The 144179-nt window shown below is 41.0% G+C and overlaps 2 protein-coding genes across 2 annotated transcripts; one reads left to right on the forward strand and one right to left on the reverse strand.

The window, feature by feature from the left end:
- The first annotated feature begins 476 nt into the window (after window positions 1-476).
- LOC107324272 (amine oxidase [flavin-containing] B) lies at window positions 477-48513 on the forward strand. Its single transcript, XM_015884159.2, has 15 exons — window positions 477-768; window positions 15479-15573; window positions 16517-16654; window positions 27263-27367; window positions 28351-28442; window positions 31275-31416; window positions 32733-32882; window positions 33561-33720; window positions 35065-35161; window positions 35944-35997; window positions 40244-40301; window positions 41279-41376; window positions 42203-42314; window positions 43406-43468; window positions 43879-48513. Exons 1-15 carry the CDS (start codon window positions 723-725, stop codon window positions 44032-44034), a joined length of 1566 nt encoding a protein of 521 aa, XP_015739645.1. The 5' UTR covers window positions 477-722; the 3' UTR covers window positions 44035-48513.
- A 6226-nt stretch (window positions 48514-54739) lies between these two features.
- LOC107324276 (amine oxidase [flavin-containing] A) lies at window positions 54740-97339 on the reverse strand. Its single transcript, XM_015884172.2, has 15 exons — window positions 96887-97339; window positions 82948-83042; window positions 81629-81766; window positions 75228-75332; window positions 73108-73199; window positions 68057-68198; window positions 66210-66359; window positions 64784-64943; window positions 63328-63424; window positions 61739-61792; window positions 60455-60512; window positions 59952-60049; window positions 58451-58562; window positions 56923-56985; window positions 54740-56112 (listed from the first exon to the last, which is right to left on the reverse strand). Exons 1-15 carry the CDS (start codon window positions 97314-97316, stop codon window positions 55957-55959), a joined length of 1950 nt encoding a protein of 649 aa, XP_015739658.2. The 5' UTR covers window positions 97317-97339; the 3' UTR covers window positions 54740-55956.
- Window positions 97340-144179: the final 46840 nt, after the last annotated feature.

Raw genomic sequence — 144179 nt, forward strand, 5'->3', positions numbered from 1 at the left:
CCATATTTGAGCATTTCCAGGGATGGGGCACCACAGCTTCTCCAGGTAGCCTGTGCTGAGTCCCACTGCCTTCTGTGCAAAGAATTACCTCCTAACGTCTAACTTAATTTCCCTTCTTTTAGGTTGCACAAAGGCAGATCATCCCCAAGTCCTTTTCAGCAGGGCTGCTCTCAGACAGCTCTCCTCCCAGTCTGTATATGTATCTGGAATTGCCTTGATCCAAAGACAACACCCTGGCTTCAGCCTTGCTGCACCTCAATAAGTTCACGTGCCCACTTCTCAAGCCTGTCCAGGTTCTTCTGGATGGCTTCCCTTCCTTCTATTGTGTTAACTGTACCACCCAGCTTGGTGTCATCTGCTAACATTAGCACACGTGTACCATCTCCAGACTCCTGGAGCTTCACTTATGGTAAAGTAGAAACCCCTAGAGATGGAAAACTGCTCTGGCTTTGTATGAAGCCAGCCTAAATGCCTAAGGTGAAGGTACTGACACTTGTTTTTGCAAAAGCTCAGTCCCGCGGGAGGTGGGTGAAGGACAGTCTGTCCCGGCCTTTGCACTAACCTCACCCCCGCCGCCTCCCCAGGCGGGGTCCCTCACCGCCGGGGCGACGAGAGGCGGTACCCGGAGGCTGGGCGGGGCTGTGCTGCCCGCCCACCGGAGCCGGTCCGGAGCCGTCGCCGCGACAGGGCGGGTGGCAGCAGACGGGGCGGGGGTCAGCGCCATGGCACAGAAATGCGACGTGATCGTGGTCGGGGGCGGTATATCAGGTGGGTCCGGCGGGAGGGCAGGGTCGGCATAGTACGGGGACTGAGCATCGGTCGGCTGGTGGGGATGATGGCTCCGGGACGATGCTTTGCGGGGGTCCGCGCCCCAGGAGTTGGGCGCTGCCGGGGGCAGGTTGTGGGAGGAAGCGCTGGTGTCTCAGTTTACGAGTCTTTAAGTGTAAAGCGTCCGTAATTCAGGCTGTAACAGGTTGTGCAGGCTTAGCTTTATTTATTTATTTATTTATTTTCTCTGCTGTCCTGCCTCAACATTCTCCAAACCCACGTCATTCTTATCCCTGGAAGTTTGGGACAGACGAGGGGTATGCACTCTGTTGCTTCTAGGTTGAGTCCAGAGATGTCACGTAGAGGCCCTTGGTCACAAATGACTGATGTAAGTGTTGGGATGTCTTCCGTTTAGAGCAGGTAGAAGCATAAAGGAGTGATGCCAGAAAGCAGCTGGGTCATTTCCCCAGTCTCTAGTCCTTCTCAGCCCAGGTGTAATGGAGGTGAGATCAGCAGCCTGCAGAAAGTAACAGCAGGCCTGGGAGCTTTGTTGCACTCAGTGGCAATCTGCTTTTGAGTTTAATCCTGCTGGAAGAGTGCTGTGCATGCCCAGAATGAATCTTGCTCATGCATTTTGTTCTGAGGTGCATGGGCCCAATTAAATTGCAGTGTGTGTGATAGATTATCTTAGTTTTTCTTCTGTGCCTTTGACATATGAAACAGCTGCTATTTGGCCTGTGCATGTTGGAAGGTATGCGTTGTGTTAGTTCCTCTGCTTATGACATGTTAGTCCCACTAGTTCATAATGATTATGCATGTCCACAGATCCAAACAGCATCTCTTGTGTTGCAAGCAAATTAATCAAAATATGTCACAAAGCATCTAGAATCATAGAATCATTAAGGTTGGAAAGCCCAGTAAGCTCATCCTTCCTTTTTTATTTAGCGTGGCTTTTAATTTCCCCTACTTATTCATATAAGTTAGATTAATTTTTGCATAAGCGCTATGCTGAGGTGTGCACTGTGGAAGGAAGGTGTACAATATGCAGGGGATAATGGCGTGTTTGTTCCACAGGGCTTACCCACCTTGTTGCCTTAGAGCTGATTATTTCCATGAGCTGCCTGGGCCTTTAGACTCTGATATCTTTTCCTAAGGATGGTGCTGTGATAAGAAACTGCTGAATAATTATTATATGTTTGAGGTGTATTTATGTGGTTAGCAAAAATCCCTGTTTTATGAAACAGAATTGATTATAAACACACTCCTATGGCTAATTTTTAACTTATACCTTGTTTCATAATGAAAACATTACAGCAAATTAACAACTGTTATGTATTCATGCCTTTTAAAGCCTCAGTAGCATGTTTTTGTACAGAAGCTGTGCTACAGGTTCCTTCTCTTTAATGAGTTGGAATCAGAGTTAGTGTAACAGATTTTAATATGTCCTCGGTTTTCATTGTTGCCATGGGAATATTATCATGGCAAGCTTGCACAGACTTCATATGTTTTCTCTCGGAGCAGAGCAGCAGTGCTGTGTCGTGTTCACTTGTATGCTTCGCTCTTTTCTACCTGCAGACAGAAGCAAGTGGCATGTGGTTGTCAGAAACCAGTTTTCCACTTACTTTTTTCTACACCAGATTGTTCTAAAGTACTCTGTCCTTGTGCTGTAGCAGCTTTTCTCCAGCTTCCACACAGAGGCTTGAAAAATACACACACACAAGAATTACTAGTGACTCTCTTCAGTCACTTTACTTTAGCTGTTATTTACTACTCCTGATTTACCTGTCCTTTATCTGTGTGCAAGTCTGGAGTCAACACTAAGTATTGCAGTTGAAAGGACAGAGATAAAGGGATTCCATCCAGAGGGATCTGGACAGGCTGGAGAAGTGGAACCACGTGAACCTGGTGAAGATCAGCAAGGCCAAATGCTAAGTGTTGTACTTGGGTTGGAACAATCCCAAACAGAAATACAGGCTGAGTGATGAATGAACTGGGAGAAGCCTTGTGAAGAAGAACTTAGAGGTACTGGCAGATGAAAAATTATACATTAACACACAGTGCCTGCTTGCAGCCCTTAAAACCAGCTGTTTTCTGGGCTGCATCAAAAGAAGAGGAGGCCAGCAGGGAGAGAGAGGATCTCACACATCTATGCTGAGATACTGTATCCAGGCCTAGGGCCACCCAAGACAAAAAGATGTGGAGCTGTTGGATTGGGTCCAGAGGGCGCTGTGAAGATGGTCAGAGGGTTGGAGCACCTCTCCTGTGAAGACAGGGAGCTGGGCTTGTTCAGTTTGGAGAACTTTTTCTGACTGAAAACCTGCCAAAATGGTAGATTTATAAAATATTTACACTCCTATCATTGTGGTATTGAGATGTGATTGTACTCTTCAAGTCTCTACTTGTGTGAAGGTTTAATGCACTGTATGATTACAGTATCTCTCACTCCATCTGTAAGTCAATTTCAATTTACTTAGAGAAGAACACAAAACAAAACAGGTCAGGTGTTCTGGGGGCTGTTATCTGAAGATGTTCAATTTGTTCTAAAATAGACTGAAGCAGAGGGCAAAATCAGTTTTTGAAACAAAGCATAAGATGCATCACAGGAAAAATATATGCGAGATGTATAACTTCCTCTGCTTGCTTATTGGTGTTTTCCTTTTTCTCCTTGGTGGATATTTACAGTGTCATAGTAGTTCTCTCTTGAAAAAAATCCAGTTTGTCAAAGAAGGTGCTATTTTTGGGGAGCATTTTCAATCTAGCAGCCCTGTACCATCTATCTGTTTGGAAAAAACAAACACACAAGCATGATTGAAATAACCTTGAGTGATACATTGGATTGGACCCTTCTAAGGGAGGACTGTGACCATCTCCAAGTCCCTCTGCAGAGGGGTACCACTCTCAGTAGGATGCAGAAGGCAAAGAGAATCTTCTCTACTCATATAAGCTCTTTCTTCACATTTTCAATTGTCTGTCTCCGCCATAAGGAGTTCTTCCTTCTGTTTTCAACTGTGTTCATGGCTACTGCGAAGGAACACAAAGCAATTAAGCAGAGCCTGCCAACTGACATATTTTTCACACAAACCTTGGCAATACAAAATAAACAGTGCAGAAAGCAGCTGTGTAATGTTGTGAGATAGGCTGGTAGCCTAGGCAGCCAGGACAGTAGTTGTAAGTCACTTGCTGATACCTCCTAGTTGATCTGAAAGTTGATGTGCTAAGAAGCTTTCTCTTCTGTCTGAAGAAGCACTTTCATCTCCCAAGGCTCAAAGCAATGCATCATTAAGCAAATATTTTCAATTTATTTATTTAACTGTTACAAAAGGCTGGTATTAGGGCAAGTTCATCACATACAAACAGCAAAACAAGAAAACTATCTCAGAAGGAACAAAAAAGTTAGGATACCAAACTTTCTGCAAAAGATTTGTGAGTAACTGTTAAAGAGAGAACTGCTAGAGAACACAAGTTTGCGTGTACCAGTTCATGTTAGTGTTGCAGACTGCAACCTTCACAGTTGTTTGCTTTTCTGCACTGCTGAATTCTCTATTTTTGACAAACAAGATTAGACACAGAAGAAAATGGAAGTCCTCTGTAAGACAGTTCAGTGTGTTGTTTGCTTGGGAATCTCCTGGTGTGATACTTGTAATTCAGTAGATTGGTCATAGTCTAGTTTAGCACTGGACTAGCACCTAACAACACCAGGGGTGGTACTAGATATTAATGTGCATTAGTGTGTTGGTTCAGAGCAGGTGTGCATCTTAAGCAGGTCTTCTGATTGACCCTGCTTACTGCTCTATGGTATGTATCACAGAGCACTGTCAAAGCAAACCCGTTACATTAATTTTTCCTTGAGGAGTCATGCTCTAGGAGCTTGCCATTTGAGCTCCAGCCCCTGAATAGGATGTTCAGTCCGTAGGATATAAGAACTAGTCTGAAGTAAAGCATCTTTCACATACATGACATGGGATATTCAAGGTACAGTTGTTTTACTCTGCAGATCTCCTGTTGTTCTGCATTATTTGCTAGCAAAGACACTGCAAACTTTCTGTCTTGGAATACTTTTAGTTATATGATTCAAAGGTATAACATGGAAAGACTAAACTTTCCACTTTTGTGTTCTTTGTCTATGGAGGCGCAGTAAAAAATTTGTTGTGCCACCCTGTCAGCAGATATGCACCTGCATCCCCATCTCCATCCTGTATGTCGTCTCCTTTCCTAGTTTTATTCTTCCTTTCTATAATTGTCTTGTAGCATCAGTAGATTGCTGAAAGATAAGTTCTGTATTTCTATGAAATTTGATTTGCCCATTTTACTCTTTGGTTTCAGCAAGGATAGGAGTAATTTTAAAGTCACACAATTCAGCGTGCTCCTTCCATTGTGGCAAATGGGTATAGTGTTAATCTCCACCAAATGGGAGAGATATTCACCATTATGACACAAGTCCAGATCGAACTCCATTGCCCACAGTCCTAGAGGCTGAGAGTAGCAGCCCATTCCTCTGGCTCCATACATGGTTTGTTAAGGGTGTCTGATGTATCCAGGGACTTAAAGGGAGCTGGTGAGTGGTGTTGGTCTTTCTAAAAGGTGAAGAATTGTGGCAAAAAGCTAGGTAGGCCTGTTTGTATTGCTTTAATAGACAGCCTGAGCAATACAAGCTTAGACAGCCTGATTGTCCCAGAAGTAAACTTCTAGCATCATGTGTAGTATCATAAACCAGCAGAGAGTTTGCTTTGTTTACACATTTCATACAGTAGCTAATGACAATGAATTTGGTCTTATACATAATTCAGTCAACCAAGAAGGCTTCTCTTCTTCAGAAGTTACTGTTGTGTGTAAACAATCTGGGTGATCTTGGCACACTTCCCACTGATGCATTTTGCTTCTCTGTAGCATAACCAACAGCGGTAGTTAAATAGTTCTGTTGATTAAAAATGAAAAGCAATATTGTTTCACTGCTCCTTTCCAGAGCAAGAGGAGCTTGCCTTTGTGTTTTGTCTCCCTTTCTTAGCAGCTACTTCATAGAGTGATGCAGTGGTAGAGTTTATGTTGGTTATAAAAGTTTTCTAGGCAGTGCCATGGTGGATTAAAAACCTCGCTTTAGTTTTCCTTTACAGAGGATTTATCTTGATATATTTATAAAGCACTCAGTTATACTGTTTCTGAAATCAGCCATCATTTAGTTGGGCTTTAATTACATGAGGAAATTGCTTTCATGTCATTATAGTTTCAATCATTTAATTTTTATGTAGCTGTCTTTGAACTTAACATGGTTTTCCTCCAGGGCTGATAACCTATTTTATCCTTGTAAACTTAAGTCAGATATTAAGGGTCTTGCTCTATGAGATGGTTTGTTAAAATGTGATCATTCATCTAATCAACTGGTCTTTGTAGAGGCTGATGTGTTTAAGAATTATGTAGGATCCTTGTTCAAGATACATTTTTCTGATTTCAGTGGTCAGTAAGAACACACTACAGTACCTTGTTATATGAACCGTGAATGTCTCGTATTATTTTCAAGAATTCATCTGTGCATTTGTATCTTGCCCAGCTTCTTTCCTGTCAGTTTTCAGTATCTCAATTGAGGAGATACTGAGTTCTGAGTGGTTTAGCAAAAAGACTGGAAAGTGCCTACCAAGCCACACCGATGTTGCCTTGACTTTAGGGTCAAGAAGCAGTGATGATGCTACTTAGGGTAGAGCAGGCTTCCAAGAAGAAGAAAAATAAAGAAGAAAAATCTGCTTGAAGGAATTCAATTCATGTTTTCCTCCATCTGTTCTTTTCTTCCCTACCCCTTTCCGTGCTGCCAGTGCAATGAACCCACTTGAGAATTTGTGGAGACCTGGTAAGCAGGCAGCTGTCTTTGTGAACTGAAGAGTTTCTGAGTAAGCTTGGGTGATTTCTATCTCAGTCTGCCTCAGCTACCTCTTGTTTTATTTAAAATAAAATTCATTTTGAGGTATGATGTTGATGCTGAAATTATGCCATCTTTCATTATGCCTAAGCAAGGTGGGCATGTAGCTGTACCATTCCCTCACCACCATACCTCTGCTCTATGTGCTCTGTGGCTAGAACTTAATGAAGAGTCTGGCTATGGTTCATTAGGGCCTCTGGCATCTTGCAATTGCAACAATTAGGATAGTGACCTCTGTTTGACATCCTTCAAGTGATTCAAGAGTTCCACAAAGTTTTAATTCACTTGAAGCCTTTCTATCTATTTCATTATGTCTGTTCTATTACTTTTTATTCTATTACATCATGTCTGTATTATTCAACTACACTGTGTTTTTCAGTTTCTAAAATATGACGCAATTGGGAGTGAGAAGCAAAAAATACTTCAAATATGCTTCCTGTAGCCCTCTGCCTCTCAGTCACCTAGTTTTTATAGATGAATTATGCCATCAAGGTAGAACATTGAATACAGTCTTCATGGTGGACTGCACACAGCAACAGCTGATCAAACAGCCAGTTCATGCTATATAATATCCTTGTGGCCTGGAGCTTGCATGTAAACTTGCACCTTGTTTGCTCAAGTGATAGATCTGTGTTTGAATCATTGAATGTTGGACCAAGACACCTCTTTTGTTCCAGTGTGAGTTAATAGTATGAGACTAGCTTCATTAGAGGCTGAATCAGTAAGTTATGCTAAGTAACAAGCAGAACTGAGGAAATAGTGTGAAATCTTTTGTTTTACACTTTGGATGCTTCTTCTTTTCTTTGTGCTTTGTTCACCTTTTCATTTTTTTCCCCCACCCATTCTATCAGAATGGGGCAAATACAGTGGTAAAGTATTTCTTTTTTCATAACACGTTAAATAAGCTGCTTAGCTCATATGGCTAAGAGTGGTGATGCACTGGAACAGGCTGCCCATATAAAAGTGGTGTACTCACTGTCCTTGGAGGTGTTCAAGAAACAGGGAGGTGTGGCACTGTGGGACGTAAGCAGTGGGTATGGTGGGGATGGGTTAATGGTGGGACTAGATGGTTTTAGTAGTCTTTTCCAACCTTAATGATTTTATATGTTTTCTCTTGCCTGTTATTAGAGAGAGAGGGAAGACAGTTACTTGGAAATCTACAGTGGTTCCCTTTTGAGCCTTCCTAGGTGACATCTATGTCCTCAGCTTTTGGTATCTCAGCCCAGTTGATGTCTTAGCTCAGCCAGGCAATCTACATGCTTGTATACATGTAGGGTGTACATATATGTAGCATGAATTTTCAGAGAATCGCCAGAGCATGATATGGTGGATATTTGAAATTGACACGCAGTTAAGCCCTGGCAATGTAAATCTGTAACTAATAAATGGAATTGGATGAAAATAATTAGTGAAAGATTAAGAAAAAGGTAAACTAAAATGAACAACCATAGAATGAGGACATGGTTGCTCAGCTGGGGGCTTTGATAGCTTCCCTATGAAGTGACCATCTCTAGATGGATACCTGTGAATAACTGGAGAAATGTGAGAAATTTTTTGTGTTCCTTAATATCAAGATCTGAGAGTGACAGTCTGGTGATTTTTTTAGTTTTTATTTCTAGTAAATTCAGATGTGTTTGATATTGTACTTTTCTCCTCAGTAGGCCTAATAGGCATTTAATTTACTTTTATATATCTATGTAACAGTAATGCCTAAAAGGATGCTACCCTTGTAGTGCCTCAGCCAGGAAGGGGCTGAGTCATGCCCAGGTTAATGTGCTAAGCTTTGTTGGTTCTAATACTATGATATGTTTGATGTAGTGCTACCTTGTCTTTCAGTTGTCTCTGCCTGCTTTGGTTCTTTCCTCTGCTTGCTGTGTTTTAAGGCAGTATAAATTGTAAAGTAGCAGAGAAGGGATTATCTAAGCTGAAGGTGGCCCTAGAATTGTAACTGTTAGATAATGTTGCAGTACAGATAATCATAATGAAAATGCAATTAATGTTAACTCTTCAGCATATCATGGAATGGTTGGGGTTGGAGGGGACCTTTGAGACCATCTAGATCCAGCCCCCCTGCTACATGCAGGGACACCTCCTCCTAGACCAGGTTGCTCAAAGCCCCACCCTGCCTGGCCTTGAGTGCCTCCAGGGAGGGGACATCCACAACCTCACTGGGCAACCTGTTCCAGTGTCTCACCACCATCACTAAGAAGTAAATAACTTCTTCCTAATACCTAGTCTAAATCTACCCTCTGCCAGTTTAAAGCCATCCCCCCTCATCCTGTCACTACCTTCCCTTATAAAAAGTCCCTCCCCAGCTTTCCTGTGTATACGTAGAGAACGTATACATATAATATATATGTATATATATATAATGTGTGTGTTGTGTATACACACATATATATGCAGCTCACTGGAGCATACAAAATAACTTCCGACCCTAAGCATAAGATTCAAGTGTGAGCTGGGCATTGAATAGATCTATTGCTCCATGTCTAAGATACTAGCATTTCTTAAAATAAACAAAGCACACAGTAAATGATTGATGCTGGAAATATTCATCCTTTAAAATGCTGCAGTTCCCAGTTTTGTCAGTCTGAAGTTTCAGTGGAAACCTTAAGTGGAAAAATGCAATAAAAACTAAAGAGAAGGCCTGATCAAGGACAGGACAGCTGTGGTTTCAGTACCTAAGCTGAAGCAGAACTGCATGGTAGAAAGTGGTTTTCCACACAAATGCAATAAGCTGTCTTCATTCTACATGTAACAGGGTTTGAGCTAAGGTGCTACCAGTTTGTTTGTCTCACTAATTGCTAGCCAGACTTTGTATTGCTTCCAAGGTGTGAAGCCTTGCACAAATTTAGACTGCTTAATAAATACACCTCCCTGCACTACAAATGAATCATCTAGAAACATTGCCAGGAAGGAAAGATCACATGAGGTTGAGGGCTGGAAGTAGAACTGATGCTCTTGTAAAGTTGCAGTAACTCAGTGGGACGTTCATCTTGACCTCAGTGACAGGGTTATGGAGCCAGCTCACGGGATAGAAAAACCCACTGCCTCAGCTCAACAATGAAATGTTAACAAGAATAAATTATATTTACTCATGAAGTACTGTATCCTAGGCAGAAATGTTACGCTCTATGTACCAATACTTTAAGTAAATGCACGTTTTAGACAGGCAGAATGATAACATGTTTATTTGTTCATTAGGATTTCAGAAACTGTTGCTTTTTTAAATGCTCAGACGCTGTAGGTGGCATTCATCACTGAGCAGTAATACAGCTTAGAAAGAGAGAGTGTTTCCCCTCATGCTGAAACTGCATGTTGCTTTGATACCTTTCACTGTGTTGTTCAGTGCTTGGAGATAAGATATGGAGAATGACCAAGGCAACAATTTTCAGACACAGCTGTAGGCTGTGATGAGGTTCTGAACTGTGATTTTGTCCTTTTCTTCCATGAGATTGAGTAAAATATCTCAAGTACTTTTGCAGATGTGACTAAAAATTGTAGAGGTTAAAGGAGTACATTCACATTTAAAAACATACAGAACTAAGTGAAGATCTGAGTTAATAAAAGTTAATGTCGGGTTGCAGTATCTCACTGTCCATGTAGTCCTTTGCATGTCATCCCTTTTTCTCTTTTTTTGTCATCTAGGACTCCTTGAGCAATCTGGATGCTGCAAACCTTATATTGCAAAGGACTAAGGGTGCAGTGAAGAAGGAAAACTCAGTATTATTCTCTTATGCATGCCGCTATTTGTGCAAGCACTTGGACAGTCTGATGTGAGCTGAGTTTCAAGCTGTGTAGTTCTAGCTGTCTGTGCTGTAGGGCTTCCATTGCAATTCTGAGCATGTCTCTTGAGTTTACAAAGGGAAATCATTATTCATGAGAGCAAAAATTGCTTGACTGTTTTGTATTGAGAAGGAAGGTGCAAAAAATGTCTGTACCACCACCCAGACCCCAGGCTACTGTTTTCTTTTGCCTTTTTTTTTTTGTTTAGTCCTTACTTACAGTGCCTTGTAGGCATTATTGTCTCAAGCCATTGTTTCAATTAAAATATTTTAACTTAGTTATGATCATGAGTGACAGAGGTAAAGGTGACCAGCGCCAGGTTCAATCTCTCAGCAGCAGAGCGGTAATCAGATTTTGTTCATTAGAGAGGTCAACACAAACAAAAACGGTGCTATTAAATTGCTGTTTCTAATGCAATAATGCAGTAAAGAAACCATGGAATATTTCAAGGAGAAAACAAACAGGTGCCAAATGGCTGCTCAGCTACAGGTAGGAAAATGTCTTTCCTCTGGATTTGCTCCCTATTCCTTCTTTTGCTTCAGCACTGCAGTGATATACTGTGTTGTGCTCCTTGCACTGAACTTCAACTGTTCCCTCAACCTTTCTTCATAGGAGAGGTGCTTCAGCCCTCTGATCATCCTAGTGGCCCTCCTCTGGATTCAGTCTGGTGTTACCAAATTGAGACCATTTTTCAAAAATTGTGCTTAGAAATTCTTTTGAACAGGCTGTTCTTTGACTCTAAGGCTTCACTGGAAAAATGTGACTTGTGGCACTAATCAGTCCAAATGTGAGTATGGATCGGGCCCTATCACAGAAATTCAGTGTTACCATTAAAAAATAAATGCACATTGATTGTTCACTTAATATAAGGAAATTTTGAAGGTTAGGACATGAACTGGTGATGAAGCCCATTCATCAAATGGTGCATTAGGATACTTAATAGGCACATAGATATCAAACAGGGAAGAAAGAAGTCAGAAGTAATGTTAAATAGTTCTTCTGATTATTGCGTCTGAGTAGGATCTGTGTGCATTCAAAGTGCTGCATGATGGAAAAACGATTTCTGTGGCTTGAACTTACATTATAGCATCCCCTGGAAGGCAATCTCCTACCAGCATCTCCAAGTGGTTGCATTTAGATAACAGGTTGCCATGGTAACTGATAAAGGCTTGCCTGCTTTACCATAATCTAAGCACAATGGTGTTTTCAGTCTGAGGCTTCAGATAATACCTAGCATCTCTGCTTCTTTGTTGTTTGCACTAATTGTGTATCAGTTCACTGAGTAGAACTGCAGGTGGGGCTGCTTAGCCATCTGTATATACGTAAGTGTGCATATATATATATATTCTGTTGTACTTCTGTAAGCCGTATTACAACGGTTGCTGTCCTAAATACCTGTCCCCATTGAAGTGGTTAAAGTGTCTCAGGTTGCAATTTGTATATTCAAATACTGAATATTGCAATTTATATCAGATTTGGTAGAAATATCCCCAGAGAGAAGGTTGAGATGTTGCTGTATGAAAAAGCATTGTTTAAGAAATGAGAGTAACAACAACACTAGCCACACTTTCAGATGAACTTTATGTTTGAATATGGTTGGTTGCCTCCCTTTTGAGCAACAGGGATAAAGAAAAATCTATCTCTTGTCTAGTGGTAGGTGCAAGATGAATAGGTGAGCTGGAAACAGTACTGAGATGTAAGAGGTTAAACTTCTCAGCCAGTCTCAGTGCATGCTTTATGGAATGCTATGTGGAATGTTAATCACAGAGAAGCCTCTTGATCAGCCTCTGTCTCTTAGACAGAAAAAAGATTGTAATTTGTAAGAGTTTCCCAATTCTTTAATTCTGAAAGCACACCCCAGCCTCATGACGGATACTTGTGTTAGTATCAATATCTATTTGTTGCTGTTTTGGCACCCTATGTGTCTTTCTATCACTGTGGCCAAGAGCTCTAGCTCTGCATCATCCAGTCCTCTCACTGTTATTGCAGTATTGCTCCTTTTTGGAGTCTGAGATCCAGCTCCAGGGAGAGAATGACAAGGGGTGATGTGGCTGTACTATGGCAGTGATATAATGTCAAATATGTGAAATACCAAGAACAGCAAAATTCTTAGGTATTGATACTGTGCTAAAATGTTGTATTTGCAACAGCAGTTATGCTTTATCCTGTCCTGTGTGTGTGTGCTGCAAGACCTGATCTGGTTCTCAGCAGTGCCATCTGGATCTTAAGCTTCTGCCTTCACTTCTTAGAATCATAGAATCATTACAGTTGAAAAAGACCACTAAGATCACCTAGTCCAACCATCAACTCATCCCCATTAACCATGTCCCTCAGTGCCACATCCACACAATTCTTGAACACTTCCAGGGACAGTGACTCCACCACCTCCCTGAGAAGCCTGTGCCAGTGCTTCACTGATCGTTCTGAAAAGTTTTTCCTAATATCCAACCTGAACCTCTCCTGATGCAACTTAAAGCCATTACCTCTCATCCTGTCACTGTTACCTGGGAGAAGAGGCCAAGCCCTACCTCACTGCAACTTCCTTTCAGGTAATAGTAGAGATAAGTATCATCTAGACTAAACAATCTCAGGAATTCTTCCCCAGTGTTAGATTTGTTAGTACTGAAGCAGAGGAGTTGAAGGGTGGCTACATTTCCCGCCTTTGCATCATTTATCCAGCAAAATTTTGGACCATTCTGGAGCTGGTATGTATGAGAGAGAGGGAAGTGGACTATTAGCTATTGATAAGGAGTAAGTGGTGAGATGGTGCCTGTAGCCTGCAACTTTCACTGTAGAGTCAAGCCTCAAGGACACATCCCTGTCCTTATAGAGATCTGATCCACTGGAAATCGGTGTGGATGCTGCAGTGTCAGTGAAGAAGGAGGCTCTGCTTGGTCTTTCTCCTTCGTAGAATCATAAAATCACCATGGTTGGAAAAGACTTCCAAGATACATCCAATCCTACCATCCACCAGCCACGAATATTTCCTCACTAAGCCATGTCCCTTAGCACAACATCTAAACATTTCTTGAGCACCTCCAGGGATGGTGATTCTACCAGCTCCCTGAGCAGCCCATTCCAGCCTGACACCTTGATACTGATATTTATTTTTTTATTTATGCATAAGGAAAGACTGATCCATCCTCAGAATGTACATTTGTGGACATATGGGAAAGGAAAGTGACACCTGCCCCCAGATAAATAATAGGGAGTAAACAGTGGCTAGCTGAGAGATGAGGGTGGTAATGTGGCTGAGATGTGCGTAGGCAAATGACATGATGGTGTCTGTGCTGAGCCCTATGAAACCAGCTGTCTTCCACTTGAGTCTGGGGAGCCATCTCTTCAGAGGCTTCTCTGTCTGTTCAGCTCCTGGGAATAAGCTTGCTATTTTCCCGGCTGGACTGAGATGTTTATTCATTAGATTTTCATTAAGAAAGTCAGATCTCGTACTGCTTAATCAGTGTTGGTTGCTGAGTAGTATTAATTGATAAGTCAATACCTGTTAGTGTGATAAGCCAGCAGAAATCTTCTCTGATAGCAGCCTTGAGATCATATATCATCTGTAAATTATTAATAAATACTATTGAACTTGTCCCAGCTGATCAAATATTTGTCTTTGCTCAAGAGCAACATTTTTTTTCTTTTTCATTTTCTTTTTTCTTTCTTTCTTTTTTTTTTTTTTTTTTCCTCTTTGCATGGTAAACTGTGTTTGTTTAGGGATTTTTTTTGTCCTCCTAGAACCGATCTGCTCTTGAAAGTTGCTTGGAGATATGGGCCATGTTTGTGCACCACGACTGTTTTCTGTATTCTGTTCTCCTTGGCTTCCTTAAATATTTGTGAGAGTAGTCAAGGCTGCTGAGCCAGCTGGATGTTTTTATAATCTAGTTTTCTTGATAGGAAAGTATGGAAATACCAGTATCATTGATGGTTTTCTCTACTCATCAGCAATTATGTGAAAATTTATCTTAAGTTCATGAAGCTGGAAGTAAAAGCAAGATAATATGATCTTTTAATGAAAACACCTCCTACTTTATTCATTTATTTATTTATTTTCCAGAAAACGCTTAAGTCCTTTAAAAACAGGTGTACATCATCTCCTTTTAGACACTGGGAAATGAAGAGCTTAATTTATTTAACCAACATTGCTTCTGGGAGCAAGAAATGGATCTCCTAGTCCCAGGCTAATAGTTTGCCATCAGGATGTTCTGCAGCGCCCTTAGTAGCTCTCATTGATACTCTTTCTATCTAGGACTGCTATATAAAGTGTTTTCATCACTGTCATTTCATTCAGTCTTGCCATGCTAGCTTTGGCCATCTGTTTTTCCTGCCAGTGCTTTTGGCATTTCTTCCATGGCTGACTTATACTTAGAACAATCTCCTTTGACTCTTCATTTCCCTCCTCCTTCTCAAAAACTGAGACATCTAGACATCATCTACTAAGACATCAATAGGAAACTGATTGCCTTCCAGTGGTAACAAGACAGGGAGCCAGAATGGGTAAGGAAATTATACTGTGTGAGTGTGGTTTCTAGCCTACTGTGTACTCAGCATAATTCAGCACATCCTCTCATGAAAGAAGACCACGCTGCCTGTCAAAATATGTTGCTTGCTATCACACTGGAAATTCAGCCACATGTGACCAAAATAACAACCTCAGATTATACAAATCTCAGTTTCTTCATGCTGAAGTGTAAGGTAGTGGTGATCCTAAAAAGTGGAGATGTTGCAAGTTGCATTCCCTTTGTCTTGTACACACTTTGTAGTTCCCTTAATTCCCAGAATGGCTTGACACACTTGCTGGAGGGCCTGACTGATATTTTCTCTGCATTTGTGAGGATTTATGTTATCAGAACTAAAATGAGATGTTCTCTCCTGTATTCCCATTGCTCCCTCTCTTGGTGTCTCAGCTTGAAGAGAAGCAAAATGAAGAAAAAAATATACAAAGAAAAATTTTAAGGAATGAAGCTAGTTTCTAGGTCATTTTTTACTTTGTTTCTTTTTCTTATCTTTCAGGTCTCTCAGCTGCCAAGCTATTGACTGAGTCAGGCTTGAATGTTGTGTTGCTAGAAGCCAATGACAGGGTTGGTGGAAGAACCTTCACTGTAAAGGTAATTGTCTCCAAACCCACTTATACAATATATGCACACACTTAGTTTGCATAAGTATGATATATATGGATTTACATTGTGCACACACTATATAAATATTATGAATAAATGTATTTATGCATATATTTGTACTTATTTAACTTACCTGCTAGAGGACACCCTTGTGAGAAAATTGCCAGTGTGGTAGCAGAAGGGAAGTTTCCTGATACCACACAGACAAGAGTAGGAAAAGACTGGTGGAATGATGGGGGAAGAATGTTTCCACGTTATCTGCAGGCACTGGGGTCATTAATCTTTTCCTCTGGGAAGGAGAAAATGATTACCTAAGTTTTAAAGTTATTTCCTATGGAGCGACTCAGGAGAAATCTCTATTTAAAAACACCCAAAAAGGTCAATTGCATGATGAAAATCTTTGAGTTGAACTTTTAACAAATGCTGTGAAGAATTATACAGATTACAGGAATGGCAAAAGTTGCTGGAGACCAGTGTTTTTCACTCCTTTACCACATGCCCCGTCTCGACCCAGGAGTACCCCATGCACTCTGCTCATCAAAAAACCTTACCTGTGCTGTTCTCTTTTATACTCTGTATTGAGCTAGTTTCTGCTGAGATGCCCAACCAAATAAGAACTGTGCAGACCTCTCTGACTCCATCTTCTATATTAAGGTCTTTGTTTTCATGCTTGTTGTGAGACCTGCTCCTTTACAGCTTTAAGCTGCTTATGAAATCCACACATGAGATTCTTAATAGTTGCCACTCCTAAACTTAACCAAGAGAAATAGAGTTTTCTGTGGGGAGAGGAATCTTCACTAGAATGCTTGAACAATTCATCTAGATTTCTCTTTTAATCTATGTGGTGTTTGCAAAAGTCACATCTCTTTTTTATAATCTTCTTTTTTTTTTTTTTTTTTTTTTTTTTTTTAATGTGTGTGTGATATACTAGAATAAACAAGTTAAATATGTGGACCTTGGAGGAGCGTATGTGGGACCAACACAGAATCGCCTTCTACGGTTATCTAAAGAGTTAGGAATAGAGACATATAAAGTGAATGAAGTTGAGCACCTGATACATCATGTCAAGGTAAGATGCTCTCATGTTTATTGCTGTAAACAGACAAGTTCAAGTATGCATCCTGTGATTTTCTTGAAGAAAAATAAGTATGCTGGTAGAGAAGGACTCATAGAAATTACTATATGCATGCATATCTAAATGTGTACCCTTGTAGATGCATCCTTGCAACTGGTGCTTTGGTTCAAGTCTGAGCTCGTAGTTAAAAGTTCCCAAAAATTTCACTGTTTCCAAGTAGTACAACTGCATCTGTTCTATATGTGCCAATAAGGTTCCTAAATTCTTTCCTTCTTTCTTGATACTGCTTGATACTATTCTACATAAGTGTTGTACTTTCATAGAACAACATTCTGTGTTCGTTCTGAGGAAATTAACATTGAGATTCACTATATTCTTATGAAAAGACATGCAGTGACTGGCAAAATATTTGTTGGATGATAGTTGGTGTCCGGTCAAGGGTTAAAGAAAATGCTGATGTGCTTAAGCTGACAGCAATAGAGAAAAAAATATTCTGTCATATGTTTTGAAGTATCTTTCCCATTCAATTGTTATGAAAAAGAATTGTGTTCTCAAAGCAGTTTCCTATGATGACTGTCAACAATTAGTCCTGCTGTGGTAGAATTGATGAGTACGTCCACACTGTTTTGCTAAATGTGCCTCTAGCATCATCCTCAAAGACAATTAGTCCTGCTTCTTCACACTGTTTTGCTTTCAGGGTCTTCTCGGTTGTAGTTGGAAGTCACACTGTGAAGGGAAAGTTGATGGTGGAAGACAGTTGACGTGGCTGATCTGCATGGTAAACTGTCAGGATAACCTTGCTCTCCTAGCATGGTAGCATTCCAAAATAGTCAGAAGTCACTGAAACATACTTGGTATTGGCAAAGCTGGAGCTGATGTGGGGACCTCATCTGTCAGCAGCCAGCACAAGGTTGGCTGCTTGTTTTATTGGCAAGACCCCATTTTCTTTTCAGATCTCTTGGAGCTGACTTGTTGGGAAGGATGCTGGCTGGTTGAAATGACCTTTTGTTTTCCAACAGACCTCTAGAGTGAGGGAAACTTCTACAGAATAGAAGTTTGGGCTCTTTCCAAAGACAATCTGTTTTTGACCACAAGTGTCAAGTAACACATGGATTGCTAGAGGTAGGTTGGGTTGCAAACAGCCTTTTGCCATCATCTATGGACATTTTTAAGCACAGAGCGGAGAGTGCTCTTAGGCTGATTGCTCTCAGCCTTCCTCCCTATCAAGCACTGACAGAACTTGCTGGTGTTCAGGAGTGTGTCCCAGACTGGCAGTAAAGGATGTGCCTTGGCTCTGTCTGGGTATAGGAAGGGCCTCACAATGTGGCAGTAATGCTCTTCTCAAACTGAGGGCTAAGCCAGCAGAGTCTGTCCAGGCATTAAGACTCAAGTCAAGGGAACTTATGAAGCAGTACAGCTTGTGTCCAGAGATCCAGAGTTGAGAGAAGCTACTCTTCTCCAGAAGGCATTTAAACCATCTAAGTCTGGGGGCTTGACACTTTGGCTAAGGACTGCATCTGTGAATTATGGGTACAAACAGAGCCTGGGAAGTCTGTGAGAAGTCTGATGAGAGTGCTGTGACCTGATGATAGATGCTGGTAGGATGCAAGTGGTGTCCTTAGATATACTGGGGGGATGTGGCAAATGTGGTAGTTTTATACTTGCAAGCATGGTGGTCCGAAAGTTGGCACGTATGTGTGAGATTGGCACCATGCCTTGCACAGACCTGTGGAAAAAGAGACCCTGGAATTAGCAGGATCCTTCAAGATTCCAGTGTGTCACGGTTTTATCATCTTGCTTAGAACCATATCCAGTCCTGTGAGTTAATGAAAATCATCTGAGGAGAGATTGCATGTCTTGGTGGTGGCTGCTTGTGGGAGAGCTCCTGAAGGGAGATAGAGTAGAAGCGGCCAGGGAGAGAACTGTGTGCCAGGACTCCCTGGAAGCCAAGCAAGGCTTAACGAGAGAAAATATCACACAGACAGTAGCTCCTCCTTGTAATTACCTAATTTCATTCATTTTTAATCTTTTATTTCTTTTTTACTGCTGTGCTTATTAGTATAATAGAATATTATACTATGACACAGAATATGAACGTTATATAGTAAACATGTACATCATAGCATGTACAAATGGATACACTGATCTTTGAAGTTTTGCATTTTGTGTGACTGTAATACAGTCCTTGCAGATCTCTCACTTTAGCCATGTGGCTGCACTCGCTTTCCCTGCAAATGGACAATGCTTTTGTTTGCTCCATAAAATCCAAGCTATGCTCTCAAGTCATATACCTTGTAAAATAGACTCCAAAATATACAAAGTTCTGTGTGAATTTAAATTCACATGCTGACCCAAGCTTCTAATAACCTAATGAAGTTCTGGACCACAACATTCTCTCTGAATCCAGAGAGGCAATGAAACCTAAAGGTTTTAATTTTTGTCTAACTGCACTATCAGGCATCAGAGTGCATCTTGGAAAATCAGCTGCTGTTTTTACAAGTACCCAGAGGCAAAATCAAGCCTTTCATAGTTAATTAAATTCATTTTAGAGGCTTTTTAATACGAGTAATATATGCAGCTTCTTTGTACTACAAAATGAAAAGAATGCATTTTGTTGATCTCTGGGTGTGTCTCTGCTAATTAAGCTTTACCAGCTTGATTGGATTGTGTGTTTTCTTCCCCTTTAATCTTTTTTAATGCCAGGTTCTACTGCGAGTGTATTTTTGAACTCACTTATATTGTGTTTGATATCTTCACAGAAACTCAAAATTATATTTCTTACCCTACATTTTTTTTATATCCCTCCACTTGTTAAACAACCTCTTTTATGGTTTTTGAAAGGAGATTGGTGTGCTCTTTTCATTTGTGTAAGTGCTGTTTCATCTGTCTCAGTGAGAGAATTAGTAGAGCTCTGCAAGCTGTATTTGGTAGGCAAATTGCTATCTGAACACCGTTGCTTTTCAGTAGCATAACCAAAGTTAGGTTCTTAAATCCAGATCTAAGAAACAAAAGTATCTGAGAAATCAGTATTTCCTAACAGTGGTCCCTTTGGACTGGTAAGCAGATAGTAAATACTTCTTAAAATCAGGTAATTTTTCCTTACCTACTCCAGGGAATTTTGAGGGCCCTATCTTAGATAGATACATCTGCAGCCAAACAAGCCAAACCATATACAGCCCTCATAATGTTTACCTTTGCTATGTAAAGACTCTCTGGAAAGAGATGTTGAAGTACGACAATATTTCAGATGGTTGTGTGGGATTAATTGTGAACAGATTTGCTTGGCTAATCCAAATTGTGTTTAACTTTTGTGCAGTCCCAGTAGCCATGCAAACATCTTGCCTTTTAAATCATGAATCCCTGCTAAGTAAGGTAACTACAGTTTTGGTTTGGTCTGCTACCCTAACTCTGTGTAATTAAGCATTTATTTGTATGTCTGGTTTGACAAATCAGTCTTTTTATAACTTGATTCCTTTATATGCGGTAAGGATGATCTGCCTTTTGTCCTACCATGATGCAAACTGAGCACACTCTGATGCCATTTTCACAGTTTTATCTTTCTCCAGTTCTTTCCCCCATCTCATTGGAGAGGAATACTTGACTGAATAGCTGTGTGGTGCCAAGTTGTTACCAAGTTAAACCACAGGACTATCCTGCAGGGCATTGCTGGGATGAACATTTAATCTTATACACACAATACTTTTACCTAGGACCACATATCTACTCTAATGTTAGCAGGCTACATGCTGACCTACAGTGAATCTGCAGAAGTTTTTTTTTACGACCCTCCTGGGTGTCATTCATTTTCAGCACTATTGTGTTTATTAAAATGCAGTTTGCTGTGGTCTTGTTCATGAATAAAAATGTGATGGTCCTGTTCTATTAGGCTATAACTGGCAGCAGGAAGAGTGATTGCTTATAGAATATATATTGCTTATAATTGGGGAATTTACTGGTGTTTCTTCTGTGCTATCACTGATGCGTACACTAAAGCAACATGATTTATTTAAGCTTTTGACCTCTTCTTTGCAAATCTAAGGGCAGTATCTCCTGGCATAGTGTATAATATGTAGTGTAACAGCTTTAATGGATTTTGAATGACTACATAAAAGCACATTCATTTCTCTTTTGTTTATCTTAATTGGAGTGCGTCCAGAGAAGGAAAGTCTGTGTGGCTATTAGCTACCAAAAAATTTAAGTGAGGCAGAATGGCTTCATATCTTTATTTTTCTCTTTTCTCTGACAGTTTTTAAGTAAGAACTTAGGAAACTGGTGGGAATTATCTGAATCTTGAAGAAGCTGGGGATCTGGCACCTTGTAAAAGAATTCAAAGACAGTGAAATTACTACAGCGCCTTGGTAGTTTCATATGTTCTTGCTCAAATGCAGGTCTGCCTTGATTAAACTGTATCCTAGATATAGGGATGCAAGCATGTCACAAAATGCCATGTCATTATTCACCCTGACTGAGAGCCTCAGGGGAGACTCTGAGGACTGAACAGGCTGAGGTAGGTGAGAGCATCTGCCAAACCCACAAGGGATGTCCTCCATGCTGTGAATGAAAAGCAGCCACTGGCAGGAGTAGAGGGAAGGCTGTTCTTTTCAAACCTAACCTGTAAATAATGGACGTTTTCCCTTTTTTTTTTTTTTTTTTTGTGCCAGTCACTTGGCAGCAATTGCAACAAGTTTGATTGTAATTAGATCTTTTTGAAAATAAAATAAAAAAAATAATATTTGCATTACAGCAGTCTAAAAGGGTCAAAATAATATACTGCAAGTCTGCAAAGTGATCTCTGCCAAAGGGGACTATAAAAAGGAGTCTCACAAGAGATGTTTATTGATCAGGAAAATTGGCTGGAAGGCTGACAGCTGTGTCCTGATGGCAGCACCAGGATGAAAGCAGTAAGGAAAGTGAACTGGAAATAAAGTATGCATTTCTTAATTAAAACTGAATGCAAAGAAAATTCCTCAGCCTCAGCCCTCCCAGTCCACAGGGTCTGTTTCCTAGAAGATAAGAAAAAGGAGCTGTACTCTCACCTAGCTTATTTAATTCAGGCTGCTGGGAGAAAAGCTTCAATTGCATTTGGTTACAAGAACTGATTTTTGCTTCCCTTGGGAAGCTGTTTAAGGCCTATGGAAATGCAGAATTAAGTGCATACTGGAAGAGCTATCTCAGCCTACTGTGTTTCACATCTGTAAAATTTTACATAAGATTTCAGTTTTTAGGTAAAAAATGTAAAAATTTCAAGTATCTCAGAAACAAAACCAGTGATGCTAATGTTGTCATCTGCTTTAAACGGTGTTCTCATTTTGAGAAGGTAAGGATGCCCTGGTGCTCAGGGGTTGACTTTGTGTTGTTTTTTTTCCTGTGGGTAGAGAGTTGGGTTTAATAGTTAACTCGATAATGACACTGTTTTTCTGTTTTTATTCATTTTTCCCACTTGTCAGCTTCTGGGAGGGAAAAGCCACTTGGAGCCCCAGTTTCAGGTGATATTTAGAACTGCAGTCCCTTGAACTCTTTGCTTCATAAGATACCTGTACACCGTAAAGGTGTTCCTTAATATCTCTAAATAAAAAATCTGGTTTTAGTCGGAAGGAGACTTAGTCAACTCTTTTCTCAACTGCTTGGGTCAAGAAGTTATATTCACTTTTAAATTCATAGAGGAACCTCAAGCTTCTTTAAATACTTTAGTGTTATATTTTGTCTCATTCTGCTTTTTTTCAGCTAAGACATGTATCTCAGCTTTTGTGTGACTGATGTAGCGGTGGAGTGGAGATGAACTTTACATCTATAACACACTGGAAACAAATTGTTCCCACTTAGCTTTTTTTTCTTTTTCAAGATGCATGTTTCAGGCCAGTGTGTATGAAGCACAAAATGCTTCAGCATCCAAAGCTTTTGATCCCAAACTGAGTACTGAAATATGACTAGAAGGTATTTTGGCATATCATAAATACTGTTGGTTTGCATCATTAGTTACCTAGATTTTCTTTCACAGCATTTGTATTTTCTAATCTTTGTATTGTTTTATGACAACTGTCAGCACAGTAACCAGTTGAACTTACAAGCAAGACAGGTTCTCAAGAAAAGACTTTACTGTCTCAATTCTCTCTGTATGCTTACTTAGCTTTCTCAGCTGCTAGACATATCATTTTGTCTAACTAGTTGCCATGTTTTCCTGAAAACTATGATTACATGGAATGCTGAATACCAAAGGCACATATTATTAGATGTCATAGATAAAATGAAAACGAGGTGGACAGTTTTCCACAGTATAGCAAGTGAGAAGATGAATATGAGAGGCAGGTACTGAGTTCCAGCTTGATGCAACTTCTTGCTATTTCTCATTTTCCTCAAGAATTTGTATCTTAGAATCATACAATCATTATGGTTGGAAAAGACCTTCAAGGTCACCTAGTCCAAGCACCAGCCTATCACACCCTGTCCACTGCCCACGTCCCTCAGTGCCACATCCACATGGCTCTTGAATACCTCCAGGGATGGTGACTGTACCACCTCCCTGGGCAGCCTGTGCCACTGCATCACTGCTCTTCCTGAGAAGAAACTTTCCCCTAATATCCAGCCTCGACTTCCCTTGGCATAACTGGGGGCCATTACCTCTTGCCCTATTGCTGTTAGCTGGGAAAAGGGGCTGTTTTGGTGCTTCATACAAATGAGGTTTCTGGGATTTTAAATTGAGTACAAGGTGAGTGATGTACCCATGCTTGCAGATCAGCAGAGGGCACTGTATGCCCGCAAAGCAATGTAACTGTGAATTAAGATGCAGAGTGGCATCCTGGTGAAGTTAGAAGCTGCTACTCTGTGGTTTGGAGGGCTTAGCTGAGGAAATATCTGTGCTTATTCATGGATGCAGAGATTGCATCACAGGGTCTTGTTTCTTACAATGAAAGCTGACTGTATTTGAAAGATGCTTCTACCAGCTATAAAACCCATACAAGGAGCCGTAGGTTGTGATATTGAACACCGCTGAGGCTCCCCTAAGCACGTAACATTGAGAGGAGCACGAAGGGGTGTGAATTGTGCCTGCAAAAGCAGTCAGTCTTCTGATATCCCAATGTGCAGTGAGATATGGGTGACACTTACTGGCAAAGCATTGTCTCTTTTTCCCTAACCATTCCCTCACTGCCACTCTTCCAAGGGAAAGTGTGTGGGACCCCTGAGGCCTCCCTCATGACATGACATTCTTCAAAACATGAATGAAAAAATATGTTGGGAATTGTAATAGTTCTATTGTTTTAAGTTAGACTCCTTGTTTCCCTGATTGTTTATTGCTGAGACAACTGAGTTCCTTCATTCAATTTACTCTCTCTAGTTTCAACTTCTCCAGTATCCTTTAGCTCATGCTGCAGCAACAGTCTTTTCAAGCAGCAAGTGACCTGTACAATAGCAGGTAGTCCTCCAGCTGTCAATGCTGATGTTGGAAGCATTGCAAGTGGCATTATGAATCAGTTTCTAAGGACCATACATGCTCTCTATTAAATACAATTGAGTGCACTCCTGCTCTTCCTCCCTTGAAAAAAAATAAAAATAAAAATGAAGAAAAAATAGGTAAGAAATACTTCTGAGCATTATTACAATTGTGATGTAAAAATATTGTATTGAATGATCAGAAGGGGTGGTTATTATTGCAGTATACTGCTCTGATTTAGGTATTAAAAACATTTGAAAAGTAAATGCTTTGTGCATTTTCAGGCATACTTTTATCTACATTTCTTGTTTTTCTTTGGAGATTATGCAGCACCAGTAAGTATGGCTTAAATATAAAAATGCTTGTTGTATTTGCAAAAGGACAAATTCCTCCATAGAACCAAACTGTATTAGTTTTTTTGAAAATACTCAGAGCTGTAAGTAATTTTTCTGTAGTGCTGCTATTTTTGTTTCTGTATAGATCCTGATCTTGCAGTCTCCTTGCAAACAGAATTCTGACATACAGCACCTGGAATTTTGTCTGTATAGGAAATAAGAATCAAACCTTAGATAATGCCTTAGGACCCAATAAATAAAGCTTTTACAGTAGACTCCCTCTCTTTTGTGATTTTTTTTATTTTTCCAGGTTGGGATTTGTTTTTGTGCTTTATGAGACTTGTCACCCCAGATTTCTACACAAGAAGTATAGCCAACTTTTCCCTTTCTACAGCTCAAATGCAGTGAAATAGAAGAATACTAAAACAAAGATATGTTTTATGTGTCTCTTAGCCGTGCACTCATGAAGAAACACCATAGGGAATTTGTAAGACTTGAATTAACTCAGAGGGGATAACTCAGTTAGGATTGCCTGTGGCAGGGCAGGAAGCTCAGAACAAAATCAATAATTGGAATAACCCATTCTGATGCTGTCCTGGTTTTCTCAAGCATAGCGGTATACATATTTCATAAGTTTCAATCTGGGAAATGGTAGGAACTAAAAACCAGATGGATACACTCTTTTTTTTTTTTTTTTTTTTTAAACACTTATAAGAAGTATCCCACCTCCAGTGCTCAGAACAAAGCACAGCACAGCTGACTGCTGGCTGCTGTTTAATTTTTATGTGCACCAAAAAGCTAAAAGGTAATTAGCAACAGGGTTCAGATTTTACAAGCTGGGACAGGAGATTACTTACTCAGTGACCTATTGCTCTTCCCTTATGATGCCTCTTGGCGATAGACCATGAGAGTGCGGCCCAGTTCAAATTAAGTTCACATTCAGAGATCTTGTAATGGTGTCAAAGTGTCCATTTCAGAACAAAGTGAAGGATAAACTCACTACTATTCACGGTCTTTATCTACGGGAATATATCTTCCATTATTGTGGAGTAGTGTATTTTTATATGACCAAATACGAAAACTGTAGAGATGCACTTTCATTCCTCTTTGAATGAAAACATCTTACCTGACGTTTTCTGTGGTGTTTCTGAATGCATTCTGTAATGTTCATTCTTAGACTGAAAGTGAGATGTTTTGTACCTTTGTATTTCTTCCTCATGTCTGAGAATCACCTCCAACTGCAACAAAACTGCTGATGGAAAACTTTTTTTATACTGACATTTTGGCATGTTACAAACCATAGTCTCTCTTCAAAAGCCTTGCAAAACGCTGTTGCTGTTTTGCAGTTACTTCGTCACACGCCACTGTAACAAAGAATGAATTTCTTTCTTCTTACTCCTTGCTTTCTTCCTGACTTTCCTTATCTTGGTGTTTCTTAGAAGGATTCCATTAGAGTCTCACAAAGGCTCAGTGAAAAACTAATTTCTTCTTCTTCTAATCTGTATTGGGGCTTTTTGTAGTTTTGTTTGTTGGTTGGTTTTTGTTTGTTTTAACAGATTTCTAATTTGCTTTTACTCTTATCCCTGGGTTTTCAAAATTTCTACTTTCTAAGCTTCTTCCTCCTTGAATTAGAAGCCCTCAGAGTTATAAGCCAGCAGTTTCCAAGGTTTTATCTGATTTTGTTATTTCTAGACCAAGTTCTTTTAGTCTCTCAAGATCCCTTTCTGCTCTTCTACTGTCTCTTTTGGTGTTTGCAATACCTGTGGTTTTGAATGACTGCCTTCTTTCAGGTAAAGAGGCTAAATCAAACCTAGCTTGACCCTTCTTCATGCTTGTGGTTATTGGGTGCTATCATCAATGAGATACAGCCTTGTCTTTTCATTTCTACCTTGTTCTAAATATTTGATGATGATGCAGCGTTTCTCTTGAAGACCAAATAAATCTTTTTTTAGTGATCAGTTGATGTGGCACTGTATCAAGTATCTCTTAGAAGTTGGTACTTCTGCCAGTTGACAATCATATAAATGCAGTCACCTTAAATATGTAATAAGTTTCGAAATATCAACTGAGGCACATAATACGATCTTTATTATTCATTTGTTCATTAGAGTCCAGATATGTTATGAAGAAATGAGTAACCATATAACGCTAATGAGCAATTCTTTGTGACTTTTTGAAACTATTATGTTGCCATACCTATAGTCAGCCAGGGAAATCCCTCATAAATGAAGTAGCTCTACCAATTACCTGTCATATTCTGCCCTTAATTATGTTGGACCTTCTGAATTCATAGAAGGGGCTAAATTTATAAAATCTAACTATCAAGTGTGTAATTGTGGAACTGGGACTTTGGTATTGGCCATGCTATCACTCTCCAGAATGTATATATTACCAGACGTGTAGTTGTTGAATGAGAGGAATGGTGGTTTTGCTATTAAATGCTACGTTTTCTACCAGCTAAAATCAGTTTATTCCAGGAACGTCTCTGAGCTATGATTTTAGTGCTTGATAGAGCTCATCACAGCTGCTTTGGTCTGATTTTGAAAGAAAAAAAAATATTAAATGCAATTACCAATTCAGCCTTTTCATGAGCACTTAGGAAAATATGCAACATGTGTTTCTTGTTTTCAGAAACAGCCAGTTTCTCATCTCAGTTGAGCAATACTGTTCTGTCTCATTTTTGGACTGACCTTAGTGCCTCAGTGCTTAAATTTGTGTGTTCTTTTCATGAACATTCAACCATTTAGTGTGGTTTCCTGCAGATAGAAGCTGTGATTATGATTTAATTTTAGTTTTTATGAGCTTATTGTTTGTTTGTTTGTTTTTATCATCTTGTAGGGTAAATCTTACCCCTTTAAAGGTGCATTCCCTCCTCTGTGGAATCCATTGGCCTACCTGGACTACAACAACCTGTGGAGGACAATGGATGAAATGGGAAAGGAGGTATGTCATGAGGGATCAGAGGGGTAAAGTGAAAATTGAACCAGGATGCAGATAGGCAAAGCTGCTCTAGCTTGGATGTGTGTAGTGCTGGCAGGAGCAGCATTATTTTGGTATGTGTATTTTGCTCCACACTGGTAGTCAGAAAACACACGTAAATGGCATCCTGGCAAATTCATTCTGAAAGCTGTGCTGCTGAGCCTGTCTACAGTCATACCTTTGCGGTTTTTTATATGCAGGCATCCATGTTTATGCTTGTGATTTAGCATTTTGACTGAGGAATAAGCATTTTAAGAGACTTGTTGACCTGTAACATATATCCTTCTCCAAACTCAAGTTCAACCCAACCACTTTAGCTTGTTACCAGTAGTTCACAATTTCCATTTAGTTACACAGTTTTGAAAAGACATGACTGTAACTTGTGTAGATGAACAAGAGACACACAGAATAAACCAGAGTCATCCCTCAGTACTATGCTTTATGTTCTAGCTCTTAACTCTAAAATTAGTCTTTGTTGTTAAATCTTACAAGAATACATTAAAAAATACTACCCTCAAGGCATCTTCTATTAAGTTCATGATAATACCTGTCAGGAATTTGCAAGCTGAGTAATCATATAAGGATGAGATTATATTGGTGATGTTGCAAATATTAGCAATAAAGCTGAAGTTCTGTTCCATACCTCCTGTCTTACATATTTCTCTTTCATGCAGTCATTCAGCTTATAATGTTAATTCTTTCCTTTTTTTTGCCTAAACTTTTAATTCTAACCCAAAATGGTCAGTATTTCTTCTGAAAATAACTCATTCAGAATGAATTATTGAAAATGAATATTAAAACACTACATATAAGTTATTATGAAAATAGACCTAAACAAAGCTCCAGATTTCCTTATTTTAACCTGAAAGCAATGAGTTCACTTTTTTTTGTCTTTTTCTTCTGACATTCATTCATTTGCTGATGAACCCTGTTTTATGTTACCTTAGATTCCCAACGAAGCCCCATGGAAGGCTCCACATGCAGAAGAATGGGACAGAATGACTATGCAAGATTTCATAGATAAAATTTGCTGGACAAAGTAAGAAACTCTTCAGTATGGAAGTAGTTTTAAAAACTTATGTTTATATACTGTAGAGATACAAATAGGCACTACTACTTTTCAGATACAATTGCCACTTTAATACAGCCTTTTTAAGGAAATAAGAGAAGAAAATATTTTTATGATAGACTGCAACACCTATCAGCATAGACAGCATATTTCCATAGCTTTTTAGGCCGATATAAAGGTATAAGGAAAGTGGATTTTGTGTAAGGGATTACCTCTGAACGCATGGGTAGTACTTTCATCTGATATATGTCAAAATGTGTTTGACTATTCTTGAAAAATGCTCTGGCTACAGCAGGTTTCTGAATCACACCTTTGATGGAAGAGCCTACCTTTATTCTGTACTGGACCAGCAGATTTTACCAAAGTACTGTAAGAATAACGTTTGTCTTGGAATGGCACTAAATCAGTCTAACACCCATCACTCTGTTGTTTAACCACTGCACTATATACCACCCAGGGAAAAACTGAGAATGAGTGCTTCCTTTTTTTTTATGTATACATCAAAATAATTTTTCTTTGCTTGCCATTCAAGAGCAGTTTCATTGTTTTTCTTCACACTGAAACAAAAATACATTAATTCTTCCTTGCTGGAAAGGAGATTGATTTCAACAGCAACAGCTTCAGAATTACTAAGCACCCCACACTCTGCTGCAGGGAGTCTGAACAACCTAGTGAAAAAGCCTGACACTGCCAGTGGTATCTGGGGAGCATTTTTATGGTTTCAGCCAGCCCTCAGAGGTTAACTTGATCTTGTAAATCAACAACAGACTGTAGTCCATAACTTTCAGTGTTCTGGTCATTTCGTTTTCATTTGCAACAAGAGTTATAATTGTGCATGCATGTATGGAAAGCCTTTCTCATTTGTGCCACCATCCATATTTGGTTAAGCAAAATAGAAATACATGCTGTTCATCCTGCTGGCCACCTTAACCTCTTTTTTGATAAGGAATTACTCAAGTTATCAGAACACCACAAGCTGGTAGTCAATATCTGGTAGCTCTACAATCATAATTTTTCAAACCCTGTGATGGAATAAGTCTTGACATTTTACTTCAGTATTGGCATGACTGACAGGCTCCCTTAATTCCAAGATGCTTTTCAGATTTTATTTGTGCATCTCAGCTTGATTTGCCCAGATTTGGATAACATGCTTTAGAAACTTCCCACTCTGAAAGGTAGTGATCCAGAAGGGTAACCTTCTACTATTTCCTCTCATCCAACAGACCATACAGATTTGCTTTCGGCTGGTCTCATATGCTGGAAGTGCCCTGTGTGCTCTTGGCTGAAATCATACTGCCATTTCTAGGTAAAACACCAGAGGAAACTGGGGAACTGAAATACTGAAAAGCAATGGGAAAAGGCAGCAGAAATTATGAGGATTTAACTACTGCCTAATAGCTTCTGCCTATGAGATATTAGTAAACACATACACTAATTCTCCCATTAAACAAAACATCTTTCAGAGCTGATCATATTTTACAGTATGTGTTTACACAGATGAAAATGATAAATATTTTCATTATTATTTTTTAGCAGTCAATAATGAAGCCAGAATACACTCATTTCAGAAAGTGGGTTAGCTTTTCACTTCAGCAGGGCTGTGTGCATTTTTAGCAGGGATAGGAGACTTGTTCTTCTACGTAGAACTGCAACTGAGTTTGGAATAGTATGTTTGAATTATGCATTTCTGTTGTTTGTTTTTATTTTTTATTGTTTTGGAAGTTAGAAGGCTGAAAAAGGTTCAACTGAAAGTGGATTCGTTGCTGGCTTTGGTGATCACTGATTATCTGGTGCTTAGCATGTGAAGTGCATTTAGACACCCAGTCAGTTTTGTTCCTGGTGCAGTTAAGCTAAGGGTCTTGTGGTCCTGTTTTAAATGTCATTTTAAAATCTTTCTCTGAATGAGGATAGATGTATTTAGTTTTAGCAGGAGGAATGAGCCTTAATTGACTGTCTTAGAGCATGCCAAAATGTTGTAGGATTTTATACAGTAATCCCCATTTTGTGCAGCCATTTCACTTATTCCAGTAATGAAAGTTACCAGCAACAGGACATAAAGCAGCAATCCTTCAGCCGCAGACCACTTTTCCACTTCTGTGTTCATCACCGCTGGGTACCAGACCACTATTTGAAATACTGAACTGCACAACCAAAACTCTCTTTTATTTTTTCTGGCAGACATTTGCCTGAGTCTATATATACTGAGGCTTCTTTTATGGCTTCCTCCTTATATTTCTTTCCTTGGTGTGTTCCTGCTGCAGCAGCTTCCCCAAGCACAGCTGAAGAGAACAGTGTGGGGGAGTGCTGACTAACTAGAGACCTTAGATAATTAACATCCAAGATACCTAACCTTTTTAAATGGCAAATGTTGAATAATCCGTATGCTGTGTGCTTGAGGGACAGGCATTCCACAAGTGCAAACAGACAGCAGCTGTTTGATATAAGCCAGGAACTGAGAGGACACAATGGCTTTGCTGTCCAGTGAAGACAGGAAAGCTTTCTTCCCATAATCCCAAGTCTGGGATGGCAAGCTGATTTTGTATTATTAGCCTAAAGTGCCGTTAGCTTTCCTAATTACGTTATGTTTCCTAATTTTGCTGGAATACAGCAGTATTTGATTAATGTTTTTTTACAGGATTCCATACACCCAATTGCTATTGTTTCCTCTTTCAACTGAAATCAAGGAATTCTTTGCCTTCAGCTCCAGTGGAAGAAGTTGACAAAGTCATTATCTCCCCAACTAATGAGCAAGATCAACATCTTCAGTTTTTAAAGCAATGTACTTTCTTGTCTTTGCTGCAGGGCTGCCAAGAGTTTTGCAACTCTGTTTGTAAATGTGGATGTCACTTCTGAACCCCATGAGGTGTCCGCCCTCTGGTTTTTGTGGTATGTGAAGCAGTGTGGGGGGACAGCCAGGATTTTCTCAACAACCAATGGAGGGCAGGTACTGTGAACCATCACCTTCTGCAGCTGTTGATGGACCTTCCTTTAAGTTCCATTCTTCTGCTTATGTATAGTTAAGTTCGGGGGCAAGACAATACACCCCTGACTTTGACCAATAGCACAATAGCAACAGCACTAGTTGCATGCATTTACACAGTAATCAGAGTCTTGCAAAACTTGTGTTGAAGGCTGTGTGCTGAAGTCATTGACCTAGGGATCAGTACATTTATAGCAGTCCCTGACTCCATCTCTTTTTTTTTTTTGGGCTCTGGTCAGAACACATTGTTTATTTAGTTTAAAATGTCGTGGGGATGAAGCAAGCCTTACCACTTCAGAACTACTTCATGAGGATGGGAATGCTTACTGCAGGAGTGTGTAGAGTACTCCAAATGGATACTGAAATTGTAGCCAAGAGCTCAGTTCCTGAAAACACAAGCTTTCAAGGATTAAGGCTGTAAAGATTTCAAAATCAGTCTGATGAAAATGAACACATATTCTGAAGTATAGTGTTGCTCTAAAATTACTGTAAACTGTTACATCGGTGCTACTTCTGCATTTCAAGAAAGTGAAGATTCTATTAAAGGTCTTGTACCTTAAAACTGCTAATTTTTACTTAGTATGTTAGAAACAACTGTATTTTTAGAAAAGTTACTTAGTCATAAATAAATACCTAAAGATAAAAATACAAAGAATTCATTACAGCACATTAAAATACATTGGTAGATATGCACAGATTGTAGATACAACAGTAATTGTAGATAATTTGATTATAAATACTTACCATAAAATATTATTTGTATTCTCCAGTGTGTTTGAGGTGTGTTTTTTTGTTTTTTTTTAAGTTAAGTTAGATTACATACTGCAGGATACATTTTTGGTGTGAGCTATTTCATTACTTTTACTTTGTTATTAGGTAAATCAGGGTTCCTACTTCTCTTGCACAGACTTAAGCAGTGAAGAGACTGAACTCAGAGAGAGATTTAAAAATTTTAGTCCTTATAGGAAATGTTGCTTATTTACACATATCTGTGGAATCCATTTGGAGACTGCATGAGAGTAAGTTTTTCTCATGACATTACTGATACTTCTAATTTTGGCTGGTAGTCAAACATGGGAGGTGCAGAAGTTCACTGAAAGGGAAAGTAATGTGGAGACATTTTCCAAGTGAAACTGCTACACTTACTTAAAAAGGTTTGGTAACAACAGAAGAATAGAGTTTGCTTTGAATCCCAAGGTAAAGACTTGTCATGATACATACAGTCTTTACAGGCACTGCTCTGCTGATTTCTCTTTGCTGTGTTGTTTTCTGTGTTTCAGGAGAGGAAGTTTGTTGGAGGCTCTGGACAGATCAGTGAGAAAATAATGGAACGCTTGGGAGGCCGAGTGAAGCTGAAGAAACCAGTAATCCGCATTGACCAGTCGGGAGAAAATGTTGTAGTGGAAACCTTGGATCATGAATTATATGAGGTGATGAAACCTCTTACATCTAAGCAACCATTTTTGTTTGGACAACTAGAAAATTTTAGTTTTCCTTTGTGATTCCTCCAAAATCCTGTAAAACAAAACAAAACAAAACAAAACAAAAACAAGACTGAAATGATTATGACAGGAAGTCATATTTTCTGGTTGTCCCTGAATAATCGTAATCACTGACAGAGCTTTAAAGTGGTATCTAAAAAGAAAAGTTTATATTGAAATTCCTTCCTCACAAGCATCTCTTCTTTGTGTTCTGTTACCTTCACAATTAACAGGCAGTGGTAGAGTGAACACAGCAATGTAGCTTGGTAATAAACTCCCTATGAATGCATTTCCGTCTTGGCTTCGAAGTTGTAAGAAAAGAGACCAGATGGGAAGACCAACAAACTCTTGTAATGTAGAAAATCTCTCCACTAGATTTTTTCAGGAGCTGGGAAAAGAGCAGCTGCCCATCATTGGAACAGATGGCTGTTTATATAATGCTTGTTTGTTGTTTTAGCAACCAGGATTTTGTGAGGGTTCGATTTCACAATTCTTATGCTAAATGCCAAAATTGCTTTTGAAAGATAAACCGTGCAACCTCTCTAGAAGTCTGCTGAGATCATTAGAGCAATATTTAAGATGAAGCAGTGGAGAATGTATTGGGCTTATGTATAATTTCTTTTCCAGGGCAAATATGTGATCAGTGCCATTCCTCCAGTTCTTGGTTTGAAGATTCATTTCAACCCACCTTTGCCCCCAATGAGAAACCAGCTCATCAACCGAATCCCAATGGGTTCAGTCATCAAGTGCATTGTGTACTATAAGGAAACCTTCTGGAGGAAGAAGGGTATAATGTTTTAACTAAAGGGAATAGTAGTAATAGTTGTGACAAAGAGAGGGAAAAGGTACATGGTAGCAGAGTAGGCTTTGAGTTTAGTGAATTATGGGTCTTAGGAAATTTCATACACTTCTATACCATTTTTGCCTTTCCCTGCTTGAGAAATTTGAGGAAAAGAGGTTCAGAAAAGAGAGTAGGTGGGAGAAGAAAAAGAAGAGTAGGTGTGAGGGGGAAAGCAAAGTGCACTCTTGCCTGTTGCTTAGTACTTTGGTTGTTCTTTGTTGTCCTCTCTTTTTTTCCTTCAGATTTATGAGATTCACAGTTGTGAGATGAGTCTCTCCCACTTGTATGACAATCTAAAGGTACAAGTGATATATGTTGGAGAGCGGTCTTACCTCATCAATTATCAGCCTGCAAAACCTCTGCCTTCTGGATGCACTGGGCAACATTCACTTAGAGTATCTTCCCACAGACATCCCTACCTGCTCCCTTTATGTTCTGATTCCTCAGATTTCTTTTACGGCTTACTCTCAGACAAACTGTTCTGTAAGAAGCACTCATTTATCTTCAGTGGTTATGAGTCTCCATTTGTACTTGTCTAGAAATGTCACACACCCTTCATCTCTGTGAATGATTTTAACAGTTCTGGATTTTGACATATTTTGGCCATTAGGTTTTGGAATGGATTAGCAAGAGATGACTCAATTTCCTGGTAGAATCCATAGTTTTCATACTCTTTTTCTTCTGATTATTCTTTTGAGAACACCTGCATTTTCAAAGCAGTGTACAAAGATCTTCTTCCAGGTCTGGCATAAATGTCACATATAGAAACAATTGTGCTAGGGGCATTTGAATACCCTCAGTATTTGAGAACAATCTGTTTCTCTGAAATTTCTGTGCAACCTTACTAACTGGATTGCAGAATAATTTATTTTTATAACATGAATTCAAGAGTAGAAGATTGTTTTATTGGCTTTTTTTTCAATGACACTTCCAAAAATTGTTAATTGTTGGCATATCCCTTTTAGATAGTATCTAGCACTTCCATGAGTCATTGTGATCTGCCTTGCAGGTCAGCAAGGGGTGTGTGCTGGTTTTAGTCACTGCATGTTTTGTGTTGTTGTTTGTTTTTCTTTCTCCTTTCCCTCATTTTCATATATCCTTGTATTAGAATGGAAGAATCAGAGAACTGTATGGTTTGGGAGGGAACTCTGGACGTCAGTTAGTCTGAATTTAGATCAGGTTGTTTAGGGCTTTTTCTAGATGAATTTTGAGTATTTCCCAGCATCTCATAAGCTCACTGCTGTGTTCAAATGCATGGGTCCTATCTTCTTTTCCCCCTTGTGCTTACAGGGTATTGTGGTACCATGATGATTGAAGATGAGGATGCAGCAATTAGTTTAACACTTGACGATACTAAACCTGATGGCAGCTTTCCTGCTATAATAGGGTAAGAGACAGAAAAGATGTCCACTTCATGCCTTTTTATTTTGTCTTAGAAACAACAACTGAAATATATAATCTCCTGCTTTTGAATGCTTTGATAAAATAGGCTCCTTGATCTCTGTGGGTTTTTTCCAACTATGGATATCCTAGGATTCTGTGATAATTAAAGGACTGGATCTCAGTATATGGTGAATATTTTCTGTGAGTCTTACTTTCAGTAAAATTCTCATTGGGATTTATTAGCAAATTTTAAAATAGGAAATACTGTTTCTTTTCTTTTTGTGCCTGTCATATTTTGCCTTGTCATGTCGCAATGTATAAAAGTGAAGCAGAAAGAAAGGAGGAAGAACAAAGGGAATGAATGCACTAATTCAATGTTTTCTCCAAATGTTTTGCTCCCCCCAAACTTGCAGCTCTTTAAATGGAAATTTGTTCTCTAACACTGTGTTATTTTGATTTTAAATCGGGCAGATCAATCTTAAAGAGTTACTGATTTCCCGATCAATCTCAGATTTCCGCTGTTGTTATTATACACTGCATGCACTGCTGTATAAAATTTAGGCTACTGGGAAACAGCTCACACAGATATTACAACCTCTGAGTTCCATCCATAGTGAGTAAAGCACAAATCATTATATGAGGTGAAACGGATATTTTGGATAGCGGCCCAAAAGCTAATATTACTGATCACATCATCTCATCCAAAAGTTTGGGTATTTTCAGTAATGCAGGAAACGTAATGACATAATGGAAACAAATTGTTTTTTGGTCTGCCTTTTTTTACAGTTTCATTCTTGCTCGAAAGTGCAGAAGACTGACCAATCTCACAAAAGAAGAAAGGTGAGTGCAAGTGTTGGAAATTTGATTGGGTTCAGAGTCCAACTTTTGTCATAAACAACCAGAGCAAGAAGTTGTTCCCAGATTGGAAGGAGGCCGTGTAACCTTGTGGCAATAGGCAGAAGTGTCACTTTAGAGAAGAATTTCTCTTATTTGTTTTTTTGAGGGAATTCTGTGGGGCCCTCATCTGAAGTGGTATCTGATGTGGCAACCAATCTCTTCTGTTTGGAAACACCCTGGAACTGGTTCTCAGCCTCCAGCAGGACTGCTCTGGTTGCATGTCCCCAGCAGAAGAACTGCTGTAAGCTGCTGGCTATGAAGTAGTGCATATATCCTGCTGTGCTTACTGGGAAGGATCTAGGGCAGCTTCATCCTCCACTGCTGCCCGTCTAGCTTCCTGCAATTGCTCTGAGCTCTTTCAAAGCTTGTCAGAAGGGATAGGTCTGTCCACTGTGCTTGATTTTGCTCGTCATTCTGGTGGGTTCTTTCAGCATCTGTTGCTGAACCCTGATGATTCTGTATCTGCTGTGAACAAGACCTTAGGATCATGAAGAGGTCAAAAAGCTGCCTCTACTTCTCCTCCCACAGCTGCAGGCAAAAATGCCCTTCAGGCACAGATGAAGGTCTTTTTTACTGTCTTGAAAACAAATGTGTTCATACAGAACTGCTCTTTTGTCTATTATGAAAATAGAATTTACAGAATAATGAACTTTTTTTTTTTTTTTTTTTTTTTTTTTTTTCCATTAAACTGATTCACAGGATCCGATTAAATTAAAAGCTACGTGTAGACTGTGGAAATGAGCTTTATTTTGACACAGTGAAAATGTATTTGTATTTTAAGCATGCCACAAGGAATACCATATCCAAATAAGCAAATATTTTTAGGGTAATGGCTAGCCTAACTAGAGGAGATGTAGTCATGTTAAATTGGCTTCGCAGGTAGTCTGTGGATAATGAGTCTAGCTGGGGCTGTTAGTATCCCAGTCTTTTGAAGTGACAGCCTGGAACCACAGGCTCCCTTCATCTTGGCAGCAATGGACTCAGGCTTTGGAGGATAGAAGTAGCGTAGTTATTCTGAAATCCAGCATGCCCAGCGTTTTCAGTCATCATAAACGTCAAATGACATCTTACACTGTGTCAGCCTATGAGATATTACTGAGCACTTGCAATACCTGAGAACAAGTTCTATTTCTGTGAACAGCTATTCTAGTGATGTATAAGACACAACCGAAGAAAGGAATTTGTTTCAGTTAAGAATGGTCATGAAACGTGTGTAGGTTGGTAGATACACACTGGTGCAGGAACCAAGGGTGCCTCTCTGACCCCTGTGGTCCTGGTCACAGCAGTCCAGGCAGGAGCCTCCTGGGACTGCAGCTTCTCCCCTGCACATCAGGGCAAGTCTTCTTCCACTGGAAACCAAGGTCCAGGAGAAGGCAAAGTGCAAATGGTTTTTGTTATTTAGATAGAGTTTATGATGTTTTGGTGCATAAGTCTTATGGAGAGCAGCTGAAGGAACTGGGATTGTTCAGTCTGGAGAAGATGAGGCTCAGGGGAGATTTTATCGCTGAAGCACTTGAAAGAAGGTTATAGTGAAGTAGGGGTCAGTCTCTTTTCCCAAGTAACAGCAATATGATGAGAGGTCAAGGCCTTAATTTGCCCCAGGGGAGATTCAGGTTGGATATTAGGAAAAAATTCTCTAGAAGAGTGGTGAGGCAATGGCACAGGCTGCCCAGGAAGATGGTGAAGTCACTGTCCCTGGAGGTGTTTGAGAAACGTGTGGATGTGGCACTGAGGGACATGGTTTAGTGGGTAATATTGGTGATAGGTGGATGTTAGGACTAGATGATCTTAGAGGTCTTCTCCACTCTTAATGATTCTATATATGATATACACAGATACTATGAGCAATAGCTGCGCTCCAGCTTTGTCACAGGATCAAGAGAGTCAGATTTTGGGATGTGAGAAGTGGGATGTGGTGTCTGTGGCAGCTATCCTAAATCATGGCTGCAAACATCAGTGGTGGGAGGGTGTGGGAAATGCTTTACAGTTTAAGCCAGATGTAAGGTGTGAAACCCACCACTGCCTTTCAGCTGGTGTTCCTGGGCTGGGTGCCAATGAGTAATAATAGCATTAGGTTTTACCCTTCTTTTCACAGCTATGCAACAGAGGTATCATGTAGTCATGGGATAAGAGGCCAGAGCAAGGAGTGTGTCTGCACGTGCACTTCATCTTCACTGGAGGAAGAAATCATTGTGTCACTCTTGATGGGATCCTACCTAGGCAGCTCCACTGCTAACATTCCTCTTATTTAGTGCTGGTGGCAATTTCACAGCTGAGTCCAAAGCCAAGAAATAAGGATTTTACTTGCTACATATTCCATATGTTACATACAAGCATTAGCAGTAAATTCATAAATAAGAATTTATTTGAACTATTCAGAGACAAAGGAGACAGATGGTACAGATAGGCCAGTGCATCTGTAGGGATTACTCTTATTAGGGAGAATTATCTCAGTGACAGATTACTGTTGCTACATTGCAGCCCTTCAGAAACTACTTTTCTGTGCATTGTTTTGTGGTGGTTTTTATTTTCTTTTGAATACCATGTTACTGATAAATAATTCCTTCCAAGGTGAATGTTTCTTCATAGTCTGAAGATGCCCTGGACCTGCAACTTCATATTCTCTCTTATGCAGCTATCTTTAACTAACTTTATGTGTGTTTGCAATGTGGTTGGCAAACAGCAGTGAAGTTGCAACATCTTGTCCATACCTGAGCAACCCTACCACCTTCTGCTCTGCCATTACTGGGCTCCCAGGAGGGTCTATAAGTCACATGTGGGAAAGGGGCAGGGCACATGTGGATCTTGAGGGCTGCTCCTCATCATCATCATGGTGCTGGAAGGAACAGAAGCAGATGGGTCCCTGAGCAATGCTCACTGGAGCCTTGCAGTGTTATTGACCTACCCTGCAAGCAGGAGCCCAGTAGACATTTGTTAGAAGTGGTGAGCAGACCCTAAGAGAGGGCCTTTGCTGGATCCTGCTGTTAAAATGGCTTTGTTTGGTTGAGACACTGCAGAGGTGCTAGTGGAATGTAGGGCATGGTGGTCACTTCACTTGGAGTGTGAGAGGCAGAGGAACTGGTATCTTTCATTATAGCTGTTGCTGAATCCCTGACTGCAAGGAGATGTTCGTATTTTGATTCTGCAGCTCTCTCGGCCCTCTATCCAATCACTCTGTGCTCCTGCTTCTGTCCAGGACTTTCAGGAAGGGGTTGCTTCCCTTTCGTCTACTACCACTAGGCTCATTGCCTCCCAGCAGCAACAATGCCCTAGGCCCACAGCTCTACCCCAGCCTGCACAGAAGGACACCTTCTTCAAGGGCCTTCAGGCCTTCCTCTTCTTTTTCTTGTTCTCTTCTTATAGTATTCCTTGAGTTCAGCTGCCTATGGGTATAGCTGGGCCGTATCCTAGGGCACTATCAATAGGATTTTCTCATAATCTCATAGGGTTGGAAATGGGATCCATGCAGTTATGTAGCTGGGGCTGCTGCATTGCTGTGACTTGTGGTCCAAGTGGCTTTCTGTGGAGCATAGGGTTTGCTTCCAGAAGTAAACACCTTTTCAGTGTTGTGTGTTTGTCTGATTTTCATAACAGCTTAACTATTATTTCATCTCAATATTCTTCTTTTTGAGAATTGGTGCAGTGCAGCTAAATGTAAGACCCAAAAACTTATAAGAACAAACGTAATTGCACTTGGGGCTTGCTACAGAATGAACTATATTCATGGATTTATAGGCTCATAAACTAAAACAGGAGGAGATTTTATAGATACAGAAATAAAGAACTGTTCTCTGAGAGCCTCAGGCTATCAATACCTGCATCTTTGTAAGAACAAATTTCATCTTGGACTACGTGCCAAGAAAAAAAGAGCAATCCCTTACTTCTTTTTTTTTTTTTATCTGACAGCCTAGAGGACCTTTGGGTAATATATGAACTTGGCCTGCTAGAGTTATCTTAAAGGAACAGCTTGCATAACTGCTGGTAAAACTGGCATTTATGCAGCCCAGAAGTTTATTGAGTGAAATATATTTGTAAAGTGATCTGCTCCAGAGTCTAAGCAACTAGAATAGATCCCAAAAGTGGAACCTCAAGTTTGAGCAAATACTTATACTTACTATCTTAAAACTGGAACATTTTAGGGGCTTTCTCTTTTCTTACACAGAAGCCTTTTGTTGTTTTTCTCTTGCAGGAAGACGAGGCTATGTGAGCTCTATGCCAAAGTTTTGGGATCAGAGGAAGCTTTACATGTAAGCACACAATCTAAATCTTGGTATCTTTCATCAGTATTGTTGCAATTGGGAAGGGCAGAATGAGACTGGAATGCAGCAGTGCTCTGGGGTGCAGCACTATTGGGAAGTGGCACATGACACCGGCGATTTCGCTGCTCTCTGTAGAGAAATGGAGAGTATGTTACAGCAAGTGTTGTGTTGTACTTGACAGAGAGGATACAAATACTGCTTCATAATGTCATGAAGCAGTTAAAAGGACAAATATATTCTCATTCTCTGCATTGCTGAGGGTGGGATTCATTGTGTTTACCACCATAAATATCAACAGTTCTGAGATTCCATTCTTAATCCATGTTAACCACAATGTTTCTTCTCTCTTACTGGTTGCTAAGATTCACTACTACACGTACTTTTCTTTTTGTCTTTGCTTTCCTTTCTCTTTTCTGTAATGGTAAATAACTGATTGGATTTGTGTCATCTCTGACTTAGGTTATGTGATCAAAGCCTGATATTCTTTAAGGGCAATTTTACATTAGTTAAATGTTGTAGACACCAATCTCAAGATTACATCATTTTAAACACAGTGATACTGTACGTCAAACCATACAAGTACCATACTTAGCATTTTTTAACAGTGTTTGTATCCAACATACACATTACAAATATTACACCAGTTTATACCAGAGGTTAATTTTGCTTTTCATGGGTCAAAGCATAAATCTGTGCTGAGAGCATAAATTTACATTGACAGTTTAAGAGGATTATCTTCTGCGGTGGTAAGATTTGCTATTTTTTAAAACAGCTAGCAGTGTCTAAAATTAAGATTTATTGTGTCTGATCCATACTGCATTAACAGACTTGTTAAATGTGCTCATCTTGTCAGGCATTGTCGTGCAACAAATCATAAGCTATTTTCACTGCTGTCTCCTCCGTTCTCTTATTAGCTTCTCTGTGACTTTATCCTTTCCTTGAGTGAATTAATGTCTGTTTTACAGCCAGTGCATTATGAAGAGAAGAACTGGTGTGAAGAGCAGTATTCTGGAGGCTGCTACACAGCCTACTTCCCACCAGGCGTAATGACTCAGTATGGAAGGTACAGTGTCTATTTATAGTGGGCTTCAGAGTAGCAAGATAAGACCAAGTTAATAAATAATCTCGGGAAGGGTCATAAATCCTCTGTCACTCTGTTGGTATAAACCTTTGAGTTTGCTAGAGAATATTTTACACAGATCTTATAACCTTCCGCTTGTCTCAGTTGGGCTTTATGATGGATGAGTACAGTATCATTGGGGTTTGTTGTGTGGGATTTTTTTTGTTTTGTTTGTTTGTTTTTTGTTATTTCTTTTTCCACCTTTTTGTTATTTGGTGAACGCAACTGAGTAGATTTTTGGAAGCGAACCAGGAAGTTTTCAGCATCTGTTTACAAAACAGACGTTAGGTATTTGAAATCATTGTTACCATTTCCAGAACATCTTTAGCTGGTGTTTTGTAAATACTTGTGGAGAGTTAATTCATATCAACAATGACATTCTAGTCATTTCTTTGGACAGTTCCAAATATATTTCAGAATGCTGCACTGCGAAGTGAAGCCCTGGTATTTAAGACACTGGATAAAATCATGAGATATAAAAAGTTTCATCTCAAACTAATTGTCTTTTACATCTACACAAGCACTAAATTCACATCTAGAAATAGCACTGCAAGAGCTGCAGTGTAAAAGTTTAGAAAACACGAATGCTGATTTTTTTACCTTAAGAAACGCCTTGCAATGCCAACTACCCATCCAGCTCAACTCACTCAAAGTTAATATCTCTAAGTAACTCCTATTTAAAACAAATTTATTATTATAATATTAACCCAAAGATTCTGTTGTCTTATCTGATATGGCTGATGTGATTTATTGCTTCTTCTCTCTCAAGGATTCTTCGGCAGCCCATTGGCAGGATCTACTTTGCTGGCACTGAGACTGCCACAGAATGGAGTGGATACATGGAAGGGGCCATACAGGCTGGAGAAAGAGCAGCCAGAGAGGTAGAGGCACAGGCCCAAAGCTGGGGATGCTGTCAAGTAGTCTTTGAAATATATTCTGGTTGGAGGCAAAGGGGGACCCAAGTATTAACATTTTTAGACATTATGAAAAAGAGGATAGACTGCAAAAAGAATGAAGAAACATTAGACTTGGAATGTTTAGGAAAGGCTCTTTGAAAACACCCATTGTGTTTCATGACCTCTTTAAGAATATCCATTGCAGCGCAACCTCCACAGATGGTAGCAGAGAAATTGGCAAGTGAGCTTGATCAGTAAAAATGTGATGTTTTTCACTCCCTCAATTACTTGTGAAGGGAAAATAAGTTTAAAATCCAGTACAGGGATGTTTCTCACTCTATTTTATTGAAAAGTTGACAGCATTCCTGAATCTTGTCTAGAAGAAAAGACTATTGTTAAACACAGCAAATCTTGTTAAATCTACAAGTGACTGGAATAAGAAAAACATTAATATCACTGCCTCCATTTCATTTTACTGTAGCAGTTCATCTTGCTGTCTTTTATTACTCTCAATTCAGACAATCTTTGCTTTCCTATTTGTATCCGGTGTCTCTTATGCAATGAATTGTTACTTTTTCATTGTGAAGGTTTCCTTTTTAATCTTACTTTTTTTTCTGGCTGCAAGTGGTATATTTCATTACAGGATTGTGTTCCTCTGCCTACATCATGGTAATATTTACAAAACAAGCCACACATGACTATATTGTTTACTCTTGTTGTAGCTGTGTATGCACACCTCACTTTGCTGTGAGTGTATACTTAACTCTTAGTCATTTTCATATTACCTTAGTCACGTAAGACTAACCAAGTTCTGGTATCTGACATGGAGCAACTAAACAGTGAGAATTTCTTCTGTTACATTTTCTGTTTTCTATTAAGAAGGGTGTCTTATTAAGTATTTGTCCTCCCCAGAAATACTTTGTGAAAAGATTACTTCTTTAAAAAATTGAATATACGGGGTTTTATGTTCTGAGTTGTTGTCTTAATCAAGTTATTTTAAAACAAACATGGAAAGCCAGCCTTTTTCCCCTTCAAAGAACAAGTGGTGCTTACTAGGAAATGCTATTTACTTTCAGGTACTGTTTGCTATGAGGAAAATCCCAGACACTGAAATTTGGAAGCCAGAACCTGAATCGATTGTAAGTTTTTATGTGGATTAAATGGGTTATTATTTTATCTTTGGTACTGTGAATGAGGAGGGGAAAAAAAAGTGGCTTTTTTTAAGCTTTGTAAACCAAAGCCACAATAATCTTTTCTTACTTAACAAAACTGCCCTTCTCTAACAGGAATGTAAGAGAAACTAGGAAAAGTCATCCATCCGACAATTGTGAAACATCAGAGAGAATTGCACTTCTTAACTGGTCAATTAATCTTTTTCATGTACCTCTTTCTAATCCTTCTAACTGAGTAGAAAACTTTCATAGTCTGCACTTCTTAATAAAATGAATGGCTTCAGCCCAGTTCTATTTCTGCTCAACAATCTTTTTATATGTGTCCTGCCTTTAACTGTGGAGATGTTGTGTTGGTAATGGATGTTTTCTTTCCTCAGGATGTTCCAGCTTTGCCTATCACAACCACCTTTTGGGAGAGAAACTTGCCATCTGTACCAGGACTACTAAAGCTGATTGGGTTTTCCACTTTCTTCACCTCTGTGGCTGCTGCAGGGTTACTTGCCTACAGAAAGGGACTTCTGGTTCGAAACTGAAAAATATGCCAGTGCAAAGCCTCACACTCACAGTTTTCTTTTTCTCTGAGGTTTTTTTGGCATGTACTTCCCTGCCTCCAAAGACAGGTCAGGACTAGGGAAGAGGAGAAAACAGTAGAGAGAAGACTCCAGAGGGGAGGGTAAATGAAGGGGATGCATATTCAAAAAGAGCCCCTTGAGTTCAGGCCTCCTTCTAGCTGTAATTTTTTTGTTGTTGAATTTCTAGGAAACCTTGCAAAGAATTATCACCTTGAGATTTTCATCCAGATCTCAGAACACAGGTGACAAAATGCCTTGATAATACCTGTTTTGATAAGATTTCCAGTAATTTTTACACATATATCAGGCCCCAAATTATGAGTCTTCTTGGCACTCCCATCTTTAGTTTAAAAAAAAAATAAAAAAACACAAAAAAAAACAACCAACAAAAAGCCACTTCTGCCTTCCTTTGAGGTAGACTGAGAAAAGAAATCCGTAGCTTTAAGAAAAATTGATTAGTGAATGCAAATTTTTGGTGAGAATCCTTTTAGTGATTTTCTTTTTTTTTTTTTTTTCTCTCTCAAATGTCAGAACCTAGCTAGTCCTTAAACAAGAAGTCAGACCACCTGTTCAGATGTTGGTCTAAGTGCATCCATCCCAGCTATGCAAGTGTGGCTTTGGGTTGTTAGTATTTCCAATGGTGTCATTGTCCTACAGTAAGTTGAAGGAGAATGCTTCTACTGCCTTTTGCAATGGAGATAAATTTCAGGCTCCAGACAAACTCTGGTGACGTGAGCAGCATGTCTGATCAGGCTGTTGGGCTTGAGTGTGAACCAGGGGCTTAAAGTTAAATGTGTTAATACAGACAAAGCATTTTGAACCTTTGTTACCATCTGACATATTTCTGACCCCAAGCCTCCCCTACCTTTTCAGCTTCCTAAAGGGAACTGCAAGATAGCAAGAGAACAGCTTAACTTCTGCTTACCCCTGAAAGCTGTAGAGCCATCCATACAACACTTTCACCACTTTTTCTTATCTCCCTCCTTTCCTTCACCTACTTAAATTTATACTCCGAACACCTTGAGGGTAGCTCTTGCCTAGTAGGGCACAATGGGTTCATAAATGTAGCGTTAACATAACAAATAATACCCTTATCTGTCCCTCAGCACTGCTTTGTGCTGAACACTGCTCAGCTGATTCAGAGTTCCAGTCTCTCCTAACAACCACGTTGACGTGATTAGCACTTCCACTTCTTCCTGCTGTGCAGTGTTGTACTGACTGCATGCTGCTGGTGACTAATCAGGGATCTAAATGATGCAAAGATCAAAGGGAACCATGGGTAAGACAGTCACATACTAGTACTTCTGCCCTTCCTGGCTTGGTACCATTCAAACAATGCAAAACAAGAAAAGGGGGAAGAAGGGTGGGAAACAAGTGGGGGAAAAAAGCCAGAAAAGAAACAAACCCACCAACCCCAGCAGTACTTTAGATGCCAAACTGCCAGCTCAGTATTTCTACTGTTTAACATCTGCGCATGACAAAAGAGGAAGTCAGAGGTATAACTAGGAAAAGGATTTGGCACTGTGCATGAGAAAAATTGAATTCTTCTGAGTCCATTTGCTGCACTCCTGCCTTCAATCAGTGGTAATCTATTTGCAAAAATATTAAATAATAATAGTAATAAAATAAATTAAAAAAACAAAAGTCTAATTGCATTTCAGTAAAAAGCCGTGAAGAGAAATATGAAGTATAATGATATATTCAGCAAAGGGGAATGAGTAGACAGTAGAGGAAATTTACCATCAGTCTCATGAAGACTTTCTGGGCCAGCATCTGATGTCCTTGCTTGTGCTGTGTAGTACTTTGCACTCCAAATAGTCCCATGGAAATCGACAGAGCTACTTATAAAACTGTAATATTTGTGAGCAGTGCATTGGTTTCTGGCTCATAGGTTTCATTCTTTTTATCTTGATGTGCCAGTTAAAAATCTTCTTGTAGCAGCAGCTTGGATTTTATCACAAATGAATATCCTCGTAACAGCCTTTTAAAGTACATGAGGGAACTTTTCAGACATAAAGATCTTTAAGTCAGAAGAACAGTGCAGCACTGTACATATGGCCTTTGTCATTGTATTGCACCAAGCTTTAATTGGCTAGGACATTTGCCTACCACAGTTTATTTCTGCACGGGCTTTCTTTCTCTGTGAATTATTTATGAAATGAATTAGAAACCCAGAGCTGAATGGGAGCTGAGTGAGCTTTTGCAACTCAGATGGTTATTAGGTTGAAAATTAGTATAGGAACCTAAATCTGGGAAGACGTTCTTGAAGTCTTGGCTAATATTTCTAAGTGTAGGATGTGGAACACATACTTAACATATAAAGAAACGCTATCTTTGCAGATCATTTCACGGCCAACACTGGAGTTCAAGTCTTGTTTCTGCCCTAGAAATACTCTGTATGTCTGGAAAGGGGAACAAATCTATGAGATTAATGAGGCCAAACTGTTTTTATTTGTGTGCAAAATTTGTGTTTTTCTTTTTTCTCCTGAATGTCACATTTTTTCTCATCTAACAAGAAATTGCTCTGTGCTACAGGAGCAGAAAAAGCAGAAAACTCAAGGAAAAAAAAACAAATTTAGGTTTAGTTTGAACTGAATTATGCAACAACAAAAGCTTTTCATGAGGTTGGTCATTAAATATATACATATAGATAGATAGATATAAAACTTTCTCATTCTTAGTTTTAAAATGAAACACAGATACAAAAAACAAAGCAACAACAAAAGAAACCACAAAGCATTTCAGATGGATTGACATGAAATCGTAAGCTTGGATCCCATGAGGTTTCTAGCCAATACTTACAGAGCCAGGAAGTCTGATTTGCTGCATATGTATTAGCACTGCAAAGTCTTTGACTTCTTCCTCCCAGCCTACCTAAGTATTAGACTGGTCTCTTTGTCTCCATAGCCATGTCCTCCTACTGTGCTGTGGAACTTGTTGCCACTGTGTAATAAGTAGTGTTTGCTGTTGTTTCCTTAACGTCTTTCACATAAAATGAATGTGGCAGATTGTGTATTGTCAGCATGACAAGAAAAATCAGTGATGAGAAATACAGGTAGAGAATTAAGCTGCTTCTGCATGGATAGAGGGAACAGATAGCACTAGCTTACACTTGAAAGTTCTTTCATGCCGACCATCAGAGTGAGGGATTGTGTCTGGTTTAACAGGCAGCCAATGGTGTTATGCTATATTCTTAACTTGTTAACACATTTGTTGAGAAATCTGCTAACCATGAAGGTTCTAGGAGTTTACCAGCTTAGTAAGATGCATTATAGGCACACCCATGGAAATAACTGTATTCATCTCTTACAAACCAATTTGTGTAATTGTATATATTCTAAGGGTCTGTAGTGTTTGATATAAAAAAAGAAGAAAAAAAATGAAAAAAAAAGTTTACTTTCTTGTTGACTGTTGTAATAGTAACTGCTTACTGCACAGAACATCAAGTTGTGGCATAAAAATCTGTGTTAGCCAAAGTTCTTGGAAATTAATTGTACAGGCTGTTCAATACTAACTAGGAAGTGAACAGTCTGAGGTAGCCCCTTGTCTTTCCTTTAACTAGCACATTTTTCTTCTCAATGGAAATCTTCATTGCAATTAGCATATGTGCTGTCAATAAGACAAAGACATTAATCACCTTTAAGTATATGTCTAAGCAGTGTCCATGACTGGAATCCGGGACCTGCTGGAGAAGCCAGGAGTTTCCATTAAAATAATTTCCCTCTTTCCTCAGTGGGACTATTTCTCTCTTAGGTAGATTTTACAGATGTCCAAAATTTATAATATATATGTATACATTTTTGAGACATAAAAGAAAAATGTTTCTGAGGAAGAAGGAATTGTGTGTGCTGCAGAAGTACTTGGATGCAAAAGGGACCAAGAATTAAATGACAACAAATCTGCCAGTGCTCTCAGGCAAGAAGCAAACCCACTTAAATTGCAGATTACAAATGCTCATGAATAAACCTGACCTGTGTTTAAATAGATTCATGTTCTCTCTCACTTCTCCACCTTAAGATCACCTTGATCTAACCATCCATTCTTAAATAGAGATAAAAATGAGATGGCCAAAACAGGCTTGCTTTTAAAGCATCTGTACAGTGAAATTGTTTAGGCTCTGTCATAGACCGCTGCTTCTAGTGTGTCTCTTGTGACCATGTACAGGTCGATGTGAAGTGATGCTTGCCTCCGTGTTTTGGAAAAAAAAAGAAACAAAGTGACTTTGCTTTGCAGGAATATGTATGCTGTGTGCGTGATGAGTCTGTGCCTTTTATAACTGTAGCATTTTCTCAAGTGCCTCTGTGGTGACTGTCTCCCTTGGTTTCCTTCTTAAGTTCCGTTTTCATCAGGCTCTGCAGATATTTTTATCTGACAGCTGTGAAACTTTTTTTGTTTTGTTTTTTAACCTTAATTGGAATCAATAAATATCGTCATGTCACATTAATGTTTCAGGCTTTTCTTTTGCAGACCCAGAGCCTCCCTGTAGATTTGGCTGTGATGGTGGGTATTACTTAGTGACACAACATTTCACGTTTCGTACTCAAACTTTAACTTCTCTCTGTAAAGACAGAGAAGGACATTTGGCTGCAGTTCTTCCTGACTTATAGGTAGCCAGCTGTCTCACAGTTCAGAGGTTTTTTGTTGGTTTTTTTTGTTGCTATAGGTGTGGATTCAGGGTGTCTCCATCTGAACATTGGAAGAATCAGTCCTTATGCCAAATACTGTGTGGTGTAAGTGCAAATAAATAAGTGGAAGAAAAGAGAGGCTTAAAACAATGGCATCATTTCATCCCCCAGCTCTGTGTTGGTGCTAGGGAGAGGTAGTCTGTGAGTACAGGAGAAAGCTTAACCATACATGTGAGAAACATATTGAAAGTATGCAGTACTCTTTGTGTAGGCTGAGCTACCAGAATTACAGACAAGTTATGTAGGAACACAAATACCATGAAAGCAAATATACTCCATTAATCCACTGTATGCACTATAAAGCATATATCCCCAAAGAAGCATATCAGAACCAGCAATGCATTACAGCTTTTCAAATGCTTGATGGGGTGAGGCCTCAGCCTGTACCAGATCAGAGGAGGCCTATGGAAGTCTAATATCTTCCACAAAGACATCAATAACAGCAAAGTTATGTATTTTCAAGGAACATGTGGTAACTGCCCTCCTAGAGAGCAATTAGGGAGCTGAAACTGTTGTCTGGTGCCACTCAGATTCCTGAAGGCAACTCATCTCACCTCCATCCAGATGCTGCATCAGAAGGCTGCAGGTCTTCCTGAGACTGTCACCAACCAGCCCCATGCAGGTGGCACAGATGTGCTGTGCATACAAAATGAGATAGATTCTACCTCTCACTAAAAGCTGATGACAATCAGGTGCTAAACTGCTTTGTTGGGATATTCAGCTTTGGAGAAATGCATATTTATATGGGAAACTGGTAATCACAGCCTGAACCTCTGATTAATCAGCTGAGGCAAGTGTCGGGTCAGCTGTGGGAGCACAGGTGAGGGTAATTCAGCTGTGCTCCCGGAAGGGGTGGAGCCTGACTCCACCTCCTCTAGACCTCATTTAAGGGCTGACCACCACTAAGGCAGCATCTCTTGGATATTGCTCCTCTGTGGAGATTGCTTTGGTGTTTTCCAGCCAGACTGAAGGCTTCTATACTGGTGAGTTTTTCCTATAGATAACCTTTTGGATATTTATCACCATCCTTCTTGTATTATTACCATCTTTGTATTATTTTCACCTTACAATATTGTAGGTCCTGTAAATCTTCCATGATCCAAGTTAATGCACTGAGTGCTAAGAGGTAGCTACACTACATGTGTAGGGTATTAGTGTGTGGTTATTCTTCACACAGAAAGGTTATGCAATAATTTTGTTGGTCATTAGAAAGGAAAACAAAGGCATAGTATTCTAGTAAGTTTAGGTACTTGTGCTTGCTGGAAAAGTGGTCAGTGAGCAGCTGCGTACTAAGTTAAGCTGTACAAAAATACAACTGTGTAAGAGGGCTTGCAAGCTGATATTCATTTGCATGATTTATATGGACAGTAGCAATAATATATTCTGAAGCTGGGCTAGGAAAATCTCAAAAAAGAATTTTAAATTACTGTGATAAGTTGTAAAATACACATTAAAGGCCTTGTCTGTTGGGTCCTTACCCAGTGCTGTGCTGGCTCATCACTGCTTTTCTGTTCTTCCCAGCATTGCCAGAAGGAGGAAGCAAAATTGTTTTGAGCTCTTATATCCATGGTAGATCAAAGTTAGCCTTGCTGTGGTGGAATCCTCATCTGCTTTAGAAGTGATGGGCTATTAAACTTTCACTCAGGTTTGGATTTTACTAAGCAACATTTTTTTGTTAGGAATTTTTATAATCACCCAGTACTGGAACAGCTCTAGTGAAATAATTACCACCTATTCAGCTCCATTTCATCTGGCATCCACAAATTCTGTAGACCCCAGGCCCAGCTTTGCAGGGGAAGAAATCCATCTCCAAGTGATCGTTTACCTCACTATGGCAGAGTGGGCCAGAGTCATACAGCTCAGTCTCAGCCGTTAAAAGCCAATTGTATCTTTGTGGGGACTCATCAATTACATTACTATAGAACAGCAGAGACTTGATGAAGCACTCAAGCTGGGGAATGTAAGGAAGGAGCACAGCCCTGACAAAAAGTACTTGAGGGGTAATACTGGTGGATGGCAGGCAGGACATAAGCCAGCATTGTGCACTTGCTGTCCATAAGGCCAACTGTATCCTGGGCTGCATCCAAAGAGGCGTGGTCAGCAGGACGGGGGAGGTGATTCTGCCCCTCTGCTCTGTACTGGTGAGACCTTATGTGGAGTACTGCATCCAGATGAGGAGTCCTCAGTACAGGAGAGATGTGGATCTGTTGGAGCACATCCAGAGGAGAGCCATAAAAATGGTCATAGGGATGGAACACCTCTGAGAGAGCTGTGCCTGTTCATCTTGAAGAAAAAAGGCTCTAGGGAGACCTGAGAGCAGCCTTTAAGCATCTAAAGGGGGCTGTAAGAAAGAAGGGGATAGACTGTCTAGCAGGGTCTGTTGTGATAGTACAAGGGGAAATAATAGTTTTGAAGTAGAAAAGGGGAGATTTAGACTGGACTACCATCTCATTGCATTCAACCCCACATTTGCATATGCTCTAATGCTTAGGTGGGAAGGAAGGGAGAAAAGGGCATTAGTAATGCACTGAGGCATCCTTGTCATCTCTCAGGCTGCTCGCTAACAATTTGCATATGCTCCAGGTTGTAAGAAAACACTTTGCACAGCAGTGTTGCATTTAACAGAAATTACATTATAATTTCAGATGTGGAAACTGCTATTCCAGAGCTGAGTTCCATCGGGCTGTGCAGTCATTATCTGAAACAATTGAAATGTGTGCTTGTACCTAATCAAAATTAAGGAGAGATGTTACTTCAGCATGTTCGGTCCCAAATGCAATGAGAATATTAAACTAAATTAAAGTCTGTTATTTTCCAATCATTTCTTTATGAACTGGAGCTTGGCCAGAGTGCTTTCTTGGAGATGATGGTATATTTGAATCAGTGCTTCTATAGAACAGTAGAATCATTGAGGTTGGAAAAGACCCCTAAGATCACAAAGGTCCACTACCAGTCTGTTGCGCCGTGCCCAATGCCCACATCCCTCGGTGCCGCATACACACGGCTCTTGAACATCTCCAAGGATGGTCACTCCTCCACCTACCTGGGCAGCCTGTGCCACTGCTTCACCACTCTTTCAGAGAAGAGATGTTTCCTAATATCCCTCCTGGACTCTCCCTGGTGCAATTTGAGACCATTACCTCTCATCCTGTCACTGTTACTTGAGAGAATAAGCTGGTCCCCACCTCACTACCACCTCCATTCAGGTCATTGTAGAGAGTGTTATCAATCTCTATGATAAAGCAAAATGCTTCAGAGAAATCCTTTTTCAGAGGAGGGAGGTGTTCAGGAACATTGAGATCTGTGCTCACAGTTTTATTCCAGGCTCTTTGCTCTGCCAAGCATCAGCAAAGATTTAAGCTGTCCCTTCTGGGGAAGTTTTGAAGCTGGGGACTTGTTTCAGTGTTTTGATTCCGGAATTATATATTTTGGTTGTCCACCAGGTCTATTATGAACCAGTACAGAAACAGCCAGAGACCTCTGAGCAAATCCAAGTGTTAAGCTTCTGAGATGATAAAATACTGCAGCCAGAAGATGGCAGCCTTTCTTCATTGCCAATCCCCGTCATGCTGTACTGTTGTACAGAGGGCAGCCATAGGTTTGGGCACTGCTGTCAGAAACTGCTGTGCATGAAGAGTTGTTTCTCACATGTTCTAACCTCAGCCAGACTGGATTTACCTTATATTTAGATGAAAATGAATGGTGCTCAGGCTATAACTGAGTTTTCAAGTGAGTGGTGTGGCCATAGAAGTAAAAATCCTAGAAAAAGTCATAATTACTTTCTTTCCTTCATTTTCAGTCCCAGATGGAGAAGGGAGCTATCTTTTTTACACTGTGAATAGCAATGGAGCTTTTTCCTTTCACAAATAATGTGCTCATTCTTGGGGAACTCTTTTTCCCCCAAAGCAAATAAGCAGGAGGGGGCTGATTTTTTTACATGCTCTAATAGTAATGGGACATGAGAGTATGGCTTTCAACTGAAAAAGGGAAGATTTAGGTCAGATGTTAGGAGGAAACTCTTTACCCAGGAGGCAGCAGGGCCCTGGCATAGGCTGCCTAGAGAAGCTTATGGTTTATGGGGGTTGGAATTGGATGGGGTTTAAGTTCCTTCCCCACTTAAGCCATTCTGAAATTCTATGATTCCCCACTACTCCAACATATCCCAGGTTATTCTATCTATCCCAGTTACATAAGATAAGGCCAATACATTTTAAAAAGAGAGGGAAGAGACACACACACAGAGGGAGCAGAAACTTGGAAGCCAAGTGCTAGAGCAGATCAGCAAATGAAACTGGAAATGAAACATTGATTGCTGAGTGTGGGAGCTTGGTAGGTATAGAAAAAGTTGCAGTTTGCTGTCAGTGTGCACATTTAATTTCCCTTCCTGGGTTTTCACCAAGGTGAAATTTGCTTTCTGTGTTCGTGTAGAAAGCAACTCTGCAGGGAACATTTACAAAGCAAAACTGGTTGTTTTAAACATTCCTGTAGAAAAACCTAGAAGCTAAAGAGATTACCCAACAATTATTTTTCCATAGAAAATGACTCACTGGATTTGTCCATTTTTCTATTTGTTGGTGCTGCTGTTAAGAAATAGGAGCTGTACTCTGTATAAAGAACATAAAACCAGGATCCAGCTTGCCTGTGGCATGATTTCTGACCAGAGGAAAACATACTGTTAGGCAGCAAACCTGATCAATAGCATGCAGGCACTGGCAAGGGAGAAACCTACACGTTGTGACAAGTTAACCAGTTCATCCCTATGCATGGTATTTTTGTTCAAGTATGTGATGCTAATTTGTGCCTATGGCTGGAGGTATGCTTGGTTCTGGAAAAAAAGATAAAAAAACCATGAAACTGGAGGTTGGATCAAACATGGTCTGGAAAGCATTGCTGATGAACTATCATTAATGTGACCAGGCTGAAGGCTGCAACCACTTGTTTGTTCAGTGTGATGTCAAAGACTGGATGTTCTGCCATTAGCATCCTGGAACCTGGTCAGACATCCTCCTTGCCCAGTACAGGGAGCACATATAGAAGGTTGCTGCCATAACCTGCCCTTAGAAATTTGTAAATGCAGTTCAGTTCCCATCGAGATGCTGATGGACTTGAGGTGGCCATGGCCACCTCACTGGTGCCCACCTCTCCCACTTCACCCCTCACTTTGAAAAAACATTCCCTACTTCTGCCAAGGGTTGCAGGGCTCCAAATGGTCCACAAAGCTGGACCCCAACCTCTGATGGGGTCAACAAAGACTTTTCCGCCCTGTGGCCTGGTGAGGACTCTGCTCTGTTTCCAGTGGAAGGAGGTGTTCCCACTGTTTCAGCCTTTTTCATGATGGCAGTGGCTTGCATCTTTGAGAGCTGTCAGTGGTGCTAAACTCTGTTCCATTCTCTTTCAAAATTGGTTTAGGAAAGATGTCTGTTTAATGTTTAAGCCAGACATTTAATGGTTAAAGAGGGGAACTGTTCTGATAGTCAAAAGAGGCATGGAAGCAGAATGGTAACTGGTCAGTGATTTCTGACAGCCACAAACACTGCCCCCTCCTGTAGAAGCAGTGCCTGGGAGTAACACAAGTTTCAGAAATGCCACTTTTAATCACCCTCCTTCATTTGCTGATTGTTTCTCCCACTTGCAGGGAAATGTACCCCTTCTCCATGCAGTGAACAACACTGTACCTGGCACTGTTTGCCTAGTTCAGGTGGTTTGCCATTGCAACCCCTTTCCGCTGCAGGGATCTTCTGTTGAGCCTACTGGCACCAAGGCTCAGATTAGTCTGCATTAATTTATGGACCCTGCAAAGCTTTTGCCCCAACTCTTAACCCCTGCCAACATTCAAATGTGATGGAAGATGTCACAAGGAGTGAAGTCATCTTGCTGGGTGGGTTTTCCTGTTTGTGGCTACTGCATGTGATACACCCTGTGATTTAATACAGATGCGGAGAAACACCACCTTCCATAAACTCACCAAAAATGACATGAGAGAAAGAATATGAAGAAAAGTTTATAGAAGAGGTCCTCTTATCAACATTTCAGGACTATTGAAAGGCACGTTTCACTGATGTTGAATGACGATGGAGTTGGTGGACACATACAATGCTCACATTTCACGGCAAAAAGACCGCATAATGACAGTATGTTGTGGAACATGCATTCCAGACTTCAGTTAACACTAAAGTGATTATTTTAAGTGTGTCATGTACATAATAAGAGCGGAACAGGCAGGTGCATCCAATTACTGTAATTTACAAGGCAGTAATTCAAGCCCCAAATATATTTCTCCTTATTGTAGGAAGGCAGTACAGATTATGAGCAATACAAGGGACACCAAATAGACAGGGAGCCAGGAAACTGCTGATGTTCTGAACAGAACAGTGAGCATGTGCTGCAAATCAGAGGGGCTTCAGCTTTGCTAATTCACTTCACTCTACGTTAACAGCCAGTGGCCAGGCTGGATCAATTGCACTTGGTCCAGGAAGAAGCCAAGACCTGCTCCATGGAAGAGATGCAAAGTGTGAGGCTCACTGCCCTATATGGGTTTTGCAGGCACACAGTACTGCCACTTGCTCAGCTGTGGGCAGAACAAAGTCCACGTGCACTTCCACTGTTGCTCTTCAATGATCCACTTCATGTTAATTATCTTCTTTCGCACAGCTGATAGTAAAGTTTCACATTGTGATGATTAATAACTAATCAAATGCCTTTGGAAATTAATTTAACAATTCTGTGCCTGATTGGCATGCTAATCTCTGGTGTGCAGCAGGGATGCTGCAGAAGAAACCTCCAATATCCTGATCCACTAACTGAGGCAAATATGTAAGGGTACTTACTAGCTTGTGACAAAAAATAAAGCAGCAAGTGGAAATGAATGCATGTTCCAAGAGCTCTTCGCTTTCTGGGTAAGATTTTCCTTTGCCTTCCCTACATTAGGAATACAACACTGATATAAACATGTCCAATCCAAACAAATGGACAATGAAAAGGCAATTTTGAAAAATACCCCTACCGCTGATTTAGTTTGTTTTGCTGGTAGCCATTGCAGAAGGTTTAATGCATTAATTACGGTACTAAAAAGACAATCACAAGGAGAACACCTCTTGTACTTTCCAGTTGCCTATGTCACTTCTCTCCAGAAACAACCCTCATCTGGCAAAAGGGAAGAAGAGCAAGTATGCAGATTTGGCTGGACATTTAGTTTGCACTAGTTTCGAATTAATAGTCCCTTTTTAGAGGCAAACAGCACTGCAGCAGCCACAGAGGAGAAGAACACAGCAGACCCAAGTAGACAGAACAGTCCGTGTGCAGATGGCAGGTTCCTCTCCCAGAAGGTGGTGGTGAATGGTTGGGATGGGACATCCTAGAGGAGAAAGAAATTTGTATGACCATAGGCTCTCCCTCACTGTGTAAGGGGACACAGCAAATCATAGAGCCATTAAGGTTGGAAAAAACACTCCAATCATCAAGTCCAACCATCAACCCATCACTACCATCCCACTAAATCGTGTCACTCTGTGAAACGTCTACCCTTTCCTTGAAAACCTCCAGGGATGGTGACTACACCAGAAAAAAATAATATGAAAAGCTTTGCAAATTTGCATGCCACACTTGCACAGGGATGCCTCCCACTAGGCAAGGGATATCACAAGTTTTTCCTGAGGATCAGATAAGGTGGGGAAAGTGGGTCAGGGTTCTGAAATGCATCCTCTGTTGAACTGTAAGGCCACAGGACAGCAAAGGCAGAACTACCTATGGTTGCCCATCTCTTACACAGAAATAATGATATTCCTTGGACAAGTTGAACAAATAGATACCATCAGCATGTGAAGTAAGGGAAAGAGGGAAGATTTAGATTGGATGTCAGGGGGAAGCTCATTACTCTGAGAGTGGTGAGGTGCTGGAACACGTTGTGGATGCACCATCCCTGGAGGTGTTCAAGGCCAGGTTGGATGGGGCCCTGGGCAGCCTGGTCTAGCATTAAATGTGGAGGTTGGTGGCCCTGCCTATGGTGGAGGGGTTGGAGATTCATGATCCTTGAGGTCCCTTCCAATCTGGGCCATTCTGTTATTCTATGAAATAATTAAAATCCAGCATAGGAGCCACCAACAGAAAGCCTGCAGGTCAACCAAGGGGCTCAGTCCTTTGGTTACAACAAGAAAGTCAGGCTTACCTTTGACTCTGGCTCTGGCATCCAGATTTCATTTTTGGGAATCTTCCCCATATGATATAATATCTAGAAAAGATAAACATTTGTACCACATGAGAAAAACAAAAAAGCACGCAAACTACTTTCTGTTTTGGGAAAACAGAGCAAGTCAGAGCAAGATGACACTGATAAAAACCAAAATTGTGACCAGAAAATTGAATAGTGATTGAACTAGAAAACAAATAGTGATTTCTCTGTTCATGTCAGTAATGAGAGAAGGAGGCAGTTTCGATAGTTTCTATAAAAATAGGATAGCTGGTCATCAAATACTTATCTGCCTACCAATGTTCTATGGATAAAAAGAAAGCTTCAAAGTCTCCTGTTCCATCTGCAAAAAGTAGGCCAATCCAAAAGTCCTGTAGTTTTCCCAGATGTTGTGTTTTGGATTCGTTCTTCTTTTTCTGACTACAAGTGCTTTCTCACAAGGCAGCTCGAGAAATAGCAGGTGCCACGCACTCAAGACACAAAGCCTTTTGGTAATGATGCTTCTTGAATCACAAATGAGGAAGAGGAGAGATTCAAGTCTGGGGCTTTGAAAGTGCACCATTATGAAGTTACGTCCTGGCTATACTCAGTAGTATGAAGTTCATCATGGATTTATTTTTTTTTTTTCCCAACAAATTGATTTTAACAATCATGGAGGTTGTTTGGTGCAAGTGAATGTCTCCAGAAGAGAAAGCTCACTGCTGTTATAACAGCTACTCAGGCATGGAGAAGAGAAATGAGAAATGAAGAGACTCAAGCACATAGTGAAGATTATAAGGTGGATATGACACTGCCAAAGGGAAGCAAGGGGTTGATTTTCCATTATTTAACACAACCGGCTCTACGATATAGCAGCTGTAACTGTAATATATATCCTTTAATGTGCATTTTTTCCCTCTTTCCAGACAGTTGTAGAGATCTTACTGACTGGGAACCCAGCCCAATGTGTGTCATTCTGAGGAGATTTAAACATTATCAGAGGCACCTGTTATGGATTCATAAAGCCAAGCTCACCATTCTCTCCAGTGAAAGGAGAAGAAAGGATGAATCAAAAACCAAAAAATGCTCAGATTTCCAGATTGTTGCATAGGAAATAACTGCAAACATTTCTTATGAATGAAAGTGCTTGCAAAACATACCACAATTAATTAGATAGAAAGCATGCTCGTATATCTAAGGGCCGCAACAGGTTGGAGGTCTTGTTTCTGTAGGCTTGGGGTATACAGCATGAGCTTCAGTTTAAATCTCTGGTGTGGCATCATGCTGCATAATGTTCAGATTGTTGCACTTCATTCAATAAACAAGTTCAAAAAGTGTTGTTTCAACTTTTTTGTTGTTGTTGTTTTTAAAACCTTTGCTTTGCTTTCTTCTCTGGGATTATCTGATTCTTCCCCACCAACCTCAGCACAATCACAGTGTGTGAGACACCGAATCAGACCTCTCCAAGCTGTACTTAACACTTTTTAGCCTTTTAATAGAGATGACCAAAGCAAACCAGTGGCTGTACCTCTCTGGCTGCTCTCTCTCCTGCTTGTACAGCCCCCTCCATGTACCCGCTCCATTGGGTAGCTGTCTCTGTGCCAGCAAAGTAGATTCTGTCAACAGGCTGGCGGATGATCCTTCAAAACAAATGGAAAATGTCAGATAACAAGTCATAAGAAAGCCATGATCCTTCTAAGAGCAATTTGTTGGCTTTGATGAAGCATTTGACTTTGTTCTCCATCATTCCTGCAGAGCAGGACTGGAAGGCATGGTGCAATAACCTTGTTCCTGCAGGACCACCAACTTGTTTCTGTAAACAAGGCTCAAGAGCTGAGAGAGAAAAATCCAATGCATAAATCAGTATGCCTAGCTTCCGTGCAAAATAACATCAGCCTCATTTTAGTGTTAGGATAAGAAATAATCCTCCAAAAAGCCTCCCAAAATGTAGTGCAGCTGGCAGGTGCATGACAGCTTTGCTGTTATCCTGCTATTACAATGGGGTGTGAATTATGTTTTTGCTGTGGTAGGTCACCAATATCAGCTGCTCTTTGGGGGTTGGACTTGCCTGGTTGCTTGCCAAAAGAGGCTGGCAGCTGAAGGCCTCTGCATTCAGGGAGTTGCATCTGACCCTGAACAGAGTCATAAACCAGCTTATCAGCCATGCAAAGCTGCACAAGAATCTCGCTCAACCCAGATATAGGGAATGAACTCCCTTTCCCATCCAACTGTGGATAAGAGACCTCACCCACTGCTACATCTGAACCCAAAGCATTCAGATAAATTGCTAGAGAAGAGTCTGTGCATCGGATGACTCCTTCTCACTCACATCTTGGGCAGAGGTCAGGTGTAGTTCCACAATGGACAGTTGGTTTAAGGAAAATATGCTAAAGAGCTCACACTGTCACTTGGTGTTTAGTAATGGATATGCGATTTGCCTGGTTGTTTCTAATAGGCGTTGAATTATGCTTTCCAGAAGGCTTTTCAGAGATACACCAAATGTTAATCACTGTTATCTACTATGACCCTTTATGAATACAGCAATTCTGTGTGGGGAGGATACTGTGGGCTATGCTGAGTGGGAGGAGAGAATGAGTTTTTCTGTAAGGGTTTTGTGTCTTCCCCTGGTGATGCAACTCAATAGGCTCTGCTAGAACTCAGTGCTCCACCTGCACAGTCAGTGGAGACTCCTCCTCTGTCTAAGGAGAAGGCCTCATGCTCTTGAGGCCTTAGAAAGCATTACAAATTATAATGAAAATAGGCAAATAAAGCATAGAGGTGGATGCTCTAACTAGACTACTGTGGAAAGGTTTTATAGCTCTGGCAGGTCTTTTTGTGACTGTGCTTTGTTTCCTTGAAAATCACAAGAGAAACTTGGCTCTTATTAAAAGTCAAATGCAAGACTCATTAGCTGGCACGCAGGGGAGTGCAAAGAGGGTTGGAAGTCCCCCAGTGTGCTAAATATGCCCTAAGTTTTTTTTGCATAAAATAGATCATTGTACATGAGCTACAAAAGTATTCTGTTTTACCTTCCATATGAATACATTATGCCAGGTGGGAAGTAGGCTGTGTAACAGCCCCCTGAATACTGCTCCATAGTCCAGTTCTTCTCTTCATAATGCACTGGCTGGAAGTAAGAGCAAACATTAGACAGTGAAACAGCGGCAAAAAAACTGGAAATAAAAATAAAAACCAAGTTGTCTTTGAAGAAGGGAAAAGAACAGGTTAAGGATGCCATGTCATGTCATCTGATCAATGCTATCCACGTACACACAACAAACATTTGCATCTTTAGAGAAGCAGTAGCTTCCCGTGTGGAAATGCTAGGGCAAATCAAACCACACTCCCCCTCATTACTGGAAAGAATGAGACTGCTGGGTCTTTTTTTCCTGTAATAGATGCTGCCACCCTCCCCTTGGCATTGTAGATTCTATGGCACAACACAATTTTGGGTACCAGGAATTTTGCCTTCATCCTCCAGAACAAAATAGCAACATTACAACAGCGGTGAAAATGGGTAATAATTTCTTACATGTAAAGCCTCTTCCATCTGCATTGCCTTGGCAAATGACTCACAGATTTTCTTCCTCCTATATGAAAATAAAAGCATTTGGGGAAAAAAAAGGAGGGGGGTTGGGGAGGATAAAAACCTCTCAACTATTGCTCTTGTTATTGGAAAAAAAATTTTTTTAAATGTATACATTTCAATACACTGGAAAGGAAGCTGGGTTTTGCTTTGATTTTAAGTCTGATTTCCAGTTCTTATCTTAGTGTGCATATTCAAATGCTGATGCATAAATGTGACATCCAAAGTGGACCCTGGAATGGAAAATGAAGACCAGTTTTGGCAAAGAGCTCTAAAAAATAAATCTTGGTACAGTTATTCTAGGATTCAGAGACAATTCGTTCTCATGTTCACTGGTGTAAGACTACAAGAGATATAACATAAATCAATGAAATCCTTACAGATTTACTATAGCTGAGAACAAAATATGAGCTGGAGAGTTCTACTCACATTCCTAAGCAGAATTCCTCTTTCACTTGTATGTATACTAAAATCACATTTAGAACATACTGTGTTTACTTCAGTGACTAATGAGGACATCATACTGTTGTAAACATGGAGGTTTAAAACTTTTGGCTCAAAAGCTAAACATGAAGGATAAACAAAACTTTGTACATCAGAGCTCCATTTATCCATGGGGTGAAACACTACTCTGTGGGGATGCAGTCTGAGAAACATGGAGGAGCAAGATGCGGAAACTCAGAAATATCCACAATTGGATAATAACACCGTTAATGTCTATACCTAAAAGCTAAACCTACACCTCAGTTTCCAGTACTGGTAGTTGCACTGAGCTACATACATACATACAAGTGTATGTATATACACTTCCGTGGAGAAGCATCATAGAATCATATTATAGAATCACATGATGGTTTGGTTTGAGCTGGAGGGGACCTCACAGCCCACCCATTCCAACCCCAGCTGCAGGCAGGGCTGCCTCCCACCAGCTCAGGCTGCCCAGGGCCCCATCCAACCTGGCCTTGAGCGCCTCCAGAGGTGCGGCACCACAGCTTCTATGGGCAGCTGTGCCAGCGCCTCACCACTTTCTGGGGAAAGAACTTCCCCAACATCTAGCCCAATTCTCCCCTCCTTTAGTCAAAAGCTATTCCCCCTCACCTACCAGATGTGTAGGTGTAAAAAGTTGCCCCCCTTCCTGCTTGTAAGCTTCCTTCAAGTACTGAAGGGAACAATGAAGTACCCCCAAGAAGTATCCCATATCTGAAGTATTTACTGTTTCTGAACTCTTACCTCTCCTCCTTACTGAGACTGGCCAGTTTAACAGCCTTTCTGGTAAGGATGAAACTGAAAAGGAAAAATACGGCACATAAATATCACAGTGTCAGCACTCCAGCTGATTTGTAAGCTCTTGCTTGAAATGACTCTAAAAAAAGATGGGTCAAGCATTCTAATGGTATGTAATGGGCTTGAGAGCTTTTCACTGTATGACATCACTTAGTAATTACAGGTCACAGGGGTGAAAGACCTGTGTGGGATACCCTGTGGAGTTAATTGAATGGAGGGCAAGTGTTCCCAGGGGGCATGCAGAAAGGACTGCCTGGCAGCTACCAGCTGAGAAAGCTGCAAATTGTAGGCATGTTTCCAAAGCTGCCAGCACTGGCCTCATTCTCCTCCTCTGGAATGAGCTCTTCATCCCCACTGATTTAGGAGAGCAAAGTTATACACAAACCGAGCAGAAATGACAACATTTGACAAACCAGCTTGCACCAGCTCCCTTCTTACACCTAGGTCTCATCCAAGAAGTCTGAGACTGAGTTTTGTTGTGATTTCAACGCCTTACAGGCAGTTTGCCATACCACTGTCCCTGCTGATTGGCGCTGATAAGTGCCTGCTGCTCTGACAGGACCATGGCCAATCTTGTAAGAACTGGGCCTGATATTTTCTCAGCTTGAAGGAAACAGATTTGGTGATTAGTTTATCTGACTTCAGTGGAGATACACAGGCGATGAAGTAGATTTCAACACCAAAGTTGTATGGACAAGTCCACAAGAAGAAAGCATGAAATCATTTGCCTTTTGAGGTCTGGAGGAGGTTTATTGCTCTCAGGACAGAAACTGTTAAGCTTTGAATATGCCAATAAACACGTGCAGTTCTGTAGAACTGGCAAGCTGGCTTGCCAAATACTTCACATTTAGTTGCCTGACATTTATATCAACTTTTTGGGCAGGGGCGGGGGGGAGGTTTCTCCTCAGATTACAGTGGAAATATCTGTAAAAATGGTTTGTTCATATTAGCTTAACCTTCTTTTAAAAGCCAATAAATGCTGCTACATATTTTCTCATCTGTTTGTCCAAACTACAGCTCCTCTATTTGGCAGCTTCTTCAGAATGCTAATTTTCTCACTGAACAGCTGCTGTCGAACTTAACCACAAGCTGATGCCCTTCAACCCTCCTCAGTCTGATGGGGAAAGGAGGCAAACAATGATGTCTTGAACAATTGTGTGTTTCATTTTGGCCCAGGTACTAAATACAAGGTCCAACATGAGCAGAATGCAACCTCACAAAACTAGGATATTTTTCCTAAATCTACTCAGCAGCAAAACACTATCTGATTGCTTAAAATGAGCAAATTCAGCATCCCCTTCCCCACAACTGTCTCTGTAGGGGATATTTGTAGCAGAAAATCCTCCCCCCCCCCCCCCCCACACACCAAATAAAAGCTTATAGAGGCTAGAAAGGCACAAGGGAGATGTAGAAAGTACTCGGTCTATGAATGCTGTGGAAGTGGGGACCACTGATATGAATCTCATTCCTATCTCTTCCTCCTTCTCTGGCTCCCGCATAAAAAAATAAATACACATGTGCTAGAAGCTCCTAACCCCATAATGGCAGGAAAAGATCCATCGGGTTTTGTGTCATCCAATGTAATTCCAATTGGACATTCTTCATCATCAATGAAAAGAGCAGCACAGCAACCTAAGGGGAGAAAAGAAAGCAAAATGATTGTCAGAGAGACTTGACGATGATCACCACAACTGACAGCAGTGAACAAGGAAAACTATCAGTAAGAGAACTGTATGGTAGTTCCTCAGCCACCAATAAGATCTACAAGTCTGACAACAGTTTTCCCTTCTCTTTTCCACCTGACTCTGGGAAATTTTGTACACAGACTTGTAAAAGTCATATTTAATGTCTGTGGAATTTTTATGGCTTGCTGTAGGTCCCTTTGGCTTTCTATATTGGGCACAGCAAGCATTAAAAAAAATGTGTCTAGCAAGAACTGCAATGGTTCATTCCAGGAGCAACCCAAGTCAAAACAAGAGCAGCAAGAAATCCTGCTGTGATTACATCTGGTCACCATGGGCACAGATTTGCACTCTGTTTCGATTTTGTTGATAAGGCTGTTGGGAATGGAGTTCAGTAACAGTAATGTGGGAGAAACGTGGGCAATCTAATCAAGTATCACATCCCCATTCTGACTGACATGTTTCAGATGAACATGCAAAAAAACCTGTATAGATAGCAATGTATAAACCCGCTTACATTTCTTTTTATTTATATTCAGTTGCTGGTTTATGTCTTGAAACATGCAAAATTATATTCTTTCAATTGAAAAAACACTCTTGACTAGTGCAACTCTTGGTATCATTATGCAGGAAGTGGAAACAGAGGGGCTGGAATTAGAGGTTCTTTAAGGTCTCTCCAACAGAAGCCAATTTATGATTCTGTGAAACTAATCTGTCCATATAAATGGTTCTGGAAATGGTAATGGATTTTATGGTCATTTATTAACAGTTAAAGCTGAGAAACACATGAAGTTGCAATACTGGAAAGAATATGTCTCAAGTTGAACAAAAAGGTAACCTACTTTTTCCATTCCTCTGAGATATCAAGTCCTTAGAACAGAGGCTGAAAACAAAGGAAGGGCCTTGCTCACACCTAAAGCTGTCATTGTAATTTGCTGTAAATTCTCTCTGGTTGCCCTAACTGTCCCAGCAAGGACTTCCTACTGCAGGGCCTGTTTCCATGTGCTGCAGGTGGCCCGGCAGCTTTCAGTTTTAGTTCACTGTGAAATCTGGCTTCTAACAGTCATCAGCTGACAGCTCAGAGCTTTGGGACCCTGTTTGGGTTTGAAGTCTGCTTTTAAGATGAAGTGTATACCTAAGCTTACAAGAATAGCTCTCCTTCCCAAAGAGCTTCACTTTTTGTTTCTCTGTATATTTAGTTTGGGGGTTTTGCACATTTAATCCATCCTTGGATTTATTCCCTGACAGACAGCAGAGCTTCAAAATTAGCAGAGCACTGGGCTCCCAAGTCCTTCACCTTCTCACATACCCTTCCTCTTCCAGAAGGCTTCCTTGTAGTACATCATGCATTTTATGACAGATCCCATTGGCAAACGCTGAATTAACTGGTTTCTCTTTGGTGGCAGTTCTGGTTTGAAGTGAATCTTTGTCGTCAGGATGGGAGGGATAGCAGAGATTACATACTTGCCCTGAAAGGTAAAACATAGTCAGTAGAAACAAGATACTGCCTCTTATGAGGTTGTCTTGCAGGACACATGCAAGATACACTGATGCAAGATGCAAGGACACAAGGATACACTGCCCATAGAAGCTGTGGTGCCCCATCCCTGGAGGCGCTCAAGGCCAGGTTGGATGGGGCCCTGGGCAGCCTGAGCTGGTGGGGGGCAGCCCTGCCCACGGCAGGGACTGAGGTGGGTGGGCTGTGAGGCCCCTTCCAACCCAAACCCTTCTGTGATTCTGTTCTCTGATTTGAAAGATGCTCTCATCCATTGTTAACAACTTTCCCACACCTGGCATTAGTACTTGGCTTTCCCATACAGGTGTTTCCAGGTGACCAGAAGAATTCTGCCATTTGGGAAAAAGAATATAGGGAAAAATACATTGTTTTGTGATTAGGTGATTCTCAAGCTATTTCTGAACATTACAGGACCAGAGACAAAATCTAGCAGAATACAAGTTTGGGAATGAGACAAGCAGAGTTAAAAGTGCCCTTAACCCCTCCCAAGGAAATATGATTCACATTCACCCAAATTACAAGCTGTTAAAAAATAATCATCATCGTTTCTGTACATATTCACAGGATACTACTTCAGGATAAGAAACAGCAATGCTGATTTCAGCCTTCCTGAACATGCTCCATCCTCCCCACAGTTCTTTCTCTGAACAGACTGATGAAGGATGCTCTGCTTCAAGGCTCAGAATGGCAATGAATCACTACACACAGGCTTGGATCTGTATGTAGCACTGCGTGTCATCATTGCACTGACAGCACCTCACTGTGTGAGAGGGCCGAGCTCTGGTCTGGTCTTGCCTAATTTTTGACCAGCTGATCTTTCAAATTTTACTAAATGGGTATGAAATGTCTCTTTCTTTCTTTCTTTCTTTCTTTCTTTTTTTTTTTTTCCTTTCTTTTTTTCCTGCAAACCACAAGCTTAGATACAAACAGTCCCCTTATTTTTCTTCATTTGAAATAGTCTCAATGTTTAAAATGTAAAATCATATAATCTAGAAAACATTAAGACAGACAAGGAGGCAGACTAATGACCAATTTGCAAAACACCAAGATTGACTGAGCCATAAATAAATCTATAAAGCAGGTTTCACAGATTGTCTGTCAGGACAGTCTGAAGAACAGACACTCACAAATGAGTACTTCCTGATTACATCTGGCTAAGAGCTACAGCAGATGTATTCCCCCACTAAATGCATACGCTACTTCATTCTGATCAAATTACCTCATAAGTCTCATGGTTTAGAGTCTCCACAATGACATTATCACCTGTCTGATCAATACAGACCACAGGTCTCTCCAGTTTAACTCTGCCTTTGAGGCGCTCCATTATTTTCTCTGATATCTGACCAGAGCCCCCAACAAACTTCCTCTCCTAAAAGAAAAGAAAAAAAGGAAGAAAAACCACAACAAAACGAAAATTCACCAACACTAGTCACAATGACATTGAAAAAGACTTCTGTTCATAATGAAGAAACTGCAGATCAAATATGCATACTTTCAGAAGAGCTAATTCCTAAACCTCAAACTCAATGGAGAATGATGTCAAAAGCATTTTTGCAATGTATTTCCCAACTAGCCAGTTTGGAGGCTCATGAAGCCAACAGAACAAAGATGAAAGAGGTAATTTACCTACTTTCAACAAATCACTTAATTTTAAAGAGGTTTTTAGTATTTTGCCTATCACTGTGCTATCATAACCTTTAAGCGTGACAAAACTACTGGCTTGCGTCTGTACAGCTGAAGTGTTTACAAATGCAGGAGCAAGACAGATCTTGAACCAAATTAGGCCACGAGTGTGGAATGTAATCAGTTTTATCTATGCCTGGGAAGACACAGCACAATTCGCAACACATTTGTTTTTGTGATATCAATGTGGTGTCCCAGTGGAATCACTGACCTTCATTTATCTGCCAGTCACCATAGTTATATCAAGCAGCCACTTTTACACATGTTAGATACAGGTACTGGCAGGGAGGTTATTTTTATAAGACTCATCTTGGCTGTTAAGTCAGAAACACTCACTGGTGCTGCTCAGCTGATTTTGATCAGGATGAGGGAACGCAGGTAGAAACCTAGACAGCTTGATAGATCCAGGCACAGGGAACACGAAGCACTATTTTCAGTCTTGTATTTCTCTCTCCATGTCTCGTCTACCTGGGAGTGTCCGGGAATTCATCTTTTTTTTTTTTAATTCTTGTCACAGAATCTAGTACTTGCTGATGTGGAACAGCAACTGCAGCTGAGAGGCCCCTAGGCAGGAAGACTCTTCATCCTATTTGAGGGCAGCATTAGCCTTGCTTCTTTCCTACCCAATAGTTGTCTATTCTCACCACAATGGACAGACATTGACTGGGACTTCTTTCTATGTTTTCCTACCTTTACTACATAGAAAGGTGGCTCTCTCTCCGCTTTTGCAATTGGTCACTTAAGTTTGAAATACTGCACGTAGCTTCTGAAGCAGTGTTAACTGAAGTTGACTAGCAAAGGGTGTTAACATACCATATCCCAATTATTTTGAAAAGATTCCCTTTTCCCTTTTCTGGAACTTCATCAAGACCAGCCACATGAAAAACATGAGGTTCTGAAGCCTGATAGGACCAAGGTGAAAAACAGTTTCAAGGAACTCAAAAACACATGCTGCTGTGTAAGCTGTCTCGAGAAGGTTTTACAAGCTGTTTCCAACTCTTGTCAATAGAGACTTTCACAAAAAATAAATTGGTATTTCATTTTGAAGCACACTTGCTTTGAACACTTGACAAACATTCAAATGTGATTAGTATCCCATGGAAAACAAATTGTCAGAAAAAGAAAAGCAACAACACTAACAAAAGGACCGTGATGAACTGAATGCAGGAAGGAAGAATTAATTAAATTGTCCCAGTTTATTCCAAAGCCTTGTTAACAAAAACCCTCATTGCATAGAGCTGAGAGGGCTGTTCAGCCCTATGAGAACATAACTGCTGCATAAACTTAACGTTTTATCCTCCATTAACTGCACAGTTTGACAGATACAACACTCCACTTGTTCTTTATGGTTTAAAGGGGGAAAGAACACGAGACATTTTATACCTGGCCCCCATTGGTGACAGAGAATATCCTGGATGTGCCACCACACTGCCTCACATACCACAGGAACCAGAGAGCAGAGACTTCATGAGGCTCAGATGTGACGTTGACATTCACAAAGAGGGTGGCAAAGTCTTTAACAGCTCTGCATGAAACACAGGAGCAGAAACAGGTAGTGAACAAATGCAACATACTGGTGGCTTTCATTATTATTTACTGAGAAGGGTTGCTATCCTACCTACAGTCAAAAAAATAAAAAATGGTTTCTACATGTCTCATTTTTAGCCCGAAGCTTGATTGTTTCACAGAATCACAGAATTATAGGGGTTGGAAGGGACATCAAGAGATCATTGAGTCGAACCCCCTGCCCTGCTAAAGCAGGTTCCATACAGTAGGTCACACAGGTACACATCCAGACAGGTACTGAATATCTCCACAGAAGGAGAGTCCACAACCGATCAGGGCAACCTGTTTTAGTGCTCTGTCACCCTTACCGTAAAGAACTTCATCACATGTTAGTACAGAGCTTCTTATGTTCAAGTTTTAGACCATTAGTCTTTGTCCTATCGCTACACACCACTGAGAAGAGCCTGGCCTCATTCATTTGCCCCTCCACCTTCCTTTAGATACTTATAAACATTTATCAGATCCCCTTTCAGTCTTCTTTTCTCAAGACTGAACAGACCCAGGTTACTCAGCCTTTCTTCATACAGGAGATTCTCTGGGCCCTTTATAATCTTCATGGCCCTCCATTGGATTTCTTCTGGGAGATCCCTGTCTTTTTAGAACTGGGGAGACCAGAACTGGACACAGTAATCTACACATACCCTGACCAGGGCAGAGTAGAGGGGGAGGATCATCTCCCTTGATCTGCTGGCCAAGCTGTTTTTAATGCATTCCGGGATACCATTGGCCTTCTTGGCCACAAGGGCACACTGCTGGCTCATGGCCAACCTGTTGCTCACCAGGACATCCAGCTCCTTGTCTGCAAAGCTGTGCTCCAGCATGTCATCCCCTAACCTGTACTGATGCACATGGTTATTCCTTCTCAGGTGCGAGACTCTACACTTGCTTTTGTTAAACCTCATCAGCTTCCTCCCTGCCCAACTCTCCAGTCTGTACAGGTCTTGTTGAATAGCAGTACAGCCTTCAGGTGTGTCAGCCACTCCTCTCAGTCTTGTATCCTGAGCAAACTTGCTGAGGGTGGACTCTATCCTTTCATCCAGGTTGATGGTGAAGATATTGAACAAGACTGGACCCAGCACTAATCCCTGGAGAACACTACTAGTTACAGGCCTCCAACCAGACTCTGCACTACTGATGACAACTCTCTGAGCTCTGTCAGTCAGCCAGTTCTCAGTCCACATCACCATCCACTCATTTATCCCACATCTATGTTTCCTGACAAAGTTGTTGTGGGAGACAGTGCCAAACACCTTGCTGAAGTCAAGGTACACAACACTCACTGCTCATCCTGCATCTACCCAGCCACTGATGATATCATAGAAGGCTATCAGATTGGTCAAGCATGATTTGCCTTTGGTGAATCCATGTTGACTACTCCTGATAATCTCCTTCTCTTTCAATTCCTTGGTGATGGCATCCAGAACAAGTTGTACCATCATCTTTGCAGAGATTTAGGTTGGAAGTTAGGGGGAAGTTCTTCACTAGGAGAGTGGTTAGGCCCTGGAACAGGCTGCCCAGGGAGGTTGTGGATGCCCCGTCCTTGGAGGTGTTCAAGACCAGGTTGGACGGGGCCCTGGGCAACCTGATCTAGTAAAGGCGTATGTTTGGTGGCCCTGCCAGGCAGGGGGGTTGGAACTACATGATCCTTGAGGTCCCTTCCAACCCAGGTCATTCTGTGATTCTGTGAGATGGAGGTGAGGCTGACTGGCCTTAATGGTTATATCAAGATCTCCTTCCCTTTCTTCCAAAACATTTACCCATGCAATTTGAAATCCCACTGATTTTACCTCAGATATTTCTTAATTAGTTTTCCACTCATCATTCCTTTCATCAAAACATATATTTTTTCTGAACAGTACAATGCATTTGGTAACCTGTAAGTGAAAAATCTTCTGCATTTCTCCTCCACAGGCTGCTCATTGTTTCTAAGGCCTGATTGGCCCTCAGGACCTCAACTAGACACACTGCCAAGACACTCCTCATCTTCCACACAACTGTGCTGCACACTGCTTTTGTGAGACCAAGAGTTAAACACTGTAAGTAGCTCAAAGAAACCCAATAAGTAACTTATAAACTTTTATAACCCAATTTCCATGGACATGAAGTCCAGTCACCTCTATAAGCAAAGATATGAAGACACCCTGCATGCAAGAGCCCTCTGTAACCATGAAATGACAGCACTGATATACAAAATGCTGTAACCTGAGAAATGTAAAGAGTCTCCAGGATCAGTAGATGCTGACCTGTGACACATGATGGATTATTCTTATGTTACAATCTTGACTGAAGTTATACAGAAAATGCTGTAAAAGAGCTTTTCTGTTTAGGGCAGCACAGTTTATAACTATTAAAAAATATATATCTGTTTTGTTTTGAAGACCTAAAAGAAGTTTTTCAGTGTGTTCCCACTGCATACATCCATTAATGCTGCAGCGTCACAAAGCCACTGAAAGTAGAAACAGCCTTGCAGAGGAGCACTTTCCCACAGAGATCACTATAAACTCAGTTTTGCTTATACTTCACTGACTTCCTGACTAACAGGAACAGTAAAAACAAGAAGAGGAAGAGCCAGTGCACTTGGAACAGAAAGGATGGCTCAAAGGGACTGACTTTGCAGAGAAACAGCTCATGAAATTTATTGTAAAGAAAACTACGATGCATCAGAGAGCAAGAAAAAAATCAGAATCACTGTATCTTGTATCACATGCAGCAAAAGTAAGATTTAACTCTGTAAAATAATTTCAAATGGAAAGTTTTGGTCAGGAAGCTGCAGGCACAGTGCTAAACCACAGTCAGCAAGAAAAAGTAAACAGAGCACAGTTAAACAAATATAAAATACTGAATGCAAGGCAGGAGAGTAGTACAGAGTGGCATAGGGCCAGCAAAGCATGCAGGGATACAGGTGCTAGCATAAGCATGTTCCTCTTTACCTAATAAAGAGAATTAATTGAAAAGGATGGGAAGAAAAGAATATTTCCAGCTGTCATTCCATAGAGAACACTGTTCCTTTTTCTACTCATACAGTACTGTCCTTCACAGACATACAAAATGCACTGCACATTTTCTAAGCAATATATCAACTTAGGTCATGATCCTACACACTAGGGAGTTGCTCTGTTGGACCTGCTACTCACAGACAAGGAAGACCTGTTGGATGAGGCAAAGGTGAAAGGCACCCTTAGCTGCAGTAAGCATAAAACTGTGGAGTCTAGGACCTTGGAAGGAGTAAGATAAACAGCAGAATTACAACCCTGGACTTTGGATGGGCAGATTATAGCTTCCTCAAAGACTCAATTGGCAGGACCCCATGGGAAACTACCCTGTAGGGCATAGGAACCCAACAGAGATGGCTGATGCTCAAGGACAGCTCATTGGAGCAGAAGGATGGTGCTCTGCAATGGGCTGAGAGATGGACAAGCGTGGCAACAGACCAGCTGGGATGAAGACAGAGCTCCTGTCCCAGCTCAAGCACAAATTAGCAAGAAAGGTGAAAGGCAACAAGAAGACCTTGTTTCCTTCCAAGGGCTAAAGCAGACACACATTATAACTAAGTAGGAGAGGTCATAGCCAACAGTCATAGGATGTCATTCCTCAGCTCCTAGTCTGCCATGGGGCTGGGCAAACTTCTTCACCTTTTCTGGCTCCATTTCTATGCCTGCCAGTGACCTTCATTCATATGTACAAAGTGGAGTTATTTACACTTTGCTTTTCCTAAAGACAAAGAATGGTACGTTCTCCAGCTGAGTTAAGTGGAAACATGGTAAAAAGATCACATGCTGTCCTTCCCACATGTGGGTCTGAAAAAGAAAACCTCGAGTTCCTCTAACATCTTTAATTGTATCTGTCAGCCAACACAAGCACTGTGTACTATATCCTGCCATCAACACTTCCTCATCCAGTGCCTAACAGTACAACACAAAGATCAGTCTCATCTCAAATGTCTCCTGCTCTCTCATTGCCTGTGTATACAACTGCTATCTCTCAGACTAAACCGTGAGCACTTTCAGTGAAATACCATGTCTTTCTGTTGTGTTCACATAGCATCTTACTCTAAATATCTGGTCTGTGAATAGACCTCAAAGACACTAAAAATAATAAAAACAAATGTTGATAATAACACTTAGCCAGCTCAAATGACTAGCAATTACTTCTTTATCCTTTGTGGATGGCATACTCTTAACTTCTCAAAAGTGCTTCAAAAGACTTGTTTAAATAGCTACTGCTTTATCATATCTCATTTTCTCTGTCAGTTCCCTATAGCTGAACCACTAGCTGCACTGAAGACCACAGGAATTTTTCCACAAGGCTTCACATCATACGGTAACATTTCAACTCTTCTATAAAGATTTCCTCCAGATACCTGGTAAGTTTCATACCTCTTTGAGTCAGTCCTATTTTTCCAGTCCACTTTTTTTTTGTCACACTAAGAAAAAAACACATCATTTTAATTTCCTCCATAGCACTGAATAAAAAAGAACACACATTTATCTTGTTTTACCTGAGCTACAGTGTGTTAAAGCAGTGTGAACTGTTAATGCATTCAACGTACTGTCTATATTACCATTCTTTTTCTACATTGTCACTGTCTTATACTACCATCCTTGCCTTTGTTGGTATGAACCACATTTCATCTGCTTGAGACACTCTTAACTTTTTAGATTTAATCTGTCCTTTCAATTCCCAAAGGCTTTTGCTACCCTCTTATCCCATGGGTGCACAGCCCAACAAAGATTTGATTGTGTCCCATCTGAAGTCAAAGGAAACACAAGCAGGTCCTTCACAAGTAAGCTTCGTGCAGTTGTACTCCAGAATTTGCCAGGGACCCACTGTCATTCTACGGCTCAATTTCAAAATGAAGAGTTACTTACTTGGTCCAACAAATTTTATTTATCAGCTCTTTCATGGTCATTTTGTCCCACTTTTCAGCATGTGGAGCATCCCATGGTGCTTCAGGAGGAATCTAAAGACAGAAGCAAATTATTCAAGAAATAACTCAGTACTATATCATTGCCAGGTCATAGCTAGTTTGTGGCACAAAGCTGACTGATATGTCAGTCCCAAGTTTTGTTTTTGTTCTCTGTTCACGGCTATAAGTTTGAAAGTGCACTGAATAGATTAGTTTTTATAATTCATACCCTTGGGTAAGAACTGTACCATGAGAACTAAATCTGACTTTGACTAATGAATTATATCCTTATGTTGGGACTCACCTGGCCTTTAGAGATCTAGAAGTGAGGTGTGTATTCTAATTTTGTTGTCTTGGTTTCCTCTAAAAGCAAACTGAAAAAATTCCTTCTCCAGTCAGAGATTCACTGAGTTATAAGACAGATATCTGAAGGCCCTTATGTTTCTCTGTTAACTACAGACAGATAAAAAATGTCTAGATACCATTAAACGACGTTTCCACAGTTACATTCCTATTGATAATCCATGACATTTGAGTATACCATTGTGCATTTTAATATTTTAAAAATACACATTCTTTTACAAAGAGATGTATAGTATAGTGTACAAATTTGTTTGTGCTAAATCTCATACACCGAATGTACTTTGCTGTAACAGCAGTAACTTCATAGAATCACAAAACTGTTTAATTAAGAAGAGACCCTTAAAGTCCAGATGGTAACACTCCCCTGCAACGAACAGTGACACCAACAGCTCAATCAGGTTGCTCAGAGCCCCATCCAGCTTGACCTTGAATGTCTCCAGGGACAGGACATCCACCACATCTCTGCACAATCTGTGCCAGTGCTTTACTATCCTTACCATAAAATACTTTTTTCTTATATCCTGTCTAAATTTTCCTCCTTTTTGCTTTGAAACCATTTTCCCTTGTCTTATTGCAAAAACCTCTGCCAAAGAGTCTGTCCTCTTCCTTTTTCCTTTAGATAAAGGAAGGTCTCTATCAGGTCTCTCCAGAGCCTTCTCTTCTCTACAGTTTGGCATCATCCGCAAACATGCTGAGGGTGCACTCAATCCCAGTGTCGATGTTATGGATAAAGATATTAAAAAGCATTGGTCCCATTACTGAACCCCAAGGGACACCATTTTTCTCCATTTGGACACTGATCTATTGACCACCACTCTCTGGGTACAATCTCACAGTCAGTTCCTTGTTCACTGAACACCCATCAAATCTTTATATTTACAATTAAAGAGAAAGATTTGAGGGGTACTGTGTCAAAGACCTTACTCAAGTCCAGACAAATGACATCAGTGACTCCTCCCTTGTCCACTGATGCAGTTACATCATCATAGAAGGTCACCTGGTTGGTCAAGCAGGTCTGCCCTTGGTGAAGCCATGATGGCTGTCTTGTGTCACCTCCCACTCTTCTATTCCTTAGCATAGTTTCCAGAAGGACCTGTTCTATGACTTTCCTCAGCACAAAGGTGAGGCTGACAGTTCGGTAGTTCCCTGGGTGGTCCTTTCTACCCTTCTTAAAAATGGATGACATTGCCTTTATTCCAGTCACTGGAGAATTTACCTGACCACCATAACTGTTCAACTACACACTATGCTCGTAGGCTATTGTATGGCAGGGCCCCTGGATTGTAACTAGACCATAAAGCGGCTAATAAATATTTGAAAAACAGCATGACTCTCCAAGGGATACTTTTTTGTACGCAGGAAGACCTTCAGTTGTAATTCTCATCCCCCATAGTTTGTATAGTTTGAATAGTGCTTTTCCCTGACATGAAAAAGTACAAACATTAAGTACATACATTGAAAGTACATAAATTTTTTTTCAGATCTCTTAGACAATCAAATCTTTTTCTATCTTCTTGGTGAGAAAGCCTTGCCATAGCTTATAGCTAATCTAGATATCTTTCCTGATGAGTTATTGTTTTGTTGTTGTTGTTGTTTGTTTGTTTTAATATATATAAAGAAGCAATAAAAAGTCTGCCAGAGAAGAAAAATACAAACTAAACAGATTTTCTTATGATGACATAGGCACTACAGTATACAGGTAGAATTAACAAAGCCTACCTCCTTTCCCATCTTGTCCATGGTCCTCCAGAAGTTATTGTAATCCAGATACACGAAGGGATTCCATGTTGGAGGGTTAAGACTCGTGAATTGACGTGACTTTCCCTAAAACAAGATTATAAGCAACATAAGTAACAGAAACATTAAAAAAGCCTATCAACATTAATCAAGAACACAGAATTCCCAAATCACTTAGTCAAACTTTTGGCCCCTAACTTACTATATTTTTTCCGACACAAAGGTGTTAACAATAGAATACATAAAACTAAGTATGAACAAAAAGAACAAAAAAAGTTGGGCTGATATTACAGCTGTTGTTTTTTAATTTGGCCTGGACAGATTGTCAAATTCAAGTCTATGGAGACTCAGGCATTGGTCAAGGAGGTGATATGTTCTTACTCATTGTTCATTACCACGTACCAATATATCTAATGCTTACCTGCCTGCTGGACAATTTCCATGGGTTTAAAACTGTACATATTTTAAACTTTCTAATTATCTAAGTGCCTTTATGATGCAACTCACCTCTATAAAGTAAACATCTCTTTATTATTCCAAGTATCTAGAGAGAAAAATATACCCCCAAAAATTATTTTGCCAAAAAGGAAGATGTAGGCTGCAGAAAGAAAAACTGCCCACTTGCAAAAATGGTATCAGTACTTACAATGCTCAAGATACACAGCTGCAAAAGGAATACAGACCATTTACAGATAATTCTGTGATATAAAGATAAGCAAAACAATCTAACAGCAGCTGGTTCTTTCTGATAATATTAATCTGAAAGAGGATTGGATGAGGAGGCAGCATTTTCTCTTATTAAATTACTTTGAACCATCTCCCATGTAACTCAAGTGCAAATGTCCCACCAGAACTTTTAAATATTTGCTTTTCCAGGTGTGTCAAAAGTTTGCACAGGTCACATGGCAGGATGCAGGGACATGTTGGACCATGGCACGTAGGAGCTGTGGTGCTATGCTGTGTTTGACATGCTTCTTGTGCAATGCATATGCCATGCCAACCCACCAAAGTCTTTCCCACTGATAACTGTGTGCAGATTTCTGATATCTTTCAGACCATTTCTTTGCAAAGATCTTAACAAAAACAAATGGCTCAAGATGAAACTTGGAGAGCATACTGAACTTTCAGACTTCAGAAAAGTAGTAAGAAAAGCCATCCCCAGAGCAGGTGCAACAGCAGAAAGAGAAGTATTTGGGCAGGAGACCAAGTCATGGGGAGGACTGGGTATGTACAAGTTGGATAGGGAAATTGCTCCAGCCTTCTCAAGGTGTGCGTGTGCATAACTACTACTGCTGCCAGAACAGTGAAAATGCTCCTAGAAACTACCAGTGAGGGAATGTTTCCTTCCATTTCCCTGAGCAGTATTTAAATATAAAGCCCTCCCACCCCAACACGCGCCATGGGCAGGGCTGCCCCCCACCTGCCCCATCCATCCTGGCCTTGAGAATCTTCAAGGATGGGGCACCACAGCTTCTCTGGGCAGCCTATTCCTTACCGCATGTTCAGACGCAGAAAAATGGACCAAAAAAATGTATCCCATTTGTATGCCCAACTGCATGCTATAGCTTCTACTGTAACAAATTTATGCTCTATCAAGCACGGTAATCTTTATGCAAAGCAGTAATGCTTTTACTGATCTTAAAATAGTCCCACATCTTTGGTCAATGGCAAAGCCCAAGAAGACCAATGGAAAAGCGTATTTTAACCCCCTCAGAACTACCAACTGCCAAATGACAATGAATATTGCCTAAATCAGTGTTATTTTCTGTTCTCTTTTGCATGCAAAACTCCTAATTCTAGTAAGATTCAAGACAAGGGGAGGAAAACCTGAAAAAATGCAATACCAACTGACCTGGAAGGGGCTGAGATAGAATTTATAGAGCCTGAAACAGTACACAGGCTCACTAACTAACTCCTTGTGCAAGGGTCTGGAACTGTAACAGGTCAGGACCAATTGGACAAAAGCCTGATTCTTCTAAGTTCCAGGAGAGAAATTCCCATTGTCCACTAGACAGAGAGCCAGATCTCTTTGTTCACAGACTTTCCACCATAGCAGGGACTAATCCAGCCCCAATGGCATGAGGTTCGTGAATTATTCATTGGTTTTTAATACTGTCTCCCTGCAAGGCACAGGAGCTCTGGCTGCATGCTTCACAGAGAAGGTCACTGCGAACAGCCAAGATCCTGAAGGAGTCCATTTTTAAACAAGTTTATAGTGTTCTGGGTAGATTATTTTGGGAACTACTGTTTTCTTAACTGAAAGACAAACAGCCTCCTGGCTTTGTTCCCATGCTAACACAAGGTTGCTTGATCGCCTCACGGAGTTTATCCAGTTCTTTTTTCCATATCCTGGCATGTTGAATACTTTCCTGCAGACCTCAGAGTTGTGTCCTGCTGCCTGCCTGGATTAGTTATTCCACATCAATCCAAAGAAATTATATCCCCAGGCACTGTAGTTCCATGACTAGCAAGAAAGCCTCAGAAAGATGCTGTGCCCTCCAAAATCTGACTTCTCTCTGCCCAGGGTTAAGCCACAGCCTGTAGCCACTGCTACGGGAATACAGCCTAAGTGATGACACCACCCCAAGAATGGACAATTTTGCTTAGGAACACTGTTTAGTGGGTATCGTGGTGATAGGTGGATGGCTGGACTAGATGGTAGTCTAGTCTAGACAGTCTTCTACAACCTTAAAGGCTTCTTAACTACTAAGACCGTTGATGATATCTATGAAATAAATGGAATATTTAAATATCAGTGGTTTCTTTATGTTTATGAAGGAGTGAAAAAATCAAATTACTTTGAAAAACAAAGTTATATACAACTATCATCCACAAGTACCTTGGTTTTTGCCAGCTTGTGGCAAAAGCCTGGCTCCTACCCCCTGCTCTGAGACCATCTGTGTGTCAGAACCACAGAAGAAACATTTATTGCGCTCCAAGAACAAAACTATTGTTGCTGGGCCATATACACCATGCACAGCTGTAGCAGCAGCTCCCTAAGGTATGAGCCCTCTGTTGTGCACCCCTTCCTTATAAATACCTCCAGCAGGTTTTACCTAGCAAGCTCTCCAGTACCTGGGGCTACCTTTGATTCTCATGGCTGGACTGCAGATATACAGATATACTGTGGCAATGCTAATCTCAATCTTAAAGCTAGATGAAGGAAAGAGAAGACTAGAATGGTGAATGTGAAGCACTGGATTAAAAAAAAAAAAAAAAAAAAAGCTCATTTTTTTGTCACGGGTTATCTTGCTCTGAAAATGGTAAGCAAACAAATAAGCAAAACCAGTCTTTATTTATTGCTGTCAGGAGGAGCTGAGTGCTGCAACCAGGCACCTAGAGGACTGCTGTCATATGAGAAGGTTAATACTATACCAAAGCATGAATGCCTTTACATTCTAAGGTCTTCTGATAAAAAGAAGGTGAAAATAGAGCACAGCAGCCTTCAAGGACCTCTGTAAAAAAAGCAAAGCTATCTTCCCCTTCTGGAAAGAGAGAACCTCAGCACATCTGCCTTTTCTTAATCAAAAAAGTGCTCCTTATGAACTATGGGAAAGCAGCCATGGAGCAATCTGGATGGAAAGAAAGTCTGGCAACAAAACCTATGCCCAGAAGTTACAGATTTTCAGTGACAGGATACAAGCAAGTTTCTGATTGATATCAAAGCAGTTCATGTTACCATGCTAACTGATGGGAGTGAATGAGTATATAAAAGAAAAGATAAACTATAATTACAGTTTTGGAATTTCAAACAAACCATGACTACAAAGCAACCCCCCACACACCAAGCAATGCAGTTTCTAAAGCATCTAGCATGTGGGATTTTTCCACAAACATACTGGAAAAATTCCATCCAGAGCTGAGCAGTTCATGAAATCCCTCGGGGGAATTTCCACTTTCCCTTGGCAGCTTCCCCTTCTGGATAAATCACTTTCCTACTTTTCCCTAACCCAGCCCAAGCTGTATCCTGGAAACCTGAAGAAGGAGTGAAACTGAACCGACCACTGTGGTAAACAAACAGCCAAAAAGCTTTTCATCTGGGCATGAGGGGGATCAGATATAATTAAACGAATGACTGTCAGAACTACATCTAAAGAAATGTTTGGCCTTTCCTCAACACAACTCTTCCTCTCACCTCTAACAAAACTGTAGAGTCCAGAGATAGGCCCTTAGGAAGATCTCCTCCTGTCTGATATTGCCTCCCGTGCTCCTCAACAGCTATTAATGGACAGAAACAGTAGATGAGATGCAAGGGGAAAAGACTTCAGTCAGACTCCTCAAACTCAAAGGGCAGCTGGCCCACAGCTGGCAGTATTCAAGAAGCTGAACACATTCCTCTTTTAGATTAATATTGAATTTCAGGGGCAATATTCTCTAATGTCAATTCATTTTTGCAGCAGTACAATTTTTATCATCAATGAAATACTACTTTGGGTTCCCTAAGCACCTCTGATGAATATGAGACATACACCTACAGTAAAGAAAGCACAAATCCCAATCCCTACCAGGAACACTCACTGTAAGTGCATGGTAGATAAAAAAAAACAAGCCCTAAGATCACTGAGCACTCATCAATCTAGCCAACAGACTGGAATGCACAGTTTGTTTTCAAAAAGTTTCAAGCAGAAATAGGATGTAGAGATAGTTCAATAACAAATCCCTGAAACAAAGGACACAGTGACTACATGAGCTCTCAAGGAAGGAAAAAAAAGCAGTGAAAAACGTTAGGGAAAGAAAACAAAAAGCCTGCAACTCATGGGAAGAGGTTGTGTGAGTAATGAGACCCACTGGAGGAAAAGCACATTATTATTTATTCAGTGTTTAAGTCTTTCCACACGGGGAGACCTCAGATTCTCTTTGCTGTCCTCCTGTTCAACAACAGCTACGCCTCTCTTGGGAACCTTGGTTTGCTTGGTGTGACCACAGTGCCCAATCTAGAACTGACCCAGAGCCTGTGATCCAACTAGCAGCTCATAATTCTACCTCTTGCTTAGGAACATGATTCCACTTCAAAGAAAACTTACAAAATTACTTGGTCATTAGCAAGGACATGCATAATGTGATAAGGGACAGAAAAAGCTGTATCTTCAGTGTCAAAATGGATTAAGGACTCAAATTCATGAAACCTGTTAGAGCCTTTTATTTAACACACACAAGATAAGTGCCTTTTAAGAAGCAAAGAGTTCCACATGTGTGCTTAAATTAAATACAGTGGGCCAAACATATAGCTGGTAAAATCAGTCCCATTTTTCTTGCCATGGAGCTATGTCAACTTTACACCAGGTGGTGCAGTTAATATTTTGAGTGGAGTGTCTACTTTATGAGCATGGCATGAATCTCTCTAGTAAGGAGAATCTACTGAAGGAGGCCATTAAACTTTCCAGCATGAGCTTATTGCTTTAATACTAGGAAGAAAAAGCAGGAAGATAATAAAAATCGAATCAGTTAAGGATCCTCCACATAGATTTGCCTCTATCAAGCAGGTCAATTCTGCTTCATACAGGCTTCAAGCCTTGTTCTGCCAATGTCTGGGAAGTTACCAAAGCAAAAAGATATTAAAAATAAATAAATAATGGAAACTAACTTGTGAGTTACTAAGATGAACACTTCATACCTTATACCTTTGTCTCTCTCTCTACCTCCCTCCCTCTGTACTGGTCCTGAGCAGGACCTGTGTAAAAAACTGGTGGGCTAAAGTAAGACAAGAGCGGATAAACTACTCTAAAGATAGTTTTCATTTCAGTTCACTTCATTCATATAACCATACCTAACCAGAAGGAGTCATTCAAACACCCTCCATCTCAAATCTCAGACACAGTGTTTATGTTGAGCCTGGGAACTGCCTGTTCCTCACCAAGAGCCAGAAGACCTCAGCAAGTGTACAATTTCTAGACATCCAATTTTAAGTAAGATGAATCCTACTCTAAGGGACTGGGAGAGATCTTACATGAAGCTAACTATTTAAGTGGGCCAAATACATGACAATACTCCAAGGCTAGTCCCATAATACTGTTGTTTAATATCATTATTCAATATTATCTAATAGCATTATTCTTTTTTCCAGTATTGAACTGGGCTTGTATTTCAGAAAGAGAATTTTCAGGCAACAATTCATTAGAGAATGTGTGAAAAGATAATAAGGTGCTGAATATATCCCAAATTTTTAGAATGCCACATGTCTAATTTTTTTGAGGCCTTTTCAAAAGAAAACAAGAATCATTGATCTAAATGCGAGAAAGTTAAAGGAGGGTAACAACACTTCAAACAGGTGCTCATGGGATTCCCAAGGGCAAGCTTTAAATGAAACCCCTTGAATGACTGCAGCAGTTTCCAAAATTCAATGTTATCTTCAAGTATCTGAACATGAAAGGTGTAATACTTACCCACTTATAATGGATGAAATAGCCATCTACATTCACTTTATAGGTCTCAATACCCAGCTCTTTTGCCAGCCGGAGAATACGATTTTGTGTAGGTCCCACATATGCTCCACCAACATCTACGTAATTAACTTCCTTGTTCTGCCAAAAGAAAGAATACAGGAATCAAAATGCTGTAGGAAACTCCTCAGTACCAACACCTGTAATCAGGAAAAAATATTCCATACTGAATAGAACTACATAGCACTGCAACTATATGAAGAGGAGGCAAGGCATACTAACATAAGCAATACTGAGCCCTGTAATGACAGACACACAAAAGATTAGTGTCATTACCACACATATGTTCAACACAGCTTAATTTGTTTAAATTTCACTATGGCTTTCCGTATTAGCTTTTTGTCTACACAAAAGGCATGAAAATATAAAGAAATATCCAACTAAATACCTTGGTAAGAAGTCTAACCTCACTCTCTCAGAACTACTAATGCTTTACTTGCCATTGCAAAAGGTTTGTGTTTGTTTATTTGTTTGTTTGTTTTCCCTCTCTCTCTCTGCAGATACCTGCTTGCATTTAATGCCGTAGATGCTGAGCACTGCAGTGCAGTATTCAAAGGATGTAAGCTTCTTTGCAGCATAACACTCCACAGATCTACCCCACTGTACCTTGGCTATCAGTATCTAGCCATGCCTACCAGCAAAGGCACCCAGCACACAACACTCAGACCAGCATCATGCTCACTTGGGAAGCAGACAGAAAGCAACAAGTTTAATATACATGCTGTTACAAGCAGGCTGATTTTCCAAGACAGTAACACTTAAGACAGTTAAATTTTTAATGCTGTTTATAGCGAGCATTTGAAGCCAGACATTTTCAGTATTACAGAGGGATGCTGTTTATGTTTCATGTACAGTTATTTCTACTGAAACACCACTGTTTACCACTGTTTCCCAAGCAATGGCATCTGACCTAATTTAAATCTCTCCCATTTTTAGACTTGGAGGCAGAGTTAACATCTGTATTACATTACCCTGTGCCTCAGGTGACTCATCATTTCTTTCATTTTCCTTTCAGTAACAACCAAGATGATGCAGTTGATTTTTAAAAGCAGGATAATGTTAAGCCATGCTAAAACATATGCCCATGCTCAAGTGATGTCTGGCCCTGCTCAGGCTGCTTCCCACATAGCCATCATGCCTGCTACAGTTTGCAAAGTGAGAGGGGAATGGGATGAGAAACATTTTGACATTCACAGTCTCAGATGATGGTTTCTCTCTATAATCACAGAATCACTGAGTTACAAACTTTACAAAGCACTTACCCTGATGGTGAATGTCCTTCCTCCAACTCTGTCCCGGGCTTCAAGCACCACCACATTGAGCCCAAACTCATGCAGCAACTTGGCAGCTGACAAGCCTACAAAAAAAAGAGATAGTGTGCTGTAAACCAAGTGGCAACTATTAATCACAGTGGTCCAAAACTGAATCAAGGCTTCATAGTCAGGAACTATGTTTTCAAAAATTCCTTCAAGAATTATGAAACTTTTCACGGTGTCTTATCACAGAAATCACCTGACTGCTGCTTAATTGCATATTATAAGCAACTGCATAAACAACATTGCACAGATTTAATTTGCCTCCTCTGGGTTAGAATTTTTGGCTTTTTAAAGAAATTAACCTCTGTTATTATGGGCTTGCATCTCATTTTTCTTTTGTGTAGTGCATTGAAAGGGAAAGACGTGGCTAGGGTGATAGGAATAACAATATGCCAAATAGATATGTCCAAGCACATTTCTCTCACCCAGCTCTCCACTCTGCTGCTGTCCCCTGTCCTCTCTTCTGTACAGAATTAGAGTCTGCTTCACTGTCAAGATTAATTTTAAACAACAGAGCCTGATCATGACAATCAAATAGCCTGTATGTAGATACTTTATAAAAGGTATTACTGTCTCAGCCAAAATTATCTAATTATAGGATTTTGTGATAGATTCACTACAGAAAACCAAAAATTCAACAGGACAGAAGTCCTCTTCACTTTTTACAAATGAGAAATGAAATTGTTAAAAACAATCATGAGCTTCTGAAATCAGATTATCCTATTGTCCTGCAGGGCAATTTGGCACTGAAGCATTGTTCCTCAGGAGTTGTTTCCCCTCCTTAAGTATACAAAAGCCAGACTTATTGATCAGAACTTCTAAGATACCCTGTAGTAAGGAATAATAATATTATATTCATGTTTATTACACTGCTTCAAAATTTGATTAAAAGCAACCGTTTGTGAGCCCACAAAGAATGTAAGTCTTAAAAGGTCAGATGAGAGGAATCACTCTAAGGTTCTGAGCAGTGCCAAGAATACTCATTTATTCTGAGGACAATATAGAACAGCCCATAAACTTCTGCACATGTGATCTTTTAATATGATAGTGGAACACAATTTACTGGAAACAAGGAGAGGAAGTTCAAATGTCTTACACTGACAAAAAAATTATCAGTAGAAGTGAACATCTTACAAACTGATATATTGTTTTTTTTCAGTAGCTTTTCCTGCATGAGAGACTACAGACAAGATAGTTAACTATAGTTATTGTTCATTATTAAGCCCTTTTGCTGATAGTGTTTCCATCCTCAGCATAAACATAGGCAACATAAGTCTTCAGTGTTGGAAACACAAACTGCAGCATTTTCTTATAGATAAATATTTTAATATTTGGAAGAATGATTTTTCAAATATTCATATTGGTTACTGTCACAAAAATGTGGATTTCCTAAACACATAAAATAGAAAGTTGGATTTATATATTCTTTATGAATTAGACACTCAGGCACGAATGGTAATTCTTTTACAATAAGGTCTATGTGTATGGGATGCATAGATATTGGATAGTTACATCTCTTTTGAAAACATGCATAGGAACATAAAATGGCAGAAAATCTGGTCTAGGTATGAAAAAAATGACTGTGTGCAAACCTGATAACCTCATTAGTATCAAAGACTGACAACCTTGTCTCTTATTTCATGCTGTATACAACAGCAATAACCATGCTACAGCTCTTTAGGAAGAATAATGGTTTCAGTGAATTAGGTTGGAAGTTAACTTGAATGTTGATTCATACCTTAATTATATCATGTGTCCTAATAAGCAAAAGCAGCTAAAAGATGGACAACGCATGGTAATACGACCAACGTTCTCTATCCTGCTTATTTGTCAATCTTGCACTCCAGCCAAACAGATTTTTAGATTTGTTATTGTAAACCCAAGAGTCACTGCAAACCGATGCAAAAAAACAAAACAAAACAAAAAAACAACAACAAAAACCCAGCTTCAGAGCTACAAGAGATACACTCGGATAATGATAACTTAATGGCAGTTGGCAGAGAGCCTGACTGAGAATCAAAAACAGTACCAATTTGTAAATTCAGGTTTGCAAAACTTGAAAAGCCAATGACACAGCATAAGCAGAGGTGGTGATAGTTTTACATCCCTAAGATTAAAAGCTGAAGATTAGACTCAAAAGGTCAAATATAAAAATATAAAAATATGCATAAAATAAATAATAGTAAATACAACAATCCCAGATTAAAATAGTTTTGCTCTCTTAACAGAATAAAACCAGCACAAAAGGTAGGTAGGGATAGAGGCTGGGGAGAAGACAAAATATGCTGATTGAAGGTTGTGACCGTGCATATGTTTGTTTGAAGCAAAGATAACAATTTCCTTTGAGAATGGAGGGCTAGCAACAACACTCACATGCAGAGAATATCTGCATGTAGCTACTGAACTCAACTCTTCAGCTCCTTTCTGGTTTGAATTGAAGTGCACAACACAGAGGTGATTCCATATGCACGTCTCAAGAACACCAAGGGTCACAAAGACTGTGTGCTTTTTGAGACATAGGCTTATTGGCCACAAAAGAGATTGCCATGCCCCCTCACCACACACTGCTCTGAAACCAGCCACAGTATCCAACTTGTCCTGCAAGCATGACACACCAGGCCATGCCAAGCAGTGGGCTACGACCTCCCAGGCCACAGCTGGGACTCAAGCAAGACATTTCATGATACACCTGTGAATGCCTGTACATCAGTAGCACAGATATTTCTATCACTGCCACTCTACCTGAGTGTCTTCCTCCTAAGCTGAAGACCTATGCCCTGATGAGCACACATAGGGCCCTTCCTGTGACTGCAGCGGGTGCTATTTCACAGCTTTTCATTGCACTGTGCTTGGAGACTTTTACCTCATTCTGTGATTCCTTCCATCATCAACATGGCTTCCAGTACCCAAGACTGGTGTTGTGCTGGTTGGCTCCTCCACAGCCTCTGAGTTTGGCCTAGAGATAAAGCTGCAAAGGACCCCAAATAGCTGGCCATACTCCCTCCATACGCTCTGTGAGTACAAAATACTATCTGCCTCAGAAAGATGAAAAGAGCCTGCCAAAACCATGCCTCATTTGAAGTATCTGGCTGGAGAAATTCACTTGTTATTAGATCAGAATAAACAAAGCCGGATGACTTATACATCCTCCACAAGGGTTTCTATGGCAATCTCATACCAGGCTCTCTGTGTCTGAAGACACCACACAAGAAAGCGCTTCCCCGATTGATTCTGCAGTGCTGTTAAGGGCCTAGAATTGCTGCGGTCACAGATCATACTGCTGCTGCTTTCATTTCAGAAAATTGTCATAATGATATCAAGCAAAGTGGTTTCAAGTGCATCAAAACACTGGATACAGTTTAAAAAAAAAAGAAAAAAAAAGGAAAAGAAAAAGAAAAAAATAAAAGAAAAAGAATTTAAGATGATTTTATGCCAATCTGCAGACTATCAAGCACACACCGTGGATGAAACAGAGAACAATACTGGATTCTGAATGTAGTCTGAAGGAAAATCAGCCTTTCAGTAGCTAAAGGGGAGCTATAGGAAAAAAGGGGACAGACCCTTTAGCAGGGTCTGTTGTGATAGAACAAGGAGAAATGGTTTCAGGCTTAAAGAGGGTAGATTTAGTTTAGATAGAAGGAAAAGGTCTTTTACAATGAGAGTGGTGAAGCATTTGGACAGGCTGCCCAGAGATGTGCTCGATGCACCATCCCTGGAGACTTTTAAGGCCAGGCTGGACCAGGCTCTGGGCAATCTGATCCAGCTGTGGATGTCCCTGTTAATTGCAGGGGAGTTGGAACAGATGACCTATAAATGTCCCTTTCAACTCTAAGGATTCTGTGAATCTAAGATTCTATAGGAATAATACACAGCATGCCTGTACCTCACAGGAGAGAAAAGTTCCTCCCTATAGATAGATTCTGAGGCTGAGACTTAAGAGACTTCAGCTTGACTTTCACCAGAGCAACATAATGTGGGAAGTGTTCCCCTATGAAATAGGTTAGCATTTATATGGGAAACCTTAATGAGAATAATTCCAAGTTGCCTAATTATAAGGATTGATACAGGGCATCCAAGTAGATAGAGTTCTGTAACACAAATGGTGTGAGATAAAAAACAAACAAACAAAAAACCCACAATAATTAAAAGATGCTACTTTATTGGACACATGAAGAGTAATTCTACTTTTCAAAATATTTACTCTGTAAATCCAGCTTACTAAACAGATTCCTTGATGTGCCATGATAGGAGGCAAAAATTACCAGCATCTGTCCTAGAGACAGCACTTCTAACAAAATGGATGTCGAGCATTTGCAAAATATATGAAGGCAATATCCCCAATAAAAGGAAGTGGGGGCAATCTAAAGTCATGAAAACATCACCAAGCCAGGCAGAGAACAGTTCTGACCATCACAACGCTGAGTCTAAAAGTTTTGGATCTCCCTCCCTTCTCTTCAGATAACTTGCATCATTTGGGTAAACACTAGATATTTAAACTGAAAACCAGCTCACCTGTACTATGCATGAATGATAGAATCTTAGACTCATTAAGGTTAGAAAAGACCTCTAAGACCATCTAGTCCAGTGACCAGCCCATCCCCACCATGCCCAGTGCCCACGTCCCTCAGTGCCACATCCACATGGCTCTGGAACACCTCCAGGGACAGGGACTTCACCACCTTCCTGGGCAGCCTGTGCCATTGCATCACTGCTCTTACTGAGAAGAAATTCTCTCTAATATCCAACTGGAACCTCTCTTGATGCAATTTAATGCCATTACCTCTTGTCCTTCACTGTTACTTGGGAGAAGAGGCTGACCCCAACAGGAGCTGTGGATACTCCCCTCTGTCACAAATATTCTGCAAACCACAGCTGCATGTCCCTCACCAGGCACCATCTTCCTAATTACAAGTCATGCACACTTGCCATGAACTCTACTTTGGTTAGTTACAGCCAGAGTGACTGTGAAGTTATACTACAGCACAGCCTTGCTGTCTCTAGATACTAAGATATCTGGTGAAAAAAAATCATACTATGGGCATGAAGTCTGAAAAGCACTGGTAAGTACATGAGACATTTCAATGTATTAGAGAAGCCTGATTTTTCAGGGACTTTTAACCTTTCAAACAGAGGCCAAACTGTGTCACATCAAGCACTTCAAAACAAAGAGAAAATTAACTGTTACCATGGAAAAGGCAACTGTCTGCTGTTTTTCTGGATGTATTGTTTATTTGCTGGTTTCTTACACAAAGTGTATTTGCTTTTTATGCAACCAGTGGTGGGGTGAAAGTTTACAAAAAACAACTTAATACAACATTCCTTCTTGAAATCTTTCTTCATTACCCTTCTATACATAAGTGAGATTGTTACATTCTGTGAAAGGCTACAAGCTCACTGTTGTGGTGTTCTAGCAAGCTATAATTGAATAATTTAAGGACAAAATCATTATGGAAAGACTTAACATTTTCCTTATATTAACAGTGGAATAATTTTTAGACTTTTCTGCTCATTATTGTAATTTACATCAGTAAAGTAAAGCGATTGTCAATACATCCTCATTAAAGTTCCACTGTAACAGCATGCTAACACTGAGATTGTTGTTTCTGTTCTGCTGACGAAAAGCCTAATTTTTTCAAGATACAATTGAGTAATTAAATCTGGCAACAGCCACCTAAGAATTATGTCTCGTTATTCAACCCAAAGCCACTTTGCCAAGTTAACATGAACCTGCCAATAACAGATGCAAAACATTTCTATCATGATTACAGAGTAAACTCTCCCTTCCTTTCTCTTCATTGTCTTTCTTCCCCACAGGATTTTGCTTTCATTGCAATCTCTTGGTGCACCTTGAGTTTTAAAATAAAGGCAAAATGTACTCAATTGCATCAGACTGACTCCAGGGAAATCACTAACGGACAGCAACACACAGAAGGCTGATAATGAAGGTACTGTTTCCATACTACAGGTCTGTCTGATCTAAAATTGCCACTGAAACTGCATAAAAGATCTTATTAATTAAATTATACTCCCTTAAATTTGCACAGAACAGTAAGAATACACAGCGCTGATCACATGCCTGTATTTATTTCTCCTTTCAGCATTGCCTAACACCAGAATACTACTGCTCAGCTTCCTGTTTGCCGGAGGCTGCATTTGGTCTTTCTGCAAGCTTTTTCATTGTCCCTGTTGTGCAATTGGCACTGGGGATGAGGGTGCACTTCTGCATTTTCTTTTTCAGATAGAAGATTTTCATATATATAATTTCTCCCCCTCAACGTCCATCAAACATAATCTAGTTGATTCACTTCAGATTTACACCATAAAGGAACAAGTATTTTCTGTCACAGAGTACACTGCTTAACTCAGAGCAAGCCACTCTCGCTAGTTTCAATGGCGCTACTGTCCAGACACTTCAAACAGTTGCAAACTGTGTCCTGGAGGGTACAAAGACAGTTTCTCATGGTTAATGTTAACAGAAACACAGTGCACATGAAGAAGAGGGAATTGTACTCAGAGGACAATTCCACTCCTACGTACATACCCATGCAATTTCCAAGTTCTAAATGTGTCTGCAGTAAACATCACTCCCTGGTACAACTTCCTCTATGCCCCAAAAACAGAGGCAGAAAAAGGTTAACTAGCATGGACTTCACAAAGGAGCATTCTACTTCTCCTTACCTGTGAATATGTTTGTAGTTTGATAGCACCTAGTTTATGGAAACATCTATGGTGCTCAAGCACCAGCAGACAGAATAGATTTCTATCAGTTAAACAGCAATTGTCAGGTAAATAAATCTGTGAAGAAAAAAAAAAATGCTGCAAAACCATCAATGATATAATTACCATAAATATTGAAAATGTCAGCACTGGTATTCCATGGAGGGACACAATGCCTGTCCAATCCTTATGTTCATTATGCTACTATATTTTGATGTATGCCCTTACAACTTGGCTGTTTCTTTTGCTTGCCAGAGTTAATAGCGCTCTTAAGACTGTAGAACAACTGAGCTAAAGGGAATATTCTTTGCCACCTTTCAACAATTTGCAGCTAAGCCTGGACTGTGGTGCAAAACTTGCTTTCCAGAGATTAACCATAGATTTATAGCATGCTTCTAGGAACACTGATTTTGCTAATCAATGAATCACACTGCTGTATATACTATTTTATCTGATATTTTTACCAGAAACCAAAGGAGCACATGCTTCATTCAGTAACAGAAACATATGTGATCAGTCAGGTTACCACCTGCGTTAGGTGAAGTTTATAAATGACGCATTTGCTATAGAAAACCACATGAAGAATGTGATGAAAGACAAAGAAAATAGAATCTTGCAATCACAGAATGTCTTACATTGGAAGGGAGCTCAAAGCCCACCCACCCCAACCCCTGCCATGGGCAGGGCTGACCCCACCAGCTCAGGCTGCCCAGGGCCCCATCCAGCCTGGCCTTGAGCGCCTCCAGGGATGGGGCACCACAGCTTCTCTGGGCAACTCTGCCAGCACACCACCACTCTAATATTTCCATACTTGGCATCCCAACTGTGTTTTGGCCAATACTAAATATCTTGCAGTGAGCATAACACAAAGGCGTGTCTTCACAAAAAAACAAACATGCCCCACAGTCAAAAGATCTTGTATCTGTGGTAGTAGAACATAAGAACATATAATTAAGAAAGAGGCAAATGGAAATTCATATTTTTTGCTTATTTGTAGGCATTGTACATAAGGCCTTTAACACTTTTTTACTGGGGGAGAGTGGTCCACTGTTCTGTTCCTGCAGGAAATTCTTCACCTAATGACATTCAGCTTGATAACAGTAGATGGGGAGCAGAGAGCTTTGTACAACATTTACTCCTCCATCCAAAAACGTGGCTTACAAGAATGTCTTGCTCCAAATGACAATATTATCGCTGACTGCTGTCTTTTCTGTTGGATACAGAAAGAAAGCAGGAACTAATCATGTTGCCAGAGCCCAGCACAGGTCACATGTAAAAAGAGAAGTACAGGCCATGTTTTAGGAGGCAGATACTGCATTCTTCCAGGGTATTCTGGACACATTCTGCAGGTAGCACTAGAAAAAAGAACTACAGAAAACTATTCCAGATTTACACAGGTGCAACTGATTTTTATCTTCTACCAGTAACTGTGTGTTTGACAGTTTATCTGACACCACCACCCACAAGCAGGTTGGTATGCTGTCAAAACAATCTGAGCAGTATACAACGTAAACTGTGCTGCCAATATAGCAAGAAAGGAAAAATCTGCATCTCCTCATTATACAGTATTTCAGTCCAAGTCCACAGTCAACGCGTAGGTAGCTCAAGTAAATGGAGTTCTTGATCGCAAATCATGGAGCAAAGTATTGTTCCACGGAAGGGATAATAAAACCAATCACATAGAATATCATATGCTTTATTTCAATATAAAGGCTAATTACTAGTATTTTTTACATTTCAAGTTCCATTCCGATTCATGGCCCTTGGACTCTATAAATGCAACAGAAAACACTGCTGATTCCTTCATGTGGCTGGCAAATCTAAGCATCTGTTTTCTTCAGCCATGAGAGCTCCTTGTTTCTAGCTAGGAACAAACATGTTTTTATTTGGAAATAAGAACTGTCTGTGTCAAAGAATGACAATCCTCAGTGCAAGTTTCAATTGTGGCAGTGTTTCCCTTGTGCTTTGTTCTTGTAATGCAATGTGCTGAAAATTCTTCCAGAATATTTGCACACAGGTTCCCTTTGACTTGCATGCTTTTGGCTGTATTTGTCCATATCTGATGCATCTGTTCTGCATTATGTATATAATCAGCCTTAATTACCCATATGTTTGACAAACTGGGCTTCCAATGTCTTAAATTTCATACATAAACTGAGAGCAGCACATAAATACACTCCAAACTTCCTAGTGAAAAAGTTGGGAAATTTTGCTCACATCTTTCTTTCCCCAATGTTTATTTATCATAAAAATAATAGAATAGCTTGGCTTGGAAGGGACCTCAAGGAACATCAGGTTCCTATCCCCCTGCCACAGGCAGAGTCACCAACCTCTAGTTCAAGCACTAGAACAGATTGCTCAGGGCCCCATGCAATCTGACCTTGAACATCTCCAGGGATGGGGGGCATCCACAACCTCTCTGGGCAGCCTACGCCAGCACCTCTCCACTTCCTCAGTAAAAAACTTTCCCTGACATCTAATCTAAATCTTCCCTCCTTTAGTTTAAAACCATTCCCCCTTGTCCTGTCACTATCTACCCTTGTAAAAAGTTGATTTTCCTCGTGTTTATAAACTCCTTTTAAATACTGGAAGGCCCCAGTAAGGTCTGCCTGTAGCCTTCTCTTTCCAAGGCTGAATAAGCCCAGCTCTTTCAGTCTGTCTTCATACAATCATGGAATCATAGAATGGCCTGAGTTGAAAAGGACCACAGTCATCATCTAGTTCCAACCCCCCTGCTATATGCAGGGTCACCCACCACCAGACCAGGCTGCCCAGAGCCACATCCAGCCTGGCCTTGAATGCCTCCGGGATGGGGCATCCACAACCTCCTTGGGCAACCTGTTCCAGTGCGTCACCACTCTCTGTGTGAAAACCTTCCTTCTAATATCTAACCTAAATCTCTCCTGTCTTAGCTTGAAATCATTCCCCCTTGTCCTATCACTGTCCACCCTTGTAAACAGTTGTTCTCCCTCCTGTTTATACACTCCTTTCAAATACTGGAAGGCCACAATGAAGTGTCCTCAGAGCCTTCTCCAAGCAAAATAAGCCCAGTTTCCTCAACCTTTCTTTGTAGGAGAGGTGCTCCAGCCCTCTGATCATCTTAGTGGCCCTCCTCTGGACCCATTCCAAGAGCTCCACAACCTTCCTCTGCTGGGGGCTCCAAGCCTGGACGCAATACTCTGGGTGGAGCCCCAAAAGAGCTGAGTAGAGGGGGAGAATCACCTCCCTCTACCTGCTGGCCACTCTTTTAATGCAGCCCAGAACACAGTTGGCTTTCTGGGCTGCAAGCACACACTGCTGGCTCGTGTTCAGCTTCTCATCTACCAGGACCTTTATAGGAGATGTGCTCCAACCCTCAGATCATACTCATGGCCCTCTTCTGGACTTTCTCCAAAAGCTCTACATCCTTCCTGTGCTGGGGTCCGCAAACTTGGAAACAGTACTCCAGCTGGGGTCTCACAAGTGCAGAGCAGAGGGGGACAATCACCTCCCTTACCCTGCTGGCCATCCTCTTCTGATGGAACCTGGGATACCATTGGCCTTCTAGACTGCAAGTGCACACTGCTGGCTCATGTCCAGCTTCTTGTCTACCAGGACCCCAAAGTCATTCTCAAGGGCTCAAGTAGTACATGCATTCAGTTCTTCATCAGCCAGGACCGCAAGTCCTTCTCAGAAGGGCTATTCTCAAGGAATTCTTCTCACACTTTCTTAGATCTGTGTGATTTTTTTTATTTTTTTTTAACACACTTTTACACAATCTTTGTTTAAGATTACTTCATATTAATTCAATCCTGAACTTTCAGGGTGTGGTTCTTCTGATTCTTTTTGGCTGGAAAATCTTTGTCAGAATTGGCTGACTATTTCTAAATATTCAGGAAACAAACATCCTTCCAAAGTTTTTAAAACAAGTATTTTCTGCTTTATTTTTTTTTTCCTACTTTGGAAATACTAGCAGCAGCAACTTGAAATTCAGCAAGGAGATAGCCTTTGAGTCAGTACAAGGCATTTTGTTACCCATGGGAAAATATGCCCAGTTAAGTTAGTTAGAAAGCTCTGAGGATCATTTTCTAGATCTTAAAAGCTGAAATATCGGAGCATTCAGTAAAAAACTCCCAGAGCATTCAGGGCTGTACAGCCATTAACATGCAGTTTTTAAGGAGTGTGAGAGTTGGTGGAGCTCCTTGCAATCCACTTCATGTATCAAAGAAATGGGGTGTTCTCCATCCTAGGGCTACAGAGCTGAAACCCAAGGCCCCTGTAACTGTGGACTTAGCTTGGGGAACAAGTAGAGGAGACAGGACTGGGACAGTGCATCAAGTATGACAGCAACTTAAAGAATCATAAAATCACTGAGGTTGGAAAAGAACTCTGAGACCATCTAGCCCAGTCACCAACCCATCCCCATCATGCCCACTGCCCACGTCCCTCAGTGCCATATCCACACGGCTCTTAAACACCTCCAGGGATGGTGATTCCACCACCTCCCTGGGCAGCCTGTGCTACTGCATCACTGCTCTTACTGAGAAGAAATGTTTCCTAATTATCTAACCTGAATCCTGCTAAGTAGTAAGGTACAAGATCATCATAAGATACAGCTCACACACTGTCAGTTTACTGTCCTTGACAAATGAGGGATGACACGGTCTAAATCAAAATGCACAACCAAAGAGTGAGAATCAGTTAAAACCAGAAGAGCACCTTCAGTTCACTAAAAAGTCTTCTAAAGAGAAAATGGGAACAATATTATAGGTGTATACATATGAATTCCCCGTGGATATGAGGAAAGTCTTTAACTCCACATATCAATTTAACATGCTTGAGTATAAAATGTTATAATTAGCATTAACTGCAGAATGTGGACACTATCCATTAAGCATGACACAAACATGTTCCTGGGGCTTTTACTGGCCACTATCCACCCTTTTAATGTGCGCACACATGTAAAAAGAGAAATTAAGCCCAAGCTCTGCAGCTCTCTCTCTGCATGGGTCTAGAGGTACTTTTTCGGGCAGTTTAGACAGCTTGAACACAACCCTACACAGTACAGCAGAAAGATCCCAGTGATAGAGGCCACCAAAGCAGAGTTCTTCTTTCAAGAGTTCTTCCCACCACAAAGGGTTCAGTGCAAGAAGCACCCTTGGTGCCCAGCTTGCACTCTTCCTACAGGTGCAGAATGCATACAGATGTATGTATACAGAGGCCAGGAGGAGGATGGGCAAGAAGATTGCAGTGGCTTTTACAGGAACTATCTCTCAAGGCCATTCCTCCTTCCAAGAAACAGATACCTCCAGAGGTGCCAGTCACGATTTGAGATGTGTTTTGTTAGGCACAATATGAATACTTTAAAAAGCCACTGTCTCATCACTGGGAAGCTCTCACAATATAGCAAGCAGCTTGCTCGTCTCTCATATACATTTCATGTATAAAAGAACAGGTTTATCCCAATGTTTCCTATCATTTCTGGTAAGCATCAAGTAGAGTATTAAGAATATAACAGTAGCAGAGGAGAGAGTAACCTTATCAGATGAGCCATCTGGAAATGTATCTTCAGAGAAACAAGTAGCAGCAAGTCAGTTCTGGGATGAGAGATGTAGAGGGGGAAATCCTGCCAGTACCAGAGCATATTTTACTGTTTATCTCACCAGAATCGAAATCTTAGATATCCATTTATAAGAGCAGAAATCAGCTCTTCATCCGTAGCTGGGGTGTAGGTATCATGGTACAGACCGAGCAGCTGTGTGAAAGGCAAAACAAATCAAGGGCTGACAGGAATTACTGTGCCCAGCTACAATTAGTATTCAGTATTAAAGATGGTTTAATTATGAAATAAGGCATTTATTGTTCATTTTTCTACAGACACTTTCTTTAAGTGATGTATGTCCTAATCCTTAAGGGGCAAACTATGCCACTGGCATGACATAAGGGTTTCCATTGGCAAGAAAAATGTTACTGTACCTAAAGAGTGTTGTGGTGTTTACTTGTCCTCCTAATGCCTCTGACAAACTTTCAGGGACTTCAACACCTTGAAATTTCCTGCTTGACTCCATTTCAGACTTGACAGTAGGCTTTAATCCATGAAGTGTTCCGAACTAACCTACTGATGCTCACACTATGAGTCCAGATGTCGAATAGAAATGTCCAGTTTAATTTCCAAATTCCTACTGTAGACTGGAAAGCCAGAGGAGCAATGTGCCCTCCAGGGATGAGAAGCTTCGCAGAGCCCTTGAAACCATATTCAGTCCACACATTATTCATGGTAATTCCTTAAGTGGACTATGTGCCTTACAGGAACCTTAAAGATGAAGTGCAAATAACTCGTGCTACCAGGAAAACATCTGGTAAAATCAAAAAACCCATACTACTTTGTGTATAAATTCACTGCAGTTTAATCACAGAATCACAGAATGGTTTGGATTGGAAGGGACCTCAAAGCCCACCCAGCCCCAACCCCTGCCATGAGCAGGGCTGCCCCCCACCAGCTCAGACTGCCCAGGGCCCCATTCAACCTGGCCTTGAGCGCCTCCAGGGATGGGGCACCACAGCTTCTATGGGAAATGGATCTGAGCCGTATTTTGGGACTCACTGTCCTGCTAAGGAGTGAAGCACCCACCGCTGTGGGGAACTCAGCTGTCTGCAGAGTGCATCTCCCAGCAACACCACCTGTAGCGACCAATCAGTCAGTGCAGGTATTCCCAGCCGCCTTTCGGCAGCATTTAGCAAAAGAGCACCAACACCCGCACTGCACGAGCAACTCAAAGAAGCACCGATGCAAAACACCGTCGTTCTCGAGATTCAAACTCGCCGGCACGTATCCCTACACACTTCCACACCCGCAGACGTTAGAAAGTCACTTTTCCCTACAGATTCCTCTCCGACGAGCAAAAAGTGCAAACCAACACGGGAAGCGGACACATCCTAATACGCCCACATGGGATTTTTTCCTTTCTTTCCTGTTTCCCATCCAAGTGAACCCGGAGCGACGGCAGACCCGACATCCCATGAACGACCGCCCAATCCCCCGAGGTGCCCGCGTGGACGGGGCGATCCCGGGTACCCAAGCGGGCGCTCCGCAGCCCCAAGCACCGTTCTCCGGTGCTGGATGAGCCCCGGGACCGCTCCCGGCGGCTATGTCTCACCGAAGACCGACGCCACGCTCTTTCAAACCCACCTGAGATACCGCCCCCGACCACCACTACGTCGTACGGCTCGGCCATAGCCCTGCCGCTCGCTTCGGCCGCTGCCTTCATCCCACCCTTCCTCAGCGGCGGATCGGGACCGGCTCCCGGTAGACGGACAGAGCCGCGCCGTCCCGCCCGCCCCGCCTGCCAATGGGCGCCGCCAGTGGGAGGGACCTCGATAAGCCACGCTCCACCCGCGGTCCACCACGCTCCCGGCCCGACGGGGCGGTCGGGTATCACGGTGGGTGCGGTGTAAGGGGGGTCATAGGCGATACAGCTTCTGTGCTGTTGTTGCTGTGCTGATCGCTGCTGAAAGTGAGCATGGGGCACCTGGAGATGAGTGGGACTCTGGTTACAGGTGGCAGCAGCAAAGCTAGAAACAAACAGCACTAGAGAGCTGGAGAACGAAGTGTTAACCATCACGTATTCCCCACGATGAAGCCTGCAATAACAGCTAGAGTGCAAAATACCGGTTCTGTTTGTACTTGTACTACTATGCTCTGGTGGTGAGGTTATGGTGCATTCTGCAGCTCGCCCATTTTTATTGCTGAAGTGTAAATGTCATCTCTGGGCAGCTAAGTAGAAAAAAAAAAGGCAGACCTCCTGTGTATCACCCTCCAGGTAAGCACAGAAGACCTTTAAAATTCACATAATTATAGGAAATCCTAATGCTCCTTCATGATAAATATTGATATAAGTTCCAAGACATGTCGGTTTCCACAGTCACCTCCATACCTGTGCAGGACCAAAGGAATGAATGGGAGTTTGATGCTACACAGGCAATGCCCATAGAAATGCTTCGGCTTTCCCACAGCTGAGACAATTAGGGCTTCTGATTTGTTCTAATTATGCCAAAGCAAGAAAGCAGTGACCAGAGGCAAAAATACGTATGAAACCACTAATCTCCATGAGGAGATTAAACACAAATACAGGAGATTTAGACCAGACACAAGGAGGAAGTTTTTTTACAATACAGGTGGTGAGGCACTGGCAGAGGTCGCCCAGGGGACAGTGGATGTCCCGTCCCTGGAGCTGTTCAAGGTCAGAATGGATGGGGCACTGAGCAAGCTGTTGTAGCTGTAGGTGTCCCTATTTGTTGCAGGGGAATTGGACCAGGTGACCCTTAAGTCCATTCCAACTCAAACAATTCTGTGATTCTATTCTACAAAAAGAAGGGTGTGCAGAATTAGTTCAGTGAGGTGGAGGCATACAAGTGCCAGATATTAATGCAAAACTGACAGACAGCTCTCTCACAGAGACCACCGACTGATACAGCAGCTCATTGTCACTGACAATGCTTCTGCTTCATACCAGAGAAGAGTTTGCTCAAAGGGGACGGCCCAGGATGGTGAATGATAGGTAGCAGAACATGCTGCACACCAACAGCTGTTTGTGTTCACTAGGGGAAAACAATTCTGCTTCTGGAGAGTGATACAGAGAACCACTCTCACAGCTCTGCTGGCCCTGCTGAGTGGGTCATGGAGAGTTGAACAAACAAAAAGCGTCACCAAGTGTCACTTCCCTCAATATCCAGAAGCCAAGTTTGGTGGAGAGAAACAAAAACATCCTCCTCACTAATGAGGAAACTTGTGTGCATCTAGATAACTGGATGATAGATGGGGTTGCCAAAAAATAAATAAAAAAATCTCTGCTGCTGAATGCAGCTGCAGCTGGCTTGCTAAAGAGCAGTAGAGATTCACATGGCTTTACCTAGTGCAGCTCTAATGATGAGAAATGTCATCAAAGTACAAATTACACACATTGCATTTACCAAGCAGGTAAAATTTGATTTGGAAAGAAGTTAATTGTTGCTCAGAACAGAGAGATTAATAATAAAGAAGTGCTCACCAATGGCCTCCATTCCCTATGTACTACCAAATAAAACCAGTGAGCAACTCTGGAGGGTGACTATAGGAAATTACTGTTGCTGAAATTGCATCCTAGCAATATGCCCTGTTGATTTATGTCTGCTTCAGTGAATGAGTTGCAGTAATAATTTACTGAGCTTGGAGAACATGTATAATTGTTAATATGAAGTTAATATATATATAGTGACACAAGACTGACATAGATTTTCACTTTTACCAGCAAAACAAATGAACAGTTAAAACACACAACCCCACACATAAAGGTGTTGAGTAGTACAGTGAAACATTCGCTTGATATCACGGCTATGTCAGCATTGAAAAAACAGCCATGTAAGAATGAGCTAAGACGCACTCATTTCTTAGTCAGACAACATGGAAAAAAAGTATTCAAAATAAACGTTCTTTGTTGTAATAAGTGTGTTTTGCCCATCAGTTGTTGATGTGAACAAGTCAATTGTCTCAGGTTACACCATAGCCATGGTCACATGTTATTTTTCTATCTGATTATTACCTCAAATGATGAGTAAAATCAGCCATAATCATTTGGGAAGGCACAGATATTTTGTATTTCTCCCTGTTGTCACTGTTACCATATTTTGACAATACAGTTGAGTATCAGAACACAGACTTTGGCAAAAAACATTGGCATTAAAATAAGCTATTTTTGTCAAAATAAAAAACAAACAAATCATTCTCTGTTGTTGATTCATGTGCCCAGTATAATTTGTTACTTCACTGTGTATTTGTTTTTTAAGAGTGTCTTTCAACAGATAAATATAAAGAAACTTAGTGCTGCAAAGCAAAAATGCATTATGCCTAGAAGACTGATTGTCATTAAGATCACAATTGCTGCCATTTAGCTACCTCTAAAGCTAAGTATTTCCTGTATCTTAACGATGTCAACAGAGACAGCTGAAGTATCCTAGAACTCACCATCTTCACTGTTACCACCAGCTTAAATTTTGCCATTAGTTCATGACCCGTGTTGATTAACAGTCTCCTTTGCAGGCACAAAGATGAGCTCTCAAGAAAACATCAGAGCATTTTGCAAAGCTTGATTCACTTAAATCTACATGCCAAAATCTACTCATTCTGGCAATGACATGAATAATATTCTACTTTACATCAAGTTGGAACATGTAAAACTGCAAAAAATAACCCAAACTCTTCCAGACATCAGACTTAATAGTTCTGATATGAGCATATTAGTTGGGCAACAGTGAGCACAATATGCGGCAACCTCAAGCCTCAACTGTATGTGATACTGTATGTTTTACGGACAGCTTTCCATTTTGGAGAAGTATCTTAGACAGTATTACAATAGATTTCAGATTTTAGATCTTCAATTAGTTTACAATACTAATGATGTTTACAGAGTCCTCAGTAATTTTTTTTCCTTGTAGATTTTATCACTAATAAAAAATGATAAATAGTAAAATAGCACATGTAAATATACCATGTTTATACTATGAGTATAAAAGGAAATGCTGCTCTATAAAATCCAATAAATAATACCCAAACAAACAATCCCTGATCAAATTCCCTCCAAGGGATGTATGAGAGTGGAAATAGGGAAAATGTGTTCTCAAGTAGAAAAGAAAAGGCAGTCCTGCCTCCTTCTCAAAGGTCATCCCACTGGAGCAGGTGTCTAAGCTGGACGAGCTTAGTTTTGAATGCACTGAAGGACAGAGACTCCAGAACCCCTCCAGGCACCTGCTTCAAGTTTGGACCACCCCACAGTGGAACTGTTTCTCCTCATACTGAGTTGGAACTTGCCACATTTTCAAGTGATGTTAGTTACACCTGTAACATCACAGTCCACCCTGGGTGTTTTGTGCATCTTCCAGCTTGGCTGTTTTGGAAAAGATGCCTCTTGCACTCTTCTGTCGGAGGTATTTTGGGAACTATTAAAAACATTACACTGGATAGTGGGTTTTGAACTTCTGCCTTCATATTCCCATGTCCTCTGAGTATCCTGGAGGATGTCAATCATCTCTTTGGCTCTCCCTGGCTCTTTGGATACACAGGTATTTCAGTCAACTGGAATAGTCTTAAGAGGGGAATGGTAAAGAGATTACGCAAGAGTTTGGTAAAAACTGGGAAGAATCAAGATGTGAACAGCATTGTAGATCATTAATGGACATTTTTATTGACTGAGTTGTATATTCCTAGCTTTTCAAGTCCACTTTCTTACTTAGGCATGTATTCAAAATTATCAGGAAATAATCACCATTCCCATATGATAAAATAGTCTTAACTGCTTTGATACAGGCTTTTGCACACAGACGTGGCTGGGACACATTTATTCATCGTTATTCATCTTTATTGGCATGTTTTCAACAATTATAGGGGCTTGAAGCTTCCTGGATATCTCTGTTTCAAGCCCTGCACTAAGCTTTAATCAATGAATAAGCATCTTGAAGCAATTTATCATCCCTTGTGGTTATTAACATTTGAATAGATTTTATATATATATATATCTTATCACCATAACCTTCTGAAGAATAACCCAGTCAATTATTGCAGCAATAAAAATTTAGCACTTAACCCTCTCCTTGACTCGTGCTTCTTACCCTCTGTTCCCAGATGCTGCCTATCCCTAGTGTGAGGTGGTGGCAGTGAGATGCGACACATGGGGCTGTGGGAAGAGAGGAGCTTCAAGCTGGTCTCCACCATTGGCATGGTTTTTCAGGGATGGATCTGTACTTGACTTAAATCATTTGCTTTCCATCTCCTGCTATGCTCCAGCGACTTTGGTCCCATCTGCTGTGCTGGATGCAGAATGAATCACTCATGGCTGTGCTGCATCTGGGAAGCTAGAAAATTTGGATAGGGATGGGGAGAACTGGATGCCAGGAATTTTCTAAAAGCCCTGATTGAAAGGTCAGCTTTAATGTCCACAAGGAAACCTACTCAAATATATTTAAAACATTTATCCAAATTACAAAGTGCAGCTCTGTGACAGAGGATAGAATAAAAATTCTGGTTGAGGGAAAAGTCATCATACACACACAATGAAGTTCACTGTTGCCCAAAGTAAATTCTTACATACTGACTGGATAAAGTCTCCACCAAAAGATATTTTGCCTCAAAACTGTGGACTAGAATAAGAGATTTTTAGGTAGTCTTAACCACCAAAGAGTTACATATATGTTTTCTTTTAGTGAAAGTATGCTATCAATAATTTCATTCTGTAAAATATTTCCAACACTATATTTCATTTTGTAATACAACATACCTAGACACATGGGACACCAACATTCACAAGATAATCTGGACAGGAAACTGAATTACTTTATCAAAAGAGTTATAAGTGGCCTTCCTGAGCAGTTGTCCAGTCTAACAAAGGTTATCATTGATTTTTAACAGAACCAAGTTCTTCTCTTTGTGTGAGTTTTAAAACTGTCAAATATTGTTGATTGATACAGATCTTGAAAATTCAAGCACCATGTTATAAGCACTGGATAGGCTGCAGCATTGGGTGACACATAGCCAAAGTCTCCATATATGAGAAGAACTCCAATATTCCCAGGCAGCATTCTCACAAAGAAGTGGTTCTTCCACATGGCAGAGTGTAGGATACAGTACTTGGGAAGAAGTATATGAAGTGTGATAAGCTGATTTTTCATTCCCAGGACTGAGTCTTTTCTTGTTACAGCTTTTCTGAAAGAAAACAACTTTTTTTTTAGGTATCTTTAGAATTTAATAACTAGTTTTGTTCCATTACAGTGGCACATACAGACTTCAGAAAACCTCTTGATAAACATCTTGTGGGGGCTGTACTACCAGATCACCAAACATTATTGATGCCTTTAGAAATCTGCAAATCCCACACATACTTTAACACAAGGCAGGTGAGAAATGTAATTTCAGAGAGCTGACTCATGCTAACAATAAACACGGAAGCAATTCAAGTTAAAGCTAGTAGATATGATTCAAAAAATAATGCTGGTAACTCACTAGCCCTTGTCTTTAATTATGTATCTTCGTTCTGTTGAGATGGACATGAAGTCTTTCCCCTTCTCTCCAATTTATTTTTATAACTCTTTTGTCTATAAAGGGATTTAATAACTCTGAGACAGAATACATTCAGTGACTGTAGTTATAAGAATTTCATATATATGTGTGTGTGTCTTTATTTGCTTTCAAACAAAAGAAGCTCTCTGAAATTATTTCAACAAGCTGAAGTTGAATAAGTCCTCTACGATACTTAGTGTTAGTTTTGGGGTTCAGACACTGCTCAGACTGCTGGAGCAACTTCTGTCCACCTTTGCAGCTGGCTGTGTAGAATCTGCGATGCAATAATGTGCAGTAGAAGGAGCAAAATGGAGGCAAAGTGGCAATGCCTCTTGTTCAGAGCATGCTTGGTTGTGTTGGAAAGGAGCTGTCCTAAAAGCTGCCCATTAGGGATATCTGCAAGGGTTTTGACTAAAATTCATGCAGAGATCCCAAGAAGGAATGGAGAAGCCATGGTAGTGCATCTTTTGCCTCTAGAAACAGGGAAAGATGCATCTTCCCTCCCTGACTCAGTTCCTCCCCAGGCATGGGCTTAATATTTATCCTGTACATTTTAGGTAGACCAGGCTCTTGTATCCAAGGCTGTATTAAACAAACTTTCATTTTATTCTTAGTTTTAGAAATCCTGCTGAATTGCCTAGACTTGCTTTTCAGATACCACGTGCATGTTTTCTGACCTTTGGAGGGGAGAGTGCTGGCATTACCCAATGCATGTACCAGCTAGTAGATATGACTATGTGTGAAGAGCTGAACTTTGCTCATGTTCGTTAGTGCACATGAAGCAGACTTATACTGTACAGAGTCAGAGCTGGTTATCAAGTTCTTTGTGTGCCCTTCACCACCAGCGCACTATCAGATCGCTATTATACATCAATTTTACAATGCACTTTTGCTGATACTAAGAAAGTGTTCCTCTAATTACCAACTCCATAGAAAAGTGGTTTGTACACAGCTCATGGATTGCTGGTATAATTCAAGATAAGATCAAAGGTTGCATAAGATATAACAACAATCTGTGACAGTCCATTTGAAGCAGAATTGGTTAGAGATCACAAAGCCTGGCTGCAGTTTGAGCGGGATGTTAGAAGCAGAACAGCCATTACAGGAATATGGGGAGATCAGTGGAGATCATTAATGGAGTCAGTTAAAAAGCAGAGAAGTACAATAAAATCTGATCTGAGAGTAAGGAAAAGCCTGGTGGAACACCAGACAGTATAATGAGTCCAGTTACAGATACTGAACTCCAGCCTTTGCGACAACAACAAAACACATCAAAAGGTTGGTTCTCTGACCTAAAGTAGGTCAGAGAAATTGGTCATGTCCTCACACTCCCTAGCAGATAAAATGGAGGTGGAAACATATACAAGGCAACCAAAAAGAAATAAAGGTTGTTCTCTGTAAATCCTGTGTGGGAACTAGTCAGCTGACATGTGGATGGCTTTGTGTCCCTTCTAGATTAGTGAGTGATTCACTGAACACATAAACTCTCAGTACCTCTCGCAAAAAACAAACTCACTGCAGGGATTTGGGGGATCATATCCCTTTCTCCTGGCCCTGTACATTGATCTCAGGCGCTATTTAGCTGGACCCATCTCTAAGCAGTGGCAGGTAGAAATCTAACACACTGACACGTTCTCCCATGTCTGTCAGGCAGCTGAACTGAGATGGACAAAAAGGGTCATTTCAGCTTTTTCAACAAGTTTTTGACTGGAGGTTATCCTGTTTTCCTATATGCAAACCAAAATATAGAATCCCAGACCCTAAAACAGTGTTATCCATCCAAATAATTTGGGGTGTTAAAATAGACATTGGGAATAACATCATACCCATTTGTACGCCTGGCAAAGTTACTCTGTCTTGGTTTTGGCTGGGATAGATTTAACTTTCTCCCTAGAAATTTAGACAATAAATTACTAGGCCAGAGTATAAAACTGGCAGATTTTGTAACTGACAGTTGTGAAAGAAATGGGTTGAATTCCTACGAATTTCTAGTAATTATTATTGTCCTCTGGTGTACGTATTTGACTTTAGCAGTACTTATGATGGTCAATATCACTTATCTGGTGATATCAAAACATGCTCTAGAATATTATTAATTACTTTGCACTATGTCAGTTAGTAAACAATTAATTCCTACTGACTGCTTCAGAGAAAAGGTGTCTGAGGTTGCAGATTGGAGGGGAAAAAACGGTAGGTAAAAAACAACCTGAAATGAATCTGTGATCAGGGTAATCCTGGCAACATGCTTCCAGTCTAAGAACAAAAACCTGGCTGCATCCTATGCTGATACCCACTGACACCACCACTTTATGGTGGTAGCCCCTGCCAGCTTCAAAAAAGATCATCTCTGAAGGTGAATGGAAATGGCTGGCTGCATAAACCTTTGTGTTTAATAAACAGGTATGCAGCCGTGCCAATGCCCTGCAGCATTCAATTATACACAGCAAGCAGCATGAGTCTTCAGGGCCTCAGAAGGCTGCATAGGATATGGGCAGTAGAGCAATCAAAGTTCAATTTGTAGCATCAAGGTGACAGAGAGGGAGGACGAGAGAACTGCTCTCAGATAGGAGCTGCTTGCCTCTGGGATGTTGATTTACTTAGGGCCAAATGCCATGCAAAATGTATGTACAGCAGCAGCAGCAGAAGGCAGATTTATCTATCTGTTGCTGCTGTTCTTAGCACAGGCATGCAGCACAGTGTGTACCAGGGCACGTGTCTGGCCTGGGCAGTGAAGACTTTGCTGCATTAGAATCACAGAATCACAGAATGGCTTGTGTTGGAGGGACCTCAAAGCCCACCCATCCCAACCCCTGCCATGGGCAGGGCTGCCCCCCACCAGCTCAGGCTGCCCAGGGCCCCATCCAACCTGGCCTTGAATGCCTCCAGGGATGGGGCACCACAACTTCTCTGGGAAGCTGTGCCAGAGGGGAAAGAATTTCTTCTTAACATCTAACCTGAATCTTCCCTCTTTTAGTTTAAAGTCATTCCCCCCTTGTCCTGTCTCTATCAGACCATATAAAAAGTCAGTCTCCCTGCTGCTTGTCATAGAATCATAGAATCACAATGCTGGAAAGGACCTACAGGATCATCCAGTCCAACCGTCCTCCCATTACCATTGCTACAACAAACCATTAAACCATCTCTTGGAGCATCTCATCCAGACGCCTCTTGAACACTGCCAGGGACAGTGACTCCACCACGTCCCTGGGCAGCCATTCCAGTGCCTGACCACTCTCTGAGAGAAAAAGTTCTTTCTTATGTCCAGTCTAAACCTCTTCTGGTACAACTTGCATCCATTTCCTCGGGTCCTGTTTGTTGCCTGGGAGAAGAGGCCAAACCCCTCCTCATCACAACCTCCCTTCAGGAATTTGTAGAGTGCAATGAGGTCTCCCGAGCCTTCTCTTCTCCAGACTGAACAATCCCAGCTCCCTTAGCCACTCCTCATAAGACTTGTGCTCCAGACCCCTCACAAGTTTTGTTGCCCTTCTCTGGACATGTTCCAGGGCCTCAATATCTGTCTTGTAGTGAGGAGCCCAAAACTGAACACAATACTCGAGATGCAGCCTCACCAGTGCTGAGTACTGGGGGATGATTACCTCTCTGCTCCTACTGTCGCACTAGTTTTTATACAGGCAGGGATGCCGCTAGCCCTCATGGGGCTTATAAGCTCCTCTTGAGGACTGGAAGGCCACAAGTGAGGTCTGCCCAGATCCTTCTGTTCTCCAGGCTGAACAAGACCAACCTACTCAACCTGTTTTCATAGGAGAGGTACTCAGGTCTTTGATCATCTTCATGGCCTTCCTCTCAACCCATTTCAACAGCTCCATGTCTTTCTTGTGCTGCATGTCCCAGTCCTTGACATGTTACTCCAGATAGGGCTTCACAAGAGCAGAGCAGAGGGCGACCAGTCACTTTCTCACTTTATTGCATAGCTCAGGACAACACATGTATTGAAAAAAAAACTCACCCTGCATTGCGCATAATACACATATTTTACTCCATAGATATCACAGTTTATAATGGATGAATACCTATTCTTCTGGGGAAAACAGCATAGAAAGGCGAAAGCAGTCCTGATAGAATGTTTAATAAATGGGTTATTTCCAGTAAGTGACTAAGGGATCTAACTGTGATCAGCACACCTTAGACAAACAAAGAACCTGAGGAGATCCAGGTGTGAACTAGAAAAGCATTCCTAGGGCAATGCAAACAAGCCCAGGTCTTTCATAGTGTTGTGGTTCAAACAGGCATGGGAAAAAAAAAAAAAAAAAAAAAGCAACAGAATCTACTGGGAGTGGCTCACACTAATGCCAATATTCTAGCCCATAGACACACAGGAGTTTCACTCCCCAAGATTTATTGTGGTTTTGCTTGTTCTTTGTCTTTCCTAAATGAATCTCATGTCAGCAGCTGTTGCATCATTACATGAATATTTTCTCAGGAAAAGGTTTGTAACTGGGTGTCAGCTCCTTATAAATATGTTTGAAAGCCAGAACAATTGCAGAGGAGCTAAAATTCTCCTTTCAAGAGACTCTGATTTACTGCTGTGTAACTTGCTGTGCCTGCAGATAAAATGTTCCATAGGTCAAAAGTTCAGACAGATATAAAAGTTCACGTATGTGATGATTCCGCAGTTCAAAAAGTGCATTTTCACTCTAAGAGGAAACATGCCAAACTGTTTATTGCTGTAGGATTGTTCTAGTCTCTCCATTGTGTTCAAGATAAATAAATTGAAAAGTGTCAGAAGGCAAAATCCAGAGGGCACTAGGTAAGATTGATGCTTACTGAGTAATTGGTATGCAAAGTAGTCTTCACAATGAAGTGTTGAATTACATGAGACAAGCGGCTCCAGGGTGGGCACCCCAGATTACTACAGTCTGTAGGAGGTGCCCAGAGGGTCCCGGGCCTCTCCTCTGCTGAGATGCACTTTTCTAGTGGCCCAAGAGCACAAGGTGCTTGCAAGACTGTACTGCGACGCCTCTGCAATGGCAGCACTGTGGAGGGACACACAGGACATCTGCAGTCTGGTCATACCGAGTGGGGGTTGGTAGGACCCCCAGCACAAGTAGGATATGTTGGAGCAGGTCCTGAGGAGGGTCATAAATATACTCAGAGGGCTGGAACACCTCTGCTGTGTAGACAAGAGGAATTGGGCTTGTTCATGCTGAAGAAGATTGGTCTCCTAAGAGCAACTGTCCAGTATTTAAATTGAGACTATTTACAGGAGATAAATCAACTCTTTACATGGGTAAATAGTGATAAAATGAGGGGGGTTGGCTTTAAACTAAAGGAAGAGAGATTCAGGCTCACAGGGAGAAGGGTATATTTTTGTATATTGTATTTTCCTGCTTACTATTATTTTCCTTCCTGCTATTGTCCCCAACAAAATTTGGCTGCCTTTATTGTACTTCCTTTGGGCAATTCCTCATTGATGTCTGTCTAAATAAATCAGGTAGGACTGTTTTTTAGTCTGAAATATGTGGATGGCTCAGGTAGCTCTCCAACTTTCATGCTTCTAGCTTTACCTGCGTTTTGATAGTTGCCAGCTGTCAGCCTGTCAAACTGTGAGACAATGTTATATCTAGTAAACAATTGGCATTGATGACTGCAGCCAAAATCTCATTCACACTCCTGGATTCCTGTAGCAGAGAAAATGCAAGTACATTAAAAAAAAAAAAAAGTTATTCACATGTGCCTTTGTGCACACAAAGCCTCTGAGTTCAAGGGCACATTAAAAGTAATATAGGGTATACAAAGCTCACGTACTTGTAGGACTTCCACAATCTATTACACCAGAAGCTGACAAAACCAAATGAAAATGCTGATTCAGAAAAGGAAAATACTATTATAAATTAACCAATACATTAACAAGCAGAATTTTAGGTAGATAATGGTTTTTCCATCTATCTAGCAGAAATCTGTTCAGGCAGGTATTTTTAAGCACCTACTAAAAAAGGGGTAAGGGGGAGAAAAGAAGCAAAGATGCTTTTTTCCTGTCTCGTTTTGCAGCTGTCATGGCATGAAGGCAGAAAACATCAAAATCCTGGTGCACCTGTTAAATTCCAGATTAACTGATAATTTCATTTTTAAAAAGTTATTATTTCTGATTTTTTCTTAGGAGCTGTGAATCCTTTCTTAGAGCAATTAATACAGCATTTAGTTGAACCTTTCTCTCATTTCAATGAACAGAAGTTATGTTCCCACAATACATACTATTGTTAAAATAGGCAAGCAAGAAAAATTTATTTTTCTTACCCTTCCTGTTTCCTGTAGCAAACACAATGTCTTGGGCATTGCACAGGCAGGACTAATGTCTAATAATCAAACTGATGATTCAAAGCTGTGATTTAAATGATGCACTGCCATAAGGTGGCACTTTTCCTTGTATAATTCAGCATACATAATTCAGCTTATGGCATAGGCTTTTATTTGCTGTCAGAAGAACAATCCCAGTTTGGAGGCAACCAACAGCTTTCTACAAAGCCAGATGTGGTGATGTCAGCCTTTGAGGTTTATAAACACAATAGTTCTCCCCAGTTATTTTTCCATTTTCACACATCATTGGAAATGCTTCATCTGCTTAAATTGGACCATAAAACACTGAGATATTAAACAAAGATGGCTCATCTCACAGGCATCTGCAGCTATGTTTCATCCCAGAGGCTTAGCGTCACCAAGCATTGAGTTTGGTCTGTCTGCATGTTGAGAAGGAGGAGAACAGAGAACTCACTTTTCAGGGAGAGTCTGCATCAACTCATACCTCCTCTCCACTGATGCTCTGGAAGGACTGTTGGGAGCAATTGTGAAGCCCAGCTACCTGTGATGTTCTCCTTGCCTCAGTGCTCCAGACCCTACAACAGTTTGTTAGCTGAGAGGAAGGACCTCTCTGTGGCTTTGCAGTCATTCTCCAGCTACCCCTGAAGATGAAACTCAGGACAAGGACAGGTTTTTGCTGTGGAGGTGTCTCTTTTGTGCCCAGCACAAAAGCTGTTGATGAGTGAAGTGTGATGACCAGAGATGTGAGCAGGTGGCAGAATGGGTCCACGTGGGCATCAGATATTTGGGTACATGAAGCTTCCAGTTTCCAATTTCCATCTGTCCAAGCACCATCAGACAGGTGTTGTGTATGTCATGGAATGGTCTTAAAACTTCTGACAATTAGGAAAAAGGGGAAAAAAAAAAAGGAAAATAAATAGTAGTAGGGAAGGGGAAGGGATGGGGGAGGAATGGGGAAGGGGAAAAGAAAGGGGAGGAGAGGGGAGGGGAGGAGAGATGAGAAGAGAAGAGAAGAGGAGAGGAGAGGGAAGAGGAGAGGAGAGGAGGAGGAGAGAGAGGGAGAGGAAGAGGAGAGGAGAGAAGAGGAGAGGAGAGGAGAGGAGAGGAGAGGAGAGGAGAGGAGAGGAGAGGAGAGGAGAGGAGAGGAGAGGAGAGGAGAGGGAGAGGAGAGGAGAGGAGAGGAGAGGAGAGGAGAGGAGAGGAGAGGAGAGGAGAGGGAGAGAGGGAGGGCGAGAGAGAGAGGAGGAGGAGAGAAGAGGAAGAGAGAGAGGAGAGAAGAGAGAGAGAGAGAAGAGAAGAGAAGAGAAGAGAAGAGAAGAGAAGAGAAGAGAAGAGAAGAGAAGAGAAGAGAAGAGAAGAGAAGAGAAGAGAAGAGGGAAGAATTTCAATTCAGTTGTTTTGTCTGCATTGCTTGCTTTAAAAGTTTAATTACAAAATCTAGAAACCTCAGAAATTTTGGTGGAGTCACAAAAATTGTCAGTAATTTCTCTGCCTCTCAGACATACACACCTCTGGAGAATCCAGTAGTTGTAGTAACTTCCCAGATTTCTGGCATGCCTCTTAGAAGAGAAATCCTGAACTTTCATGGATTGCTTTCTTTATTCCTATTTCTCTACAGTCAAGCCTGAGGCATCTGGTACAAAAATACAGCATTTCCAGTAATGCAATTATGATTTCTGCCCAAGCATAATCATTTATATAAAAACGTATGGCACCCTCAGGAGCAAGCTTCTGGAAACAAAATGTTTCATGACAATTAAAAACACAGATCTTATTTCACATTAATCTGCTGCACTTATACTCAAGTGTAAGAAATGCTTTCCTTCTTTCTTTCCAAACCACGTCACAGTTTGGATGACACATAAAATATTTACACAATATTTGCAAATGCATTATTCAAGATCCATTTACTGTTTTGTGTTGGTATTGTAAGACAGGTACTATAAAACAGGTGTTGCTTTCCAGACATAGCTGGGAAAGCAAATAGCAAGTTATCTCCCAGGGACAGCAGTAAGAACAGGCCCACAGGCCAATTGGACAATTACTACCGCACTGTTTTCATTTACCTCATTGACCCTTATTTGTCCCTTGCATAGCCTGGATGGGCAGATCCTGCCAGAACCTCCCTTGTCATGTCCCATGCTTCCTCTGGGCACTGCTGTGGTGGTAGAGGCCAAGACGGGATGTGGTCCTGTGGGAATACAAAGCCATGGGGCTGGGGTAGAGGATAACTGGCCTTCCATAGCATTGGAAGGGCTGTTGCAATAGTTGGATCCTATGATCCCAAGGAGGTGCTGTCCTAAATCCTCAAGAGCTCTGAGGAGGAAGTTGCCACAGCCTCTTGGCTCCCTACCTCAGAGTGCTCCAGTGCTTATGGTATGGGCTATGACACAGGAGAGTTGCTGCTTGGTAAAGTGAGCAAGAGATAGAACTCAATTTTGTTTATATTTAAATTCAACCAGTGCTAAGATTCACACAGTGGAACAACGAAACGGTTGGAAGGCTCCCACACGCTCTCCTGAATGCCAGAACTCAAAAAAATGTCAGTCCAGCCTGGGAGTGAGATTATATAGTGCCCTGGTCCCGTGATTTATCTCTGACCATGATGTTCTCTGGGATATGTAGTCCTCTTCTGTAAGTTGCACGTTCGGTAAAATTATTCATGCTTTATATGATGTTATGATGTGGAATACTGATAGCAAAATTACAAAATTATAAAACCATGACAAACATGCAAGAAATAGGTTGTCTCTATAAAGATTTAGCCAGCATTACAGTCTTTTCTGGGGGAAATTACAATTTCAGTTATATCTGGAAAGAGGAATGAAAGAGTATGTGCTTGAATGACAGCCATTATCTCTCATGAGACACTGGTAACTTATATGTAGACATTCAAAAATAAAACCATAAGCTGGTTCAGCTTAACCTACAGGATTAATATCGGGGGCTACAGAAGCTCCCTGTAACAAACTTTGAATAGTGGGTGATAGATACCTCACAAACTAAGAAAAATAGCATTCCTGTTCTCAGAATATGAACAAAAATTATAGTGGTAGACTCTCGCTACTAATTAACAGCTAGGAAGCTATCTAAGCCAAACCAGTGATAATAGTTATCCAGAATCATGGGCTGTCACTCTCCACTTCTTTTGCTCCTTGATCTGATTCTTGAGCTATTAGTCTCCATTCTGTTGCTTGCATTTTGTTGGTGATCAGCCATGTCCCATCTTGATGGTTCCTTCCAAGTCATTTGATGATTCAGTGATTTAATGATTCCATGACTTCTCTGATATGGAAAGGCTGAAAGAGCTGAAACTGCTCAGCCTGGAGAAGCTGAAGGAATGTTGTCAGTTAGTATCATTATCTGATACGGTGATGTTGGAAAGGAGCAGTCAGTGGTGTCCACAAGAGGCAGTGAGACCCACTATGATTCCTCTGGCACCAGTGCTTTTGGCCATTCTCTCCTTCATTCTTACCCTCACTTTTTGTCAGGTACTTTGTTTGGTTGATGCTTTTTGTTAGTATTTGTGTTCACAGACTGGAACAGGGACAGATTATGCTGTTCCTGCTTCTGCTGAGCAGGCTTCTTAAAGTGTCCTTAGGGATGAATTATTTGAGTAAACACAGGACAAGGAGGGCTCTGTCCCACATGGGACAGCAGTCTGTGAGATGCTCTGCGTGCTTTATCTCTGTACCATGTAGGAAAGCAGTGAAGTTAGGTTTTGGGAAACTGAACCTCACAGTATCCAGCTGCTGAGTGGACCCATGCCACTCCTCACCAGCTGGCTGGAATATGTTAAGGCATTTGCTTTCCCAGTGGGCCACTTCTCAGCTGTGAAAGACATGCTCCAGTGTAGAAGCACATAGTCCCTTGGCTAATGGATATAATGAGGCTTTTAAAAGTCCTACCACTCTCTGCTGCTGGCATCTTTTAAGTGTTCAGGAGACAAAGTGTAATTCTGTGAAAGCTTCAGAAATCATTCTGTAAAGGTGACAGCATCTTCCTTCACAGCTGGCTGCCTGCCTGAAAAGCAAAACTCCAGAGCTGTACCAGATCTTTAATAACACTGATGATCTTTAAACCCAAATTATGATTTCAGACATTAATGGACATAAGGGCTTGTGGTTGTTCTTTTTTTGTTGTTGTTACATACTCATACTCCTTTCCCAAGTGGGCTCCTGCACAGAATAAGAATCAAATAACCTATAATGAAAGACAAAATGCCATCACCTCTTTCAAAAGATATGACAATTTTATGACACTACAAAGACTATGCAAGTTTTTATAACTTTCAAAAATTCAGTGATTTTTTTTTTTCTCTTCAAGAGCTTCTATAAACTTGTGGTTCTGAGGAACCTCCTGGAAAGCCTCCTTAGAGATGGCAAAAGCCACACAGGTGATGTTCCTTAGTCCTGCATCCCAACTGGAGTGTGGCATTCTCTCAAGAACTGGGCCTGAACAACCTTCATTATCAGTGACTCAACTCCAGTCAGTCTTAATTGAATATTTAATTCCCCTCCCCCCCCCCCCCCCCCCCCACCCATATATATACATTAAAACAGCTTCTTCTGCATTGGACATTATTTTACCAATTTAGAATGCTCTAAGAAGAACACTGTGCAGCATGTATAATACTGATAGAGAATGTCTGGGGATACTTTAGACTAATATCATTAGATCTATATCTTCCCACTAATACTCCAGTACTATGCATGATGCCATTAACAGTGCTAATCTTGGGCAGAGGTGCTCATAAGGGCAGATGTATGGATTCAGGCAGGCAGGGGAACAGGCATGATCAAGCTCCAGCTGCTGCAGAGCTGAAAGGTCCAGGGCACAGTGTGAGAACTGAGCAGAGGGAAGCAATGGGATACAGAGGGGTCTGAAGAAAAGGTTACGGTCAGGCGCTGGGAGTTTGTTGATCACTTCTGCCTGTTTCGCTTCCAGGGCTTCCAGAGGTTAGTGGCTCCCTTGGGGACAGAATAGAGAAATTTTTCCCACAGATTTCTGTATTCAGTATGTGCTGTTTTCTTATGTGGTCTAACGTTATGTTTTAAGGTTTTTGGTAATATTTGTTTTATGTGAAGAGTCCCAGATGGAGTTATAAGGTATAAGAATTAAAATTGGGCATTTTTCTAATATTTACTTCAAAGTGACTTCATTGCACAGTGGCCAGCTAACTCTACTAGGCTATACTAAGTCAAGGAACTGTTGATTGAAAAAATGCTGAGTCCTCTGATATTCTTAACTTCAGCACAGGGCATGAAAACTGGGCTGTGCTGACCTGTGAGCTTCGGGAGATGCATCTGCTGAAGGTCAAGGTGCATCTAGGTGTCTGCTTTGAGTCCCCACACTTTTAATGTTCATTATGTCTTTGGGGTTACTTAATGGCTTGTGAGAGCCAAACATGAAGAAAAGGGTAGGGAGGGATATGCCCAGGATGACCTGGATTAGAAGTAAGGTAATGGCCTTACATTTCATCAGGGGAGGTTCATATTGGATGTTAGGAAAAGTTTCTTCTTGGAAGGAGTGGTGATGCAGTGGCACAGGGTGCCCGGGGAGGTGGTGCAATCACCATCCCTGGAGACGTTCAAGAGCTGTGTGGATGTGGCACTGAGGGACATGGGCAGTGGGCAGGGTGGGGATGGACTGATGGCTGGACTTGATGGTTTTAGAGATCTTTTCCGATCATAATGATTCTATGAGTCTGTGATTCTAAGCTGTCCTCATCAATGAGTAAGTGACACCTGTGTAGCAATGCTCTAATTAATGCAAGGTCAGGTTCTTATGTACGCTCTCTTCTCCTCAGCTCTTCTGTTCTGTGCCTATACTTGGACCATTTCCTGTCCATGCTGTCAGAACTACACTTAGAGATGACTTACTTGGTAGGCTATACAGAAAGTTAACTGATCGCTTTAATGAAGAACTGCTGAAGTCCAACATGCTTTGTGCTATCTGTTGTTAATGAATTAACTGAACTAAAAAAGTTTGAACTCCATGAACTAGTCCACTAGCAATTCTTCAACTGGTGGACATAACCAGTAATTTCAAGATTAATTAGGCATGAAATTACATTCCTAACCCTTATTTCACATGCATTACTTGAATTACCAAAAAAAAAAAAAAAAAAAAAGGGAATAAAGATTGAAACAAACAAGCAAACAAATGCACACACACACAAAACCAAACAACCTAAATGTCTGACTGACTTTGTTCAAAGTCCAAATGTCTATATTGTAACTGAATGCAGTGATCAATACAATATTCTGCTTCTAATGATAGCTCCCTCTTTGGTATATCTTACCTAAATCTACCTGACAGGATGGTCTGGAAGGAGAAGTCAGTATGTGCTGAAAAAAAGCAACTGACTTCCTTCAACCAGCAGCAGGCTGCATCTGGTGGCTATGTGGTTGGAAACAGAAAAATAAACCAAGTCAAGGGGAAACGGGATCTGACAGAGTTGGTAATTGAGTCAGTTTCTTTGCTAAAATAAGAAGGAGCAGGGAGAGACATTTTATCCGTGTTTGGAGAAGACCTGCTAGGCTTTTAAAAAAAAGTTTATCAGTTAGTGTCTATCCACAGCTATACAGCATGCTGGCAAAGAGGCGTGAAGTAGTCTGTAAATCAAATGGCTGGCTCTGGAAGGGTTCATCAGGAAGATGGGATGTGATGAAGCTGAGAATCTGACCTGATGCCTTCATTTGTTTTTTGTTGATGGCTGGACATTGAATGCTCTGTCGGCACAAGATGACAAAGAGCTGCAGTCAGAAAGTGGTGATACAATGCCTTCAGAAAGTGTTGGCTGTGTCCTGGACTGAGGTAGATATGAGGCAGAAGCAGCAAAATATTCAGATTGAGAGTGTAAGATGGGCAAAAAGGCCCTGTCTTCTGGAGAATTTGTTATTGACTACAACCTGTGTTGGTGTGCTTTGCAAGGAGTGGGGGGAAAAGGAAAAGATCTCATATAAGGACATTAGAAAACTTGAAGGTGATTGCACTAAAATGGAACTTAAATATTTGTACGTGGTCCTGAAGTTCCAGCACAGAAACTATCTACAAACTGGACCCAGATCTGCCATCTTTCATTTGTCTGCTATAGTATCTTTCTCTTAGTGATGTCTCAAGCCTTTATTTCTTTCCTTCTATTTTTTGTTTCCACTTAAAGTACAGGTACTAGCGCTTTCATACTCTGAGTTTGAAAGGAGATAGGAAAAACAGATAGATGCTTCACTCTGTAGGTATAAATTGTGGCAAAGGGGCTTTTCCAAGGCAAAGAGATGCTTACTGGCCTACATTAAATAAACTCAGGGCAAAATTGGAAGGAGCCAGTCACTAGTGCAGATGCCCTTAGCTTTGCTTTTCCTCCCTGAAAGGGAGAGAGGCACGCCTGAGCCGAAGAGAGCTGAGCCTATAAAAGGAGTTACAAAGTGTCAGAGTCAACTTTGTCCACTGTATCAAGCAACAGCAGGAAGGGAAACCAATCAGAACCACCACAAGGATAGAGCAAACAAAGTGTAAAGGTTCATGTAGCAATAACTAGTAACCTGCTGTTCCCTTTGTTCATCCAGAAAATATGAAATCTATGGATAATCATCATATTCTGTGTGCATTTACTCTCTTTTGTTCCCAAAAGACACCAAAGAGTGCTGCAAATGAGAATAGATAGCAGTAATTACTTCCACAGTGGGCTGGAAAGCAGGAGCTTTTTAACTACACAGGCTAAAAGGGGAGGAGGGGGAGGAGGGTTCATTTTGCAGGGCAGGATTGGACAGCACCCAGAACACAGTAATGAGTCTTCCTGTCTTTGTAAAGGAGGATATTTGGATGTTTTATGATAGTAGATATGCAGGCCATACCTTCTATATTTCATCAAAAAATCTTTCCCCTTAAGTGTAGTTTGGATCCAATTCTCTGAAGTGCCCAAATGCACACAGATTTTCTCTGGACTCAGTGAAACAAAATGTCGGTGCTTTTCAACCTGCTGAAAAACTGGCCGTCCTGATGTGACTGAAGATTTGGGAGCTTGGAATACTTGGAAGCACCAAAAAGTATCTCAGGGAAACCACATATAGCAATGGGAAAGCTGAATGCATAAGGCTGCCTGTTTATTTATTTATCTAAATACATAATTTATAGCCACAGTGGTGATTTCTTGTTTAGCCACGACTGGTTATACAGCAATTAGGTATAGCAATAGATTTCAGCCAGAGTGTCAGCTTGAGTCTTTCATATCTCTGTTTGGCTATTATGTCTAACAGTGAAGACATAGAAATAAATCCTTATTGCCTGTGCTTAGCAATAAACACTCTGAGAAGAACCTCCACACTTGTGGAGCTTTTTCAGTGCTGGCAATTGAGAGTTTGTTTACACTGGAGTTATTTCTGTGGTGCCTTCCTACCCTTCCTACATTACATTTGGGCTAAATTTACTCCAAGGGAAAAATAATACAGTGTAAAATGTTCACAGTTCCTTTTAGTGCCATGGCTAAATCCTCCAGACCTTTAGTACTGACATTCATTTGTTTGCTGTCATCCTGCCATGTTGTTCTGTCCAAGTCCAGCAACATACTGGGAGCTTGTGCTGGAAAGCTGAGTTCCATTGCTCCAGGGTGACTGTGAATAACTTGATAGATTTGCTCTTAAGATGAAGCCATAGAATCTGTAGCACTACAGTTCCAGGAAAAGCTTGATTGAATCGTCAGTGGCCAATGAGAGCACACTGGGTTCAAACCCAAACAGAGCACAGAAGGATCCATTATGAGGAGCACTTGTGGATGCCTTCTGTGAAGGGCACTCAAATACTCATATTGCAACCCTAGCAGGGGGTCACCCAAACTGACATGACTGATGTGCAGAAGGTGTCCTCAGAGGCTCATTTGACCTGACATGTTCCTCTACTGACTTTGGTTGCCATGAACCCATGGCAGCAGAGTGAGTGAAGACCATGCTGTTTCTATTCTTTGGCTTCAGTAGCAAAGGAAAGTGCGTGCAGGAGCACTAGGGAAATTTCTGCTATAAACTGCTGGTTTCAGGATCACTGGTTCAGGCTGGGTACTGTGCACAATAACTGACTGCTGGAAAAGATAGGGAAAGACTTATGGACTGTAGCATCATCACTGCAGGCATTTCATAGTACATGTCCTTCTATTGCGCAGTCTTTGCTTTGCCATTACCCTGCTAGACAGATGAAAGAGAGAGGAATCAGATGAGAAAGGGGATAAATCAGATGTCTGCATAGAAATGGGCAGCTCTGCCAGCTGCTGGAATATGCCCAACCAACTTGTATGCAAATAATAGCTAAGTTTGTGTTTAATCTAGATTCCAAGAGAATGGGAATGGATTATCTTTGCCCAGATCAACCAGGGAAATATAAAATGTAAAGTGTTCCATTCCTTGGAGGTACTCAACACCAGGTTAGATGGGGCCCTGGGCAGTCCAATCTGGTGGGGGGCAGCCCTGCTCACAGCTGGAGACTGAGGCTGGATAGGCTTTGAGATCCCTTCCAACATAAACCATTCTATGATTCTATGATAATTCCACCTGTGCTTCAGGTGAGAGCCTGAGGCCCCAGCTCAGCATCTCAGAGGTGTCTGGAAATCCAGCTAAAGTCACAGCAACATGGACACTGCATAAGGCAACAAAAAAATATCTTTGTCACAGTCATGATCTTCCTTGTTCCTTTGACAAATATCCAGAGTTTGAAATGTCAGCCCTAAAATGCTTCCAGTCTTATAGCCTTGCTACCAAAAGGATGATTGCTCAAGAAGGTACAGGGTCTATAGAGCTGTTTGGTGGCTGAAACCATTGACAATTTGGTGTCATAGGAAAGCTCTCACACACGGTAAGAGCAATCTAGCCGGGACACTAAGTGCCTGGGTTTAGCATGAAGGGAGAAAGTGGTTGTTTAGGCAGACCTCTAATTGAATATTGCAGCCGGTCTGCAGTTGGATCTCCTGCACTGGTTGCCTCTGACAGGAGCTCTTTGTGCTGGCAGTTATTATGACACCGGAGGATCCCAGCGGTGGGAGGCGCATACACTTGAACCCGTAAATACAGACACAAATACAACAAAGAACAGAAAAGAAAAATGCTGCTTCTGTGACGCCCGCATGCTTAAGCCTCTGGATATCTCTGGATATGTAGACATCAAGGCTAGCCGGGATTTTAAAAATTAAATAAATAAATAAATTATTATTTTAAAATTTAATTTTATATCTCCTTTTTTCCTCCTTCCACTGCCCTGGGAAGAACCCGCTGGCCCCACGGCGGCGGAGCCCGCAAGAGGGCGGCATTGGCTCGGGAAAGCCGTTCGGCTCCGCACTGCCCCGCGCCATCCTGCGCTGCCCCGCACTGCCTGAGCCGCACCGCAGCTCCATGCCCCTCCGGGATAGCTGTGACGGTGTGAGTCTGTCTGCATTCCCGACTTGCACCGGGCAGGGATGTTTACAAAGCCATTTCGGCGTAAACTCAAATGCTGAACCATTTTTTACCGCCTTAGCAGGGAACACTGAGACCCTCCCCCAAATAAATAGATAGATAGACAGACAGATACATCCGTGCAGGAAACAATTTCCGTCCTCCTTTCGAACATACTTGGGGAATTCCGTAAAGTCAGTCAAGTCATCCGCATTCGCAGAGAAAAGATCCAGCCGGCTGCAAGAGCAGAACATCGTTTGTGCTCGGATTGCATTGGAAGCACCCGAGCTCCCATGGCAACCTTGGCTCCTGCTGGCTGGAGGGCTTTATTCCATCCGCCTCCGTGGAGAGCCCTGTGGCATCCTCTGCTTTGTGCCTCTCTACCTTTCAGCTTGCAGCAGGATTTGCCTGCAGCCGGCTGCCACCAGCAGGAGAGGTGTGTTATCTTCATCCAGCTGCACAGTGAGCTAATTGCAAATGCAAATATGCAGAATTTGCCATAAAATGTAAGGAAGCCAAATGATGTTTTCTCTGTATCGTTTTGACTTAGAAAACTCTAGTGATATTGTTGTTTCATTGCTGTTGTCTTTATTGGGTTTTGTTTGTATTATTATTTTTTCAGTTCTCTTGTAAAGAAATGTAAGGGACATGTCCCTCAGTGCCACATCCACACGGCTCTTGAACACCTCCAGGGACGGTGACTCCACCACCTCCCTGGGCAGCCTGTGCCACTGCATCACTGCTCTTTCCAAGGGGAAATGTTTCCTAGCATCAAAACTGAACCTCCCCAGGCACAGCTTGAGGCCATTTACTCTGGTCTTATCACTGTTAGCCTCCTTTCAGGTGGTTGTATGGTGCAAAAAGGTCTCCCCTGAGCCTTCTCCAGAAAGAACAATTTCAGTTCCCCTTAAGACCTATGCTACATACCATTTACAGCTTTGTTGCCCTTCTCTGGACACACTCCAGGGCCTCAAATATGATGGCAAGTATTTCCTTTTCCTAAAGACATCTCCCTTTTGACAATTCTGTGTTTACAACTTTCTTGGAAATGCAATCCATCTGCATCAGTTCAAAAGCATGTAAGACAATTCAGTTACTTGAATTTCTATATATCTAAAATCTGTATTTTCTAGCATTCTGGTATTGCTTCCCTCTCATTTCTTCTAGTCACATCCCCTCAAATCAGGCATAAAATAACACTTCCAAATAAACTGTGTGATCCTTCTGCAAGAATCACTTGGCAGTCTCTGCTGCACATCCATGTGTACGTACACAGGCATACCAATAACCATACCCCGGGTCATTTCCATATGCTCCACTTCACATCTCTGGGAGGCAACTGGTTTGCTGGCCTAAGCAGGAAGCTTTCTAGGCTTTGATATCTACTGAAAATGAGTGAAACATTCACAGAAATCTTAGTGGGTGAATGCAAGGGGCAATTCTGAATAATGAGGATTCAAAAGGTAGAAAAAAATATCCAGAGTTTTGCTGTACTTTCCCTTTTTGTTCTGAATCACAGGAGTTTGGTTATGGGTATCTGAAGTTCTCACCTTGTCTTTGGCATCTGTCTTTGGCATATGGCTGGAAGAGCTCTCTTTAGTATGGTATGACACCATTTTCCTTAGATAAATGGCTTACGTGATTTTGTTTGCTATAACCAGCAACATTACACCAGAGGACTATAAGAGTCTCATTCAAGGACAAAATAAATTCATATGTTCCTTTAATTGCAGTTGCTTTTTTGAAATTGCACAACCAGCCAGGAAATGCACATTGAAATGTTCAATTTCTGGTACACAGAAGAGGAAAAATGCACTACTTTTCACAAATACAACAACTAATGCTTTTAAAAACTATATCCCTCTCCCAGTTTACAGAACAGTGTTGTAGCACAGTACATCCAAGGTCACTCAGTTGTTTGTTTTTTTTATGGAAAGACTCCAGCATTAGGGTTTCGTAGCTTAAAAGCCTGTGTCAGACTTCAAGGAGCTGTTAGTTTTATTCTACTTTGGATCCTCATTGCAGGAGTGTATGTTACAGTGGCACCTACCTACCTACCTCATCATGAGCATGCAAGATGCAGCCAAGGCACCCATGTTACCCAACAAGTGGGTAACAAGGACCATCACAGCTCAACATAAGATAATAAGGGTACGAGAACAGCTCTTCCACCTTTTGCAGTTTCCCAATCATCTTTCATGCATGGAATACCTGAAAACTGAATGCAAGAATCACTGAATCAGAGAATTGCAGGGTTTGGATGAGATGTCAAGACATCACCGAGTCCAACCCTCTGCTAAAGCAGGTCTTCTACAATAGAACGTACAGGTAGGCACCGAGGTTGGTCTTGAATATTTCCATAGAAGAAGACTCCACAATGTCTCTGGGCAGCATGTTCCAGTGCTTGATCATCCATAAAGAAGTTTTTCCACATTTTGTATGGAACTTCTTATGTTCAAGTTTAGGCCACTGGTCCTTGTCCTACCACTACACGCCACCGAGTCTGGCCTCATCCACTTGCCTTCCACCTCCTATTAGATATTTATAAACATTTATCAGACCCCCCTCTCAGTTGCTTTTCCCCAGATTGAACAGACCCAAGTTACTCAGCCTTTCCTCGTATAGATGTCCAGGCTGTTTATCATCTCTGTGACCCTCGACTGGTCATTTTAGAGCAATCATCAGGCAGACCTGTGGACTAAAGGATTGGCCATCTTCAGTTTTGGCATAGTGAAGTTGAGAAAAGTCAACAGCCAACCCAGCTAGTAAAACCAGCTAGTAAAGCACAACAAATTTTTTCTCACAGACTTGTCATGAAATATGGAACTGAAAAAAGGGAATCCAATTCAGACAGGAAGTTGAAATAGCTATATAATTAACTTCCTCTGAAACTTCTCCTATCTGAGTTGGCACAAGGGCTTGTGACTTCAAGATCCAGTGATATAACTTGTGTAAACCCTGTGCATTCTGGGCTCTTAAGCTTACTGCAAGATCCAGGCAGTCTCACTGAAAACACATGAAGAAAGCAAGTCTTCACCAAACCACTACTGAAAAGCAATGGTTGCTCTAGGGCATTGTCTAGACAGTATTACTGTCTACTAGCAGTATTCAAAATTGGGAAGTCTTTCCCCAGCCTAGCAAAGCACGTAAGCACATGGTTAATAACACACAGTATAATAGTTCCAGGGACTCCAATCAAATTAAGCTGTGTGCTTACAAGCTCTGCTGAACTGGAACCAGATTGCATTAGCTTGCTTTAACCTCTCCACAGATCACAAACACTAAGCTGGAGACACCTGCTTAAAGAACTGGAGGTAATAGAGCGATGCAGGAGGAGGCAGTGCTCTGATCGAGGCTGCTGGGATGTGTTGGGTTGATGCTGAGCCCAGTATGCAACTCTGGGCTTCAGTAAACCTAAGAGTTAACTCAGATGCTATAGCATGATTTGGGGAAATAAAGTCAAACCAATCAGAGACTTTGGCCAGGATAATTTTCTTGATTTCGATGAGAATGCTTGTGTGTACAGAATGAGTGGAACTTCTACGTGTAGAAAGAATGAGACACAAAGCAATGTTAGCAATATCCAGCCCTACAAGAGATGACTGAGGCAAGATACAGGCTGGTTTAGAGACTGTGATCAATGGAGTGACAGATGCTTCCAGTCTGTGTGAACTTTGTGTTTAGTCACTTGGGGTTTTCTTACATTAGCCAGGAGTTTTACTGACACAGCTCAAGCTAGACTAAAAAACACTGCCACTGCTTCTGCTGCTACCGAGTGCTGTCTGTACAAAGACTATACTGCTTAATGTCCTTTTTAATTGAAATTGGATTTTTTTTGTCTGAGAAACGAATGGTTGGTGTTGCTGGAATTCTAGTCCTTCAAAACCATTGCTGATTTCATGTGAAGCATGCTGGTTTTGTGTTATATTAGTGCCAATCTCAAAATGGCATAAGCTCCTCAAATGGTATACTTTGAGAAACATTAAACATGTTCAGTGCAGGAAATCTGTCAGGGATTGCTGATGGCATCCATTTTGGAGGCTATTACAGCTCTATCTAGGGACTTTCTGGCAAACTGACGTTATCTAGGGACCGTGTCAAAACAGGCAGAATTCATTTTTCATACTTAAAGCCTTTAGTTGTTTAAGGACCTGACTTCTCTTCATATTATTTTCATCAAGCCATATCAAAATAGGTCTGGGCATGCTAAAGATGAAGAAAGATTCTTGTATTTCTGTATTTTTTTTGGCTTTGAAAAGTTTGTAATCATGCACTACCTCTAGCAGGAGACTGAAGATTTGCTGTGGAAAACCCTGAGATATGAAATGAATAACATGGGCACCTGGTTCAAACCAAAGCTCTCCATATAAAAAATAAATATAATGTTTATGTGAAACACAGTCAGCCTCAATATGCGTTACTAGCATTTCAGCAGTGGTGCTCACTATATTGTAGTTATCAAGGCTTCTAAGGGGGCTTTTTGGTGCACAACCAGTGGGTACTCACAGCTGCTAAAATCCATCTCCATGGCCTACAGAGGGACTTAATAGTGGCCAGAGCCAGCCAGCTGCCGACATTTGGCTTTTCTTCCTGGATGTCTGCTCACCAGGGAGGCTGGGGCTGCTGGAGCCATGCAGAGCCCCTAGAAGCTCTGCCAAAGCCCAGTCAAGCAGACAGTGCCTGGGGAAGGTTTGGGCTGCTGCTCCAATGCTCTATTCACTCCTCCAGCCCTTCCCACACACATGTGGCAAGGACCTGTGAGTCTGCTCTATGGCTTTATGTCACCATGACAAGTCTCCTTTTTTTATATATATATACACAGCGGGAGCCTTTGAAATGCAATTTAGAGCAAAGCAGAGATTTGTGGTTTTAATCATTGCCATAAACAGTGACATTAAAAGTGTTTGTTCTGATTGTCCATAACACTCTAACAGATACAGAACCAGAATTATATTCTACTCTACTCTACACTACACTTCACTACTCTACACTACACTTCACTACTCTACTCTATTCTACTCTACTCTACTTTACTCTATGCTACTCTACCCTACTCTACCCTATTCTATTCAATATTATTAATGTGATACCATACAAACAGTGACAGAAAGGAAGAAAAGAACGTTTTCTGAAGACAGTGCAATACCCTAGCTCATTTTGCAAAACTCAGGGAATGGTTTCTCAACTTAACATCCTAGAAATCAGCAGAACAACATCAACTGATGACGGGAATCAGCACGTATAAAAATAGAGGAAAGGTCTTTTTTTTTTTTTCTCTTTTTTCTCTTTTTTCTTTTCTTTTTTTTTTTTTTTTTCCCACAGTTACCATTCAATCAGTATAAAGAGACTAATATTTTCTCTTTAAATTCTGTATACCACTTCAAAGTGACACCTGAAAGCTACATTATGACCGTGACAGTATAGAAATTCTCAGTGCCATTTATTGCTATTTCTTCTTCAGGGAAGGAGGATAGAATGAGTTATTCCAGACCTTTTGTATTTCCGCAGTTTCAGGGAACATTTCCCTAGTTTACCTCTCATGTTCTAAGAGTCAGATGTGTTACCTGTACAAACTGCCTCTTCTTCAATAACAATAAATGTATTTTTTTAGAGAATAGTTTAGATTGCTACTTGTTGCTAATCTTGCTTGAAAGTTGCTCAGAGGCTACAGTTTTGTACCATCTAATGCACATCTAAATCTTTTACCATACTGGGAGAATAAAGTGTAATATCAAAAGCACTTCGAACCCTGTTTCATAAGAACACTTTCTAAGATAAAAGCATCAGATGTCCAGAGAAATCAGCAATAAAATTCATATTAATTTACGTGGTATGGAATCAGTCCCATAGAAAATCCTGAATGATTTGGTCTACAGACTTCAGCTCTGAATGTCTCACAAAACTCATTTCACAGATAATAATGATGAAGTGTTATTTCATCAAAATATGAAAGCTAGCAGTGAAGAAAAGCTGTTACACAGTGAAAGTGCTCATAATATGAATACTCTGACCAAAACATTTTGGCATACCTCCTCACTCTTATTTTTTCTTGTTCTTGAGGGCGTTTGTCATTTCTGTGATACTTCTTATGAAAGATCAGCTCTTCTGCCACCATTAAAACACAGGTAGCAGGAGATTTCTGTTTTACACCGATATAGAGTCTGCAGTCTCCTAACAAAAGTCCATGGAATTAGCTGAGATTTGACTTGACTTCTGGGGAGCAGGAGGTCCTGAGTCTCTTCTCTGGCCTTTCATTGTGGGCTGGAGTGTCTTCAAAGACTTTATAGATTCAGACTCCTCCAGCATGTCGTGAAAAGCAGTTTAATGCAAGAGCCTTACTTTCCATGGGGAGATCCAGCAAATACACTGGATATTCACACTCATGGTTATGTGTTACATGTAGACTGGAGCCAGTTGTGGCAGTTTCAGAAAAGGAAAGCTTTCAGAATTTCATTCCTATAGTTTTGATGACAGCAGTTCTCTATCATGCAGTGAAATAACGCCTCATCTCAACCAAGCACTCAGTTTTACTCTCCATGATTTGGATCACCCAGCAACAAAAAGCTGTCCTTCAAATTCAGCAGAGCTTGGGCTTAACCTCCACCTCCCGTATCTTAAGCTGTAATCTAGGCATTGTTCCGCACAACTTCTTCATGGAAGTCATCTTAGACTTCATCCTTGTGCTTCTGCAGGACACCCACACATGTATAACCCCCTTTTTGGAAGAAGCATTTAGCAGCTGCTCATTAAAAACAAGTGCACTTTTGCAGACAAATATTTATGTGAATGCTCTCACAAAGAGCTTCTCTAACCATTTCCAGTGACAGCCCATGTTACTACTATATAGATGTAAACAGACATACGTTCCACATGATTCCCTTCTTCTCAAGTCAAACACTTCAGTGGTTAAAGTACCCCGGTATTTACCTACAAATAAACATGTTCTAGGCTTAGTGCCCAAATTCAACTCTTTATAAAAGTTTTCCTTATAAGAAGTTTTTCTTAAAAGTTGCTCAAGAAGATTAGGACTTTCCTCTGTTGTTTTTCACTTGCTCAGGAAAGGTGTTATATCAGCTGTACGGGCATGTATTCACTGTTTACAGTCATAGCTCTCCTTACTTCGGGACAATATGGTTACAGGTGAAGTATAAGCCACCTCCACATGCAGAATCACCAACCTCCACATTTAATACTAGACCAGGCTGCCCAGGGCCCCATCCAACCTGGCCTTGAACATCTCCAGGGATGGGCCATCCACAACCTCTCTGGGCAGCCTGTGCCAGCACCTGACCACCCTCACAGTAAAGAACATTCCCCTGACATCCAACCTAACTCTTCCCTCCTTCAACTTTAAGCCATTTACCCTTGTCCTGCTGCTTTCTACCCTTTCAAAGAGTTGAAATCAATCAATCACATGCAGGTCCCACTTGGGGATGGCTGTTGTCACACCTTACCTGGGGCTGCCCCCATTCTCATTCAGTTTGAAGAAGCACTGGGAAATGGCACTGCTTTGCATGCATTAAAATCGAAATTATTTTGTTTAGTCAGATCATAATCAGAGCAAACTTACTCACACAGCTGCCAAATAGGCTCAGTGCTTATCCATAGGGAGCAGTGTTTTGAAAGCAAACTTGCTTTGCTAGGCTGCTCTTGGCATATCTGCCATAACTCTCCCATTATTCACAGGGTGGGACCTGAGGTAGGGAAGCAAGGCCATTTGTCAGAGTACAACCCTTACATGGGGGACTCGTTTTACTTAACTGTGACTGGTGCTGAGGAGCATGTACAGCTATATCTTTAGGTCCTCCAGCTTCCTACTGCAGCACAAGATCCTCACTGATGAATCCCTTTACCCTTGGCAATCCATTTATGTAACTGTACAGTCAGGGATATTTTTGCACTGTAAAAAGAGCAGAGAAATTACAGCAGTTGCTTTTCCCTTTGCTCAGTTAGTGCAATTACCTTTCTCTCCACACAGCCCCACTCCATTCAGCAAGTGGTCTCTCTGTGTGAATGAAGAAGAGTTTGGCCATTAATTGTGTTGCATAGCTGGAGCTGTCCTTAGTGCCACAGTACCAAAAAGATATAAAACTGCTAGAGAGCAACAGGGCCTGAGGGAATGGCATGGAGCTGTGTCAGGAGAGGGGCAGCTGGGGGTCAGGGAAGGGTCTGCACCACAGGGAGGTGGGCATGGAACAGGCTGAACAGTGCAGTGGGCACGGCCTCCAGTGCTGGAGTTCAAGGATTGTCTGGACAGTGCTCTCAGACATAGGGTTTGATTTTCAGTGGACCTGTGTGGAACCCAGAGCTGGACTCAGTGATCTTTATGAGTCCCTTCCAACTCAGGATATTCAACTGCTTTCCTGATATATAAACAGAGGTGTGAAAATAAGGATGGAAAGTTCCAGTGGCAATTGTAACAAGGTAGGGCAATGACACAGCAAATTTTCATTTCATTAAGTGTGTACTTACTTCAGCAAGTTGGATATCTGTAAAACAGTGGATGAGTAGCAGTAGCACGTTCTTTTTAAGGTTTTTTCACAACCTTAAATATCTTTCTTCTATTTAAGTCCATCGAAGAGATGCATCTAAATATATATCTCCTCATTATACAGTTTTCTTATTTGGGAAAGAAGGAAGTTTGGGCATGCAACTGCTTCAGGATTCCACTTTCCTTAACTACCAACAGATAGTGAAACAGATGTTAGCATGCAATTGCTACTTACATTGCAGGTCTGGAATTACAAACACAAGAGCACAAGAAATGCTCCCAGCATCCCAACACTGATAGTAATCACACTGTCTTGTAGTTGTCATGCATATATTACTGTGCATGTAAATGTACACATAGTCACTGCATATTGAGACAGGAGCTCTATCAGCTCAGGCACTTATAGTTTACCAGGGCATAATATCTGTATAAATTCTAATATGTACATGCAGAGAATAAAATGAGAATTGATCCATGAGCTGCAGAGCAGCCTCTGAACACACACATAGTTCTAACAAAAATATGAGATTCTTGACCCACTCCCATCTTGGTCACTCCCTGAAAATACTGCAGTGAAGACTGCTGAGTGCTGTTTCCACTATTAAAAACTGAATACAATAAAATGAAATACATACATTAAAAGAAAGCCCACAGTAATAAGATCAAATAAGCTGCATAAAATCACCAAATTTCATTGTACAAAACCCACAGTGTCAGAATGAACCATTCACTTGTTCGTGTGCTTGTACAGGAAGGTAGAGATGTTGAATTAAGAAATCAGTCAACCCAGACACTGTTCACCTTCTTATGTCACCCAGCCAGGGCACCTCCAGGGGGCAAACTGTCCCACTCGAAGAGAAGTGCCCTAGTGATGGATTAATCAATTCTGATGGAATCTCTCTCCAGAAGAGCTACAGAAGGAGCCTACATGAAACACGCATAGACCAGGTGCTTAACTTCTACAAGTCAAGAGAGATGAATTCCCTCTCTGTATTCATTTGTGTCTGCTTGGAAAGCTGAAGATAATGGCACTTCACTCTCTCAGACTGTTCAAATGAAGAACACCAGTGTATTATCACAGTATAAATACTTCTGAGAAGGAAAAAGGTTTCTGGAAGAAATAACTCTGAAATAAATCAGCCCATTGTTTCACAAGGCTTAGGGAATATGTTTCAGTTAGATGAGAAAGTGCAGGCATGATCCAGAAAGCTTACTTTGAACATCACTGAAGTATGAGTAAATTCATCCTAATGTTCAACACTCTGAAAACAAGGTGTAAATGTAACCAGAGGCAGATCACTCTTATCAAGGATTCCAGTTAAATAAAAATATACTGAATATTACAGGATAATTGAAAGCACGGAATATCATCACCTCACAGAGAACTTTCTGTATTAACTTCATCTGATTCTTATCAAGTTGAAATGGCTGGACATTGAACCAACTTATACTTTTATTAGTGACAGCAGTTTTGGGTCACTTCATCCCGTGATATTGTTCAGACAAATCTAGTTAGTAACTGCTTTTGAAAGTATTAGTGACTTTACACTAAACAGAAATATTGTCCCTGGAACATGATTATAAGGCCTTTCCTGCCCTTCAACAACTTCACTTTTTATTTCAGGTTGTTTTCTTAAAAGAATATTCCTTTCTGTAGCATCTGGCATAGAATGGCTATACTATATTGAAAATTTACATGAGCTTTCCAAAGAGAAATACTGTCACAAATGCTATTTTAATATATAATAATTGGAACTTAACCTTGTATTAAGAACAGCAAACTTCTGAAAACTTCCAGCAATTCAATAAATATCCCTTCATCCCAAAGGGTGAGTACTCAGGCTCTGTACTGAGGACAGGACAAGATTTGCTCCATACCAGAGTGCTCTGCTGAACACAGAGCAAGATAGAAGAATAATATTCTTGACCAAATGCAGGCATGTGACCATGCTCACTGAGTCAGCTCCTTCAGCTCAGCCCTTCTAAATATCCTCACAGATGTCTTTATCATCTCACTCCTGTGCAAAAGCATCCTTTAGCTTAAACCTCAATAAGCAGAGTTCAAGCCAATGCACACAGCTGCAGTCTGGGCACACGAAAAGCAAGTTTCACATAGTTGCTGAGAGTAAAGAGGGTCAGCCACCCCATATTTACTGGCTCACTTAATTAAAAACTTACAAACTATGTGATATTCTGTTAAGTAATTTCTTCAAGGAAGCTATGTGAAAGCCTGAATCAGAGCAAAGTTTGGCTGTCCTTATTCTTTAAAATCAAATGTGAGTGAGGGCACTTGATACCTGTGAATATTTATCATTTTGTTCAATTGCATCTTTTATTTTCCATTTTCTAAACAAAGCATTACAAATCAGAGTGCACTTTCCTGCGCTTTTCACCCCCAAACATCTGTTAATACTGACCATGAACAGCCCTTCTCAATGGAGATCACTGACAGATAGGCAGAAGAGAAGCCTTGTTAGGTTTTAGAGCAGCTGGTGCTCAGGCTACACGTGTTTTAATCTTCTGCTACTGACATGGGCTGACCTAACCCTTAGCCAAGCACCCATGCAGCCATTCATCCACTCCACTAGTCCCAGTGGGATAGGAACAGGAAAAGCAAAGTCATGAGTTGAGATGAGGACAGTTAATAGGTGAAGAAAAGAGGAAAAAGAATAGTAAAGAAAAAGCAGTTGTTCACTGATTCCCACAAGCAGAATGATGCTTAGACAGACTCCAAGGAATGGCCATATCTGAAGCAAAAAAACCCTGACATTTGTCTTCCTCTACCACAGCTTTATTGCTGAACATGATGTTCTATGTTATGGAATACTGCTTTGGCCAATTTGGGTCAGCTGTCCTGGCTGTTTCTCCTGCTGATCTCCTGTGTACACTCAGAGAACTTGGGGCCAGAGTGCAAGAGCCTTGATGCAATCTGAAAAGAAAATCTTGTTTGGCAGAGGTCAGTACTGAAAGAAGAGACAGAGGAGTTCTGCAAAAGTAACTTTATTTGAATAAGGAGTGGACCCACAGACATAAATTCCCATGGAATCCCTAGAAAATTCTAGAAGATACAACCCCTTTTATTCCTTAACTCCTGGCCTCATGAGACCATCTTCTTTACCCACTGACTTTCTCAGTTCACCTACCCAATCATACATCCTATGCCTAACAATCTCCATGGCAGCCTTGGTCAAACTTCTTTTTCTAAATTCTAATTGGTTCTCTCAAACAACTTAGCAACTTTGTTAAACAAAACTATTTACAAGGTCCCTTTCAGAAGCTGAGCTGCATCTTGGTTTCATGAAGTCAGCCCACTGACCCTATCAAGTGCAAGTACTGTTCAGACATAGACAAAATACTGCTGTGTTAGCAAAGTTGCTTTATTCACTGTACTGACCACAGAACAATATGGGCTGCTATAAAGTGAATTCCAACCCAGCCAGATCCACTATAATTATTGATGGGCTGAAGAGGTTGCATACTGCACCCTTATCAAGGGATACTCTAAAAATACGTTACTTTTTTGCTAATGAATCAACAGTTCATACTGTCTGCCACCCATACAGTTCTGAGTTGTCCAAAACACAGGACCCTTCCATGGGCCATGGCTGCTGTTGGCCTTAGTTGTGCTTCTTCCACCTGCCTTGAGTGGGGCTGTTGCAAGGGATCACCAGGGTGTGACACGGAGTATGCAAATCATAGAATCATAGAATGGCCTGGGTTGAAAAGGACCACAATGATTGTTCAGTTTCAACCCCTCTGCTATGTGCAGGGTCACCAGCCACCAGACCAGGCTGCCCAGAGTCACATCCAGCCTGGTCTTGAATGCCTCCTGGGATGGGACATCCACAACCTCCTTGGGCAACCTCTTCCTGTGCGTCACCACCCTTTGTGTGAAAAACTTCCTCCTAATATCTAACCTGATGGAGATGGTCTCTAGCTGCCCCTCCTCTTGTCTAAGATCTCATGACCTAAAGGTAGTTGAAACAGTGGGAATTTTTTATCATGACTCAGTGGTCTGTGGCTAATAGTGTTGCTTTGGAGAGGCAGCTGGAAGTCTAAAATGCTAGAGCACACACACTACAATAGAGAGCTTGGCATGGGAATAAAAGCGGTGTGGAAGAAAAAAGTACAGGAGAAGTTGTTTGGCCAACTGCCTTCTCGCAGCTCGAGACCTAAAACTCTTCCACCAAGTCTTAGCACATCTAGTAACAAATCAGATTCCAACTACTCAGTAAGTCCTGTCAAATCTAATTAAAGCCACTAGAGAGGCAATAAGGACTGTATCTTTCACACTTGTATATGGTTTTCCAAATGGAAAGACTGTCAATCAACATACATGGTCTTAGCCTTGTATTCTTAGCCTTGTATTGCTGTTTATTTGATGCACGTGGCCACTGTTGTTTTGCAAAGACTGAGGGACAGGATCAAGAGATAAAGTGCAACTACAAGAAATTAATCAAGGCAGAGTGCAAACAGGGGATGGGATGTTCTCTTCTTTCTCACCCCTGGCTCAACACTAGCTATAAGCAGTTAATTAAAGGCATATCTTCACAGTAATGAGAACACTGTGAGGGATGTGGTACCCATCCCCCTGTGCTGGAGCAGCTAGTTGAGCATCTTCCTGAGCTCTGAAACAGAGCAAATCAAAATGTAATGCTTGTGAGACAGGCTATGCACTGTGTTTTGAAGGAACCTGTCCAGTATAAAAAGCTTGGAAGACCACATCAGGTTCTCAACCAGTAAGTAACTGCAAGCTGAGAGGAAAGAAAAGAATTTCCTTTGCTGGCCAGAAATCCATTTATAAGTCAGAATCAAACAATGAGACATTTACAAAAAGACAAACTCAGGCATTTCATTCCCTACCAGGAGAACCAAATAAGGTTGAAGAAGTTGCAATTAATCTGCATTTAACATCTTCTGGTATTCGGGCTGTCAGGGTAACCTGCTTTTATGTAATTGAACTAATAGCTGTGGTTTATTAAGATCATTAAATCAATGCTGTCTAGTAAACTTTCCTTTTATCTCATGTCACCTTATCTGCCCTGGAGAAAAGAAATGGTTTCCTAGAAGCACATCCTTCCGCATCATACACGAATTGGGTGACAGGCCCTGACACAAGCTGATCCAGGGCTCCACACTGATTGTTTTAATGGAAAGGAGGAAGCTGCTGTTCTTAATGAACAGTACAACAGCTATCACTGTACTGCTACACTCGGCTAACAATGGCTGCAAGCAATCCTTGACAGTACAGACATCCCCAGTTCACAGCACTGTTGTTAATCTTGCAGGCATAAGACACAGCTGTTAACTAAGGAAAAGTGCAGTGTGATCTGCTTTGCCAAAGGGAGTCTCAAAGCAAATGAAGATTTTTTATTATTGGCTTGTTTGATGGGAAAGGATTACAAGGGGAAAACACCTACTTGTGTTGTGCCTCTGCCACCATGGTGAGTCTGCAGTTTTCAAGCCTGCATTTTGCATAGAACATACTATTAAAGGAGATTCTACACAAGGAAAGAGGGCTGGGTATGCTTGGGGCACTGCATGGCAAGCAACATGCACTCTAACAAATATCAGAGGGGAAAGAAAAGGAAACACAGACCTGAGGAGTGCTATATTTTTTGAGTATGTTAGCTGAGGTCCCTGAACATTCACATCTATATCCACAACAGCAGTTAGTGAAATCTTCAGATCCTGCTGATGCTGACTCTCTTTCCCAGCTTTAACTGTCCTTGCTGCCAAGGTGTATTCTTCTACATCCCCCACAGCTAAGCTGATTTCTGTTTTTTATAAGTCCCAGACATTTACTTCCTCAACCAGGGATGCCATACAAAGGGTATGTAGGTATAGACTAATGTAAAGAAGTGGTAGGATGTAGAAATAAAAGCATGTGAAAATAGCTGTGTAAACCATGAGTAGAATATACAAGAAAGAGGAAAAAGCTTTCCTGACTTCAAAGGATTGGAGTGTGTGTTTTGTATGATAGATACACAAAGACACAAAAACCTGAGGCAGAGGTAGAGGAGAGCATCAAGAAACTACTTGCATATCTGAATGCCATGCATACTGGGCCCATTGAAAAGCTCTTCATCTATAACCCCATGTAAAAGCACTGCTGAGGGTGGGCTTCTGCATTACCACATCTCTTCCCTTACCCAGCTCCACTCCCTTCACTACTTTCTCTACACAAAGGTATGTTTTGCAAAAGCAGGAGGGAGATCTGCAGGAGTGAGGTATCCTCACTGCGGCAGGGTGGTTATCCTGATTTATGTTTATCTGCATCCCAGCACATCTATGGTGACTGCCAGAGCTTTCAGAATCACAGAATCACAGAATGGCCTGGGTTGGAAGGGACCTCAAGGATCATGAAGCTCCAACCTCCCTGCCTGGCAGGGCGACCAAAGTTCCACGTATACTAGATCAGGTTGCCCATTCAGCCTGGCCTTTAACACCTCCAGGAATGGGACATCCACAACGTCCCTGGGCAGCCTGTTCCAGGACCTCACCACTCTCCTAGTAAAGAACTTCCCCCTAATATCCAACCTAAATCTTCCCTCTTTCAACTTAAAACCATTTCCCCTACTCCTACTGCAGCTTTGCGAGAGGAAGCTGCTCCTGCTCCCAGAGGAATTCACTGCATCCCACCTCTGGCTCTGGTGGGATGCTTGGGTGTCCTTATTTCTGGGTGGTAGACTCTGTTACTCTTGTTGCCCTGTGTGTTGATAGCTGTAGTCATTTTGTGCATCACTAGCAAATCTATTTTCAGAAACAGACCCAGAAAACTTGCACATTCTAAATATTAGTGTTGTGTCAGTGAAATGCTGTAATTATGGTCTAGCAGTGCTGACCCAAAAGCCCTTTGCAAAGAACTCCACCAATAACTGTTTACCAGTTCATTTGTTGTGAAGTTTTCCTCCATGCTTAGCAGCAATCTCCAGGAACCAGTCGATACCTTGCTAGGTTACTGCACATTAGACACAAAAAGCACAACTGCTTCACTAATTTGGCTAAATATAAAAAACGTAATGCACTGTGAAGCCTTTTATTCTGATGGCCACAACAATGACAAAGAGTGAAATTATGGTCATGCCAAACAAAATGCCATTTACAGTAGCCTTGACAATGTTTTTCATGTCACTTACTTTGATTAAAGGTTTTTCAGTGGAACTGCTGCCAGAACTTTTCTTCTCTGAAAGAGCTAATATTGATATAGCCTAAAAATACCTTTTCTGCAAAGTGTTATGATTGCTCAAAAGCCTAAATGTAGAGCAACCCAATGAGACAAGCCTCTCTTATTTGTCATCCTGGTGAAATAAGTTTCAGAACATAAATCACACATCCTTTAAGGACCTTGCTGAATCAGTGCCTAACTACCTACATTTAAGAAGCTTTGTCACTGCCAAAGTCACAGATTTCACAAAACTAACAGACCAGAAGAAGACCTGGCCAAATGTGGATGACGAAAATCCCACTGACCCTTGGTTCCTCTTGCGTGATACCCATTCATACCAAATCAGAAAGTAGCTTAATTCCTTCTGGATGTATTTGCCTTCCACTGGACAAGAATTTTTCTTAATTAGCTAAGATGATTTTTATATACGCCTTACCTTCAGAAAGATATTCCGAGTTTCAAGTAAAATCTCCTACGTTTTTTTTCTTTTTTTTTCTTTTTTTTTTTTTTCTTTTCCTGCTTTTTTTCTTTCTTCTTTTCTTTCTTTCTTTCTTTTTTTTTTGCCTCTGAGAATATCACTGATGTCAAATGTGTGAGCAAACCTCTCAAGTCAGCTGAGGGCTGCTATAGCATGGCAGAATACAAGGGCTACTTTGAATCAGAAGCAAATTGAGGATATTATCTTTATTATTGCCAACCCCTGATGTCTCTGGGCAGAATGAGTGTGCCCGTGTCTATTTTGCATGCAGCTCGCTGCTCTCCACAGGTTCACCTTAAGACTGAAGGCCTCATGGGACTGGTCCTGAGGTGCAAAGGAGGAAAGACCTCACAGTGCAAAATAACAGTCTTGGATTTCCTTTAAATCCTGAATCAAAATAAGGCCTAAGAGCAAAATGTGCCCTACAAATTCAGGTTTAAAAACAGTTTCCTTTTCTGTATGCATCATCCTCTATGTGGATATGCTGCAGACTCTTCCTTTTATGCTAGATGCAGGTTTGAGTTAATCCAGTTTTCCCTGGGTAACATCCCAGAGAAACAATTCCAGTTTCCATGCTGTTCACATTTGCATGGCTTTATCTTTCACCAGAAGGGAAGGGAGACCACAAGCACCTATACAGCTCCCTCAGTGAAACAGCTTCCACAGAGCAGAGTTCAGAGTGGAAAAACTGGCTGTGAATAGTAAGGTTGTTCATTAAGGAAAAACCTAGTGGAGAAAGCTCGTGCCCAGATTTAATGAAAAGTTAATGAAACACGTGGAACATCCCTCTGATCTGCAGCTCATTTTGAACAGAAGCTGAACTCAAACAGGTGCAGCTGAGGTTTTTGATAAATGTTTCATAGGTATTTGTGCATAACCCCAGAACTGGGAGGCAGCAAGGGACCTAGCAGTTAAACCATGAGGTGCACAGAGAGAGTCAGGATAGTGTGTTGGAAGGAAGGTCCTTTCATGTTTTTAAATGAGAAAGAGAATGCTAATAAGAAAGTGGCTTTTTAATTTACTATTCTTTGTCTATCAGCTATTACCTCTGAGTAAATTAGCTGGTAATTAGTTGAAGGAAAGTCAAATATAATTAAGATACGTTGAAGTACGTGATCCTATTTACGGTATTGCTACTACAAGATTAGAACTAAAATGTTGGCTTACATTTTGCAATCTACTGTTTGTCTTTAAAGCTTGCTTGCATTACTTATGTTAAGTCTGGCCTGCATGTAGTCATTACAGTACAGAAAGGAAACAGGTAATGTGTGCAACACAGCTCAATCCTCATTTTGACAGTAAGCACATTAGGAAGTCGGTTTGCTGGTTGACATGTAGAAAAGAGGGTGGAAATCTTTAATGCAATCAAACACTCAGATACTGCAAAACAAAGAGACACTGCAATTGAATTTGTTCTGAAGTTTATCCTATCATGTAACATAACCCCAACCAAACTGCAATGCTGAATACTTAAGAGTTTACAATTGCTTTTTCTGCTATGTGTAAATTATAAATGCTTGTTTCTTTTCCAGACTGTGCAGTTAATGAGACTCTATCTGCTTGGAAACAGACTTGTCGGTTTAGAGAGGCAAACTATGTGTGAAACACAAATGGATAACCAACAGGCTCACAGCTCTGGAAGTAACACTTCCTGACAGCGCTGGGACAGCACTGCTTTAGCTAGGAGAAGGCAGTCAGAGTTGCTTATGCAACATAATATGCCCTGGCTGCCTTAGCATGTGAGGGATTTTTCCCTGCTTCACCAACCCCAGTGAAAGAGCCATCCATTAGAAAAGCACTTCCCAGCAGCCTCATTCCTCCCTGTGTCTTACCATTGTGTCATGTCTCACGCACATCAGGTGCACCTTTTCTCAAAGATGCTGAGTAAAACTAAGTCATTTGTTAGCTCTAATTAGCCTGGAAGTAGCAGGAAACGCTGAGCTGATGAAAAGCAGCAATGCAGACTACAAAACCTCGTAAAATATTCATCTCTAGTTTCTACAGTGCACTCTGTATATAGTGTTAAAAAGCATCTTGAGTCCATACAGATCTTTTGTCTACATGTTGCAGAAGCTTTCAGAACAAAATGCCCAGTGTCTTAGGAAGGTGAGAGTTCCATGTGTGGCATTATGGCCTTCTATTTCTCCAGAGTCTGTAAAATGCAGACCTAGATCGGACTTATTGCAGGGCTCCCTTCCCACTTTCAGCTTAGCTTTGATAAAAACAACACTACAGATGCTGGGTTTATTCTGCATACTAGAAAGCTGAGAAGTAAAACTCAAAAGAAATCAAAGGATTGGAGAAAGAAATGGGAAGGAGCAGTTGCTTTGTGAGTAGGGACAGAGCTGCTCAGCAGCACCCTGCAACTCCCTCAGGAGCTTTTCTCCAGAGGCTTCCACCCTGAATTCCTCCTCCCCTGAACACTTCATGTTGCACTTCATGAGGCAGAGCAGCCTCAGAAGCATTGCTGACCTGATTGCGAAGTATCACATTAACAAAACACGACTTTTTTTTCCCTTTGCTCAGCCCACTAGTAGAGTTTCTGCTCAATCACTCCATGTGTGTGGGAGAGAAATCCAGACACTGCTGCATTACTCACTGGTCTGAATATGGAAAGTGTTTCCATATGTTTTTTATAAAGTGTGTGTACACATTACAAACTGAACTTTTAAATCAGATGCTTTGAATTTCTAACAGTGATAAGGGATCAGAACTAGGCTGTCTCTGTCACGGAGAGAGAAAAGAAAAAGTCTTTTAGCTTACCGACATCTAATTTTTTCCTTGGTTTTTATGCCAACATTTTTGATGGACACATCAGCCGAGATAAAGGAGATGATTGCAGCCAAGTTAGCACAACTAACAAATTACTGAGACTTGAAAGCATTATTGTGGTCTCTCTTCTTTCCTCTCTTCATTTCAAGAAAATATTGTAGTGTTTATTCTTGGCTGGTTTTAACTGTGATATCCGATGCCTGAGATTCAGATACTATCAATTCATTCATATATAGTTATCCTAAACACAAAGGAAGCATTAGGCACACTAAATGAATGAGTTTAATTACCTCCAGCCAACCTGAATAAAGCAGTACCATATGACAGGCAATGAATTTTTCACTGACTCAACTATATCTGTTCTCACAGAACATGCTTGGGATACTACAGCTGTGGTTATGATTTCTAACCACTGGGAAAGTCCAGCCATCACCTACAAGTGCACTATCTGTCACAGGTCCTTGAGATTACGAAATGTGATTTGAGATAGTAATGAACAAGAATGAGAACTTAAAAGAATATGACAATACCTCCAGTTTGCTCCAGTTAAGAAGTGGGAAGCCTCTTCAAAGTATTTTCTATTGTGGCTGAGGAGAAATGGTAATGAATTTGAATAAACTGATCCACAGATTCTATCAGGCCATATCACTTTATTACCAGCATAGCACAAATGGGCAACTCTTATGCGGGGAACAACTTAAGAATCATAGAATGGCTTGGATTGGGATTTGCAGGGCTGCACGCAGCCTATGGGCCACAGGTTCAACATGCCTCATCTGCTCCTTGATTTTCACCCACAGGCACTTGAGCTGATTGTGGCTGCTTCTCAGAGGCAGTTCTTCACACTCTATCCACCCCCTAACATACAGGGCAACTCCTCTGCCCCTTTTTTACTGCCTGTCTTGTCTAATAAGTGTGTAGCCCTCAATCATCCCACCATGACTGATTACAATTAGGTCAGAACTGCTCTGTGGCTTTCAGCTATTACTGCTTATTACCCAGGTTGTGTGCACTGGAGTAAAGGCACTTCAGCCAGGTCACTGTCAAGGTTACCTTTTCTGAGGAGTCCTTGCAAGATCCTCTGGGACAATTCAGGGGTATTTCTTCACTGTTTCCTAAATTGATAACATTCTCTAGTCTTTCTCTGTCACATAGAACTCCAACCCCTTCCCCTATCAAATCTGGTTCAAAGCCTTGTAATCAATCCAGCCAGCATTTTTCCCAGAACATTTTTTGCCCCATCTGCTCAGTTTCACTCCATCCGATTCCCACATAACCTTGTCTCTCAAAGGCCTGTCCAAGATCACTCTACTCAAAGCCTTGATCATGATGTCATCCACTCAGTCAGTTATTTATCTCACCTGATCTCTTCCTTCTTTCTGACTCGTAGCTGCTAATCGGAACCAAGGAGAACACTACTTTCACTCTTGATCCATTCAGTGTCTTTCCAAAGCATGCAAATTCTCTTTTAAATATTCTTCAGTTTCCTTGTTGCATTCTCCTGATCTAGCTTCAATGAGAATGAGTGAATAGTAGTCATCCTGTACTAGTGATAGTAGAATCCTACCTGATTTAGTAGACTCTTGATGCCTCTAACATGTGTCCTTAGCAGACAGAAAACCTGTCTGGAGAGGTCATCTGGGTGGCAAATGGGGATTTCAGTGCCCCTCGGTGAGGAGTCCCCAATTACTAGGACTCTTTGCCCTTTTTTGTTGGTGCTAGTTTTGATGTGATTTCTTGGACGATACTGCATAATATGCATTTATTTCCTGGGGTCAGACAGTTATGCAGACCTTCTTCTTTTTTGAGTCACAGAGCCTCATATCTGTTGCTCAGGGGCACTATGGTGGTAGTATGAAGATGCCTCCTTATGCTCCAAGCAGCAACAATGGTCCATCCCCCTTCACCTTGTATGTTATTGTGACCTTCTTCCTCAAAGTGGGAAGCTGAATTAGCTTCTTCTCCTTGCAGGGACCTTGGACAGGGATGTCAAGTCAGCATGCATTGGCCCAGACTGTGCCCTATCCATCTTCCTCTCTGATTCCAGGATACCTCTCAATCTTGCCATCTGCTCAAGAAGTTCACTGGGCAGTGACTACAACAGTGGCCATCTCCAAGCTGTCCGAGTTGTCAAAGACATCATGGGAGACATCAGAATTTGTCCTGCCAGGAGGGAGCCAGACAAGGGCAGGAAAGAATAAGAGAACAAGGATAACTTTTGCAATGGGGAGACATTTAAGGAGGAGTCTAGGAGGACAGAAGAGTTTCTGTATGGGAAAAAAGGGCAGGAGAAAGCAAGAAGGTATGGAAAGAAAATTCACTAACTCACAGGTCATGAAGATACGAATTTGGAGGGGGGCTCCATAAAAGAGGGAAAGGAAAAAAAAGAAGTCTGGTAAAGCTAAAATCTTGAAAAGAATCACTGGTTGTAAGGCATCAAGGCACCTTTGGGAAGATAATTGCTGAGGTAAGAGGCAGCCTGATCCTTATAAAGAAAATATCTTTTTCCTGGAAAAACAGACACTGGAAACTGTTACTGTCTAGGTAGAAAGGGTGCATTTGATTTGAGTTGAAATATATAGAGAAGGGGTAGTTATGGTGGATGATTTAGAGATGTTACTGTGTGTGAAGACAGAAGGAAATGTAGTTTTCAAGTATGCAGAAAACCAAAACTGCATGGTAGTCTGGCACAGATCTTGACAATGAAATGGCTTTCAAGGAACTGTTTCTCCTCTGTGCATGGTTGTAAAAGCAATGCCATAAGAGAAGGAACATATTTTTTTAAATGCATAGCATGGTTTCTAGAGAGAATAGATATTCACTGAGGAGAAAATAGGTCATGGGGTAGTAAAGGATATTAAAGATTTATCCTTGCAAATCACTTCCAGAGCTAGCCAGGTTGAGACTGCACAGTCAACAACAGCCTGAGAGAGAGCCTTGGTTCTAACCTGAGCTTCATGTACATTTGAAGCCTTCTGATCCTGTGACTTAAAAAACAGCCCTCAAATGGGCACTTGGGGGCAGTGGTTGCTTGACTGTAAGTGAGGCAGAAACTACCTAATTGTCAGTCCGGAATCGTGCAAAAGCCACCCTAAGCAAATAACCTTAATGAGAAGGCAGCATGGGCCAAACCACAAGCTCTCCAGGTCTCAGAAGGCTTCAGTTTTCGGAAATACATTCATGTTCTGTCATGGCATTGAATTATTAAGTGATTCCTTGGTTTTAACTGGCCCTTCAGTTCTGAGGAAAACATCTGGCCATGAAAGGGCTCATAAAAAAGGAAGAGGCTGCACATCCAAGTTTGTCCCTTCCTATTTAGTTATTAGCTACACTCTAGCTTTTCCTGGCTTTTTATTTTCTCAGTCAGAAGACTGAGCTATGAGAAGTATGCATGAAACATCTGTGCCAGGATCTTCCTCAGAGGATGTTGGGGTGGATGCTTTTGCTCTTTACTCTCTCCATCTGAACAAACTATTTCATGCCTATGTTTTTAACATCATTTGTTGTTTTTATTGAGCTCCTGTATCTCCTTAAGGCCAGCAAGCACCAAAACCACAGCATCATCCATTCATGTGTTCCATGGTTTCTTGTAAAAGAAATCCCAGCAAAGAGGTAGGGTGGAAAAGGAGAGGGATTCAAACCTTGCTAACAGTCATCAGAAAGTCCTCTGAACAGTGAATACAGCCAAGGCTGTGTTAGTTCTTTTGCATGACTTCCTTTTCATGGGATAAAATGTGCTTGGCGTGGTTTCTTCAGGCAGCAATAAGAAGAGAACACAGACAGATGTATGTAGACAGAAATAACCCACTCCTCGTCTACAGCTCACACCAAGACAGCTGGCCACAAGATGTTTTTGATCCTCTAAGATGTCTACCTGGACAACCATAATCTTCTGTCCAGGAGAAAATACTTTTCTTTTAAGCAAGTTTTCTTTATCAAAGAGGCCAAGATGGAAGCAGGAAGTGTTCAGCCCTACAACAACAAAGGGATGACACAAAAGCAGTTGGGGCTTCTTAAAAAATTTGTAAAAAAAAATAAAAAGCACTGGTAAAAATGTTAGGTTTTTATCACAGTCTTTTATGGATTATAAAATGATTATGTTCCAAAGGACAACTAGGAAAAATGTCAAGGCCCCATTCTTGGGAATTAATCTGAGGAGGCAAAAGCAATTCAGTAGGTGATTTCCATGGTCAGCCACGCATAAAATAAATGTCCCCATCAGAAACTGGGGATTAAAGTGAATGGTTCAAGCCTTAGTGGTTTAAAGGGAAAAAAAAAAAAAAAAAAAAAAAAAAAAGGAAGAAGACTTATGGCATTTTATGTTTGAATTTTGTTCCCTTTCTTCTATGCTAAATTGCCCAAACTGCGTAAAACATTAAGGCAGTATAAAAAGAAACACAATTAGTGAAATCAAAGCACAACACTGGTAGAAAAAAGAATTATCTTAAAGATTCAAATATTGAAATTTCTTTATCCACCTCTTCTGAGATCTCTCTGTGTTGGGTTTGTGTGGTGAGACTTTGGAAGAAAGGTGGCTGCAGGTGTGAACTCTGTGACAGATACAGCTGGCTACAGAAGGACCTGTCATCGGCCAAAGCTGAGCCCACCAGCCCAGCTGGTGTCATCTATGTGACAGTATAGTTCAGACAGGCTAAAAAACACCATACGATAGCCGTGAGAGAGAAGGAGAAAATGTGAGATATGTAACTCTGCAGGCACCAAGGTCAGTGCAGAAGGAGGGCAGGAGGTGCTCCAGGCACACAGCAGCAGCTCCCGGAAGACCAGGAAAGGTCCATGGAGAAGCAGGCTGTCCCTCTGCAGACCACAGGCAACAAATGGGGCAGATCTCCACATGCAGCCATGGAGGAGGCCATGCTACACCAGTTCATGTAGGACTGTATCCCATGGAATGGATCCCACCTTGAAGCAGGGGAATAGTGTGAAGAAGGAGCAGCAGAGACCATGTATTACAAATTGACTGTAGACCACATTCACTATTCAGCTGTGCCACTTAGAGTGAGGGAAGTCGTAGAACAGCTGGAAGGGAAAGAGGAAAGTTAAGACTGGAAAGAATGAGGATATGGGAAGATGCTTTTAGTTTTCCTTTTGTTTCTTGTTGTCCTGCTCTGCTACTAAATGGCAGTAAATTAAATTAATCTTCTCCAAGTTGAGTCAATTTTGCATGTAATAGGAACCGGTGAGCAATCTCCCTATCCTTGACCCACAAGCTCTTTCATCTCACTTTCTCCTCCTCTCTCACTAAGAAATGGGAGTGAAAGAGTGGTTGGGTGGGGGGCTGTCAGTTGGCCGAGTTAACTTACCACACTTTCTTTCACAATTACTTAAGAAAGAGCTAATTAAATCTATTAATGTAAAACAAAACTCTTTGGTGACATTATATTAAACTTGCCATATTTTATGCACAAATCAAGACTGCAGATTTTATGCATAATTAATTTTTTTAATGTTCCAGTTAATAGCCCTCTTGGTTCATCAGCCAAACAAAGGAGCACATTGTTTCACAGGAAATCCTGTAGAAAAAAAGGCAAGAGAATCTCATTCTTTCTGTGTCTCCCTGACATGAGCCCATAGGAGCTTTCTATTATCAAGCAGATAGCTACCGGGAGAGTAGCTGGAAGCATCCCATCTCACTTCAGGGAGTGCGCGAATGGCAGAAGTGAAGAACCTTTCCATTGTGAAGGGTGAAGGGCCTGTCTCCTCCTGCACCAGTACTCCAATAATGTTCTTTAGAAGCAGATCCAAGTGGAGAGACCTACAGAGGTTGTCAAACATCTCAT

The sequence above is a fragment of the Coturnix japonica genome, chromosome 1, assembly GCF_001577835.2.
Source record: "Coturnix japonica isolate 7356 chromosome 1, Coturnix japonica 2.1, whole genome shotgun sequence".
Classification (NCBI taxonomy): Eukaryota; Metazoa; Chordata; class Aves; order Galliformes; family Phasianidae; genus Coturnix; species Coturnix japonica.

Bases quoted from the DNA above. Each gene is read 5' to 3' on its own strand.
- LOC107324272 (XM_015884159.2), top strand. From the start codon at position 723: ATGGCACAGAAATGCGACGTGATCGTGGTCGGGGGCGGTATATCAG. The intron at 33,721-35,064 runs GTATAATGTTTT...TTGTGCTTACAG, and splicing joins AACCTTCTGGAGGAAGAAGG to GGTATTGTGGTACCATGATG. The intron at 43,469-43,878 runs GTAAGTTTTTAT...TTCTTTCCTCAG, and splicing joins AGCCAGAACCTGAATCGATT to GATGTTCCAGCTTTGCCTAT.
- LOC107324276 (XM_015884172.2), bottom strand. From the start codon at position 97,316: ATGGTTAACACTTCGTTCTCCAGCTCTCTAGTGCTGTTTGTTTCTAGC. The intron at 75,333-81,628 runs GTAAGTATTACA...ATCTTGTTTTAG, and splicing joins ATTTCATCCATTATAAGTGG to GGAAAGTCACGTCAATTCAC. The intron at 73,200-75,227 runs GTAGGCTTTGTT...TTCTGTCTTTAG, and splicing joins TGGACAAGATGGGAAAGGAG to ATTCCTCCTGAAGCACCATG.